This window comes from Onychostruthus taczanowskii, unplaced genomic scaffold (genome assembly GCF_017590055.1).
Source record: "Onychostruthus taczanowskii isolate IOZ18803 unplaced genomic scaffold, ASM1759005v1 scaffold2, whole genome shotgun sequence".
NCBI lineage: Eukaryota > Metazoa > Chordata > Aves > Passeriformes > Passeridae > Onychostruthus > Onychostruthus taczanowskii.
In genome coordinates, this window is record NW_024499239.1 from 28,139,277 (window position 1) to 28,283,147 (window position 143,871).

At 43.8% G+C, this 143,871-nt stretch overlaps 1 protein-coding gene across 1 annotated transcript; it reads right to left on the reverse strand.

Moving 5' to 3' along the window:
- Positions 1 to 52,068: 52,068 nt before the first annotated feature.
- On the reverse strand, positions 52,069 to 118,693 carry DNAAF9 (dynein axonemal assembly factor 9). Its single transcript, XM_041403013.1, has 37 exons — positions 118,562 to 118,693; positions 107,880 to 107,959; positions 101,254 to 101,373; positions 100,317 to 100,441; positions 96,848 to 96,944; positions 95,065 to 95,171; positions 92,425 to 92,502; positions 91,213 to 91,311; positions 90,408 to 90,463; positions 89,276 to 89,411; positions 87,267 to 87,348; positions 86,478 to 86,514; positions 83,804 to 83,891; positions 83,297 to 83,373; positions 82,989 to 83,033; positions 82,479 to 82,524; positions 82,068 to 82,179; positions 81,561 to 81,631; positions 80,756 to 80,806; positions 79,860 to 79,947; positions 77,674 to 77,777; positions 74,956 to 75,102; positions 72,290 to 72,378; positions 71,975 to 72,073; positions 71,601 to 71,718; positions 70,725 to 70,813; positions 68,590 to 68,748; positions 66,626 to 66,751; positions 64,643 to 64,680; positions 59,331 to 59,466; positions 58,899 to 58,985; positions 57,347 to 57,453; positions 56,589 to 56,663; positions 56,235 to 56,437; positions 54,555 to 54,620; positions 54,153 to 54,246; positions 52,069 to 52,732 (listed from the first exon to the last, which is right to left on the reverse strand). The coding sequence occupies exons 1-37, from the start codon at positions 118,642 to 118,644 to the stop codon at positions 52,620 to 52,622; spliced, it is 3,528 nt and encodes a 1,175-aa protein (XP_041258947.1). The 5' UTR covers positions 118,645 to 118,693; the 3' UTR covers positions 52,069 to 52,619.
- Positions 118,694 to 143,871: the final 25,178 nt, after the last annotated feature.

Consider the following 143,871-nt stretch of genomic DNA (forward strand, 5'->3'; position numbering starts at 1 on the left):
ATCCCATCAGTCCCCTGAGCACCTCAGCACCGTGTTCCATCCAAGGATATCTCCACTAAGGATCAGGTCTCTGCTCAGCACCCAGTTCTTGTTTCCAGCTGCCCACCCACCCCTCAGATCAGCAGCCCTGTTTGCCACCTCAAAGCCATGGTGTTAAACAGCCACCTTCCACACCTCACCCAGAATTTATTCCTCCACAGTTCACACCACAAGTGTTGGTGCAGACAGTCTGTTATCTCCCATAACTCTCCTCCTCCCCTGTTATTCACACCAAGCACGCCCTCTCAGTTCAACCAGGCTCTATAAAAACAGCACATTAGACAGGGCCAAGCATTGAGTAGCAAATTAAACAGGGCCAAGGCCTCCCCTCTGGCCCTGGAGACACATGGAGCAGAGAGGCCTGTGATCACAGTCTGCCCCTTACTGCAAAATAGGACTTTTTTCTCCATATTCCCCACAGGTGACAGCTCCTGACTCTTGCTAGCGCCTGAAAAGCTTCCAGACTTTGTTAGGGAGAGCAGGATGTGCCACAGAGCAGGCCAAAATGTATTGAGGAGATGAAATCATTGAGATGATCATCTGACAGTTTCTAATCCATTTTCCATCCTGTTTTTATGGCATTATAAAATGGCCAGCAACACTTGATTTGGTTTGGGTGGGGGGCTTTTTGGTTGGTTGGTTGGTTGGTTTGTTTGTTTGTTGAGTTTTGTTTGTTTGGGTTTTTTTTGGTTTTTTTTGTTTTTTTGTTAGATTTTGAGTGTTTTGTTTGTTTGGTTTGGTTTGTTGTTTTGTTTTGGTTGGTGGGTTGGGTTGGGGTTTTTTTTAGGTGGGGATTGAGGTCTGGTTTTTTTTGTAGAATAGGTGTCCTCTAATACCATCCTATTACTTCCTCTCTGTCCCTCCTCTTCCAATTTCAGTTCATCTCCCTTGACCATGGAGAGGAGGGAGAAAACAGAGGAAGCCAAAGACATCAGGATGAAATTCCTCCAGGACCTTGCCAATCACTTGGCTTGGCCAGGTCAGCCCCTTTATCACTTACTTGGTGGTCATTAAATGTGATTAATTCCTCTCTGCAGATCATTCAGTGAGTCTTAATCTTCTTTTCCTTGTTTGATTCTGAAAGTATTTCATGGAGACAGGGGTTTGAGTCCAGTTTCCTCTGCTGTGGAAGGATCCTGAAAAGCAAAATGGTGAATGTGCTGCATGACAACAGTCAGAGTTTACTAATCCAGTCCAGGCAACCCCAGTCTGTTTCTAGGCTCTACATTCATTTCCAACTCTGCCCTGAAAGGCATGTTTTGTTGTAAAGTTGTTGTTTTGTTTTGTTTTGTTTTGTTTTTTTCTTTTCTTTATATGACATTCAGGGGTTTTAAAAGACTACAATTAAACCCAGCTTTTACCAACAACAAACTATTTCCAACAGCACGTTCAGATACTCCAGCAAACATTCCCCAGCTCCAGTCCTCCTCTCTGGCTGCTTAAATTGACTCTGAAAACAATGCATTTGTCATGGTAAACCATTCACAAGCTCTTCCCTTTCCATGGATTTCAGTACCCAAAGAACACCCCAACAATAACAGCATTAAACCCCCAAACACAAAATGGGCTGAACACAAAATTTTAATCCCATCAGCCCAATGAGCACATTTCCTAGCAAAAAACACTTTTTCTTTTCCACAAACTCCACATCCAAACTCCCCAGGTTGGTGAGGAGGAAACCATGGTAACTGGACAGTTTAATTGGATGTGTGCTGGCTGGAGAGAATGGGAAAGATTGCAAAATTGGTGCTGGGGAGTCTACATAAACATGGCATGGTTTGGAGAGCCCACGGATTCTGCTGAGGGGGAATGTGATGCAGCACATCTGGCACGGGGGTGTCTCCTTTATGTAACACGGAACCAGAGGGGGTCAGGAGCTCTGTGGGGCTCCTGGGGAACACAAGTCACCCACTGCTCCCTGCTCCATCAGCGACCTGGATGTGGGACCAGAGTGGGAAACAAAAATTAGTGATCTCTCCCAGGTATTCTGAGCCCTGCCTGCTTCCCAGCAAGGAGGAGCAGAGCACAGGGCAGCCCCAGCCACCCAAACACAGCCCCATAGGATCCCAGCGTGGCCAACAGCCAGCAGTCCTTCTATGATGTTTTTGTTTGCTCAAATGTGAAAAAATGCAGAATAAATCTGTTTAAAAGTGCTGTCTACTCTGAAAAAGGGAGATCTTTAACCTGTCCTGTGAAGTAGCACTGGCATGCATGAAAGAAGGTCCTGAGATGGTTTAGGACAAAAATGGAAATCCCTTTGGGTAAATCCAGTGACTGAGGTTTCCCCTGAGCATTGAGGGGGTTACTGGAGATAAGGAGGTGATCCTTCCTCTCTAGATTTAAGGACTTAAGGTGGCAGAGTGGCAAACATGACCAGTTCTTTTGAATTTTTTTTTTTGTCCATTTGACCACCAGACAACCAGGGATAGTGGAAGGTGTCCCTGTCCATGGCAGGAGGTTGGAATGAGATGGTGTCTTCCAACAAAACCCATCCTGTGATTCTGTGACCTCAAATTTCCCACCTCTACAGGATGAACTGACAAGCTTTGGTTTGACTTAGTGCTCCATCCTTCCTTCTTCTAAATTTATTCTTTTTCCTCTCTTTCCTTCTGGTCAAAATACTTCTGGCCACTCTTTCTCAAACCTTCTCACTGAGCAATTTCTTATTGCCCACTTGGCTGAAATTCAGCATTTACTCCTCACTCGACTGCTTCTGCTACAATTTTTCAGCTTTTTGGATGCTGTGTCCCTTCTTCCCATGGCTGACAACAAACGCACAAAGAGGGATGAAAGTGCTTGCACAGGACAAGAGGAGATGGCCTCAAGCTGTGCCAGGGGACACTCAGGTTGGACATCAGGGGGAATTTCTTCATGGAAAGGGTGGTCACGCATTGGAAATGCCCAAGGAGATGGCGGTGTCCCCATCCCTGGAGGTGTTTAAAAAAAGACTGGATGTGGCGCTCGGTGCCAGGGTTTAGTTGAGGTGTCAGGGAACGGGTTGGACTCGATGACCTTGAAGGTCTCTTCCAACCTTGTGATTCTGTGATTCTGCATCCAGGGAATGACTGCTCGTGGCACTCAGTGCTCTGGGCTGGTTGATGAGGTTGGCAAGGTCAAGTTGGTCAGTCAAGGGTAGGATCTGATGAGCTTGGAGGTCTTTCCCAACCTCAGTCACTCGATGATTCTGTAGAATCGTTTCGGTTGGAAAAGACCTCCAAGCTCATCAAGCCCAGCTGTCAACCCAGCCCTCAAAAAAAGGGAAGAAAAGGGACCTGTCCACGGCAAGAAGATGAACCACAGCACACCCCTCGACACGAGAATGGAGCCCACCCTTGTTCCAGGATACCCCAGAGGTGCTCAGCCACCCTTTATCCCTGCCGTGCCTCTCCCGCGGAGCGCGGGGAGCTGGCGGGAAGGAGCCGGCGTGCTCGGAGCCAAGCCCTGCGTGTTTGGGGAGTGAGCAAACCCCGCTAAGCGGGATCTGGCTGTGCTGTTTGTGTTGCTAAAGAGCAGCACATGGGGCACGGATCCGCTCAGCTCCGCCGGTGGGTGAGGAAAGGCTGGAACCCAGCTGCGTTTCGAAACACGAGACGTAAACAATGATTCGCCAACGAGAGTAAAAGTAAGAGGCTCTCAGCAGAGGCTGTAAACAGCCTTGCACATTGTATCTGGAACCAGAGGGCCATTAGCCCTGTTATTGATACCCCAATGATCAGAACCAGTGGGGGAATCAGTGCCAAATTGCTCTGCTCCATGGTGCATCCTCGTCTGGTAAAGGCCGCTCTTCTCTTCCGTGCCATCGGCAGAAATTGCCTTTTTCTGCTCTCTCTGGTGCCTGGGTTGGCTTCTCCAGATCAGTTAAAAACTCATTGCAAGCTCTTATTAGATGTAGAGTGAATCTGAACCAAGAAAATGCACCTGATATCCACCAGGGAGGTTCTGTCCCATGTTGGAGCAGGACAAGCCTTTCCACAGTGGATTTGAAGACAAATGCACGCCTTGCAAGCACTTCCAGGGGCCTTCTGACTGAAATCCTAGCACTGCAGCCTTATTTATCCTTGCCCTTGGCTGTACAGGACAGATGGGCTTCCCAAGGCTCCTCAGTCTGTCCAGGAGGGTGACAGGGCAGGAGGAGATTCCACATCCAGGATTCACCTCTACGTGCCACAGGTGAGGACGACCCTGGACTACAGGGAGCTGCTGACCAGCTCTGAATCATGTTAACCCCCCTTTTGTTGGCTTATTCCATCTTTAAACCCCAGATCTTCCCAGCCAAGTGTGGAAACCTCCTCCCTGCCCCTCACCTCTCCCTCCCTGCTGGTCTTTCTGCTTCATTCCCTGATTTCCTCTTGGCCCTGTGCTTCAGGAGGTGCTGACAGCTGTGGAACGGGAGCAGAGAGGTGAGGGATGCTGACAGGGAGATGTTCAGCTGATGGGAGGCCACCAGCATGGTGCACCTCAAGGGATGCTGCTGTCCACGTCCTGCTCCTTCTGCAGGTTCCCCATCAGAGCTGGTGCATTTCTAAACCTGGCAGGGAGCACAGGGGAATTGAGGGATGCAGATGTAGGCAAAGGAGCAAAGACCAAATTTTAATTAAAGCCAAAGAGTGCAGAAAGGCACAGATCAGCGAATCCCAGAGCTCTGAGCAGTGGGGAAAGCTCTCACAGATTTACTTGGGACCATGTGCAGCCCTTTTGCAAAATAGTTTGCTTTTAATCCTTTACAGCGGGGCTTCAATTAAAGAAGAAAGAAAAGTAAACAACAAACCAGGAATGGCTGAGGATTATTATCTAAGAAGAGGGAGACCTGCACAAATGTTTCCCTTCACCACGAGATGAGATGTTTTGTTTTCTCTGGCTTTGAGGGCAAAACAGACTAAAGAGGAGCCACCTATTTCCCGTGAGAATGAGGCCCACACTCACCCCGTGCTGAAATCCCAAGGGTTTGGTTGTCTCAGTCCCCTTGGGGCTCCTTTAAAGTCCTGTTTTAGCAACACAACGTGAATGTTGCATCAACAATGAAACTAGGGACCCTGCATTTCCTTGGCATTTGTACTTCCCAGTTAATACAACACAACTCACAGCTCCAGGGAGATCTGGGCTGGAACTGCACAGGGTGAAAAAAAGGGCTTTGGAGGCCATTTCTGTGATAAATCAGGAAGAACCTTTTTTAAAAAAAAAAAAATGATGATGCATCCAAAAATTTTCTTTTCAGACTCCATTTCTTGAAGCGAGGTTGAGTTACCTGAGGTCACCTTCCTACCTGAGCTGCCCCACAGCACACACAAAGAGCCCTGAGAGCTTTTTTTGGTCACAGCATCCAACTGGGAACCAGGACTCAACAGGCCAGCCCCCAAATCCTTCCATTTCCTGCTTCCCAGGCAACATTCCCCACCATCCAGCATGGCTTACCTGATGTTCTTCTGGGTTGATGGTGTGGAAATAAACACATTTAGGCCACGGGTTTGTGTTTCAGGGGCTTTTCTGAGATCCCTGAAGCCAATCTTCTGCACAGCATCATGAGATTCTCTACAGAACACCAAAATTGAAGACATTTTTCCCATTCTCTTTGTAAAACCTTCTCAGGAACCTTCTCAGGCTGCCACTGGAACTTCTCATGAATAGTTGGAGCACTCTACACATATTATGGAAGTCACAGAATCATTGGGTTGGAATGAGCTTAAAGAGGAGTCCACAGCCACTCTGAGCAGATGAATGTTGCCAAAATCCAAAATATCTCATGATTATTACATGGATTTTTTCTGGTTCTTTCCTTCTAGACTAGAAGCAAAGAAAGGAGAACAAGACAGAGTGGGGGGAAAAAAAGGAATAATTAAAGTTGGTTAAAAACCCACAAATGATTATGTGGTTATTTTCATACCTGAGCTCAGATGATTCTCTGCACATCCAGAGAATGTGCTCACATTTCCTTCCCCCGCCACACGTTTTCTCTTCACTCATTCTTCAGCACATGCACCCCTGCTCAGAAAAGGGTTTTCAGTCCCCAAAACATGCAACAGAAAGGGATTTTCCCCAAAGCCACCTCTGCCCTGCATCTCCTGCTGACAGCAGCTGTGCACTGCCAAACCCTGGGATTTTCTATCATTTGTCCAGAGGAAAAAAAAAAACCTAATAAAAAAGTGTGATTTTCTTACAAGAGTTCAGCCTGAATAATTAAAATTTGGGGGGGGGGGGGGGGGGGGGTGCACAACGTGGAGGCCATGGGAGCACCCTGCCCTGGATTTTCTTATTTTAATTTAGAGAGATCCATTGCTTGGGGGTATCTGGGAGTAGCAGCAGTGCTCAGCTTTGGAGGGGGGCACAGACCCCAGGGGCCCCAGCTCTGCATCAGAGATGTCACAGAACTGTCTGTCCTCCACCCCCAGAGTTCAGCAGGTGCCCAGGAGGGTGAGAACACCCTGCAGAGAGTGGCACCAATTCATCAGTGGCCTGTTAATGAACTGACAGCCAGCCAAATCCATTCCCTTATCTCTCAGCACACAAATGAGGCTGATTTCTCTCTCAGAAATGAGACAATTCTGCCTGAGTGGGCTTCATTAATGCCCAGTTCCGGAAGGAAAGTATCCAAGGAAATAGAAAATATAAATTCATGGTCGTGTCTCCATTGTTTCCACCTGGGGTGACAAAATAAACCTCAGCCTGTGCCTGAAAGATTTTATAGGAGAAAAAAAACCCAGAGATGGAACAAAGTTCTTCTGTCCTGGGGACTGTCAGCAATAGGTCCACGTGAAGAAAATGCCAATTAAAGAAAGTTCAGTGCTCTGAAAAATTCAGCAAGTCTTTCCTGCCTCTCATTTCTCCTACAAGAAGGGGTTTCGTACCCTATAAATGGGTTCATTCCCCACTGAATATTTTACTTGCACCTGACACATGCACATTTTATATTTTCTTCTCTTTCTTGGGTGCCTTATGGGAAAATCTATCATTTTAGAGGGGGTCTTAGTGTAGGTCTGGAGTTGGTTTAGGAAGACAGGAGCAACATTTGGCTTTGAAGTACTAAGGTGTAAATAAGAGAAGAGAGATTTAGATGAGATATTGGGAAGGAATTGCTCCCTGGCAGGGTGGGCAGGACCTGGCACAGGGTGCCCAGAGAAGCTGTGGCTGCCCCTGGATCCCTGGCAGTGCCCAAGGCCAGGTTGGACAGGGCTTGGAGCAGCCTGGGCCAGTGGAAGGTGTCCCTGCCATGGCAGGGGATGGCACTGGATGAGCTTTAGGGTCCCTTCCAACACAAACTAGTCCATGATTTTATCGTGCTATTTAGAAGCAAAGAAAGGAGAACAAGACAGAATTCTATTTAGAATTCCTATTTAGAATTCCTTCCCAATCTCCCATCCATCCCTGCTCTCTGGCAGTGGGAGCCGTTCCCTGTGTCCTGTCCCTCCATCCCTTGTCCCCAGTCCCTCTCCAGCTCTCCTGGAGCCCCTTCAGGCTCTGGAAAGGCTCTGAGCTCTGCCTGGAGTTTTCCCTTCTCCAGGGGAGCATTCCCAGCTGTCCCAGCCTGGCCCCAGAGCAGAGGGGCTCCTGTGGGATTCAGCCCTGTGGGTTCATCCCCACCTCACCCCTGTGCTGCCCATCTCTCACTTCATGTCCTGCCAACACACAGGTTGGGGATGGAGTTTTTTCCCCATTATTAAGCCACGTTTAAAATGTTCCCATGCCAAGGGACCATCCAGAGCTCAGCCTGGAGCAGTTCTTCCAGCAGCTTTTTTTTGTTTACCCTGCAGGGAACAGACAAAGCTGTGGCATCGCATCAATTAAATCAGCGAGGGACAGACCTGGGCCTGCTCCTCCTCCTGAGCACAAAGGATTCAAACATCAAAAATCAGGTGGGAGGAACCCCAGGTGTCCTGGCAGGAAACCAGCTGCAGCTCAGGACAATTGCTCCTGACAGCAGGAGCTGCCCCTGTGCCTTTTCTCCCGTGCCTCCATCCCTGATTTGCTGCCACAAAGCAGAGCTTTCCTAGAAAATTGAATTTTGAAGAGGTCTCCAGTCTGAGAGCCTCGCTGATCTATTTGCTGGCATCGTGCCTGGCACCTTCTTTATCCCAGCAAAAGAGGATTTGTTTGGAATCTGTGAAGATGAGGGAGCACCAGGGGGTGGACAATGCCAGGTTTTGATGGGAGAGGAAGCAATGGATGGGAATTAAGTTCCTGATGGAGTTGAAATGTGAGACTTTGGGCACCTTTCTTAACAATACATATATAGTCACTAATTGTTAGGAGTGAAGGAAGAGCAGGAAGCTGATGATTGCTATGGGTAGAGAGATAAAGACTCTGCAGAGGGAAGAATTGGAAATTATCAGGAAAGACAAAAAGCCTGAGAGCTAAAAAGGGTGGAACTTAACAAGTTATGAGAGCTTGTGCTGAGGGGATCTAGCAAAAACTTGGATTAAAAGGGGGAAAATTACAGTTTGGGAATGGTGGAAGGGGAGAAAATACAGACATGGGGGATATTTATCTTTGAGAAACTGAGGCAAAAATTGTCATCCTGGCATGTGGGATGCTCCAGGGCTGGTCAGGAAGCTTTGATGACCCCGAGACCACAACTGGAGCATCCTGGGTGGTTCAGATGAGATTTATTCTGCTGAGAGGCTGAACCCAAACTGTCATGCTTGGAGGAAAGAGGTGCTGGAGTGGTGCAAGGGTGAGAGGGAATGGAAAAATCAAAGTTTTCAGCCAAACTGGGGGACTTGGGGGAGCTGAAACAAGTCCTGCCTCTCTTCCAGGGTGTTTGACATCCAGCTATGTGCTGCTGGGAGAGAAGTTCTCTGGCTGGGAAGGGCTGTGAGGCACCCAGCATGGAGGGCCAGGGGTCATCCTAAACCTCCAAAGCTTAAAAAGACCTTTTTTCCCCTGCTTTTACCCCAAAAAAGACCATTTTTCCTCCCCAAAACCATATAGAGAAGCAGTTCTGTGCCAGCTGGGGTGAGGGCTTGTTCACCAGGGAGCAGGAGGGAGCACAGGCACAACAGGATGGGAATCTGCTCAAGGGGAGAATATAGACAGGGATGTAATTAGCAGGGATTTAATTAGGAGCTTGCATTGAGAGGAGTGAGGATCCTCAGCTGCCCTCCAAAGCTCAGTGGCCATGGCATGACCTGAAGTGCTTTTAGAGCTGGGGAAGGGGCTGGAGCACCAGGAGCAGCTGAGGGGGCTGGAAAGGGGCTCAGCCTGGAGAAAAGGGGGATCAGGGGAAAACTTCTGCCTCAGAAGGGTCAGCAATGATCAGAGCATCAAGAAGTGAGCTTTGGCAGGAGGGGAGCTGCCAGAGCATCCCACCTCAGACAGAAACTGGAGATCCCTCTGTTTCTATTCCTCCTGCCAGGAAAGACAGATGTGCAAAAGGGGAACTCTGTGGGGAAAAAAAAAAAAAATATAACAAAACCTGAGAAGAACTTCTCCAAGCTTGAATAATCCATTTGGGAAGCAGTTCCCACAGGCAGAAGCAGGACTCCACAGGAAAGGCCACGAGATAGCTCCCTAGGAGTGGCAGGGAAGAGAGATTACAGAGATTTCCTCTGTTTGTTACTCAGACAATGTGAGGAGGCTCGGCTCCACTCGGAGCAGCAGCACCGCTGCCCTCTCTTTATGTGCAGCGTGCTCCCTGCTGTCCCCGTGTCCCCGAGTGTCCCGTGGGACAGCAGGGAGCAGAGCTGAGGATGGAGATGGACTGAGGGGCTTCAGGGTGCCTTGTGACCACTGCTGGCTCAGCCCAGGGGGATCCCACACAAACTCTGCTCTGTGACAGGGACAGCACCCAGAGAAGGGCTGGAGCTGTCCCAGGAGAGGTTTGGGTTGGATATCAGGGAAAGGTTCTTCCCCCAGAGGTGCTGGCACTGCCCAGGCTCCCCAGGGAATGGGCACAGCCCCGAGGCTGCCAGAGCTCCAGGAGAGTTTGGGCAAACCTCCCAGGGATGCTCAGGGTGGGATTGCTGGGGTGTGTGTGCAGGGACAGGAGCTGGATCAATGATTCTGGCGGGTCCCATCTGTTACATTCACATTTTATGGAAAATCCCTTCGCCCAGGATTTTTCTCTTGAGAAGCTGAGAAGCCTCAGAGAAAAGAAAAACAATTCTTATCTCATTTGCTTCTCCTGTGTTGTGCTCATGCAGATTGTGGTTGGAGATTGTTTACCCACAGGTGATTGTTTCATTGGTTTCTGGTTATTAAAAATATTTAAATTATTAAAATTATAATTTATTTTATTTATTTCATTGGCCCCCCAATCAGGGTCAAGCTGTGTCAGACTCTGGAGAGAGTCACGTGTTTTCATTATTATCCTTTTAGCATTCTGTAAATATCCTTTCTGTATTCTTTAGTATAGTTTAGTATAGTATTCTTTAATATAATATAGTATCATAAAATAATAAATTAGCCTTCTGAGAACATGGAGTCAGATTCATCATTCCTTCCTCCATCTGGGAACCCCGCAAATACAATACAGGATAATCTGTGATCCCATTAAACCTGTGGGAAACTCTAAAAACACCACCTGAGGGAAGGAGGGAGGAAAACCCTTCCCCTCCCACAGGGAGAGTTCTCCAGCTGCCTTCCCAGCTTCTCCCACAACCTCCAGCAAAGCCAAACACCTCTGTGCAGATTCCTTCTGCTTTTTTTTCACCCCATCTGTGGTGCCAACCCCTCTCTGACCCTTGCTGCCCTGCACAGGAGCTACAAACAGTCAGAGGCTGGGGTAGAGCAGGAATCCCTCTCAAAATTCTATCAGAAAGCCTCCAGGAAAAAAAAAGAAAATAGTAGAAAGGGGGTCAGGCTGTGGGAGAGCTTCTGACCCCTACCAAATATCCACACTCACTCTCTCAACCCAACCCACGGCCACATCTGGAGCCCTCACTGGACAGCAAGGGTCAAAAGCAGAGCAGAAGTTCAAGTCCAGCTTGGCAAAACATCCCTGGAGGGGTTTAAGAGCTGTGTGGATGTGGCACCTGGGGACATGGGGCCGTGGTGGCCTCGGCAGTGCTGCGGGAATGGTTGGGGTGGATGATCTCAGAGGGTTTGTCCAGCCTAAACAAATCTGCAATTCTGTATTTCCCAGGCATTTCCACAACTGTAAGTGTCACTGTGAGGCTGAGGTCCTGGTTCTCACCTCAGTGCTGCCTGCAAGGCTTGGAGATGCAATCCTGGGCCAAATTCAGGAGTGCCTTGGAGCCTCCACTCATTTTCTCTTCCATGAGGAGTAATGCTGCTTTTCACATTTACAGAACTCTGGAATGGCTTGAGTGGGAAAGGACATTAAAGATCATCTCATTCCACCCCTGCCATGGCAGGGACACCTTCCACTGTCCCAGGTGGCTCCAAGCCCTGTCCAGCCTGGCCTTGGACACTTCCAGGGATGGAGCAGCTGCAGCTCCTCTGGACACCCTGTGCCTCTCCACCCTCACAGTCAGGAATTTATTCCTATTTCTTCCATTTTCCTACATTAGTTATTCTTGTTTTCATCCCTGACTATGATTACATGGACTTAACCTGAGATTTTTTTTCGAAGCAGAGGTTGTCCATTGAGTATTTTCGAAGCTCCTGCTCCATAGGAGGAGCTGCAGCTCCTACGAGCCAGTGATTAAACATGGATGAATCACAGAATCATGGAATGGTTTGGCTTAGAAGGGCCCAAAAAGACCAACGTGCAGCTCCAACCCCCTGAAGAAGGGACTCAGCCACTCCTGGGCTGTTTCTTTGACTGTAAAAAGGACAGAAAATGGATTGTCTGATCTCCTGGGGGTGTGCATGAAATTCCCAGCACAGGTTCTGTGGGTGCTGCAGATTTATCACCACTGCAGTTTCCCAGGAGAAAAAAAAAAAAAAAAAAAAAAAAAAAAAAAAAAAAAAAAAAAAAAGTTTTAGCAAGACTGAAAATTTCTCTAGGCAATCAATCAATTTTCCAGGAAAAAAAAAATAATAAAAAGAGAAAAAAAAAATTGCACCTAACAATCTGCCTGGGACAACAGCTGGGTGCCAACTTCACTTAGAATTTCTCTTGCCTGCCTCCCACTCCAACTCCTCATTTTTCTGCTTTTCTTTTCGCCTGCTATCAATTTTCCACAATATTGCAAGCAGCTCCTGCTCTAATGAAACATCTTATCTGCTTGTTTGAGGTGTGTCTCGCTGCTGGGAGTTGTTTGACATTTTGAATTAGATGGTTAAAGAAGCTGTTTCACTCGATGTTAATTAGAGCAGCAGCTGGTTGTGGTGGGTTTTTTTAACACAACACTAAGAGTAAATTAAAAGAAAAATAGTCTGGTCTCCCTTAGAGCAGCTCAAGGCGCAGGCTTTGAAACAGCTAAGAAAAGGAGTTCTGGTGTTTTGTTCCAGTATTCCTGTTTTCTTAAGATTTGGTAATTCTGAATCACTGTTTTCCAGAGATTTGAACTTTCCAGTAAAAAGGAATGTCTGAGTTTTGCCTGGTGGTAACTGTGATGCACAGGCACTGCTATTAATTTTCTTATCCTCCAGGGATCCTAGAGATTACAATGGGGTTTAATGGGTCTGTGGGGACCCATGAAGAATAAGAGTTATGATTACAGAGCTGCTGGTTGCAGCAGCAAGGATAATCAATCCAATGAAATAGTCCTGGGCTGAGAACATTGCATCCACAGCTGATGCCAGCCAGGACCAGACCTTTCCTTTTGGAGCATCCAGGACTCACCCAGCACTTCTAAAGGGGGCAAAACCCTTGGAAAACAGCATCCATGGGTGCCCACAAATCCTATATGATCCAATATTAGATATCAGGGAGAAATTCTTCTTTGGACAAGGGATGGAGTGACAGGACAAGGGAATGGTTTCCCACTGCCAGAGGCCAGGGATGGATGGGATTTTGTGAAGGAATTCTCACCTGTGAGGGTGGGCAGGCCCTGGAATGGAATTCCCAGAGCAGCTGTGGCTGCCCCTGGATCCCAGAAGTGTCCAAGGCCAGGCTGGATGGTGTTGGAGCACCCTGGGAGAGTGGAAGGTGACCCTGGCCATGGCAGTTTTAAGGTCCCTTCCAACCCAAACCATTCCATGATTCCATGGTGATTCCATGATCACAGTCCAAGCACAGCCCGTGCCTGCTGTGCTGATGGCCAGGCTCCTGTGGAAGAGGATCCTTCCTCTTAACCCTTGCAGACGGCCTGGCTCCTTCTCTCAGAGCTTTCTCCTACCTGGCTTTCTCTTCTCCTGGTTGTGCCAGGGATGAAAACCACCCAGTTTCCTTATAAAGTCACCTCTGAGCCCCATCATGATTTAAAATCCAGTCTTGATGGTTTTCAAGCCCGTTCTTGCCTTAAAATCCTGTTTACTTCTTCCCTCCCTTCCAATCTGCAAGGACAGATCATTTGCTCTCCCCACACGCTCCATCCTCACAAAGCAGGGATGGGTAAAAATAAACAGCAGCACATTTCTGTGCTAGCAGCCTGCCCTGGCTGCTCTGAGTCAGGGAGGGTGAAAAGGAGACAGGAACCAGCACAAAACCAGCAGACACCACCAGTGACACGGCCAGTGCAAGCTGGAGGTACCTTTGTCATCTGTAGGAATGTGCTTCTTGTCAAAGGAGTGACAAAACTGTCTTTTGTCTCCTAAAAAAGGAAAAAAGCCTGAACGTTTCTCTCCTCAGTTGGGTGAAAAGACACCTCATAGGACGTTGGGGACTTCACCTCAAACTTAAAGATAGCCAATAGGACAGAAACAAAAAAGTCCTGCCTAAGCAATTTACTAGAAAAAGAAGAGAACAAAAGGAAATAATCACTTTTGTGAGGTGTTTTACCAAGAGCAAGAACCTCTTGCACCTGGCTTGGTTTTTCTCTGTAAAGAGCTTTGTGATTTTGCCTTTTATTAAAACTTTTCTGTTTCCAACACTGCCACAGAAGCCATCCTGCTGGTTTTATGCCATCTGGGGTGGCTGAGCTATCTTGGGTGTGATATCAATCTCCAAGAGCTTATAAGACCTAACTCAAGGAGACCCTTATATCAGTCATCACACTCCTGGTGGCCTCTTCTGCTGGTGGTGGTCACGTCTCAGTTCCAGGTCTGGGAGCCTGATGTGGGATCCACATGGATCCCCTGGACTCTCTCTGCCTTTGGCAAACAGGCCTCAAGGAACTGATGGTTTGGTCAACAATTTTTTCACCCCAAAAGTTGCGTTTGGAAATTTTCCCAGCGCTAAGAGCCTTACTGGATATCCAGCACATCTCATTTCTTCTGGGATACAGCATATAAAGACATTAATGGCTTTAAATTAAATTAGACATTAGCTGTTTAGATTAGCAATTAGGAAGGAATTCCTCCCTGTGGGGGTGGAGAGGTCCTGGCAGTGGTTTCCCAGAGAAGCTGTGGCTGCCACATTCCTGGAAATGTCCAAAGCCAGCTTGGACAACGCTTGGAGCAACCTAGGACAGTGGAAAGTGTCCCTGCCCTCAAGAGGACCTTTAGAGTCCCTTCTATACCTCATGTCACTGGGTATAAAATCATGGAAAAGCCTCAGGAATCCCATTTTCTCTAATTCTTGGCTGTTCTTCCCACTACTCCAACATCCTCTAAACAAAAAGGTCACTTCCATTGTTCCTTCACTTTGTTCTGACAGCTCCAGCACGGTGACACCGGGCCAGCTCAGTGATGTCAATTAAATACTTGTCCAGGCTTCAAAGCCTCCAGTGTCACACTGGAGCCAGGAGCAGGGGACAGCTCTTTGCAGTGTCATTAGGAGCTCGTCAAACACATCCTCCTCATGGTGTGGTGCCAGCACTGAGTTCAGAAAGCAGAATGCGCCCAGTCTCTGTGGGACGTTTTGTGCTTTTGATCAAAAAAAAAAAAAAAAAAGAAAGAAGAAGTTGATTCATTTCTGGTTCAAGAATTCACCTGAAAGAAATGACAAAACAAAGCAAAGGCAAACAAAGGAAACGATGACTGAAGGGAAGCGTCACAAGCGAAAAATAACTGTTCATTAAGAGAAAGCTCTTGAGAAAGGTCATCAAAGACAGTGATGCATAGGATGAGGCCACTGGTGACAGAGGTGTCTGATGTGTTATTTCCTCTGTTGTTCTTAAAGTTCCTTGGCACCCCAGCAGCTCCTGGTGAAGAGGGTGAGCTGGACCCACCACAGCCTACGTTTGGTTGGAGTGGCCAAACCTCTGTGATTTGTCTCTGGGGAGATCTTGCTGTGGCCTTCCAGGGCCTAAAAGAGCTCCAGGAGAGCTGGAGAGGGACTGGGGACAAGGGATGGAGGGACAGGACACAGGGAATAGCTCCCACTGGCAAAGGGGTGATTTGGGTGGGATCTTGGGAAGGAATTCCTGGCTGGGAAGAGGGTGAGCCCTGGCACAGGGTGCCCAGAGAAGCTGGGGCTGCACTTGGATCCCTGGCAGTGCCCAAGGTCAGGGACAGGGCTTGGAGCAGCCTGGGATGGTGGAAGGTGTCCCTGCCCATGGCAGGGGCTGGAATTAGAAGTCTTTAAGGTCCCTTCCAACCCAACCCATTCCATGAGTCCATGATCCAATATGACCTTATAGCCTCAGGTGGGAAAGCAGAAATCCCACCTTTCAAATATTTTTTTTCATCACCATAAAAACCCCTTCAAAATACAGTGTTACATAGACCTCCAAATTAACACCTTGTGGAGCATCACTTACTCATCTCTTTCTTTCTTTGGTTGGTTTTTGCTTATTCTTTTACATTTCTTGCTTTCAAATACAGCCCCAGGACACAAATCCTTCTCCAGATGGGATTTCTGGAAACACAGAGATGAGCAGCATCCCTCAGACACTGACCCCAGCCCAGCAGGTGTGGTAGAAAGAGCACAACAAGGTGACCCTGACCCACAAAATTGCACATTTCATAGAACATTTTCATAGAACATTTTCACAGAATCAGTCATGCCCCATGCTGGCTTTCCAGCTCTGGATTTCCCTGCTTGGATCTGCCAGGTGAGGAAAGCTGCTGGCTTGAAAAGCCATCCCACAGCTACTTTAGGTGTGAGGGTTTTAAAACACTGGGTTTGATTTTTTCTATGTATTCCTCCCCACTTTCCAGGGAAATACACTGGAAGAGTGGCTTGCTGCCAATATCTGAAGGGTGAGCAATTCTCTCTTGTCTCTTAAATTCTGGGTTCCTGCTGAGCTCTTCATATAAAAAACACCAAAAAACAGCTCCCAGCTTTTAAGCCAAGAGATTCCCTGAGTCTGGAAGGATGCAAAAGTAAAAAAAAAAAAAAATTACAATGAAAATTACTGTGCATGTGGGAGCTGCAGGACCACGATCCACAGCCTGGCTTGGGAGCCCACAGCTGGTCACAAACTGGAATCCCAAGTTTCTCATGGCTCTGCAGAGTTTGGCTTCCTGAAATTCCTCCTTGCTCTGCGGGATGAGCAAAGCCCTGGCTCTGGGATGGGGATGTCCAACCCAACAGGGCATTTTTATCTTGTAACATGTCCTGGAACCAAGGTGGGCTCAGCACAGCTGTTTATCCCAGCCTGATCTTCAAACACCCACCTACAGCTCTACCTGCAGGGAGAAATTCCTGTGGATAGCGAGGATCAAATGCACAGCAGCCTCAGCTGGTGTGGGCAGGTTTTCTTCCACCCCTGGAGCCTCCATCCTTGCCCCTGGAATTTCAAGGCTCTGCCCTCCCAACTGACAAGGTCTCTCAGGTCAGGATGACCCAAAGGTATTAGAAAGTCTCTTTTTTCCAGCCCCGTGACCGAAGAAGTCGAGATGCGTCAGTTCTGCTTTTCAAGGTTGTTTATTTTTCCTTATCTGTTACGTTCTTTTTCTGACCCACTGGGATCTGTCCAGCAGGTCGGTTTGTGGCACACTGACCACCCTTGGGGTGGAGTTAGCATTTTATACTAAGAACTACCTGTACTTTATTTACAATAATTTTCCAATACCTATCACCTGTAGACAGTCTGTCTCTACTCTAAACCAATCCAGAAGTGTCCCCATCACACAGAAGATGGAGGCTAAGAAGGAGAAGAAGGAAGGACAAGGCACACCCAAATCCCTCCATCTTGCCTCCTGAACCCCCATTCTAAAACCCCAAAATTCTACTTTTTTCACCCTGTGACAAATTAACTATCATTCTACTTAAACTCTCATGGCTTGCACATCTTCACACAAAGCTGGTATTTTTTTCCATGGACTAAACTCAAAGGCACAGGTGTCTTTGACTCCATGCCAAGGTCTCTGAGCCCTCTGGCAGGGGCTCGAGCCATCCAGGGCAGTCAGAGGAACGTCCAGGGTTCTGGCAACTCATCAGGGTTCTTGTTCTGCACAGGGTCGCTGGCCCAGCCTCTCCTCTGCGCTCCTCTGATGCAAATTTGCCTTCACTGCACCTGCAAAACACCTCTCTGCAAGGGGGTTTTCAGTGGTCGGGTCAAGGTTGGTGTGTCCTGACCCTCTGCACTGTTTCCCCCTGTGAGAAGAGGGAAGAAGGGACTGCCTCAGTTCTCTAAAGCCTCTGTGCCCCTTGCTGTCTCACCTCAGGTCCCACCTCCATCTCCAGGCTCCTGCTTCATCCTCTGCGAGCTGCTGGATCTCCAAGAAAGGAATTTTGTGGTATTTTCCTGTCTGGCTTCGTGCTGAGGAAAGGTCCCAGATACAACCACAGCAGCACCTTCTCCCTCTGTTTTAAACCCTTGAAAAATCTTTGCCAGTTGTAACCCTTCCACTGGCAAAGATTTTTCAAGGGCAAAGGGCAAAAACCCTTTGCCAGTTGAAACCCTTTCAAGGGCAAATTTTAAACCCTTGAAAATTCACCTTTTCCTGCAAACCCCCTTTGCCTCTCTTGGGTGGTCAGTGGAGCTGCCCAGCCCGTGTTGGCTCATCACATTTTGGTGAAGCCCTTGGTCAGTCTGGTGTGGGTTTTTCCTTCAATTTCCCTTGCAAAAGCTTTCATTCACCCTTCAAACACCATGGAATCATGGAGTGGTTTGGGTTGGAAGGAACCTTAATGATCATCCCATTCCGTCCCCTGCCATGGGCAGGGACAACTTCCACTGTCCCAGGCTGCTCCAAGCCCCATCCAACCTGGCCCTGGGCACTGCCAGGGATCCAGGGGCAGCCACAGCTGCTCTGAGCACCCTGTGCCAGGGTTCAGCACTCTCTCAGGGAGGAATTTCTTCCTAATTTCTAATCTAAATCTCTTTCACTTATCTGGTAAAAGAGTTCGTCCTCACTTGGTTCTTTGGTGAGCATGAATAAGCCAAATCGTGGAATCACAGTGTTGTTTCAGCTGGAAAAACTCTCTAAAATAATTGAGTCCAACCATTCCCCCAGCACTGCCAAGGCCACCACTGATCCATGTCCCCAAGTGCCACATCCACATGGCTTCTAAATTCCTCCACGGATGGGGACCCCACTGATAGCTTGGGTTTAAGTTTTTCTGTTCTGTTTTGGTGTGCAGCTTTAGCTTTATATTAAGTGTCACTAGGATCTTTTCACAGCGTGCTAGAGACAAAACAATCCAGTTCCAGCTGGAGACTCAAGGACAAGCTCTTCAAACTTCAGGCCCGAAGCACAAACAGTGTGAGAAGAGGAGGGCGGGCAAGCAAGGAGGATGAAACTTCATAATTTGAAGCCATTAATTGGGCAGTTAACTCCTATATGCAAATGGACTAAAACCTACAAAATGTGAGATCTCATGACCAAGCTCTCTTTTGCTTCCATCTTAGAGCCATCTGGGCATGACTGTGGCTGTGGTGCTGCCAGGGTGTGGCCTTTGAAGGGAAATAAATAAATATCAATAAATATCCTCTTTATTCCTCTTAACTCCCTCTAACCTCTGTTCCAGCTCCTTAAGGTATCACTACCTCTGCCTTGGGCAGCTGGACACCTCTTTCCAAGAAGAAATTATCCCTAATATCCAACCTAACCCTCCCCTGGTGCAATTTGAAGATATTTCTTCTTTTCTTTTCCTCTCTTCCTTTGCTCCAGAACCACGTGAGCCGTGGGGGTGATGCCTGACAGAACCTCTGCAGTGTTTCCTTGGCTCCCTGAACTGAGCAGAGACCAGCACAGGGTCACTCATTTCAAATCAGACCCATCATTGGCCACACATAACTGGAAACATCTTGGAGCTGTGGAATCTCATTCCCTTTCCCCAAAGGCCCAGGCACTCCCTTTGGCAGCCTCTCACTGCCAAAACCCACTCGCTGTGAAAATTTCATTTGGAAAACATTTCCTGCAAATTAGAAAGGTCTCAGTGCAGGGACCTGAATGACAGAGCCAGCCCTGCACTGGGGGGACCTGAAGGATCAGGAGCCTGTGCATTCCAAACCTCAGGCAAAAGGAGTGAGCCAGGAGGGGAGTTTAAATGAAATGTTTCTCTTTTTTTCCAAAACAACTGCTTCTCCTTTTTTTCAGCCAGAAACTGGGGAAAATTTCCTCGAAAAACACATTTCCCTTCAACTGGCAAAGATTTTTCCTCCCTTATTATTTTCTGTCTGCTTGATAAAGAAAATTCTCAATATTTGGATACAGAGTTAAGATGAGGGAATAGAAACAAGGGATATGATGCCACTTAGTGGAACATGAATAATAATAAAGAAGGATATTCTAACATCCATGGTGCAAATTTTTGGTCACCTCTATGAGACTGTGCTGTTAATCCTGATGAGCAAGGGGGACTTCCCAGAGTACAGAGCTTTCAAAGCAGCCTGAGCTGTCAAAAACCAGAAAAAAGTCTCCCATGCAATCCTGCAGGTGCAGCCTGATGGCTCTGGGAATTTTGCAGAAGAGTGGGAAAATCAGGGATGCAATAAATTCAGGGATTGCAATGATGAGTTGCTCCATGAGCATCCCACCAGACATCCAGATCTTTCCAAGTAGTGCTAACAGAGGAAGAAAGAACAATCACACCAGCTCATGGCTTTCCCCAAATCCCTACCAGGGCAAAGCCAGGATGATGAAACTCAAATCACTCGAAGAACAAAGTGAAAGATGCTCAGAAATTAAACCAAGGCAGGAGGAAACCCTGCAGAAATACCCAAACTGGCTGCTTAGGCAGCTGCCCTCCCCAGGCAGGGGGCATGGACATGAGCCAGCCAGGCTGTCCTGCCAAAAACCTGTCCACTGATAAGGGAAAACCTCTTATCTGCCCCCAAACCCCCTGCAAATACAGCCCTGTTCTCAGCAGAAGTGCCAGGGCTGCAGAGGCTCTGCTTGGCAGCAGTTCTGTTGGCACATTCCTCCATGCTTTACAGCATTTTCAGCCTTCCTGACATAAGCAAGGCACAAAAAAAGGAAGACAGGCTTGGTTTGGCACCTGCATAACAGGGACAGGGGCTGGCAGGAGTCTCCTGCCTTCTGCTCCAGCCAGGGAGCCAGGGCTGTGTCAGGAGCAGGGTGAGGAGGAACATCCTCCTTTTCCAAAGGCTTTGCTGGCTCTGCCACTCTGGGTCTCTCCAGGGTCTCCTGCCACCTCACAGGCCCTCTGGGGATCATCTCCCAGGTGTTTGTCACCCCTCTGCAGTTACTTCCCTGGTTTCATCCACTTCATTCCCTGTGCCACAACAGGAAAAATGTCACATCCCCGTGTGGAGTGGGATCCAGCCTGGCTCTGCTTTGGTGCTCTCTTTGTCACAGAATCACAGAATTCACAGAATTCACAGAATGACCAGGTTGGAAGAGACCTTCAAGACCATCCAGTCCAACCCAGCCCCAACCCCTCAGCTAAACCCTGGCACCCAGTGCCACATCCAGGCTTTGTTAAACACACCCAGGGATGGGGACTGCACCCCCTCCCCGGGCAGCCATTCCAGAACTTTATCACCCTTTCTGTAAAAACTTTTTCCTGATATCCAACCTGTATTTCCCTTGGTGCAGTTTGAGGCTGTGTGCTCTGGTTCTGTCAGTGCTGCCTGGAGAAAGAGACCAACCCACGATGGTTTCTGTTTGAAGGGACCTTAAAGATCATCTCCTCCCCATCACAACTCCTGACCTCCTCCACCTTCCTTGCTCCAAATCCTCTGCACCCCAACAGGTTTTTTTTGCCAGCTCAGCCCTTCCCAAGCCTCCCCCCTTTCTCTCTCCACCTTTTTCCAGGCTGGCTGCCACAGCAGGGATGCTGCAGGGATGTCAGATGGCCTCTTCCTCTCACCTTGTGGGGGTTTTCCACTTGATCCACTTTACCTCTGAGCTGCTGCCATTACAGCCCACAAAAGGCAAAGCAATTCCTTTTCTCCTGACACTGCCAGGATGAGCGCTGCCCAGGGTGTTTTAAAATTGCATTTATCTGCTCTGAGCAGACTGGAATGCCTGTCTGGGATTGTGAGTCAAGAGCCTGCTGATAGCACAAGTGTCCCTGGGATGGCACCTGTCCTCTCCAGACACAGATTAAATTTGTGGGGAGAGCAAGGAAGCAGCAGTCCCCTGTTATCCTCTGCTCTGACTGTTGGCAAGCAGTGATTTAGGGATTTCTCAGCCAGAGGCTGTGTGTGAAGCATGAGGGGAAAATCTTCAGGCTGATGTCGAAGTGGTGCTTGTGCCTAAATTCTTTTTGGAGTCACAGATGCAGAAGGAACATGGAACTGAATTGAAATATTAGTTCAAACCCAAGGAAATGTGCTCAGATTAAAGAAAAAAACTGGGCAAAAGAAAAAAAAAAAAAGGATTTTCACATTTTCAGTCAGCGGAGAGAACTCAGGTTTTCCAGTATTTCTGAGATGGGCTAAGTGCTGTGGGGGCATCTTCCACTCTGGTCCCAAACTACTTATCCCAAATGCCATGAGGGAAGGCAGGACAGAATCTTGTGCTCATAAAGCACAGCTGTGAAAAAAAAAAAAATTGAGCTTGAGACCCCCAAATTCCTCAAATAAAGAGTAAAACTCTGTGATTGTCCTGAAATAAAACCATCCCATGCACTCAGGATGGATCCAGAGCACATCCTGCCATTGGGGCACCCTCTGGGTGCAGAATCATGGAATCACAAAGCTTGGAAAAGACCTCCAAGAGCTTCAAGTCCAACCTTTGACTGGACACCACCATGTCAGGAAGTGACCTGAGCACCCAGCATGGATTAACCCTTTGGAGCTGTTGGAAACCTCTCAACATTCAAATGTTTAAGTGTTAATAACTGATGCCTTGTCAAGGCTGACCTAGAGCAGGGGCTGGACAGAGCTACCCCGCGCACTAAAGCAGCACAGAATCTGAAAAATAGAAAAGCCAAAACCTGAGGCATCATAACAAAAAAAAACTGGGAAAACCTGGAGTGGCCACAACCTCTTGTCCTTCCTGGACAAGGCTGTGGAAGCCTGAATTCCAAGCAGGGAGGGGACAAGCAGGGTGGTGCAGAGAGGGATGAGTGACATCGCGCTTTCCTGGAAGAGCGCGGCCGGCGCCCCAGTGCAGCTGTTGAAAACCCAGCATGGGAGAGGCTGGATGAATGCGGAGAGTGACATTTCTGGGCTCTGCTAAGTGGCTCACAGCAGGCTCTGCTATTTGCATTGCACAAATAGTCATTTTATGATTAAAAACAACAACAGCAAATAGAAGCAAAACCGAGATAAAACTGGCGAGCGCCGTGCAGAGGTTGAGGGGGTGCGAGGGCTGCCTCTACCCACAGCTTTAACCCCTCACTGATCCTGGATTGAACCTTCCCTTCCACTTTTTCACATGTTTTCTCCTGCAAGCTTCTCGCCCAGCACACCCACATTTCAAGGGCGAAGAAATAATGCCAAAATGATGGGGTTTTTCTGCCTGAGTGGCAGAAGTGGATCAGAGCAAAGCAGAAACATACTGGGGGGAGGGAGGTGGGCTTTCTCCTGAGGGAAAGATTTTCACAGAAACCCAGAATCCCTGAGATTGGAAAAGGCCTCCAAGATCACCAAGTCCAACTTTTGACGGATCTCCACCTTGTGACTAGCTGAGAGCACTGAGTGCCACATCCAGGTGTTCCTTGGACACCTCTGGGGATGGGGACTCCAAACCTCCCTGGACAGAAGTTGCCTGTCACTGTGGGAAGTTGCTCTCCAGCCCACCGTGATGAAGAAGGGCAGATTGGAAGAAGAGAAACAGGCTAAAAACTACCAGAGGAAGACCAGGAGGGATTTCTCCTGGGATGAAGTTTTTTAGCCATGTAGACACCTCCTGTCCTGCACATGGGCCGCCAGGGAGGTCCTGGTGTCACTCAGCAGGAACAGAGATGGTGCCATCAGCAGATACAGTCACTGAATCATTAAAGGTGGAAAAATCCCCAAAGATCATCCAACCATTCCCCCAGCACTGCCAAGGCCACCACTGACATGCCCCCAATTGCCACATTCACATGGCTTTTAAATCCTTCCAGGGATGGAGACTTCCAATGCGTGACCACCTTTTCCATGAAGAAATTTTTCCCAGATATCCAATCTAAACCTCCCCTGGCCCAGCCTGAGGCTGTTACCTCTCCTCCTGTCCCTGTTCCCTGGGAGCACAGCCCGACCCCCCAGCTGTCCCCTCCTGGCAGGAGTTGTGCAGAGCCACAAGGTCCCCCCTGAGCCTCCTTTTCTCCAGGCTGAGCCGCCCCAGTTCACATGGAGAGCTGGTTTCTTCATACACAGGAATTTTTCAGGGTCCCAGACAGGATTGCTGGGGCTGGAGGGATCCTGGAAAATCTTCTAGAAAAGATGCAAAAAGGAGATGAAAGGAAGGGATGCAGGATGTCCCAAGACAGCACAGGCTGTGTTTTTCCAGTGTCCTTCCTCCATAAAAACCCCACGGATCCAGCAACGCCCCCTTCATATCTTTTGCAGCCCAAATCCTGTTTTTCCTCGAGGAGGAAGCATTGGTTGTGTCCTTTCAGGTTCTCTGTCCTTACATGATGCTCCCACTTTCTGGATGCTCAGGAGCCCGGAGGGAGGGAGCTGGATCCTGTAATTCCTCCCCATTCCCTGACCCAGGCATTGTCCGTGTAATCTCTGCCCCAGGGTCAGCAAAATCTCCTGAGCAGCAAGTGCTGAACCTTTACAGCTCCCGTGTCAGCTCATTAGCGACAGCCGAGAGGCACAAGGGGTAATTGTGCTCTCCCTTATTGTTAAACCTGTAATTTGTACCTCGCCCGAGGCCAAATATCCCTCGGGGAAGAAGGATGCTTGAGGATTTCAGAGTCTACCTAGTCTATTAAAAAGAGAAGAGAGAGGAGGAGGGGTTGGGAAGATAGGAACAAGAGGGCAATAAACAACCAAAAATACCTCGAAGGCAGTGGGGAGGCATGGGAACAAGTTGTTTCCCTGTTTACTCAAAGCTCCAGCTGCACTAAAACCTGGTGCACTTTGGAGTTCCTGGAGCCAAGAGCAGCAGTGGAGGAGTTTACTGACCACCCACGAGTGGGGTATTGAACCTCTGCTGCCTTGGTCTGGTGCTGTGGGGCACGGGATTGTCCCTTGTCCCCAGCAAGCCCTGCTGCCACTCCCCAGGGTGCTGGAGGGAGAGCCCCGGGCAGTGCAGGTGCAAAGGGGGTTGGTTGGTCTCTTTCTCTCTTTCTGACAGAACCAGAGCACACAGCCTCAAACTGCACCAAGGGAAATACAGGTTGGATATCAGGGAAAAGTTTTTCACAGAAAGAGTGAAAAAATTCTGGCATGGCTGCCCAGGGACTCCACCACCATCCCTGGGTGTGTTTAACAAAGCCTGGATGTGGCACTGGGTGCCAGGGTTTAGTTGAGGTGTTGGGGCTTGGTTGGACTGGATGATCTTGGAGGTCTCTTCCAACCTGGTCATTCTGTGAATTCTGTGAAAGCTGAGCATGTTTCTTGGCCATTTGGGAGTAGTTTCCAGACTGCTTACAGCCATCCATCCATCCTGGCCATGGGGAAGGGTCTCAGCAGGATCATTCCTGCGTGGTTTTGGAGGAAACAGCTCCATCCTTCGAGTCCAAACGCTGGACCAGCAGCTACTGCAACACAGAATGCTCTGCCCCATTTCTTCATGATCTTCCAAGTCCAACTTATAGTGGAAGATGTCCCTGCCCATGGCAAGGAGGTGGATCTGGATGCCCTTTAAGATCCCTTCCAACACAAACCCTTCTATGATTCCATGATAATCGAGGCTGGGATTACTTGGGAACATTGCAGCTCTCACCTTGAACTTCTTACCATCAGCATCTGAAACAAAGAATAGCCCAGACTTGGGATCAATTTGAGATGTTCAGACAGGCAAGGAGGTAGATATTGGATGGCTGAGTAATAGTTTTTTTTCCCTTGGGAACAACTATTATTATTTGTTTGCCTCGCAGCTGCAGGCTGTCCCGCAAGAGCCTCATGACAGAAATGTGGATGAGCAGCAGGAGCATCATCATTTAGACATAGGTGCTCTCCTGGCTGCATTAATTCCTTTCAAAACCCACATCCCAAGGAAAATCTTCAGCCATTACAACACCAACATTTCCCAGAAGCGAAAAAGAAAGGAAGAATTTCCATCTGTGTGAAACTATCTTACAGATGGTTGAGACAGGAAAGTCTTTGAGGAATGAAATAGCAGAGGCAGGACGTTGGAGGAATAAGCTGGACTAAATTTAACCCAGGGAAAGAAAAGCCTGCTGCTAAAAATGCTTGTGCTATCACAAAGGAGGGAAGAGCCCAGAAATGGGAATGTATGAATGGGAGGAAGGGGCAGGAAGGCTTTCTTTGGGGTCAGGTGGGGGATTTAAAAAGTGAAATTTTAGTGGTAGGGCAAAACAATTCCTTTCCACTCACTTTGGTGCATGGGTTTGAATGAGGTTTCACAGCTTAAAAAAAAAACAAAAAACAACTGAGCCACCAGCCTGGTTGTCTTCTGCATAAACACATGAAGATGGTAATTGGGGAAGGGCTGGAAGCCTTCTGGCACTGCTTGAGTGTTGCAAAGTCACTGCACTGGAGAGATCTATCTCTAGGACAAGATATTCTGGGCCAGAGGACACGCTGAAGTGACAGAGAGGGCACCAGAGCAGTGACACTGCCCATCCCAACCAGCTGATCCAAAGGAGTGGGAAATGCCACCTTCATTTCCTCCAGCCTGCAACCCCAGCCCTCAGGCTTTTATAAAACCAGGCCTAGAAAAATGGGGGAAACATCCCATTCTGCCACAAATTGTACTTTTGCATTTTAAATTCAAAGTGTGGAGTTTAAAAAGCAGGTTTGGGTGGTTTGTGGTGTGCATTGTTTTTCCAACAAGCCCAACACATGAAACAGTCACCCAGCCACCCTGTTCCCTTTGACTCACCCATCCTCCCCACTTCAGGTGAAGTCTGGGTGTTCCAGGTTGTCCATCCAGGCCACCATCATCCCACTGATCCCAAATCCCAGAGAGAGATGGTGTGGGCAGTATGGTTCTAAGTCTGGTCCATGGCTTTTTAGGCAGGAAAAGTCCCTTTTGTCATAACCCACCCCTGTCATAACCCACCTAACTAACCTGAAGAGGTTAGACCTCTTCAGCCTCACCCTGAAGAGGGTTCAGGCTCTTCCTGTCCTGCATGGAATCATAAGGTTGGAAGAGACTTTTAGCATCAAATCCAAACAGGGAGAGCAGAACAGACCCTACAGCATTCCTGCTGCAGATGTCAATTGAAATGTCCCCCTCTCTAATTCAGGATTGATTCCCACCATGGAACACGTTTCCAGCCCTCAGGTGAGCCCAGACCCCCAGAGACACCAGTAAAGCCCCCCTGCTGCCCCCTCGGTGCAATGGGGGTTGTTTCCCTGATAATGGGAATGCAGCAGGGCTGGCAGCAGTCATCTGGGGACACGGGAATGCCAGCACAATGCGTGGCTTTGTGTCCTTCACCCTATGACATCCATGTGTGGCAGACAATGCGAGTGTCCTGTGCTCCCCTGAATGGAGCAGGGCTTGTTTACATGGGAACTCAGCAGCCCCAGGGCCTTGGCAGCTCTTTGCTCCTTGAGTTATGATGGATAAAAGAGCTCTCATGGTTTCCAGGGTGGGTAGGCACAGAAATAGGGCTGGGCAGAAGGAATGGGATCGTTTTGGGAATAATAGGCTTTATGTTGGCCTGAAATTGTGTGGTGTTTTCCCTTTCCTAGAATATGATGTGGATGGATCTTGGGTCTCTCTCTCAGAAGATCCGAGCACCACAACAGGTCCTACAAACCTCTGTGTTCTGGGTATGTCCATTTTTGCCAGGAGATGTGCAGGTAAAACTCACCTTGGGCTTTCTCCTCCAGGCCCTTGAAGGTCTGAGAAGGGGACACACATCTGGCATTCTGTGTGGCATTTGCCACACAACCAGAATAATTTCAACTGGCAGAGGGCAGGCTTGGGGTTGGATATTGGGATGAAATTCTTCCCTGTGAGGGTGGGCAGGCTCTGGCACAGGTTGCCCTGAGAAGCTGTGGTTGCCCCTGGATCCCTGGATCCTCCTCCTCATGGAGCACATCTGGCTTTGGCAGATTAACCAGAGCCAGGAATATGAGGGATGAGGTTGGGAGTCACTGTGGGGACAGAAGGATCTGTCCTTGTCACAGATCTTGTCACAGCTGAACTCGTCCAAGAGCACGAGCGGGGCCGTGGCTGTAAGGAGGAGCTGTACTCAGCATGAAGGTCGGGTTGCTCTCCAAGAAAGCAAGAACAGAGCAGGGCTTGGCCTGCATTTATGTCCCCTGCTGGCTCTGGTGGAGCTGCGTGGAGATGCCAGGGTCTGGCTGGAGCCCAGGCTCCCGGGGGGACGGGTGGTGCCAGCAGCAGGACAGCAGGACGTCTGGAACGCCGCGGAGACGGACGGACAGAGGAGCCTCCTGGTGAGACCGCTGCAGGGTCCCCAGCACACATGGACAAGGCTCATCCTGACTTTGGACACATCCCAGAGTGTCCATTCCCACCCTTCCAACACACTCTGGACTCACCTGGAGCCCCTTTTTTCAGGGACACCCCCACAAACTCCGCACAGAAGATCCATGGAGTTACTCTGCTCATCCTCAGCTACGGTGGAGATTCAGGCATCTCATGGAAACAAGGATCATCTCCATGGAAACACCACCATTCCTGGGGCAGGAACTTTCCAGATGATGACCTTCCCCCTGCAGCTTGTTTTTACTCTGTGGTGAGTGTCACTTACAAAGTGACAAATCCTCATTTTCACAGCAACTCTGCTCTGATGTGGCTCCATATGTAATTGCCTGGGATTCCTCAGCCCATGTTCAGCAAATAATGACTCTCATGGAAGTTATTTGTAGAACTTAATAATTTCCATTAATTGCATTATGGGATTGCATTTTAAATTTTTTTTCCCTGTAATAGTACATAATGAAATAATTGTGGAATTTCTAATAGGTAATTATCTTGCTGAGAGCAGTTTAAAACACCAGTGAGTGTGGGTTGTTTTTAGCTGAGCATGGGGAAAAGAGAAGGAGAATGAAACATCACCTAGAGCAAGAGGCAGAGATAACAGCTTTTCATGGATCCAGTGGTGTCCTCAAAACTTCAGGTCAACAGGACTGCACAGGATGAATCCCAGAATCATTGGAGTTGGAGAAGTCCTCCAAGATCACCAAATCCAGCCTGTGCCCAATCCCCACCTTGTCACCAGCCCAGAGCACTGAGTGCCACATCCAGGTGTTCCTTGGACACCTCCAGGGATGAGGACTCCAAACCTCCTTGGACAATCCCTGCCAATGTCTGCCCATGCTTCCCATGAGGAAATTCTTCCTGACATCCAACCTGAACCTCCCGTGGCACAGCCTGAGGCCATTTCCTCTCCTCCTGTCCCCTGGGAGCAGAGCCTGGCTCCGTCCTGTCAGAGAGTTGTGGACAGTCAGAAGGTCTGAAAAGTCAGGAAAATTGGAACCAAGAGGGCTTTTGATTATTAAATCACACATAAATTCTTGGAAGAGCTTTAAACTGGGGTCAGATGGAATATTGGAATATGTCCTCAATAACAGGCCTGGGTGGGGGAATCACTCCATAAAATTATCTCCTCTGCAGGTCATCCCAACAGGCTGCTGGAGAGAGCTGGGAACTGCAGCATCTGGGCTGTCCATAAGAAAAACAGAGAGAAAAATAAGAGCAGGGGACAATGAAAAGCCAAATGTGAGCTCAGTCCTCCTTTGCTGAAGCTGGTGAAGCTCTGATGGTGTGGAGGAGGCTCTTTCCCTTTCCATCCATCCCACCATGACCACTCAGGATGCTGAGGGTTTTCCTGCTCCTTCCATGGTGTCTTCTCCTCTCACCCTGCAAGAATGATGATTTTTTTTCTCCCTTTCTGACCCTGAGCACTCACGGCAGCTCCTCCAGCCCTTCATGTCATGGAAAACTTTGAGCAGAGAGTTTTTAAAACATCAGAGCCCTTCAGCTCTCCCTCCTTTCTCCAAAAGCAGGTAAATGAAACACAAGGGCTAAATTTGACTGATACAAAGTCTCATTTGGAAAACATTTCTCCTTCCAAAATGGCCCATCTGCCTATTTTTATGCACATGTTTAACATCAGAGCAGAGCAGAGGCACATTTTTAAACAATTTCTGAAATCAGGGCCATTGTGTGATACTCTGATTAGTAAACTGGGAATTAGGGTTCATAAATTATAGTTAATTGAACCAAATCACTTAAGCCCTTTTGTGCTTGACTTTTCCCATCTAAATTCACCAACAGTAGCAAAATAGCTCCGACATACCTGGGACACAATCCTCATTGTGTTCCCAAGCTGGGAAGGGAGACTCCCCGATAAAACATGGACTGAAACATTCACATTCCAGTTTTTTTAAAATGAAAGGAGGGGGGTGGAGTTGGTTTTCTGTGGCTGCAGCTTTATAATGATTTTTCAGATGGAATCAGCGCAATATTCGTTTTACCCAGGCACCCTTTGTACATCCACTCCCCTGGATTCTCCTAGGAGTATATGGATTTTTTCCTGCAATTTATTTCAGTGAGAGAGCAAAGTGGGAGATAAAGCAATTTCAGGTTGAGGGGAGTCATCTGCCTTATAGAAAATAAATGGACAGCAGACAAAGCACCCTGGAAAGCTTTTGACTGAGGGAGGTTATTACTTAGCCAGGAATCAAACTGCTCCAGTATTTCCAGGATGTCAAGATGGGCTGTGACAGAGCTTTTGAGCAGAGAGTGGCCTGTGCAAATCAAGTTAAATTTGGAATAGTTGAGAAGTCAATTCTGCCTTTTGTGCAAAGCTCTCATGGTGCTTCTCCACATCAGAGCATCCCGGGGAGGGGATTTTATCTCTCACCCAAGGTCAGCTCTGTGGCAAAAAGCAGGAGACCTGGAGAAACTCCTTCCAGGCCCAGGTCTCCAGGGAAAATTCCAGGCAAAAAAAGAAAAAAAAAATTTAAAAACCAAAAAACATAATGTCTGTGACCTCAGAGGGAAAAGAGGAGAGCAGGAGTGCAGCCAGTGCCTTCATCCGGGTGCCAGAGTGATAAATTGCAAAACACAGACTCTCACCCACTGCCATTAGTGGTGCCTCAAAAGCCCGAAGGGAAGAACGAGGGAAGAGAAGTATTTTGTTATTCTGTCCCCTCCCTCCCGTGGTTTTTGATAGTCAAAGGACACAAAGATGGAGCCCAGAGGCAGCTGAAGGCTTTGGGTTCTTGCTGACTGCAAGAGATGCCAGGGAAGCAAACCTGCCTGGCACGTCCCAGCCTCGTCATTCCTTGGAACTCCTTTGGCTGGAGGAGTTCTTGTCCCTCAGATACAAAATTCACTGGGTGGCAGGAACAGTTTCCTTTTTCCCTCCAAAACTGAGGTGAAAGGAGATTGTTCCATTAGAAGAAAGAAAAAAAGATAAATTTAACTTTTTTCTGTTTTTCTTTGTGAATTTCTTACCTTGTGGAGAGGAAGAACCGTAATTCCTGGACGTAACCTGAGCTGTTTCACCACTGCAAGCAGCCTCAACAGCCAGCCCCCAAAGCAGAAATGTGCTTTAAAGAACAAATTGAAAACTCAGACTGAGGAAAAAAAAAAAAAAAAACAGATGTCTACACCAAACCAGTTGTTGATCCAAACTTATGGTTATATTGATCTAGGCTGATGGAAGCAAGGTATCACCTCACAGGGTACACTTGAAAAATCTCAGTGTAAAAACTCTTGAGATCTTCAGTGCAAAATCAGCCTATTTTTCCCCTTTGACTACTGTGGATCAATTCCTGCTCTATTAAATTTGAGCAGCTCCCTTTTTCTTCAAATGCTTCCAAGCTATCAGCCAAGATTCCTCACACAAATTACCCTGTGATGGGACCTGGAGCTGGGACACCTTGAAAAGGGACCTGATTTTCAGGAAATACCTGGCACCCACCTGCTGGATGCTCAAACTTTTTAATTTTTAACATGGCCTGGGCACTTAGGGTTGGGAACTGCAGCAATGAAGGCATTCAGTCATGAGATTAAGAGATTGTAAGATATTTATTTTGTATAGAAAGGCTGTCATTGGTGGCGTGCTGTCCATACAATAGCTGGGATGGGAAAAGGGAAGAGTTTAAACAAGGCTCTGAGAAATTAGAAACATGCCACTACTTTAATGGTGGTTTTTCTCCCCCCCTAAATAATTAATGCAACATACATTGACCTCCCACAGCCCTGAGCGTGCTGACATGGGAAGACACGCCCAGCTTCACCTGGAAACCAGGAATCTCCAAAGGATGGCTTGAATTAACTCAATAAACCAAACAAATGTTTGTTTTAAACGTAGCAATTAATTATCTCCTTGGGTCTCCTTCCCCAGTGCTGGCTTCCCTATCACCTCATCGCTGGCTGTGCTGCATACAATGTTCTGTTCCTTTCTTTCTTCCTAAAGATCCTAATGGGATGCAGCCAGCCGGGCCAGCAGCTTCGGAAACAAGCACAGAGCGAATTTAATAACAAGCAAACCTGCACTTAATAAAGTCTGTCATCAGTAATGTCTCCACTGAACACTTGCCAGGAGAGAATTGTTTGCACTTACTGTGTGAGCCAAGTCACAGCTTTAACAGGCAAGGCACAAATAAAACCCAGCCTTTCCCATTCTTTTTGCATCTCTGTTTCAACCTACCAACAAAAACTCCAGGGCAAACAATGAAAAAATCCAGATTCAAGCAGGAAAAAAAAAAAAGCCAACATCACCCCCCCCCCCCCCCCCCATTATTCATTACATTATGAAACGCATTTCATAATCTAATAATTAGCAAGGGGACAATTTTGTTCAGCATGAATCTGGAGTCTTTTGTCATTTCGTGTTAGCACCCAGAACAAATGGACATTGTGCAGAGCGCGGGTGCCGGGCCCGGCCGAGGGCTCCCTCCTCCCCTCTCTCCAGCAAAACCGTGGTGAGGATGGGAGGATGCAGAGCAGCCACACGCTGGATGTGAGACAATCCATCCCTGGGCACACAGGGAGCCTGGGGAATGCAGGACAGGCTTCATCCTCACGGCCCTCGAGGGCACCGGGTAGAGCACGCAGCTCAGCTGTGCCACTGCCAGGCTCTGCAAAGATAAAAGGACTCCAAGCCTTGCTCTCTGTGGCTGTTTTCCCCATGGTTTTGGTAATACCTGGAGAAAAAGAGGTGGGAAATATAATTTAACAGGGGTTTTCTAGCCAGGCCGCCCCATACCTGTGGTTTCGTGTGGGATGTGGCGCTCGTGAGGTGCTGAGGTGGGACGGTCTCAACTTCTTCAGGGCTTCTGAAACCTTTCCCTGTCCCCACTGCAGAATCAGCCAGATATCCCTCCTGCCCAGGAGCAGAGGGAAATCCCTTGAGAAGGCTTTTTGCACCCAAAACTGGTCCTTTGTAAGGCAGAGTGGGTTTGTGGGGAGCAGGACACGGCGCACAGAGGGTTGCGGTGAAACCAAGGCCACCACAACATTTCCCCTCCACGGTGACCTCCCCAGAGGTTGTTTCTCCTGGGAAGGTGGGTCCAGGGTGGCTTTAAAGCCTGGAGGAGCAAACTGAGCTGCTGCTGGTGACCACTGAGTGGTGACCCTGAGCTGGAAGTTGATTATGTCCACCCAAGGAGCAAAAATCTTTGGGAAAGAGTCCCAGCATTGCTGTAGCACCAGGACCTCTCCTTTGGAGCTCCTGCTGTCCCCTCCTCCCTGGGCAGCACACACACCCTGAGCCAGAAGCTTGTGGGTTTCTATGATTTGGGGAGGTCAAAATTTGGGAAAAATAATTATTTTAATAACGGTACTAATGACAATAATGGGAAAATTAAATTAATTCCTAAAACACGGCAGTGATTTGGGATCTCCTACAAGCAAGGAACAGGGTTCACCTCCAGCTCTCCAAAATCCAGGACACCACAAATGGAGAGGATGTTCATGGAATGGTGATGGTGCAAGAACAAGCAACCATCGAGGTGACTCCCCCAGCCAAGGGCCTGTTTGACCTCACTGACTCCCAGGACAACAGCTGGGTATGAGTCTACCAGATCCAATGCCTGGGGCCACACAACAGGGAAAAATTGCCCAAAAACCCTTTTAATTTCTGGGGTTTTCACCAAAATTTGAGAGGTTTTGGCATCAAGGAGAGCAGACCAAAGGGGAATTTTGCTCCTGACATCCCGACCTTTTCTGGCCATGTCTGAGCTGGTTAATAAAGATTTAGATGCTGCTCTGAGCAAGAACTACCCGAGGAGCTCTGCCCTCTCTGGGGTCACTCTCAGCTCTCCGTGTTTGTGCAGGATTTAGGAGGCATTACATCCAGGAATGTGGCCAATTTCCTCACTCCTTGTTTGGGACCCATCAACCAGAACGGGCTTTTCCCATGGGGGCTGAGCCTGGACTGCAGGAGTGGGATCAGCTCCAGGAGCCACAGCCTTTCCAACCCCAGCCACTCTTCCCCCACTGTCACCTTCCCCATGTCCCCAAGGCCAAGGTGGCCACCAGCTGGAACAAGGACAACACCACCAGTGCCAGCTTCACCTGGAGAGGCCCATCCTGGTCACCACCTGAGGAGGAAAGTCAGTGTGAGCGTTGTGCTCCCACATTTGGGCATCTAAAAACTGGGAGAAGCCAGGAAAATCAGGAGTTTGTCGATATCTGTGGCTGTTATCTGCTGCTTCTCCCATCCCAGGTGGGATCCCTTCCCCAGGGAATACAGCTGATGGAGGAGACAGGGTGTTGCTGGAGCAAAAAGGGGAAGGGGATGTGTTCACCGGGGCTGCAGGGTCACACATCCAACTGGTCAAACTGGTCAAACGAGGAGCCAGTGCTGCTCCTCCCTGGAGGCCATCCTGGAGCTGGAGGTGAGGGATGGCTCACCTGCCTCCCTGAGGCGTTCAGGGCAAGCCTGGATGTGCTGGGAAGGATTAAAAATCCCAGGGAAGGAAGCAAATGCTCTCAAAACAGGAGGATGTTGAGGAGACAGGGACAAAACTCCCAGAATTTTTTTTCAGGGGCTGTCAGGGTGTTACCCACAGAGCTTTTCTTCGCACAGGATATCCAGATACTCACTGGGGCCTCGGATCCCTCTCGGAGATGCTGCCGCCGTTTAAATCAGCACCAACATATGGAAGGCTCCTAATATTGTGCTTCTGTCAGAGGAAACCATTGTTCAGCTTCTCTACAGGAAGGATGTCTCACTGCTTATTACCAGCTTGAATAATTGTTTGGAATGTTTTATTTGACATTTATTCAAGGAACTTGGAAACCCGCGCGGTTTCTTTCTCTCGAGAGGATAACAACAACAAAAAAAATGAATTAAAAAAAAAAAAAGGTTAAAAAAAAAAACCACCCAAGAAAGCCCAAACTGGAGTCAGCAGCTTCAGATAGCAGCAAGATTTTTTTTTTAAATGTAAATATATAGTAAAACAAGTAAAGCCTTCTTGTTTGGGCAGAGGAAAGTGAAAAGAAATTGGAAATGCAGTATTTTATCATCTTTATCTTTAAAATACCTTCCAGGCCTTCGTTATCAAGGATGGTGTGTAAATCTTTAGGATTCATATAAAAAGGATTGAAACAAAGAGAGGGAACAGGCAAGGAAGCAAAACATCTCACCACTGGACATAAAGCATAGGCAACTCTGCCCTTAAACTCTGACAACTCCCAAATTCCTGAAAGACAACCCCATGTTTGTACTTTGGTGGGTTGAAATATGCACAGAGGGAACACTGCTCCATACCTGGCCTGGACTGATGCTTCAAGGGGATTCTGGTTGCAATAATGAAGGAAAAAACATTGGGCTATTTTTTGGATGTTGCACCAAAGGCAGTGGGGGGACATGGTTTGCTTTCTCCAGATCTGGCCATTTGAATTTGAGTTGCACCAAAAGCTCGAGTAGGTTTGAACCTTTTCTGAGCCAAGAAATAATTATTACAGGTAAAATACCAGGATCCACATTGGACATGGAACCTGCTGGGGCCACGCTGCTGTGTTGGAAGATTCCCCTGAAGAACAAAGCACAAGGACCAGTTTCACCCAGGGAAAGAGCTTGTACCAGTCAGGATGAGCTGAGCTCCTGCCTGTGGTGCTGGAGAACAATTGAAGCAGAAAAGTTGCCCAGATCTCTCTCTTCTCAATCATGTTCTCAATATCCCATATCAGAATATAGGATAAGAGAAAGAGAAGCACAGTGGGACTTCAGACCCCGTGTGTGTGTCTTTCAGAATCAGACTCACAGAATCATTTATTCCATCATTCCACTCAGATCCCTGAGTCCAACCATTCCCCCAGCACTGCCAAGGCCACCACTGACCATGTCCCCAAGTGCCACATCCACATGTCTTTTAAATCCCTCCAGGGATGGAGACTCCCCCACTGCCCTGGGCAGCTGTGCCAGGGATGGGAATAACCCTAGACAAAAAAAAAACCCTCTGCTCCCGACGAGGCTGAGCAGACAATGCAGAGCCCAGCCCTAAAAGTCAAAGCTTGGAAAACTGCTGGAAGTGGCTGTTGTCCCCCAAACTCCCCCCATCAGCTGAGTACCTGTGCCTGAGCCTTCCTTTTCCTTTCCAAGGAGAAATGGAATGCTGCTCCTCCACTGTCCAGAGCTCCTGGTGCTTCCCAGCTGTTCATTGTCCAGGGGCAGCTCTGGAAGGGAAATTGCACCTGCAGACCCAGCAGACTCCCAAAAAATGTAATTTCTCTTGTGTTTTGTGGAAGAATTTTGTCTGGAAGAAAAATAATTACTGGCACAGGGTGCCCAGAGAAGCTGTGGCTGCTCCTGGATCCCTGGAAGTGCCCAAGGCCAGGTTGGATGGGGCTTGGAGCAGCCTGGGACAGTAGAAGTTGTCCCTGCATGGCAGGGGGTGGCACTGAGTGGTGTTTGAGGGCTCTTCCAACCCAATTCCATGACTCTCAGCTCTCACTTTCATCTCTCTCTCCATGTCCTTTCCCTTCCCAATCCTTCCTTTCCCGTTCACTTTTGTCAGCTGTGCTGCCCAACCCTCCTGAGCCTCTCCCTGTGTCTGTGTTTACACACACGATTTTAGCTCAAACTGTCCCATCTTTGCCCAGATTTCAGCAGGCAGATCATGACCACACGCCTCCAGGGAGCAATCCTGCTTCCAGCTCAGTGATTAATTCCTCTTTATCCATCATAATCAGGTCCAGATTAGAGTTACCTTGAATTGTGGTCCAAACAACTTATGTCAGAATATAATTACCTGGAGGTGCTGAGAACTTTAATGACACTCCCACAGGGGATTTTTTACTTGAAGTATCTGAAGTCAGTCTACTCGTATTTCCTCTCTGCACACTCAGGGAGAGCATGCAACCTATTTTAAATGTCATCCTTATTTAGATTTACACACCTCAAAGCCCCAGAGCTCGAGGAGCCTCCGCAATAAACACGAGCACCAAACTCTCCAAAAATAACAGCCCTGGGCTGAGCGTCGCTGGTGGAACAACAATGAGAACAAACCCACACATCTCTGCTCCTCTCGCTCCCTCTGCCCAGCAGGATTAAATCAGGGAGAAGGAGATTACAGCGCATACCTGCAGCTATAAAACACACCTTTTCCTGAGCAAACTTGGTTCAAAAAGTCAGGAGGAGGCCTCCAGGCAGGCACCAAGGTGTGCACGGCCAAAAACCGAACAGGAATCACTCACCAGTTACTGCCATGGGTGAAACAGACTCAGATGGGAGAATTAATTCAATTTATTCCAGCAGCTTCCCAGAAGCCAGCCCTGTGGCCCCCGGCTAGAAAAACCTGGCCACACAAACCCAATACAAGGAGGTTTCACCCCAGTCTCTGGTCCATCTTGGATGAGAGACTCCCCCTGTGCTGCTCCCACAGCTTGGGGGTGATGGAATGACAGAATCCTTAAGGTTAGAAAAGACCTCCAAGGTCATCCAGTCCATCATCAAGTGTGGGATACAACAGCAACAATATCTGCGCTGGGGTAGGACACAGAGCTTTAAAATACCAGACTAAATAAAAGCCTGCACGTCATCAAAAAAAGTTCAAAAATTATTTTGAGAACAGCACAAAAACTTTGGTCAATCAGGTCAGAGAACGCGCCGGGAAAAACAGGCCTAACATCACCCAAAGGACTTCAAAATACAGAAAGATGAAAAAGAAATTTAAAAAAAAAATCATCCACTTCAAGTTAAAATTCAAATAGGTTTCAAACTTCCCCTTGTTGGCCTGACAACTGGGATTTTGTGTGAAAATGCAAGGAAAAAAACTAGGTACAGACAAGAAAAATTCATGTAAGAAGTTTATTTCTGAAAGCAGAGCTGAGCTCTTCTGCGCAGCCACCAGAGACCGTGTGAGTGAGAACGATCTTTTTCAGAGAGTTCCCAGAGGATCTGGCTTGGGAAGACGAGTGGGAGGCAGGAAGGGTTAAAAATATTTTTTCAGAGAAAGTTTGGCTGTGGGATGTGTCTCCAGAGGGCCTGGAGCACAGGAGGGGCTGGAGATAAACAGACATCTGGAGGTGCCATCCTCCTCACCAGACTGGAGACACAACACTGGGAACATGGGGAAAGAGGAGTCTGGAAATTCCCTGAGGAGGAGAAGGAGGAAACAGCACAAGTCACAGCTCTGGCTATGGAAGTCCCACTTCCAGCAGGAAAAGGGAGGAAATTATGAGCAGGAATTTCTGCCCTTCCAGAACTAAAGGAAAGACACAAAGGGGCATTTTTGTAACAGGTATTGTCCTGGGTAGGCTGAAGATTGGGCAAAAATACCTCCCAAATCCATCATGATTAAGGATTTAAACCACAACCCCTTTTTACAAAGCCATCTGAGCATGGACACCTCGTTAGCATTTTCACTCAGAGGTTGTTTCATCTCCAGGAGCTACAAAAACAAATCTCCACGGGACGTAAGTTGGGCAAGAACAAAGGGGAGAAGGAACAACTTCTCCTTGTATCAAAGAGTGGAATTGCTCAGGAGGGCCTTGCCAAGAGCACTGGAGTGATGAGAACCCCGTGACACCACACTGACAACGCTTTTCTTGCCTCACCAAAGGCCTCCTTGCCTCCTTGCTGTGCTGCTTCCCCTCCGTGGGTACGCGGAGTGCTCGGTGCATCCGTGAGGAAAGGGCTTCTCCTCTCAGCCTTTCTGCTCAGCACAAATGAAACGTGGTAACCAGGGCGACCGGGGTTCTGCTCCTGTGAGTTTTGTTCCCAGAAAAAGCAAAATTCCCTCCTCCCTCTTTTTGGTGGTGAACTGATGGGATGGAACAGGGCTCTGCTGTACCAAACCCTGAGCACGGGAAAACAAATCCCCAAACAGAGCAGTCAATAAATCACAGAACCATGGAATGGGTTGGGTTGGAAGGGGTTTAAAGACCTTCCAACCTCCTGCCATGGCAGGGACACCTTCCACCATCCCAGGTTGCTCCAAGCCCCATCCAGCCTGGCCTTGGACACTTCCAGGGATCCAGGGGCAGCCACAGCTTCTCTGGGCACCCTGTGCCAGGGCTCAGCACCCTCACAGCCAGGAATTTCTTCCCAAAATCCCACCTAACCCTGCCCTCCCTCAGCTTAAGGCCATTGCCCCTTGTCCTGTAATTCCATCCTTTGCCCAAAGTCCCTCTCCAATCTTCTTGAAAGCCCCTTAGAAGATCTCCCCAGATCCTGCTCTCCACCACCAGAGCTTCACCTCTCCTCACCCTTCCACTTTCCAGCCTCCTGCATCCTCACCCTGGCACACACCAAATTTATCTTTCTATTTTCCTTACTGCCTCCCGAAGGAGAAGTTCTTCTCCAATTCTTTTGCACCACAGCAATAATTCCTGGGCTGGACTGCAGGTTGTTCCCAAGAGAGCTCCAAGGAATCCCAAGGGTATCCCAATCCAGCCCTGCTGGAAATACTGGGATATTTAATGTAGGTTTTTTATCTCAGGGTAGTTCCTGCTGTGAGGAATGGCTGGGAACTCACCCAGTCCTCACATGCAGTGATGGGTTGGTGGCATTCCTGATTATCCAGCTGGAGGAGAGGATGGTGTACTCCTGGTTCTGGGAATGACCACAGCCAGGTGAGGATCAAACACTCCTGAACCTCCTGGGAAGAGGCTGCAGATCTCAAGCAGCAACAAGGGAACCAGTTTTCAACAAACTTTCTCATTTTACACCTTCTAGCCTCAGGCTCCAAGGATGTGTCCAGTTTCCCCTTTCCAAGAGCTGAGAGAGGATCCAGCTGCTGTACCCAGAATTTTGTTCTCCTGTGCTTTAGAAACACAACAGAATGAATTTTTAATTTTTTTAAGCTATTTTAGGGGGTTTTGTCTCCAGAAATTCTCCTTTCCTTGGACAACTTGGTCACCTGTGGTCAAGGTGGCATCACAAGATGGGACAGCCAGGCTGGGGGTCTGTTTCCAGGTCATGTTATTAACATTTAAATTCAGGTTTTACTTCAGTAACTTCACTAGAAATGTGCTGAATCCATTCTTTTTTTCTTTCTTTAAGCCTTCCCCTGAGACATTCTGAACTGAACATTTCAGGTATCTCAAAAAGGGAACAAAACACAGCTCAGATCCCAAAATAACCCTCAGCAGGGGCAACACAGGAGCGGGGAAACAGCTATGCTCTTAGTTTTCTTTCTCCTACCCTCTTTTTATCTTCACTTGGGAGAAAAAAACAGATGAATTTCTGCTCCTTGCTCTGCTGATTTGGGGCAGGGGCTCCATGCAGGGGTCTGCAGCCCCACAGGAACTTCACCCTGGGGTTTTTAAGCACTTTGACCTGGATTTAACCTGCTGAATCAAGGCTGTCCCCTTCCTTTACATTATCTGTAGGGTCAGCTAAAAAGCAGGAGCAGATGGGAGGATTTTGGTGTTCAGAGACTTCTTTAGCTGAGCTTTTCCTCCTCAGCCTGAGAGGGGATTCACTCTGTGTCTTTTTCACATAATTTTGCTTTTTCCCCCCACTTTTCTCCCACAAGAGGCAGCTCCACAACAGCACTGAGGCCGAGAATGGATTTTTAACACAACAGAAAAGTTCAAAGCCCCCTCTGTGGATCAAGTGACCCCTTCTAGGAAAGAAGGATGAGACTTCATGGAAGGAGGAATCCAGAGGGCTCTCTCCATGCAAACCAGGAGTGATACAGCAGCAAAAAGCTGCTGGTGAAGCAAAGGCACAAACAACTCAGCACCTAGGGCTGGGCTTTGAACCAGAAACCACCATTTCCCCCAAAGCCCAGCAGCTTTCTTTCTGGACAGGGTTCACCAGCTCCCTTTTCTTCCACTGGAAATGAGAGGAAATCTGGCTTCACATGATACGTAAATAACTGAAAGCCTCTGACTTAGAGACAAAAGAAAGGGAAAAAAATGGGGGGGAAAGAAAAAAGGCAATTCAATTAAGTCACAATAATTTATCTGGTGTGATGCCCTGGTTCAGACAGGTTTTCCCTAAACTTTAGCCTTGTGCAGGTGTCAGTGAACTCATCAAGGACTGACTGACAGCCTTGAGGATGTTTCCAACCCATTAAGCAATGTGTTTTCCTTAGGAAAAGCTGAGAGCATCCTTCACCTTTGCTTTAGAATTCCAGAATGGGTTGGGCTGGGAGGGACCTTAAGCATCATCTCATCCCACCCCATCCATGGGCTGAGTCACCTCCCACTGTCCCAGGGTGCTCCAAGCCCTGTCCAGCCTGGCCTTGGGCACTTCCAGGGATCCAGGGGCAGCCACAGCTTCCCTGTGCCCACACCTTGGGGGGAGCAGGAAGGAAAACAGGTCTGGATGAGGTTAGACAGACAACTGCACACCCAGAGCAGAAAAAACAAGGTTTTAAATGATCACAAAACCTCTCCGATGTCCAGGTCACAAAGAAAATGTTGATTTGCTCCTCGTTGTCCTGTTAGTAAGGTGGAATGTGGATTACAGGCCTGGGCAGCAATGGAAACCTCCTGAGAGAAAACCATGAGTTCCAAACCAATATCTTCACGTCTCAGCCTTTGAAGGCTCTCTGCAACAGTGCAGGAATTGTGCTGGAAACGTTGGATGGACTCCCAAAGGCACAAAAGGGATGAGAACACCTCTGTGGAGAGCAAGAGACGCTCGGCCACGGCAGGCTGGCTGCAGACAGTCAGAAATGTTCACTTCTAACAAAAAGCCAGGACAGGGGGAAAACTCCTCCCTGGCCCACTCCAGCAGCCGTCTTCCCCCTCCAGGGGCTGTGCCAGAGCAATCCTCGGGGCTCTTTGTGCACACATTGGGCTTGGATTGGAAAGGATTGTTGTTCCTCCCCTCCCCTGCTGCCAAGACAGAGCAGATGGGTGAGCTCAGCTCTGTCTGGGAGCCAGAGGCAGCAGGAGCTTCCCAGGAACTGAATCCCGCATCCCAGAGGGAGCAGCGAGTGCAGGATGGAGTTTAGCAGATCCTGGATGATGCTGGGCTGTCCCTCCTCATGTCCCTGAGCCAGGGGCTGGTTCCTAGAAGTGGTGTTAGGAAGAAACTCTTTGCTACAAGATCCTGGCACAGGGTGGCTGCCCTGGGTCCCTGGAAGTGTCCAAGGCCAGGCTGGACAAGGCTTGGAGCCACCTGCTCTGACCTGACCATGGGATTTTTCTCTTCCTGTTTCAACCAGGCTCAAACTGCAAGTTTCCTTCCTTAAATTGTAGTGATGGAATCACGGAATGGTTTGGGTGGGAAGGGACCTTACAGATCATCCAGTTCCGCCACTACCATGGCAGGGGCACCTCCCACTGTCCCAGGCTGCTCCAAGCCCTGTCCAACCCGGCCTTGGACACTTCCAGGGGCATCCATAACCACCCTGCATCCTTTCTTCTCTTACCCCACGCTGATTTAACCCCTCCAATGACTTACCTTGGCAGGAGAGCTGAAAGGATCCAAGGCCCAAAGCAATGACCCTCTCTCCCTGTGAGGTGGATGAGACATTCCCAGGAAGGAGCACATCCCACCTCCTTCTGTGCCCACTCCATCCTCCCACATCCCCCCAGGATCCCATCCCACGCCTGCTGCTGGTTTCTCCTTTTTCCCTGACCTCTCCCATCGTGTTCCCAGGAAAGTTTATTGTTAGAACTTGCACCCACCTCACCTAAGCAAACAAACAGCGGCCAGCGGAAGGGACACCCTTCCCAAAGCCAGCCAAACCCAAAACATTTGTGTTTCATTTGCCTTGCAGCAGTGATTTTAATCTGCAGCACACACCAAGCCTTGCCTTTGAGAAGAGAAATCCCTTATCAGCCCTGCTCTGTCATGACCACATCCCACTGCCAGGCACAGGGCAGGGGACAGCAGGGCCTGTTAGATTTTAGGGGAAAATTGCATAATTCAAGGAGATTTTTTTACTCCATCTTCAGAAGAAAGAAAGTTGCAGGGAATGCAGGGAATCATGGAATGGGTTGTGTTGGAAGGGACGTTAAAGATTGTCTTATCCTACCCCCGGCCATGGGCTGGGACACCCTTCACTGTCCCAGGTTGCTCCAACCTGGCCTTGGACACTTCCAGGGATCCAGGGGCAGCCACAGCTTCTCTGGGCACCCTGTGCCAGGGTTCACCACCCTCACAGGGAACAATTCCTTCCCAATCTCCCATCCATCCCTTCCCTCTGGCAGTGGGAAGCCATTCCCCATGTCCTATAATCCCACGGTCCATTCAGGATGGAACACAGTGAATGGGGCAGCTCTGACAGCTCAAGGCATTTAGGAGGCACCACAATTTGCAGTTCTGTCTTTGTGCTCTCCTGTGTGCCAGCAAAGGGAGGAGGGATGTGTCTGCTGGAACAGGAGGAACTTCACCACTTACCTCAAGAGGTTCCACAGGGAAATAGAACAAAATTCCCTATTGTTGCACAGGAAACACATCTTTCAGGAGTCTTCAGCATTCAGCCTGCCTCTGGGACCTTCCCTGAGGGCTGGTGACATCCATCCTGGCCTGGAGCAGGGAACTTCCTCCTCATTCCCCTGGGATGGGCAAGGGACTTCAAAGAACCCCACAGAGTGGGGGGGGCAGAGATCCCAATCCAGCCCCACAGCTGGGAGGGGGGGGAATGATCCAGATCCTGGAGAAGAGGAGGGTCTGAGGACACCTTCAAACACCTTCCAGGGCCTAAAGGGGCTCCAGGACAGCTGCAGAGGGACTGGGGAGAAAGGATGGAGGGCCAGGACACAAGGAATGGCTCCCACTGCCAGAGGGCAGGGATGGATGGGATATTGGCAGGAATTGTTCCCTGTGAGAGTGCTGAGCCCTGGCACAGGGTGCCCAGAGCAGCTGTGGCTGCCCCTGGATCCCTGGCAGTGCCCAAGGCCAGGCTGGATCCACCTGGGATGATGGAAGGTGTCCCTGCCCAGGACAGGAGGTTGGAACTGGATGATCTTTACGATCCCAGTTTCTGGCTCGATGAACTTAAGCACCTTGGATATTCCAGATCTCTGTCCCAAAAACCCTGTGCCCATCTCTAGAGCCCCTGTAGCCTCTTCCTTCTCTCCAGCTCCTTTGTTATCCTTTCTCCAGAGCTTCCCAAAGCAAGGAGAGGCCCAAGGAAAGGCTGTGGCCGAGGCTGACAAGATAAAGAGTTAAAGCAGGCAAAGCCAAACCTTTGGAAGAAAAAGGGCTCTGCAATAAATCAGATATTAGAAGGCAGGAAGGTGCTGTATAGAGGAATCAAAGTCCGGAACAGGATGTATATAAAGCAAATATTGAGCTAACTTTGATAAGACAGAAAAATGGCAGATTTTTGGTGGGGTTGAGCGAGGGCTCAATTTGAACCATTAGAAATTTCCTGTCTCACTCGTGTGGGGCGGTTTTGCAGTGATCTATACAATGCATTGTGTGCCTGCTGAATTCCTAGCCATGAATGGGTCACCCACATTTTACTTTCCATGCTTTTTTTTGTTGTTTTCTGTCTGTCCTGGAGCAGTAAAGCTATTGAAATCCTCCAGGCCTTGCCCATTGGGTGTTTTCTTTCCTACCAAGACATCAAACTGCCCTGAAGGTTTATTTTAAGCCAATTCAATAGGAGGGATCACACAAGCACCTTGTGGAACGTGTACAATGGGAGCCAACCCAGGGCTATTCAATTAACAAGTGCTCCCATTTCCATGCAATTCCTGTTGGGAATTCATTACTTTAATTAGGCTGGTAATTTATGAAGCTAAAAAGGCACCATTTGTTGGTGGACACGTAGGCAAAGAAATTCCAGATGAGTTCACGTGGAAGGAAGAGGAGCTCATGAAAAGCCAAGGAGAGCTGGATACCTCTCCAGATACAACCAGACTGACCAAAATGAGATAATTAAGAGTAAGAAACGGGACTAAAAACCCTGATTTGGGGTATGCCCAGGAAAATCTACCTCATCTCTCTTAGGAAATGAAACTCAGAGAGTTCCCCACCATCTAAAGCCTCACAAAGCATTTTTAACTTCCCTTTTTTTTCATGGAAAGGGGTGTCCAGCCCTGGCACAGCTGCCCAGGGCAGCGGTGGAGTCCCCATTTCTGGAGGGATTGAAAAGCCACGTGGTTGTGAAACTTGGGGACATGGTCAGTGGTGGCCTTGGCAGTGCTGGGGGAAGAGTTGGACTTGGTAATCTTGGAGAACTTCTGAGCAATGAGCAATAACTCTTTCCATGAAGAATTTTTCCCAATCTAAACCTCCCCTGTCCCAGCCTGAGGCTGTTCCCTCTCCTCCTGTCCCTGTTCCCTGGGAGCAGATCCCAAACCTCCCGGCTGTCCCCTCCTGGCAGGAGTTGTGCAGAGCCACAAGGTCCCTCCTGAGCCTCCTTTTCTCCAGGCTGAGCCCCTTCCCAGCTCCCTCAGCCCCTCCTGGGGCTCCAGACCCCTCTGGAGACCCCAAAACCACCCCCAGCACTGGAGGTGCCCCAGCAGTGCCAGCACAGGGCATGGGCACTGCCCTGGTCCTGCTGCCACCCAAATTCCTGATTTACAGCTGGGAGCTGCTTTCCAAACCCAGCTGCACAGCAAGGGAAAACTCCTGGATCCCAGTCCAAAATCCAAGCCCCAGAAGCTGCTGCTTTATGTGAGCACCTGGAACATGCAAAGCAGGCTGGATTTACATAAACTGTTCCTAAAAACCAAATCGAGCACACAACCTCCCCCCCAAAATGCAAAAGTGATGTAAAAAGAGACGGAAAATCAGCTGCAGGCTCAGCTTAACCAGCAAAAAATCTGATTCATGCTCGGCCCCTCAGGGAAAGAAGGGTAAGGTGGGATTGCCCTCTCCATGGCAGCCAGATTTGAGATGCATGGATCTTGAAGCTGCATCCTGGCTTCTGTGAGCACAAGGAGGAAGGTTTAGCACCTCCCTGTATTTGTAAATATGCAAATATCAATTTATGCTCACACACAGCTGCTGAGAAGCAGAGACAGCAGCACAAAGCAGATGAATCTTCTTCGAATTTTAATTTTACCCAATTAAAAGCTGAAGGAAGGTCTAAACTTAAAATAGCAGCTAAAAAACACCCCATGAAACATTAACTTTTTATATTTTAATTTGGATACAAACAACTCACCTTTATAGTTTAAAAATTTAAAATGGAAACCACTCCAAGTTTAAAAATTCCAGTTGAGGAACCTGTGGGTTCATTAAAGGAGTCAAAGGCAGGCAGTGGATGGATACTGTTTATTGGTTCTTTCCATCACATCTGAGTTACAGGTGTAAAAGTCACACAAACTGCAGGTATAAACATGTAAAACAATACAAAAATAAATGGAAAGGTAATTTTATATTTACTGAATCAAGTTGTGTAATAAATACGAGAGGCAAAAAGCTTCAATCACACCATTCAGCTGAACTGAAGTTACAGTAGTGTTTGTAAATAACACGTTTTTAACTTAGACTTGCAAATATTAAAGCATTGAGAACTAGTATAAAAGTGAATTTTGGCACATTGTAAAGTGAGAAGTGTTACATCAGGATCTGGCTGTTGGGTAAAAATGAAGCAATTTCTCATGAGCTTTCTGAGGTACATTTTTAACAACCTAAGATTAGATCAACCTTGTGGTTCTACCAACTCACAGTTCACAATTCACTATACTAGTCACAATTTTTTTTCCCTTTTCAAGAATACCAAAGTATTCCAGAGCTTAAATCTGTGCAAATTCAGACAAGTTTCAATTAAAAAATAACAATAACTTTTTTTTTAAATTCCAACTTATTAGGGAACCCTCACATGCAACTTAACTCCTCCCTGCAATCCAGTGTGTTAATTGCAAAGTGTAAAACTGGATTAATCCCAAATTGCACAGCTTAAAATTCAAATACTCCCAGATTGCAGAGCAGCTCAAGCTGCAAAGGTTCCCCTGCTAAGTTTGTCACATTTGAATCCTATAACTTCAGTAACTTCTGATCACACTCATTCTCGGTGAGGAGAAAGAAAAAAACACCACCACAAGCTGCTAACAAAGGTCAGCAAAGCGTGGAAACCCCTTGAGGACTCTTCAGCACTTCCCAAGCTCAGGAATGCCTGGACACAAATTTTTCCAAGTACAGTAAAAGAGAAAAGGAAAGGTGTAATGGCACTTTTGCTGTATCCAAACATCTGTGGGTTAGAAATGGTGCTTTTTTTTTGTTGTTGTTGTTGTTGATTTTTTTTTTTTAATTATACAGTAGAAAAAAAAGTTCAAACCTCAATCCTTCGGAGTAGCTCCATCCTCACCTCGAGTTCCAAGGAGTGAGGACACCAAATCCCCTGGGCTGGGGATTCCATACAGTACAAACAGCTCTGACCAGAGTACAAAAGTTACACTCTTCTTTAAAAAAAAAAAAAAAAAAAAAATCAAAAAAGCGTTCTGAACAAAAGTTACACTCTTCTTTTAAAAAAAAAAATAAATAAAATTCAAAAAGCGCTGCTGATTGTTAGAATCGACTCCCAAAAAATCAGCAACTGCTCTTCAACAGCAGCAGCATCAGGCATTTCAGTCCTCAAAGAGTTTTCTTTTAAACAGTTTAACCATTTGTGCTAATATTTGTCACTAGGTTAAATTTTTAAGTCCTTTCACCAAAACCGTTATTTTCCTTTAAAAAAAAAAAAAGTGGGGGGTGCAACCCCTGACATCCATTTATTTGGGGAATAAATGGTGTCATCTGCAAGGCACTACTACATTTAAAGGACACCATTGTCACAGTTTCACTATTTCGGTATTTTTCTCTTTTTTTGTTCTGGTTGAAAGTCACAGTTCAAAAATAAACGCTAAAAATTGAGGTAATCAATTTCTTTCAATACCAAAATACATGAATTGAGCCAGTAGCAGTCTGGTGAAAGGTCTTTGTAATACACAGCTATGACCATAGAGCACATGCAGCACAGGACAGGAGGGTTCTAGGCCTTTGTTCCGAGCTCTTCTGCTCCAGTTTTTAAGGAACACCTCAATTTGCACACTCACAACCCAATTATTTCCTTTTTTTTATTTTGTTCACAGGGCTTGGCATTCCAGCTGGATCAAGCCCCATCCATATTGATTTGAGAGCTGCACAAATTGGAGTTCTTAAAAAGAGTTCAGCAGAGCAAAAATCAGCTACAGCATCTTCATCTATTTTCAATCAATTGCACTTAAATCTACTCTGTATCCATCACGAGTTGAGACAAAGCCTCCACCACGTGCCTGCTGTCCCAACCACTGGAATTTCTTCCCACATCACATCCCACTACTCTAAAAATATGGCTTTGCAGGTGAGAGAACTGGGACTGGAACAGCTGGGTTTACACTGAGTTAATTGGCAAAGCAATTCCAATTGGAGTTCAATTTCCTAATGCCCCTTTTTATTGCAGCGCCGCCACCAGAATTTTTGGGATCCCTAAAAATTCTGGGCTGTGAAAGAATTTCATGCAACCAACTGGATTTAGTTGTAAACCCCTGGCAGCCCCCCCAAACCCACTGCTAGCTACCTTTGCTCTACAGGCACTACAGGATATTAAGACTAAAATTTAGCCATGCATAGATAAAACTCACGAGCTTTACCAGGATGCTCCACACTTGTGATCCAGGGAATACCCCAGGAAAGCCTAAAAACACAAACTAATTGCTGGCTTTTACTGGCCTCTAACAGGATACAAGTTGTTTTTATATAAAGTCTCGTGGTGTGCAAAAAAAAAAAAGGAAATAAAATACTAAAGTCTTCAATTCAGACAGCTTTTTTAAATCTAGGAGGAAAGCGAGGAATGAAATCTTATCAATATTTCTATCCCAGCCTGCAGCACCTGGAATTCCACCTCTGCACAGGCACCCAGCAGTGAAAACCAAAACCACCTAAAATGTGCTTCAGGTCACTGAAATTTCACTTATTTCATGTTCCAAAGGTAAAAAATACATCTCTTTAGCAAAGCATAAACTCTTAATTTAGCCTCAGGTTTGATGGCAGGGGTTAAATCTCATTTTCCTGCCTCGGGATGAGGCTGTGCAGATACATTTGAAGTATTTTAAGTGTCCTGCAAGAGATTTTTCATTCCATTTCTTGCTGTATCACAAACATCTGGTCAGAAAGAAAAGCTGCAGTTGCAGTAAAAGATTGAGCTGTCCCTAAGGCAAAGGAATATGAAAATAAAAAATTCCTGCTGGGCTGCTCTCACCTAAATTCTGAACACATGCATGCTACAATAAACTGCTTATTCAAATAAACTCCAATAATTACCTGTAAGTAGCTGCTAAGGTACTTTATAATCCTTCAGGCAGGGATTTATAAAGCCTCCTTTAAAATGATTCTGAATTAAGTCACGACAGGCTGCCAGCATTCCTGTTCTATCATTTAGGAACTATAAAAATTCTGTTGCAATACTTAAAAAGCTGATTTCTCACCAGCACAGTGAAATGTGACGGCGTGCAAACTCTTCTGGAAGCTCCACAAACAAGTTCCTGCCTCTTTCAAGTAATATCCTTTGCTATTTTTTACCTTTGGAAATCATTTATCTTCATGAAAAGGAATTCTTCAGCTGAAGAATCTCCCCCTTGCCTTGCCTAGTTTTTAGGACTGCAATAGGAATCCTCCAGGGATAATCTAAGCAAGGTGCACATTGCAGCCAGCCAGGAAATATTTTCCAGAATCCCAATGAGAGCACTGGGAAGAAATTAAGATTTCTCCACTGATTTCACCCTGAAATGTATAAATAGCTTTTTTTTAAAGTCAGAATTTTAAGTGCAGACTCAAACTGTGCTGAGGTTTGAGATGGGCTGAGCCCTGGCAAAGGTGGGAGTGGGAGTGTTCCCTCATCCCTCTCTTTGGGAACACCCTGACACCTCTGAGATTTTTTGAATTGTTCCCACTGTTTCCACAATTTTCCCTTTGGGATTGCCCTGACAGCTCTGGGATGAAGGACTCTGGAGAATGTTCCCCCATTTCTCGCTTTGGGAACACAACAGCAGCTGTGGGATCAGGGACTCAGTTCTGAGTTCTCCCCACTGTTCCCCCAGTTCTTGCTTTGGGAACATCTTAACAGCTCTGGGATTAGGGACTCGGAGAAAATGTCCCCCCATTTCTCACTTTGGGAACTCTCTGAAAGCTGTGGGATCAGGAACTCCATTCTGAGCTTTTCCCATTGTTCCCCCATTTCTGGCTTTGGGAACACAACATCAGCTGTGGGATCAGGGACTCAGTTCTGAGCTTTCCCCACTGTTCCCCCATTTCTGGCTTTGGGAACACAACATCAGCTGTGGGATCAGGGACTCAGTTCTGAGCTTTCCCCACTGTTCCCCCATTTCTGGCTTTGGGAACACAACATCAGCTGTGGGATCAGGGACTCAGTTCTGAGCTTTCCCCACTGTTCCCCCATTTCTGGCTTTGGGAACACAACATCAGCTGTGGGATCAGGGACTCAGTTCTGAGCTTTCCCCACTGTTCCCCCATTTCTCGCTTTGGGAACATCCCAACAGCTGTTAATTAGGGACTCTTCTGGATTTGTCCCGTTGTTCCCCCATCTGTAACTTTGGGAACATCCTAACTGTGGGATTAGGTGCTCATCCAAGCTTTTCCCACACCCCCATTTTTTGCTTTGGGAATGCTCTGACAGCTCTGGGATTAGGGACTCAATTCTGAGTTCTTCCCATTGTTCCCCCATTTCTCGCTTTGGGAACATCCCAACAGCTGCAGATTCAGGAATTCTAAACTTTTGAATCATTCTTCCATTTCTTGCTTTGGAAACACACCAACAGCTCTGGAATTAGGGACTCAGTTCTGATTATTTCCCATTGTTCCCCCATTTCTCGCTTTGGGAACACCCTGACAGCTCTGGGATTAGGGACTCTTCTGAGTTGCTCCCACTGTTCCCCCATTTCTCGCTTTGGGAACATCCCAACAGCTGCAGATTCAGGAATTCTAAATTTTTTTAATCATTCTCCCATTTCTTGCTTTGGGAACACACCAACAGCTCTGGGATTAGGGACTCAGTTCTGAATATTTCCCATTGTTCCCCCATTTCTCGCTTTGGGAACATCCCAGCAGCTGTGGGATGAGGTGCTCATCTGAGTTTTTCCCTCTGTTCCCCCATTTCTTGTTTTGGCAACACATCAACAATTGTGGGATTAGGGACTCTGAGAAAGTGTTCCTCCATTTCTCACTTTGGGAACACACCAAGAGCTGTGGGATTAGGTTCCCATCTGAGCTTTTCCCATTGTTCCCCCATTTCTCGCTGTGGGAACATCCCAACAGCTGCAGATTCAGGGATTCTAAGTTTTTGAAACATTCTCCCATTTCTTGCTTTGGGAACCCACCAACAACTCTGGGATCAGGGGCTCTTCAGAGTTTCCCCCACTGTTCCCCCATTTCTCACTTTGGGAACATCCCAGCAGCTGTGGGATTAGGGACTCACTTCTGAGTTTTCCCCACTGTTCCCCCATTTCTCGCTGTGGGAACATCCCAACAGCTGCAGATTCAGGGATTCTAAGTTTTTGAATCATTCTCCCATTTCTTGCTTTGGGAACACACCAACAACTCTGGGATCAGGGGCTCTTCAGAGTTACCCCCACTGTTCCCCCATTTCTCACTTTGGGAACACACCAAGAGCTGTGGGATCAGGGACTCTGAGAAAGTGTTCCCCCACTTCTCGCTCTGGGAACACCCCAACAACTGTTAATGAGGGACTCAGTTCTGAGTTTTCCCACTGTTCCCCCACTTCTTGCTTTGGGAACAGCCCAGAATCTGTGGGACTAGGGACTCTGAGAAGTGTTCCCTCATTTCTTGCTTTGGGAACACACCAAGAGCTGTGGGATTAGGGACCCAATTCTGAGTTGTCCCCGCTGTTCCCCATTTCTCACTTTGGGAACACCCCAACAACTGCTGATTAGGGACTCAGTTCTGAGTTTTTCCAATTGTTCCCCCATTTCTCGCTTTGGGAACACCCTAACAACAGTGGCATTAGGGACTCTCAGAAAGTGTTCCCCCATTTCTCACTTTGGGAACATCCCAACAGCTGCTGATTAGGGACGCAGTTCTGAGTTTTCCCCACTGTTCCCCCATTTCTTGCTTTGGGAACACACCAAGAGCTGTGGGATTAGGGATTTTTCTGAGTTGTTCCCCCATTTCTCGCTTTGGGAACATCCCAGCAGCTGTGGGATTAGGGATTCTCTTACTTTTTTTAATAATTCCCCCATTTTTTGCTTTGGGAACACCCCAACAACTGCTGATCAGGGCCTCAGTTCTAAGTTTTTCTCACTGTTCCCCCATTTCTCCCTTTGGGAACATCCCAGCAGCTGTGGGATTACGGATTCTCTTACTTTTTTTAAGTATTCCCCCATTTTTTGCTTTGGGAACACACCAAGAGCTGTGGGATTAGGGACTCTTACTTTTTTTAATTATTCCCCCATTTTTTGCTTCGGGAACACCTAAACAGTTCTGGGATCGGGGACTCCTCTGAGTCTGTTCCCCCATTTCTGGCTTTGGGAACACCCCAATCCCACACCCTGAACTCCCCCACTGACCATCGATGCTCCAGTGCAACGACTTCCAAGGGACATACAGGAATTGTTTGATATCTGCACCATGGCCCAATTCCACAATTACATTCTGACCTTTTTTAGGAAATAAATCCAGTTTTGCTTCTTTTCTTCTCCTTCTTCTTCTTCTTCTTTTTCCCATGTCTCCACCACAAGCCAGAGATTCCAGGTGATGCTTTGTACAGTCTGGAATTAAGGTGAAGTGGAAGCAATCCTGACAGTACAAACAGCTAAGCAGTTACCGTGTTAAATGCCAACCTTAGGGGAACAATCCCTTAGTTTGGGAAGGAGTGCTGAAAACAGACATTTCACTCGGTTTCTTGTGAGCCAGAAGGACAAAATAGCATTTTTGGTTCCTGACACAAGGACAGGAACGCTCGGGATCCACGTGCTTAAATCTTCTGCTCAAAGAGGTCGTGGTACTCCTGCTCCTCCAGCTCCCTGTTGTACTTCTCAATTTCTCTGTTGGCTTCTTCCAAGTAATCATTCATGAACTGGTCCATTACTGGTTGGGAAAGGTGAAGGAAGAATATTTGTGCAAAGGGAGTTTAGTAGAAAAAAAACATCCAGGTTTGAAGGAAGTGCTAGGAATGGGACACTCACTGAAAGCAGAAATTCAATATATAACTTTCTGGAAGTTCTACAGTCAGAGCTACCACAACTCAGGGAATAAAGCAACTGCACAAGGGACACTTCCCAGCCAGGAGGAAGATCTAAGAACAGCAAAACCATAGCAGGGTTAAATGGGATGTTAGGAAAAAATTCTTCCCTGGGAGGGTGGTGAGGCCCTGGCATGAGTTGCCCAAAGAGGTTTTGGACTCCCCATCCCTGGAAGGTGCTGGAACAAGATCAGCTTCAAGATCCCTTCCAACCCAAACCATTCTGGGACTCTGTGAACACATTTCCAGCTGTTCTGCTGAAGCACAAATCTAAAACTCTGCCCAAAATTCAAATCCCCCAGAAAGGCTCAACCAGGCCTGCAGCTCTCCCTGCCACACACCAAGGGGGAGGTGGAGTGAAGAATCCTGGAATGGTTTGGGGTGGAAGCAGCTTTAAGTCCATCTCATCCCATGCCCTGCCATGGCCAGGGACACCTCCCACTATCCCAGGGTGCTCCAAGCCCCACCAACCTGGCCTTGGACACTGCCAGGGATGGGGCATCAAGAATTTTTCAGTGAAGTCCAAGTTTGCTGTTGGGTTTTGTGTCCTGCAGACAGAAATCTGCTTGTTTAAAATTTTAAAGTTGTCCCACAGGGCACAGAAAATAACTCTGTTCTTATTCCACAGCAGCATCACCTGGATTTTTACCAAGCTTGGAGAAGTTACTGTGAAAAGTAAACTGGGAATATAAAACCAAGTTGGAAGCTGGTGAGCAAAGACAAAAGCAACAGGAAGTTATGAAAATGAGAGAATCACAGAATCATGAAGGCTGGAAAAGCCCTCTGAGATCACCAAGTGCAGCTGTAAACCCAGCACTGCCATGGCCACCACTGCCCCAGCTCCCCAGGTGGTGACCAAGGACAAGAGGAACCTTGGCAAGGAATCCCAGGGTAAAACTAAGGACAAAAATATGATTGTTTTCACTTGAGTGTGTGCACACATGAAATTACATTCATTTGGAAGTTTTATCAGTCGTGCCCAGGCATTCAGGGCTATTACAGCACTATTTGGTTTGAAAAATATTTCTTTGACAAGCTGTGGTCCATAAATTATCCCCTGCATGAGCTCATGGGCAGTTTGGGGTTTGTTTTGTTGGTTCTATTCTGTTTCTGAGATCTTATCTCTCAAGAAAGGCTTTAAAACTAAGCTTTAGCTGGCAAGGAACTGGTTCTTTACCATATCTGCTTTGGCACTTAACATTTCAGAGCTGCACAGTTCACTGCCTACCTAAAACCTTCCCCAAAACCTCCCATTTTAAAGGATACATGGATGATAATCCATTTTGTCACCAAAAAAATTCACAAATTGAGTCCCATTGTAAAAATAACCAGCTGGGAGTGGATCCAAGTGGCGTTTCACCTGCAGCAGGAAAGAATTTAAATTAAACACCTGTAGGGACAGTCCTTACAAGCTGAAATAGATAAAAGAAAATGGAAGGGCCATTACAGCAACCAAAGATGGCCAATTTTACACCTTCTCCTGCTTTCCAGAGGGAATTTGGAGCTCTGAGATCAGATTTATACCTCAAATCCCTCCTGGACAGCTCCAAATGTGCTGTAATAATTTAGTGCTCAGCACACTTGTTGTGGCAGGTGCTCTGTCATCCAGATGGATATTTAAGGGAAATCAGCCAAAAGAAGGGTTTGTGAATTATTGCTTTTACTCACGTGGATGTTTTTGATTTCCTGAAGAGTTAACATTCCTCTGGTTTTCAGGGCTTTCCTCTGAGGTTTCTGTATGAAGGAGGAGATTCCAGTTATGTGACTACAGTGATAATGTGATACCACAGCTTAGATGGTTAAAAAATAAATTAAAAACAAAAAAAAAAAAAGAAAAAAAAAAACCAACAACAAAAAAAACCACCACATAGAAGCTTGTATTTCAAAAAATTCATTTCTAAAATTATCCAGTTCTATGAAGGCACTCACAACTATGTTCTGAAAACAAAACAAAAATTCACTGATCTTACAGAAAACACTCAGAAATTAAAAATTCTGTAAGTATTTTAAACAAGACAATTTAAATACAGCTTTACTGTAAGAAAGCTGGCACAGGAACAGAAAAACAACTTAGTTTTGAGCCTGAGAAATTCTGTAATCCCTTTCTTTGCTGCAGCATGTGGTAACTCTTAGAGCTATCTGAAACCCTCAATTAGCCATGACTCTACAGAAAGTGTTTATAGTCCTGAATTGCTCAAAGAGGAAACACTTCACACTTGAGATAAGCATTTAAGTTCCAAGTTTTCAGAAAATTTAAGTAGTATTCCACAAAGAGCTTTCTTACATGGCAAAGCATTTTTCTCCATATATTATCCCTGAGGTAAGTACAGAGCATGAGATAATCAGCATAGAAAATGGATTAATTCCCTGAATTAACACAGGGGAACACAAGATGAGAACCTGAGCATCTCAGAAATTCAAAAACCTCAGAAATCTTGGAACCTTAGCAACTGCTCCAGCCACAGTCAGCAGGAAACACTTTTCCCTTCCTACAGATTTTTGGAGGGAGATACTGTGCAAATCCTAATCCATATAGAAGTAACATGGAGTATTTTTTAATTTACAAATGTTCCAAAAAGTTGCCCAGAGAAGCTGTGGCTGCCCCTGGATCCCCTGGAAGTGTCCAAGGCCAGGTTGGACAGGATTTAGAACAATCTGGGATGGTGGAAGGTGTCCCAGCTCATGGCAGTGGGGTGGAATTGGATGGGATTTAAGGTCCCTTCCAAGCTAAACCATTGCAGGATTTTATGGATCTGTGATTCTGTCAATCAGCTGTGGCAGTCCCTCTGTGTAAATTCTGCCCTCTGAGCTTCCTACAACAGCCTCATTCCCTGCTCCCTACTCCTCACTGCACGGATATATCAGCCATGCAGAAATACACTAATTAAAGATGACAAAATGAACAGGACTCTACCCTCCTTTTCAGTGGATTACTTCCAAGGAGGTTTAATTTAGTGAATCAAAACAAATTTTCAGCTTTGCCAGCGTTCAGGTACTGGAAGAAGATTTATTTCACAGCACACTTCAGCCCTTGGCAATCACAGCTCAGCTAAATCATCCTGTGTTTATCCTGGACATAATCCATTTGCTCAAGCATTCAAGAGCAAATCAATCCATGAATAAGCTGTAGCAAGCACTAAAACAATACAGAGATTACAACACACATTTGTAAACTCTTAGTCCCCTTCCTGAAATCCATTTGCACCCTAGAATGTCAATACCTTGGTAGAAGAAAAAAAAAAAAAAAAGAAAGAGATTAATTAAGAAACCCAAAAGTTTCACTGAAACACTCGGATTTGGTTGTTAAGAAATGCCAAGCACTGAACAAAAGGAAACATGCCCACAAACCTGTTTTGCAGTTTCTCTGAGCCAATCTTTGATATCCTCTTCCTTCAGGGAGCAGCCAATGAACACAAGGAAATATTCCTGTTGACTGCTGCAGTCTCTGGGATCATTTCTGGCATCGGGAGGAGTCGGCCCCTCCGGAACAGGCACCAGGCTTAGGGAATTTGCTGCCGTGTTGTGACAGACTTCAATGACTTTATCAGCATCTAACAAGGAGAAGACAGAAGGAAGAGCCTGATAATTGCTAATCTAATCTAACATCAGCACTGGTGCAGACAGAATCCAGGACAGAAATACCTTTTTGAACACCCATAAGGTGCAGCGTGATCACAACACCTCAGAGTAATTTGCCCTTACCTGAAAACTTCACTTTGCCCATGATGTGATAAATGTTTCCAGAAAAAGGACTTGGCTTGAGCAACGACTTAATTGCTGTTTGAAACAGAAGATAAACAGATTATTTCAACTTATTTTTCTTCTCCTTGGTAGAGCTTCTGGTAAAACCTGTGCAACTGATCTCTAATCTACATGCCAGTGCTTCCAAAGGAAAAGCTGCCATGCCCCTTGGAGTCCCACTATGTAACATTTATTTTCTCATTCTTTGCCATGGAGTTTGGGAAATAAGGTGTGTTTGGCATAAAAAACTCTACAGTGAGTATGGGAGGTAAAATCCTCCTCTTTAACACCACTTGGCTGAGCAGAGAAGGAGAGGTTTGACAATGTGTCTACTCTAGAGCAGAGTCTGTTTTCTAGGAGCTACAAAGAATTATTTGGCATAAAAAGTAGAAGCTGATGATCACTTATAAAACTGCATTTCAACACTACCAAATACAATGAGACATAAAACAAAAAAGCAAACACAGGAAGTTGTTTCAGTCCTAGAAACCAAAAATTCAATTAGACTTTCATCTGAACAAAAATCATGGGACAATTTTCCAGAGCAGACACTAAGGAACAAAATTTACTGTACTTTTAGGAAGGAAAGCTGAGTTTTCAATTAAAAGTTAACTTCAGCAGTGATTAAATAACCGTGTTACGTCAGTGCCTTCCTTCCCCTCTATCCCTCAGCATCCCAAACTTGGATTTCAATCAAGTCAGGCAAAGTTCACTGGTACCTTTGCATTTGGTGACAAATCGTGTTTTCTCCAGAGGGCGGCTGAACCACACACAGATCTGCACCATGGGAGGGAACACGGGCCCAGCCCCATATCTGCCCTCGAACCTGGGGACAAAAACAAACCCCTTCAGCACACAGAAATCACAGCAGCTTCTGCTGCTCATCCAGCAAAGAACATCTGTTCTTTCAGCACAGATGAGCCTCGCTCACAGGAGGGGAAATACAGAGATTTCTTCTCTGTGAGGATGTGCTGCCAACAGCATTAGGTTGGTCAAAGCACTCAGGACTCCTTTTCATGGAGTCATGAAATGGTTTCAGTCAGAATTTAAAAATCATCTCATTCCCACCCTTGCTATGGGCAGGGACACCTTCCCCTAGCCCAGGTTGCTCCAAGCCCTGCTGCTCCAACCTGGCCTGGGACACTTCCAGGGATCCAGGGGCAGCCACAGCTTCTCTGGGCACCCTGTGCCAGGGCTCAGCACCCTCACAGGGAAGAATTTTCCCTAACATCTAATCTAAATCTCTCTTCTTTTAGCTTAAAACCCTTCTCCATTGTCCTGTCACCATCCACCCATGTAAAAAGTCATTCTACCCCTTTTTTATAAGCCCTCTTTAGGTAATGCTGCAATAAAATCTCCCGGGATGCTTCTGATGCTCTTCCTGCTGCTTTCCTTCTCTTCCACATTACCCAGATCCAATTCTTGCATACTGTCATCAAATAAACAGCTGCCCAAAAGTTTGAAATATTTTCTTTTCCTGCTCTCTCTCTTTGGCTCCATGCAATCCACAAGCAGCTCTGATGATATTAATTCAATATCCTCACCCCAAGCCTTGTGCTTCACTCCAGTAGCTTTACTTGGCTACTTGCATCCAATTCAGAACCAAATTTATTAAGAAAGAGATACAGAGGACTGCAAGGTATGATAAATAAATGATGTTTCCAGCACAGAGCCTGGTCAGCCAGCAATTATGCTGGCTGACAGCTGCAGATTTCTGCCAAAAAGGTGCAGCAGAAAGAATTGCAACAAGATGTGTGAAGAGCCCTGAGCCAGGAGAAATCTCCCTCGGTGTTCAGTGGAAAGTTTGGTGCCACGTGGGTTTGTGCCTGAGCTGTGCCAGGGCTGTCACTGAGGTTCCTGGCTTTTGTGAATAATTGCTCTGCTGATGGCCAGACTGACAGAGCAAGTTCATTCCAGTAATGCTGAATAGCTGTCAGGATGAAATTACTCCAATCATTATTGACCTCACCCATCCCAATCCTTCCCAGTTTATTCCCACAGGGTTCTTGCCTATTCTTCTGGAAAGCAACAGTAATCTTGCCATTGATTTAAATGGTGACCAGAAAGGAGCTTTTTCCCCCATAAAAGGGCAGCAATCTTGTATCCACTAAGAATAATCATCAGCTCTCTTAAAAATGATTTACAAAGCTGCTGCCTGTTCCAAATGAGTAGTCTCAGGGAAAAAAAAAATATAAATGAAGTTAGTGAAACATTTTAATTGTCAAGTTAATTAGAAAAATAGTTTTAATACTTCTCAGTCTAGATACTTGCCAGCCAGGGTACATTAAATATCGAGCTCTCATCATCTGAGGACTTGAAAAACTGCTTTCTGAGAGAATTAGTTCAATATCCTCGTTCCTGTAAAGAGATAAAAATGAAGATTTTTAATTGTCTAAGTTAAATAAAATGGCCACTATCTACTTACATAAAACATAATGTGCTAGTGACAGTAAAATTAAGAGCACTTTTCCTTTAGTATGGCAGTAACAGTAACATAAATCACACTCTGCAAACAAAACACATTTCCTAATCCCTGTATTTATGTGCTCATAAAGGTAAAGGGAAAATCCCTTTTGCACGAGAAGCAATTAAGAAAAATCTGCATTTCCTTCCTATAAATCAGCAGAGTAAAAAGAAGAGAACAGAAGTTTCTGAGTGCTGGTGGCCCATGTGCCAAAAGCAATAAATCCTGATGGAAGTTACCTTGTTACAATCCCATTTTCTGCCAGGATGAAGGAAACTCCAGGATTTGCTGCTCGGATCAGGCTCTGCAGCTGCATCAGGAGTGGGTGTCTCTGCTCTGTGGCATGACTTGTGAAAACCACGTTACTCACCAGTCCTGTGGAAGGAAATCAGGGGATAATTTACAGCTCAGGCATGTAAACAGTGACTAATAAACCATTCAGTGATATTCCAACCATTCTTCTCTTATTTTCCTTCCCTCTCACTGCATTCTTTCATGAAAGACAAAAAGAAAATCCACTACAGCAGAAAAACCAAGCAGAAATCTTCCATCTAACAGAATCAATTTAGACTCAATCCATAGAATCTATTCATTAAAATAACAAATCCATGCAAGAATCAATCTGAGCAGGACTAGTTTAAGAAAAAGAGAACAATAAGGTGTAAAATCTCTTGGTGAATTCAACGTGCAGTAAGACACTGAACAGCTAAAAATCAGTATTTTGGACACTCAGTTGCCACTTCCAAAAACGAGAGAAGGGTTTAGGGTTATTTTTTGTCTTTAAAGACTCCAAAAGTGTACTCAGACAGCAACACTGAACCCATGAGGCATCAAAAAGATACCAGAAAACCATCCAGTTAATTCCAGTTGTAGGATCCCTGCTTTCCAATGATACATGATTTGACTTTCAGCCCAGTTCCTCACAGAAACTGCAGTGTCAACACTTGGTGCCTCCCCAGGATGGCTGTATTGTCCTGGACATGAGGGATGGAGAGGAAATGGAAAGGAAACGGCCTCAAGTTGTGCCAGGGGAGGTTTAGATGAGATATTAGGAAATATTTCTTCATGGAAAGGGTTCTGCCAGGGCAGTGGGAGTCCCCATCCCTGGAAGGGTTCAAAGAACACGTGGATGTGGCTCTTGGCAGGGGTAATGGGGAACTGGGCAGTGGTGCTGGGTTGATGACTGGATGTGATGGTCTTAGAGGTCTTTTCCAACCTAAACAATTCTGCAATTTTACAATAAATGTTATTTCTTTGCTCAAGATGTGCAGCCCTGCTCTGACATTTTGCTGTGACTACAAGTGGGGTGGAAGGAAGAACAGAAAATCTCCAATATCCACAAACAACAGAGCCAGGATGCATTTCCTCTGCCTCAAACTATTCAAAGCAAAGATGTAACAACTGATCACACCTGATCTGCTGCCTGCAGTAATTCCTGGTCTTTACACAAGTCTTAAATCACATTAATCCATGCTGCTTTACACACAAATTCCTGCACCAAATATTTCTGGGGCACTCCCATTGCACCACAGACTCCCAGTCACTGCTCTTTGCACCACTGACCCTTCCAAGCCAGAACTTCATTAACAGCACAAGTCTCCATCACTGTATTTCTCTTCTAACCTTGCACAGAAGTTTCTACTCCAATTTCAGGAACATCCATGTCTTCTCCAATACACATTTGCTCTTGGAGGAGGGGGAAAAGGAAAGGAGAACAGCAAGCACCCTTTGAAATTTAAGCCACATGCAGGCTTGAAATTATATCAAGTTTGGGGATATTAATCATGAAATTAGGATAAAAATATGAATAGTATAATTATACCATGAATAAGATAATAATTCCACCCCTGGAATATTCCAGGCCAGGCTGGATGGGGCTTGGAGCAGCCTGGGATGGTGGAAGGGGGTTGGAATGAGATGAGCTTTGAGGTCTCTTCCAACCCAAACCATTCTGGGATTCCTGAATCACCCACCACCACCCTGTGGCTGTGCCACAGAGCTGCCACTGAGTCCATGTGACAATTGGCAGCACCGTGCCTTGGAGACAATCCACAACTGTCAAGGAGAAGCTGGAAAAGCTCTAAGTTAAAAAAAAAAATATTCAGGGGAAATCAAACCTAGCACAGCTCTGCAGCTCATCTCCTCCTCAGCAGCCTGCTCCTTCTCCATCAATCTCTGCTCTGGGTGTGCCTGCCCAGGGCACTCCCTGACACTCCTCACTGGAAGCAGGAGAAGCCTGCTCAGAGCTCTGGCTCTGCTCACACCCAGCCATAAATCCTGGAGGTGTTGGGATCACAGGCACCAGTTCATGATCCTGGACTGAGCACAGGGAGTGTAATCCAAAGAAAAACAACCTCCTGAGAAGTGGAAGGTGCCTCCACAGCTTCAGTAATGAACAAATTTAACCTTTTCTATTTAAACTGCCACTGCCATCTCCGTTTCTAAGAGATGCATTTTGAAGACCACCCAGTTTTGTTTAAATCTTTATTTATACACTCCTCTAAAGAAAAGAACCCTTGCAGCCTGGGGAATAGCATGTTCAATGGAAGCAGGAAAGGAACAGGAGGGATGGATTAAAAATACATATGCTGTATGAAAATAATGGCTCCTCTTTGCTCCCAAACTTACAATGGGAATATTTAACAATGGTGATGTCTTAATTTGTGTTCTATAGGAAATTGTTTCACAAGGGATGCCAGGGTGCCCTTGGACTAGGAAGGTATCATCTTACAGCTTCTGTGCAAGAAAGAAAGAAAGGACAGAAAAAGGAAGAGAAAAGAGACAAAAGGGAATTACAGCACACAGCTGGTGGCAGGAATTTTTGGAGAAGTTTAAGGAAGTATGCACAGGGTACTCCTGTTGGTCATTCTGCTCGAGGCTTTGTCAGTTCTCCCCAATCCTCATCTGCCTCTGTCAGTCTTGGGGCTCTCCAAACCGAAATTTTGGAAAATGTCACACTGATGACATGCCCAGGAACCCCTGTGATACAGAGAAAGGCAGCAGAAGGCAAACCCAACTCACTCCCCACATTTGGAAGACAGAAGGAGAAAGCACAGCTCCAAATTAATTAATTCCCACTTGCCTATGGCTGCACTTGGCTTTTCTCACACCCACAAAGTTCTGGTTTCAGATCTGTACAAAGCCCAGTAAAACACTGCTAGAGTTCTAGATACTGAGAATTTCAGACTTTCTGTACTAACAGACCCACTTTTCCCAAGAAAACACTATATTAGACCTTAAGCCATAAAGAAAGCTTCCAAAATTAATTAATAACACTAAAATTACAAGTGCACCATTTAGTTAAAAGCATATAATATCACAAAGTAAAAAACCTAAAGAGTTTAGGGTTTTAAAATATAGTAATATATATGTAAAACAAAATAAAAGTTTTAGAACAAAAGCTAGTCCTTTTTCTTCACCTTCTTCATAAGTTTGAGTAGTATTTTTTCATTAGACAGAAAAGTCTGCATTGCAGACTTCAAGTTATTTAAGTTAATTATTAACTTAAAAGTAAAAACAATTTAAGTATCATTTCTTAATAAGATAGTTTAACCTTAAAAAACCTTATAAAAAAATTTTGTACCTTATTAGTAAGATACTAAATACATAACCCACTACGTATAAAACTGTAATAGAAATTTTAAAAAGAAACACTTAAATCTAAACACAAAGTATCATCTCAAGTACCTTCAATCCCAACTTCAACAAAAACAAAAAAAAAAAAAATCCAAAAACCAACACAACACAGTCCTGGCCCATTGGTGACACAGCAAAACAAACAATACTGGGGTGCACAACATTCCAAAAATATGAATTAATATCTCTGTGTGAATGTCTCATTAAATCTCGCTGTTGTTGCACCAAAAATGAATTCCCAGGTATGTGTGAAACCATCATGAATTCTCTCTCAATTGTTCAGAGCAGCTGTGGCTGCCCCTGGATCCCTGGCAGTGCCCAAAGCCAGGCTGGACAGGGCTTGGAGCAGCCTGGGACAGTGGGAGGTGTCCCTGCCATGGCAGGGGGTGGCACTAAAGGCTCTTTAAGGTCCCTTCAACACAAACCAGTCTGAGATTCCATGAATTATACAGATGTAAATTCTCTATTACACACATGACACAGTTCTGCATCTGTCTGGAAAGTTTAAGTGTGCCACATCTCACTTCAAAGCATACTCCTGAGCACAAAAAAATTACCCCTTTTTTTGTGCAACTATTTCTTTCCACAAAGTGACCCCTGGGCCATCTGATGTCACATTCTGTATCACAGAACTGGATGACAACACTTTGCAATGTGCAGAAATTATTCCCTGCCACAAGAACATTCCTCTAACCTCCAGTATTTGTAATTCTTGCAGCATTTTGACTGCAAGAAAATCAGCTACTCTTGTCCTGAGTATTTTGCAGTTTCTCCTTCAACAATGACCAATTCCCACCCAATCCAGTCTGTACAAATTCAGTCTAAGAAAAACAAAGCTTTGAGTATTTGTTTTATTTATTCTTTCATAAAACAATTTGCACCTTTAATTTCTCTGTAGTCATTAATAATTTTTCATATTCTTAACATTCTCCTGCTCTCTTCAATTTTACCAGTGGCTGTACACATGATAATTTTCCAATTTGGAGCATCAACATTTTTCTCCAAATAAAAATACTGATTTATATAACAGCACCCACTTTCTGTCCAGCTTGTTCACAACTTCATCCTTTAAGGTTCTCTTCACACATGAAAAAGAGGTGGCAGCACTCTGGCAGCCAAGCAGAGCAATCAGAGTTTGAAGCAGCCACAAGAAGAGCACAGCATCCTACTCTGATTTTCCAACAGCTGCATTTAAATATGAAGACAAAATAAACCCAACCTGGCCTTGAACACCTGGGGCAGGGATTTGAGGGCAGGTGAGGAAGGATCATATCCCATTTATGCCAGCTCCTGCTCCAATTCCCAAGCCTGCCAGTGACTGATTTCAGGAATAAAACTGAACCCACAGGTGAGGACCAGCCCTGCAGCTGAGCTGCTTTGCTGCAGTGGGAGATGAGCCCTGCAAGGCCACACCAAAAGGAGGATTTGGGGAACAAGGTCACCCCTCATTTTTCCCTTTTTAATAGAGCAGAAGTGAAAGGAAAGCTCCATTTCCTCACACATCCCCAAAGGAGGGTGGAACTCCAATCCAATCCACTTCACTCCCAGTTACAACAGTTCAGTGTAAGCAGTTTAATTAATTAATGTCTAATTAATGGTCTTAGGAAACCCATCCTGCAGATGAGGACTTCAAAACGGATCATGCTCCACATTTTTTTCATTTTCTGCCTATGATGTTTAACAGAGATTGTCTGTTCTTACCTCCAAGAGTTTATCATGATCCTTTGGCTGTGTGTATTAATAGCACAAAATAATAAATACAGGTATTTATTTGGCCACATGACTCAGTTATTTCTAATTCTTGCAGCATTTTAACTGCAAGAAAATCAACTACTCTTGTCCTGGGAATTTTGCAGTTTCTCCTTCAACAATGACCAATTCCGTAGAACTCAAAGTCAGGAAAATTGACACATACCTTGTGAACACTGGTCCAAGAACTTGGGAAAAAGAAGCCTAAAAAACCAAAAAGTTCACATATCAAGAATGGATATTATTATTTAAGTCAAACATTTACATTCACTTGGACACTGACAGAGTCTCACAAACCAAACCATTTTCATGCTTCTTTTCCTCAATCCATATAACTACAACATCCTCACAGGTTATGTTTTTCAGGACTTTTCCCCCAAAAATCAAGTTTGTAGATGGTTTTAATTCTCCAACAGATTTTTTTTTTCTCCCACCATGCAATTTCTTCTGTACTCTAAGGAGTCAGAAATACTTCAATGTTATTTTAATTCTTATTTAAACAATAGGAATTTAAAGTTTGCCCTAAAGAATTGTGCCTTTCAAAGAGTGGGAACTTTCCATAGAAAGACTGGATGTACAGAATGCCAATTTCTGCTGCTGTGTCAGACAAGTGACAATTCTTTTCAGGAGCTTTATCATGGACACAAAACCTCAAGAAGAGTATTTTACCTGTTCCCTTCAACTCCCTCTCCCCTGCCCTGGTCTGCTAATTCAGAATGGGGAAAAGCTTCATGCCAGGCTCATGGAAGAGCTGGATCTCTACAGGGATGAACTCTGAGGCAGGAAATGGGTTTGATTTTCTTGAGTGCAAGTTTCAAGCCAGACATGAAATCCACTCTGTTCCATTCTCACGGTGAAATCACCAAAGCTTCCCAACTGCAAGGTTTGCCATTGGCACTGTGTGGCTGCTTGGGAAATTCTTATCAGAACAAACTCCAAAGCAAAATATAAATAATCTACAGCACAGGCTGAGCCTCTGCCTTCAATTGCTTCTGCACTTGAGGAGACAAACAGTGTGAAAGGACTGCAGGCTGCTGCTGCTAAACACTACACAGTACCATGACTAGGAACACGTTAGTAAGTTAAAAATAAAACAGAAATGGAACTTGTCTTTCCTAGAATTATGGAAAGAACAAGTTTAAACAGCACTCCAGCATCAATTCACCAATTTTTGATGTAGTCTTTAATATTTATTTGGTATCTTTGTCACAGAGACAAGAAGAAGCAGCAAGGTAAGGTCTATTTATTGACTACTGCAAAGCACAAGCAGCACGTTGGTTAGTGTTTAAGAACAGCCAGGAAATGTCAGGAATGCACTTTTAGAAACTGCTTGGGCAGTTCTCCTCTAAGCTGTGATGCACAGTTTGATCACAAACAGAAGCAGTGCTACCAACTCCGAAAACTCTAACTGCTGGAACTTACTTTCATCAAATCAGCTGCAAGGCATAATTAAAAAATTGGAGTGTTACAATTTTACAGGTAGGTCTGAGAAATGATTTCCATGTTTGTTGAAGTCTGGAGCACACACATTTACTATGAAACCAAACTATTTGCAAAGGTCAGTGACTTGGCTCTGTGACCATTTCCTCCCCACCCTGGCTCTGCAGTAACCCAGGATATCAGATTTTAACACTTGCAATGCTTTGGCTTCCGTGCTTTGTCATTCTCTTTCCCATTTCAGGGATTGTTTCCCTTCAATTCCATATTTTAAACCTGTAAAGTCTTTTTAAACATCCAAAAGTAGTGGCAGAATGGATAACCCAAACTGAGATGCACATCTCCATTTTTAGTCTGACTTACTACAAGATTGCAAAAAAAAGAATTATTCAAGGATAACTGACTGTCCAAATGTTACAAAGCCCTTAACCAGAGGATTTGTACTTAAACAATCTTTGTTTATTCTTCTAGGAGCTGAACTACTATTGGAGCTGAACTTCTATTGATATTCTATATAATTAAATATCCAGTGGAAACCAAGTGCCACCCTGATATACCAAACAGCACTTCCAGGTTCCTCCAAGCTGAATTATTAAGCAATTTTATGGGATTTAAGTGGTTTTTGACCATCACAAATCACTAATTATTACAAAAGTGATACCAAAAATTGCTGTATTTGCTCTTAAACTTGTAAAAATATTTCAAAGCACACCTGTGTTCCATGTAGCAGCTCAGAGGCTCCACACAGGTGTTGACTGCTCCAATGATGAAAGAAGATTTCACATCTGGGTCAGGGTGAGTCTGCAGAGCTTGCACAACATCAATAACATCAGTGTACCTGCAAGAAACCAAAATGGAAAATGGGTTCAGAGAAACAGAACAAGTCCCTACTCAGGAAGAAATCGATGGCTTGGAGGAAAATTGGACTTCCAAAAGAGCTACTAAAAGAAATGGAAAGCAGCTCAGAGCTTGGCAAATCCAAACAAATTAAGCAAATCCAGACAAATTAAGCAAATCCAGCAAACAAACTAACTGAAAGTTACATTAAAAATAAATTATTAACAATCCAGAGAAAAACAGTGTAAACTTTGCACTGAACAGCTGGAAAGTCCAGCCTGCAGAAAGCACAAAAAGCACAATATAACACAAACATTTTATGCCTAATGCCAAGCAAATTAAGCACCATTTGAGTTAAAAAAGGAATAAAAGAACAGCCTCTCTCACTTATCAGCATCCCAATTTAGATATGTTTCTACCATTAATGTATCCTTTTTTTTATCAGGACTTCAACCACTGTTGCATTTTATCTCTGTATGACATCAAGGCTTTGGTGAACCTGAGTATTAATTTCAGGTATTTATTTCTCAGCCAGTTACAAACTTTTCTCTAGTGTCAGTTATCAGCTGAATGGGATATTTAGAGAACTTCAGCTACTCTAAAGCTGTCTACACCAACACCCAACTAGCCATAAAGAATGGAAAACTTTCAATTATCTGTTCCTGAAGCCAGTGCTGCTACCAGAGTATCAGTTATTTTGCCCATCAATGGATTTAACACCATCCTACTAATTACACAAAAAAATAAATCAATCTGGCTCCAACATGGAAAAAATGATGGTTTTTAACACTATCAGAATGGACCACAACTAAGAAAATGCTGAGCTCTATTTGTTCATCCTCAGTGAGGAGGATGAGCTGGAAATCCCTGCAGCCAGGTCAGGGTAGTGCCTCCCTCACACTGGTTTGTGTCACCTTCTAATGATTCAGAAGATGATCCTGGCTCTCAAATGCTGCATTTGAGACGGAAATGTCAAACACAGGTGGCTCAGTCTTCACCTTTATCCCACAAGGAAAATGGCATTTATCCAAGCATGTTACTAAGTAAGTCCTCCTCTGTTATCACCTGCTCTATCAGGCAACAGGAGATTTCTGACAGTTTGATTTCTGCTGGCAGTTCTGGAGTCAGAATCACAGAACAGTTTGGGTTGGAAGGGACCTTTAAAGGTCATCTTAGTTCAACCTCCTGCAACAACCAGGGACATCCTCACTACCCCAGGCTGCTCTAACCTGGCCTTGGACACCTCAGGGATACAGGAGCAGCCACAGCTGCTCTGGGCACGCTGTGCCAGGGCCTGCCCACCCTCACAGCCAGGGATTCCTTCCCAGTATCCCAACCAAATCTCCCTCTTTTCAATCTGAAGCCATTCCCTGTGTCCTGTCCCTCTGTGCCTTTTCCCCAGTCCCTCTCCAGCTCTCCTGGAGCCCCTTTAGGTCCTGCAAGGGGCTCTGAGCTCTCCCTGGAGCCTTGTGAGCATTCCCAGCTCTCCAAGCCTGGTTCCAGAGCAGAGGGGCTCCAGCCCCTCAAAGCAGCTTTTTTGGTCTCCTCTGGACTGACTCCAACAGCTCCAAATCCTTGTCCTGCTGGGACCTAAGAGCTGGGGCAGCTCTGCAGGTGAGATCTCACCTGAGCAGGGCACAGGGGCAGAATCCCCCTCCCCTGCTGCCCACACAGGGAGGTTCAGGGCTGTGAGTGCACCCAGCACATGGAAAGAAGGCTAAGGACACCTTTTTTACAGGAACAACAAAACCAACAGCGACAGAAAAGCTGAGTTTGGCCCGCACATAAACCAAAATTGCCTTATTCTACACAACAGCTCCAAGAGTTTGGATTCTTTACCCTTGCAGCACCACCAGGAGCCTGTTGCTCTTCCCAGGGTGGTTGGGCTGATGGACTCCAAGGTTCTGCTGGGCCTCCAGGAGCCCGGCCAGGAAGCGCTGGAAGTGGGAGGCGCTGAAACACTGCGGGCTGTCCATGGTCTGCCGATACACAATCCACCTGAGGCACACACAGAGAGCAAAGGCCACCGTCAGCTTGGAGTGACACATACACACGTGAGCAGCGTTTAACAAGAAAAAGGTTTTTTATTTTGTGTGGTTTTTAGTTTATATATTCTTATATATTCTTATTAGCAAAGTTAAGTCATTAACTACGTCACCGTAACTCGTTCTATTCATTGGTGCAAAGGAATTAGCATCAATATAATTGGCAAAAGTTTAACAAAAATTTAATAAAGCACGTATACACATCTACTTATGCATGTAGCTTAGCTTACAAAAATGCTCATGTATCTTTTCTAATTTGTTTCCATACTAACAACCTTGTTTTCTTCCTTGCTGTAAATGCACTCAAAAATCATCAATTGTTATTTCTTCTATTAACCCAAGTTTACTTACAAGCCAATGATCAAACCCCTTCATAGAACACTTCTGTTTGCTTCCTATTGTCCTAGATTGCCAAGCAATGTGTGTTCTATCTGCCATCTGTCAGAGCTGGGGCAGTTCTCTTCTGTTCATTGGGCAGTTTTCTTTATTTTTTCCATAACCAATCTTCCCTACAGGAGATCTCTGCTGTTCATGGGCCATTAATTATTAATTATCTTCTGTTCATGGCCAGTGAGTGTCCCTGCATGGCTGATCAAATTCCATCATCCCACTGGGAGATGCTCCGCCCAGGGGAGGAGCCAAGCATTCCTACCTGGATACAATCTGAGATTTTTGGGACAGCAGAACAAACTTTCCACTGCGTTCCCAGAGGAACAACTGTCTTTTCCACTGGATCTTCAGAGGAAGACTCCACCTTTCTACAGGATCCCTGCTCCAACAGAACCACACCTGACACTCCAGGACTGTGCCACCATTCCAGCTGAACTGCTACCAACACCCTGACCCACAGGTTGTATTCTGACTCTCTCAGTGGTTTTTCTTCTGTATTATTGCATGTATTTGGGTTTTTTTCCCCTTTTCCTAATAAATTATATTTCTGACTTGGAGTCTCTCACTGATTTTGCTTTCAAACCAGAACACCTATTTTCAAGCAACAGACCAAAATTAAGTTTGACAAGCCCAAAGTTTTCACACCTCTCGTCATGATCTCATTCCACATGGTGACGTAGGGAAGGGGAATTTATTTGGCTTTCTATCATTTCCAGCATATGCACATTCTTTACATGGCTGCCAAAGGGGGTTGTGGGTGTTTTTTTGTTGCTTTTCAATAAAACTGTGTTCACCAGCTTTTTTCAAAGCTGTACATCATATGAGTAATTCTGATCACTGGCAGTGATGCAGTAAACAAAAATTAGACAAATCTAATTCAAGACTCTGGGCATGAAAATATTTCACTGCAAAAAAGGAAAGTAACAATGACATTTGCAAGAAAACATGAGGAGCTGTGTTATTACACAACCTTCAAAAGTCACCTTACATGTCTGCCCTATAACAGAACAACAAAACTGCTCTGAATCAACTTGATAAAATCAAGACATTGAGTTGAAAGTAAAAGAACAGTGCAGAACATGGCTAAGATTAAATGCTAAGGTGTTTGGCTGAAAGAATTAAAAGGATAAAATTTTTTTTTTTATTTTTCAGAAGCTCTATCAAGACAGAGTGGCAAAATCCTGTACCAGATTTATCTCACTGCCATACAACAGATGTCCTGAATGTACCTCAAATCAAGCTAAATTAAAAACAATGCTGTGGCAAGGACTGCTAGTACAGTCTTTTCTCAAAAGCAAAAAAAAAAAAAAAAACATTTCAGAATCACTACAAATAAATAAATGGAAGCTGTTCACCACATGGAATAGGCAACAAAATCTCCTGTGCTGTTTTTCTGTCTAAATGTATAAATTTAAGGGCAAATCTACCTGGCAGTCTGAAATTAGGTTTAAAAAAACACCAAATGAAACAGTGGTAATTTTTTTTTGCCTTCATGCCAAGCTGTTTTTTGGTGCTCAGTGTAAGCAGAGCTGCACCAACCTGCCATGCTCCTTGGTAAAAGTGACAAGGAAAGAGCAGAGGTCGCTGGAACGGCACCCTGGGAGCCCAGTGATGATGGTGATGATCACCTGCAACACAGGAACAGGGCACAGGGTAGTCTAAACACAAAATAACCACAGAGATACTGGTGCAGACACCAAAAAGGATGTTTCCTATGATTCATACAGATTTTTCTTTCTTTTTTAAGAATCCACAGTTAAACCAACCTTAAAATCAGATTTTAAAATGCTCCTAAGGGTTTATTAATTGTCAGAATGGTCTCTGAACCAGACCCCAGCAATATTGCAAGGAAAGATCACGTTCCTGCTGCTTTGGCTTTGTTTTCAGCAGATTTCAAAAGCTGGGAAGCTCCAAGGAAATATTTTCTTTGAAAATGCTATTTAAAGCCCACCTTAAACTGGACAATTGTTATTTCCCCTATAGAGAAAGGAGTGTTGTACAGATAATATCAGCAAATGTTAAATATCATGTGCTACCTCTATGCTATTTAAAGGACTTTTATGTTCCAGAGAACAATTCAGTTAAATTATTCAGCAATTCATAAAACACAAGCTGCTGCTTTAGGGCAAAGTCTCTCAGGACATTAGAGAAAACACTTCACTTAAAGATCTACATCTCATTTTCTGCCTCTACTTCATCAGGCTGAAAGGCCATTTGCACTTCCAAAAGATTGTTTAAATGGAAAAGAATTAAGTATATAACCAGGAAAACAAGACAAAACTGGTGGTAGTGGAGGAGGAGGCAGAGCATGGCTGAACATGATTAGTATTTTATCACACTACAACAGAACTACTGACAGAATATCCCAAATATTCTATATGAGGGCTAGGAATTATTGTAGAGCTGTTTCCTTACCTTACCACCTTCTGCTTTGCTGTCAGAAATGGTTTCTGACTCTTGGAGAAGGACAGGAAGATGTGCCCTCATCACTGGCTTGGTGCTGACGCTGCTGACTGTGAAGTGCTGCACAAACCTTCCAAAAATAAAAGGTTTACTTCCTTACAATTGACCAAAAAAAAATTCATCCACATAAATAGCTGGGAAATTACTAAAACAAGAGTATGAAAAGGTCAAGCTAGAGAGGAAATAATTCATCTCAGAATAAAAACATCCTAGTGTAAAGAGAGAATTATTTAAGAAACATTTTTAGATGGCTATCACATCTACCAAAACATTTTTGTCTCATTTCTGACAGAATTAATCCCTTGAACACAAAAGTAATTTCTCACCTCTCCAATCCTGGAATGGCAGCAGACAGTTTCAGCTCCCTGCATCTTTCCCCAGAAGCAAAAGACAAGGCATTGAAAAGCTTCTGGACACTGGAATGCCTAAAAGAAGGAAATTAATTAATTAGTTAAAGAAGAAACCTAAAAATTTCTCTTCTTTAAACCACATGGGTATATATTTAATGGTACAAAAAAAAAATTGAGTGTTGCACTAAGAATGCACCATTTTTTAAAAATAATTATTATCAAAACCAATAAATAACAGCATTTTTCTGATTGCAGCTTCTGTGTAACTGCACTGCAGTGGCAGGAACTTACAGCCTCTTTTGTTCCTCAGACAGGAATTCTTCTGGGACAACCCTTAAAGATAATCCTGAGTTTGTCTGGTTTTGCCATGCAGAGAAAACCTGGAATAAACCAGATCTATGCATGAGTGTCATTATTTTCCCAAATTTGCTGTGAATTTGTTTAGGAATTGGTTTTGCTCACCCAAAAAAAACAGACACATTTTCACAAGCCATTAAATATTGCACAATAAAGGTTTTGCTGCAAGAGAAGCTGTGGCTGCCCCATCCCTGGAAGTGTCCAAGTGTTGGATGGGGCTTGGAGAAACCTGGAAGAGTGAAGGTTCCCTCCCCGCAGCAGAGGGTTGAAATGAGATGTGCCTTGAGAATTCAAATCCACTGATCAGATTTTGCAACCTTTTCTTTGGCCAGCCTGGAAGTGCTTTAGGAATTTATTGAAACGGCCTCGTTTTCCCTGATAGAAATGTTGGTGTTTATAGCCCAAGTGCTCTACAGCAGGAACTGAATTAATTCAAGTCTCTTTGAAGCACTGCTGTAATTTTCATGAGGTGAGATTGCAGCAATCATTACTCGAAATTGAAGAAAAACTCTGCTCCCTCCCAAAAGAAAAGGAAACCCTTCGTTTCTCCAGGGAATGTTTTGGCTCCCATCCAATTGCTCCAGCCAAGACACATTAATCTGAATGGCACTGGGAACCTAGAAATCAGATTCAGATGAATCACAAAGTCCTGTCAGTGTTTGGAATTTCCCTTCTTTTAATAAGTAAAGGCAACAGCCATTGTCATTTTTCACAATAACTGTCTGCAAGACAAAACAACTGGGGGGGACACGACTGCTTTCCATTAAAAACTCAGCATTCCAAACACAAGGGTAGGAGATAAAAACCATCAAAATAAAATATACTTTTGATATTAACAAAGGCAATATTGCTCATGCAGAAGGATCCACACAACTCAAGAAACAACCACTTCAAAACACACAGAAGGGACTCAAAGAAATGCCTGGGAGGGATGGAAAAAAGGAATGGTCAAGGGAAATTTGTGTTCTGTAAGAGTCAAAGGGTTGGGGATAAAGCAAAAATAGGTCAGGCTAACAAGTGTTAGAAATATAGAAATATATCAGGTCCAGAAGAAATATATCAGGCTCTTTTGTATAATTCAAGGAAAGTTTAAAAAGGAGCTGCTATGGCATCAAAGAAAAAAATGAGAGAAATCAACACATCCCAAAGCCTAAAGAAATTTTCCTCTGGCACCCTTTAGAGTGAGGATGGCAAAGGCATCACCTCATCCTGCACAGCAGATTTCACCTCTGTGGACTCAACATCTCAGTTTTTAACAAACCCAGATTTGGGTAACAGGGCAGTTGCAATTCCCTAATTCCAGGAGGCTTGGAATAATCAAAGTACAGCTCCAGTGAGTGAGGTATCAAGCCAGATAATTGAGAAGAGTAGAAGCAGCACCTGAATTTTAGTGAATCTTTGTAACCTGTGAGGCACACAGACTTTTAGAAAGAATTTTGGAGGAAATCAATAAACACCTGAAGGTAAATACTGACAAAACACAATAATATATGTCCATGGTTTACACAATCAGGTGGAGTCAATTTGATGAAAAGTTTTGTTCATGAGAGAACATCCTGAAGACAAAAGATTTGTTTTATCTGCTTGAGCAAAGCAACTGGTGTGGTGCCAAATGAGAAACTGCCCAAAATGAACATCAGTGTGGAGCTGTTCACCAAAAAAATTAACTCAAAGGAGGACAGGAATAAATAGCCCTGAGAAAAATCAACAGAAGAAACAAACACCCTACTCTCAGATACCACAAACAGTTTGGATATCTACAGCCAAAAACCAGATCAAAAGAAAAGCATTACAACTATCAGAAGAAAAAAGAACATTTTATAGGCATAGATTGAAAAGAATCTGGTTTTGTTTTATTAGGCCAAATAAAGCAGAAAGAATAGGTCTGAGATTTGTGAGTATCTCGAGGATGTGTTCTGGTAAAGAAAAATAAAACAGATATAGAAGTAGAATTAATAAAATAGGCTGAAAATTCAAATACAAACAAACAACAGATTGCCAACCATTCACAGAGTGGAACAGTGGGAGGAATTTAAACACTTAAGATAAAAGGAGGAGACATTTTATGGGACCATTAATAAGACCAGTGGGGACTACTCACTGAGCTAGGTGGTCTTTTCCAACCCAGTGTGATGAGCACATCCTAAAACCCTTGTGAAGCCCTAAAATCTCCAGGCTCATTTCCTCAAAAGCACTATTGTTATAAAGCTGGGTTTATTAAAAGCCTCTGCAGCACAATGCATGAAGCCAATCTACTTAGGGAATAATACAATGCCATATGGGAGACTGAAAAACTTCAACTGCACTTCCCCAAGGATCACGATCCAAATGTGTCTGACCACAAAAACACACAATGGAACCTCTGCCACTCCATACAATCCCTGCAGCAAATTAGACACCAGAAATGCAGCTCAGAAAAGGAGATTTTAGAGCCCTGGCTGCCTTCAGAAGGCAAAGTGAAAGCACATGGGAGCATTAAACACAACGAGCAGCACCATCACTGGAAATTCATACAGAAATTGGAGTTTCTCACACATCTTAAACACACAGAGCAATTATGTGGTTTCTCTCCCAGCCCAAGCAAACTTTTTTCACTTTACCTGTGAATAAAAAGCTTTATAAATCTTTCTTTTGGGGAAAAGTGTAATCATCAGAAAGTTGTTCTGGGTGTGGAATTCAATGGGGAGATGAGGAAGCAGGGAACTTTTGAAATCTATAAAGAGAGCAGCAACAACGCTGTTGGAATCCTGGAAAAGAAAGAAACAGGACAAGTTAAAATTAGTATTTTCTACTTTGCATGGCACAGGGATGGAGCAGCAGGGGTGGAGCACCCCTAAGTTTCCACTCTGCAGCTACTGGAGGTATCACAAGCTCAAAACAAAGGATCTGAGTGAAGCACTAAACTTTTGTTTTGGAAACAAAGCTTAAATTTTAATATCTTCTCTTGTCTACACCAAAATCTAGACCCTTCCTCTGCTACTGCTTCAAACAACAAACTTTTTATCTACACCCATATCTCCAACACAGACAGCAGATGAAAAATGAATTCAATGCCACCTAAAAAGGTGACAAGGGAGGCTGAAGCCCTCAGGTTGTGTTTCCCTCAGAAGCACAGAACTCAGGTTCCATTTCTGTTCTGAGAAAACACTGACTTGTTTTTCTTGGGTTATTTTTTAGTTTGTTTTGGGGCTTTTTTTTTTTTTTTCAGAGTGGTGGGAGATGTCCCATCCCTGGAAGTGCTCAAGGCCAGGCTGGATGGGGCTTGGAGCAACCTGGAAAAGTGGAAGGAGCTCCAAGGCAGGGGGTGGAACAAGATGGTTTTTAGGGTCCCTTCCAACCCAAACCATTCCATGACTGTGGAATCCAGGACAGGATTTTATGTACAAATCTGCATGATGCTGAAGTGTTTTACATTCAAGTCCTTTTCACATCAAAGTTTTAGAAAATCGGAACACTTTAGAAGCATGAAGCATTTCTGGGAAATGGGAATTCAATTATGGAGGGATCAAATCAGAATTTTAGTGGCATCCCCTTCACTTTCAATAGAAATGGGCAAAGAACTCACTGTACTCATTGTTGAGAAGAAAAAGCTCAAGTTGGGGAACTGTTACATAAGAATTGGTATCAGCTCAGAGACATTTGCAAACAGAATTTCTCTGCTTTGCTGACTGAGGGATTAATCATAAAAATAATCTTCTCGAAGTCACTGAGGTCACTGAAGAACATACAAAAAATATTCTCCTCAAAGAGAACAATTTCTTTTAAGAGAAAATGGCTTTTGAAACAGAATCCACAGATCCTGGATTCTGCAGGATGGTTTAGAGATTTCCTGAGAAGTGATTCCAAGGCCAACTCATCCACGCTGCTGTCAGCACGAGAAATGTCCAACAAAATCTGCTCCTGGAAAACATTTTGGGCTCCACAAATTGAAAAAAGCTGAAAAGCAGCAGCAGCAATAATCCCCACGGACACGAGGTTGAAAGGAGCCAGCTCCAAGTTTTACAAGATGTTAATGTCGTTGTGAAATCTAAATATTGCTGGGTAATATTTGTTCCCTTAATGGATGGCCAGAATCTCCCCTGCCCTTCATGCATGAGTCCCAGGGATTTCAGGAGCTCAGGGGCAGCTCAGTGCCCAGTTCCTCACAGCACAGGAGTCTGCTGTGAGACAGAATTACAGATATTTTCAAGTCAAAAAGAAGAATACCTCACAGGCATCATGCTAAAGCTGCTAAAAAACCTGCATTTTGCATCACTTCAAAGTTTGGTATCTTTTATTTTAATCAGAACATTAAATTCTCCTTTTTCTTTTCCATCAATATTGCTGCAAGAACTTTTGGAAAGAGCAACCAACGATTCTGCTGCTTCTCCTGTCACTTCTTAACAGTTTCAAAACCCTCCACCCTCATATTCTGCCAAGTCAGTAGAACAATAATACACTCCCTGTCAAGGCTTAGCTTCACACAAAAACCTGGCATCATTTCAAGAACGATGGCCAGGTCCCAGAAATAGCAACTTTTATGAAAGTGAGTGTCTTGACTCAAACAATCACAGGAAGGTCAGTGTTAAAATAGCTTCTTAAACGAGGGGCAATCAATATGATGTCTAAGAAAAGGCAGCTAAGGTAAGACTCTCTGAGCTGCTGTGTTTTCATCTCAATTGAATCACATTTTTATTGTATTTTACTGGTTTCCTGTATTGTGGGATGAAATCACCCAGCACAATGCTGCTGAATAAATGGGGAATACTGTACCTGAACAAAAGGGAAACTAAAGGAAACTTGATTTTTTTTCTTCCCCAGTGTTTAGGAAACAGTAACCAACACAAATAATCTCTTTTCCACCCTGAAGAAGTGATGGTTAACCCAGTGTTTCTGCCTCAAGGTGGGCAGAGCTGTGTTGCCATCATTAACCTCTCAATTGCCACTGAGCCTGAACGCTGCCCTGATGGCCAAGTGACAGATTCAAATATATTTTAATAAAAGGCAACGTTTCCCCCTCCAAAACACCCTCTGAACTCTTCTCTGTCCATCCCTTCACACTGTGAGATGCTTGATGAATGTTGTGTTCTGTAATTTTTCTTTTTAACAAAAAGCAGTTTTCACACTGTTAACAGCACATGGCTAACTCCAATAGAAAATTCTCTCCTCCTTATTCACTAATTTCAGTTAATCAGCACCAAAACTGCAGTAATTTGCATCAGTTATTACAGCTCAACAGACACTTAAAGCTTAAATCTAAACTTTGTACCAGGACCCAACAGAATCATTGCTAAAAATTGATGGAAACTTTATGACAGGAGAAATTACAAAATACTCACCCCATCATAGAGAGAAATGGAACTCATGTGGTTCTTGGAAATGGAAATGCTGCCGTGGTGGGGATCACAGAACAGAATTCCATCAGAAAAGAAATACAGTTTGCCTAGAATTTGAAGGAAAAAGAACTGTATGAGGTATAAAGCAACATTTCAGCTTCTCATGGTGACTGTCTTGTCTTCCTGAGGAAGAAATCTATGTTCCTGCAGGATTCTGTTGTATTTAACAAGCAGTAAATTTGATATTTATTTTGCTTTTATTAAATAAAAATATTTATTTTATTTGGGATAATATTTACAACCATTCAGTCTTTACTGGATCTCATTACCAAGGGCAGGAATCATGACTGTGATTGCATCTGAGTTCATCTGACCCCACAGAACCACTTATCATAAATATTCTGAGGTATTTTTTTTAAATTAAAAGCAAACAAATTCCATCCTGCCAAATTTCAAACTTCCAGAACTACAAAATTGACAATACAAGAACTTAAGTAAAGACTGCATCCAAAACAATTGAAAATTTAAACATTGTAACAAACTGAAGTGCAAAAATGTTTAAGTGGAAAATTTAAACACTAAGTTTGAATTAAACTTAAAAAAATTAAAGTTGCCTTTTAAATTAAAATTTAATTTAATAATTAAAATTTTTGGAGCAACCTGGGCTAGTGGAAAGTGTCCCTGCCCATGGCAAGAGGTTGGGTCTAAATGTTCCTTAAGGTCCTTTCCAGCTCAAACTATTCCATGAATTTTATGCACCTTTTGCACTTCATAGTGCCAGACTACAGGGCTGCAACCTCAGCAGAGCCCAAATTTGAGCACAACAAACTGAGGAACAAAATCAGCTTCACTGTCACATGGCACCTAAAAAAATTTCATGTGCCTTGCAGTGTTTCATAATGTTCTTTATAGCACCTAACTCTCCAGCTCAAGAGTTGGTAAAACACTGAACTGCACAAATTTAAAAAAAAAAAATTAAAAATTAAAAAATAAAAAAAAAAAAATTAAGAAAATTAAAAAAGTTAATTGCTCCTTGGGGGCACACAGAGCCAGTTTTAACAAAGCCAAAAAAAAAAAAATCCAGTGTTCTCTAGTTATTTACTGAGTGAACAAGTGCCCACAGCACTGCATTGCAAAACAGCTGAACATCACACTCTGCATTAACCTCTTCTCTTTGAAATCTGATCAATTAGAGCAAAAGCAGCTGCCCTTATGTGAGGGTTGCTGTTTAATTGCCTTGCACATCATTATTTATCCTCCACACTCCAGGGCAAAGACAATAAAGCTGAAGGTTCTCCTCTAAAGACTGTCAGCACCAAGCACTTAATGTCAGATATTGAGCACCTCCTGCTGCACATCAGAACTGTGACAGTAACACCTTCTCTGGATAAAAAAAAAAATATATATATATATAGACTAGAAAAGTATTGTGCCTTAAAAAGAATCTATTAATTCAAGGCACAAGGAGGGAGGGAAATCTAACAGTCCTATCAAATTGTTTTCAATCTTATTCCTGGGATATTCATGTTGTTTAAGTTCTTGAAGGAAAAGGCACCAAAAAAAGAGGAATAATCCAAGAGTGCTGCCAGGGATCTTGTGTCAGAAAGCTGTAACTGGAATGGATCTGAGAAGGACCAAAATCAGGCATTTTTCTGTGCCACAGTGAGCAGCTGAGCTGACAAACTCTGAATTCCTTAAAGAAAATGACAGTGGCAGAAACCTGGAAGATGTCAGCTCCAGGAGGAGGCTTTGAGAGGAATATTTGCCTTCTCTTGCTGAGCTGGGAGCCCACAGCACTTCTGCAATGGCCAATCCTTCCAACCTCATGTTTGTAAGACACAGAAAAGGCAGAAAACATCTGGCAGCTCATCTGTCAAGGACAGGCTGTGCATGTTGGGAAGGTGAGCTGTGGGGAAAAGCCTCCTCCCACCTGCCAGGTCTCCAAAGCTCTGCAGGAATTCTCCTTCCAGGACACTCAGGCAGAGCTTGGGGACAAAAAAACAGACATGGAATTAAACACTAGAGAGTTGTGTTTAAGTTGAAGTTGGAAGTTTAAGATGATGGCACAGTTTGGCTCACCAGAGTGTGAATCCCAGAACCTCTCTCTCATGTTTAAAAACAAAACAAAAACCACAAAAACAAGAAAAAAACAAGCCAAAAACCAAAAAAAAAACCCAACCACATCTCACCTTCTGCAGGCATGGCCTGTGGGTTGCTGGAACAGATATAAACTCCATCACCCCCAGTGAGTAAAGTGCCCAGGAAAGATTTGTCCTCCTACACAGAAAAAAAGAAACAGCAACATCACAGACTGCATCAAGGACCAATCCCAGCAGGAACATTTTCTCCTGATTTTGCTCCAAGAGAAAATATTTTATTTTCAAACAGCATCAGTCAAGAACTTTGAAAAGAGTTTTATCCTGCATGGATAGAGAAGGAGCAGGGAAAGAGAGCAAGGCAAGAGGATAATTTTTAAAAGCCTTCCCCCCATTTTGGTTTTGCCAGCAGCTATGAAGTTACAAGTTATTGTCACAACCACAAGGCTGAGCTTTTTGTTTTTAGTTTGTCCATCTACTGAGCTAAAAGTATATTACATGAAAATAAATCTATTTATAATGAACATTCCTGGGAACCACAAATTGCACCACAAATGTGAAACTCATGTGATTTAAGAAGTTTCTAGATTCCAAACTCTTTTTTTTTTCCTAGTGCTTAGAGTGTTTTCCTTTAGACATTAGCATGCTAATTAAGTTAAAAGAAAGTTGCATCAAGTTTTAGGGGCTTTTGGAGACACATGAGCTCCATGAGTAATGTTTAGTGAGACTTCCATGAAATCATAGTTTTATTAGGACTCTTTTTGCTCTTGGGTTTTATGATTCTTTGAAATAAAGAAACCCTCAAACTTTTACACACAATATATTATTTTGTATGTCAAAGTTTGAAAAAGACAGGGCAGAACAGGCAAGTCTTGTAGAAGAGAAGTAACACACATAATAAAAAGAGAGTGTGGTAGTAGCTCAGGTTTTTCAAACACTGGTTCATCAAAGTGTAACTTCTTTAGTTTAACAAAAATATTTAATTTTACCTTCAATACTTGCTGTGCCTTTTCAGATAGTTTCACATCACTGTCTTCAACCTGCAGCCAGAAACAGCTTCCATTTGAATTGTGATTTATATAAATAAAGCAAGTCTAACATTAAATAAAAAGCATTAAATAAGTTTTGAGGCCAACAAGAACCTCAGGTACCACAGACAGAGAAAGCCCTGAGCCCAGAGAGTTTTAAAAACAATTTTGTGCTCTTAATACTGTGTTACCATGAGACCACAATAATTTCTTGCACCACATTCTCCCCATTCAATTGTTTTATAAAGTAAAATATTATATAGGTAGAAAACATGCAGTTTTATTTTTTTATTACTGTTCAAGCATGCATTGCCAAAGGGCACTGCCCAGCTTTGTCACATTCTTTGGAATTCTATCTCTCACACAGTGTAGTGCATCAGAAGTCTTGAATCAGACTTTGCTTTCTTTTGGGCTGATCTAAAATGCCCCACAATAAGCAGAGTTTTCAAAAGCCACACTGTGCACTTCAAAAACAACCAGATCTTTAAAAAGAGAAAAACCTGATGAGATGAAAATGAAAACGAAAACAAAAATGATAATGATAATAATAATAATATTAATTTAAAACTCCTGCTATGCATGGAACCATCAGCTTGTTTCCACTTAATTTTTCACTTATTGTCCAAATCTAAAAAACCAGGCCATGTTAATATTACAATATTGTGTTTCAATGCTCAGGTTCCAGATTTTCCCTCAGCCCAGCCCACTCCCAGATGGAGTTTTGCCCTGTGGATGAGCTGAACTGAGGCTCTGTGCTCTCACTCACCAGCCAGGAAGCAAATCTTGGGATAGCTGCAGTCAGGATAACGTGCCTGGAGTCTGGATGGATGCTGCCATCTGCAGGGAAGCCACGGGAAGCAAAGCAGTGCAATCAGGGAATTATTAAGGTTGGAAATCACCAAATCCAACCTCTGACCTAATATCACCATGGCCACTAAACTTATACCACCCTCACTCTTCAGAATGCCCTGTGTGTTACTGTTAAGACTTGAAATTGCTTTAGTAAATATGAACATCTTATTATTTTAAGGATTTCTGAGGGTTTAAATGAAGCTTTCACAGCAGAGTAACTCCCAGTCCTCTTGTGCTACAGAGCTCCAAAGAAATCCCGATTTATTCTGATCTTTCCATGGCTTCTTCCTTTGCTCTTAGTGTTCCAAACCCATGAGGGTAAGAGCAAAAACATCCACTGGAACTCCTTTGGCTCTCCCATGACAGCAAAGCCAACAGAAGGACAGGAATGGTGTTGAATTTCAGAATTTAATGCGCTCACCTTTTTCTTTGACCTGTATCTGTGATGTCAGGAAGGACTCTGAAAACACAACAGATCCCAAGCATCCTCTGCCTGTGAGCAGGTCTGGAATGTCAAACACCATCATGGATGCCTGCAGCCATCCAGCAGTTGGAGGGAAGAGAAAGCAGAACTTGAAATATTTCAATTGAAAAAGCAAAATTTGTATTCTTCAAACATCCTAAATCACTATTTCTATATTGTGGTTAAAGCCTGAGATCATAAATGTGTGTTAATGTTTTATTCTGAATTTTGACTTCTTGTTAAATCTGTTGCAGCATCTGAAATCTCTCTCATGTCTCCTCTTACACTTGTATTCACATAAAAATCTCAGAAAAATGAACACTTGAGCTCTATTTTCTAATTAAATAAATAAATATTATTATTTCTTACCGTTTTGATCAAACTCAGGCTGTCCTCGTTATCTAATGGAGTAATTCTAGAACAAAAATTATAATTAAATTTTTTAAATTACATCATCTTTCTGTGACTCCACAGCAGCCAAAAAAAAGCTGTCTTATTTTAATATAAACACTTATTTGTGCAGGTCATTTCAGTCAATTAGTGTGGGGATTAAATAAGCACAAGCTTGTGATGTCAACTAATTTAAAAGCATTTTTAAAAGGAAACTCTTAATGAGCTCATGCTGCTTCTACTCATTAACAGTTAATAAAAATTAGTCTGCCCAACTGCTTTTTATTCCTTTTAATGTTTTTAAGATTCCACAGAATTACAGATATGAAATCACTGAACTACTTCATACACAAAAGCATTTGAGCACAATTTGTGTGAAATAATCAAACACAAGGGTTTTTGCAGGAGTTCCAAGAGGAGAAAAATTTATTTCTTGGTGTATGTAAAGCACTAATTAATAACAAAAAGTTGTAAGATAGTGATACAAACCTGCCATGGTTGTTCACAGCCTGGATTTGAAAAGCGATTTTGGAGCTGTGGGATAGAAATTGTACAGGTGAAATGTGTGGTTTAGATTTTTATATGGAGAAAAATAAGCAGGAGTAGACTTAAAGCTAAAGAAGTGATTAAGAAAACTGGAAAAAGGAATCATTATAATGATTTTTAAAGGCTGAATGCATTATGAAGTCTTGAAATCTGGCAGTTAGGCAAGCTCAGTTTAAAATTAATATTTTGCAGTTTATAACTGATATTTTTTCCCCCAAAGAAGCCAAATGAGCAACACTGGAAATACACACCGTAAAGCAGATTTCAGCTGTGCTAAGCCAAGGGTGTCCAACACAGACAGCAGCACCTGCTCTGCCACCTCCTTTGCCTGAAAAAAGGAAATAAAAATTAAAACATCCTTTCCCATCCTTCCAAATCCCAGCAGCTCCAGGAGCACCCTAAGACCAACAAGAGACACTGAACAGTAACACACTGATGCACCAGGCTAAAATTTGTTCTTTCACAGATCTCATTTGCCTTACTATGAGGTCAGGAAAATTCATGAGAAGATGGAAAACCAACTGGAGATCGGTAAAATTAGACACACTCTGAAATCTCTTTTATTTTATTTTATTTTTAAACAGAATTCAGAGCCTGCTTGGAGGCCAGGGTATGAACCTTGTGTCATTCCATTGAGCCAAACACGGGAATTCTTTTGGTTTTCTTTTTGGTTTGCACGTAAATCTCACACTGCAAGCAATCCAAATCAACAATTACAGAGAGAGAACAATTAAATTTCATTTAGCAACTTCATTTACCTTGGATTCAGTGGAAGTTTTAGCATAGCACTCAATGCCAGCAAGCACAGCCTCTACAACAGCAGAATATATTTGCGACAACAGCGTACTGAAGAGAAATACAAACACAACATTTACTGGACAGGCAGAGTTTTCTTCCTCCTCTCTTTAAAGGAGCAGTTTTTCCTCTCATTGCACAACTCCCTTAATAATAAGGAAGGGGTTCTTTTTGGAATAAGTGAAGTAGTTTTATAGTTAAGCTTCCTGTTTAAGAAAATTAAATTAGAGCGAGGAAATTGCTCAAATTACAGGATATTTTGGGGAAATAACTCTTGATATATTTATATCTGGTGCTTTTGCTGATCAGGAATAAAAAATCTGTTTTACTGCTGCCTTTTGCTGCAGGTGGGTTTAGGAATCACATCCTAAATGCAGGGCCTGGAGTGACAGAGGGAATGGCTTCACATTGACAGCGGGGAGGGACAGATGGGATCCTGGCAGGGAATTGTTCCCTGAGAGGCTGGGGAGGCCATGGGATGGAATTCCCAGAGAAGCTCTGGCTGCCCCTGGACCCCTGGAAGTGTCCAAGGCCACTTGGAAGTGTCCAAGGGCTTGCAGCCACACAGGACAGTGGAAGGTGTCCCTGCTGTACCTCCCTCTCCTGGCAGAATATTAGAACGAGATGATCTTTAAAGATCTCTTCCAACCCAAACCATTCCACAATTCCATGAAATCTCCATCCCAGCTTAGTCCAATTCCCTTCTTAAAAGGAGACTGAAAAAATGGTACAGAAATAAACCAAAGTCAGGTGAAGCCAGGAGTGACTTTCAGCTATTGACACATTTACAGCTCCAGAACCACTGAGGGAAAAACCCACGTGTGCCCAACCAAGGAACACCAGCCTCTGTTTTCCTGCTAAATCACAACCAAAAGATGAGCAGACCAATAAAATTACTCCCTAATTTTTACATTTTCTCATCACTCCACTGCCAATATTGAGGGAGGGAAGAGGGGGGAGGAAAGAGAAGGATACAGCATTTGAGGCAAATGCAAAGCATTCCTGAAGGATGGAAAAAAAGCATCCAAAGATCCCAAACATGGAGGAACCCCAAAATGCAGCAAAGCTTGTCTTGGATCATCCTCAACAGCAGCAAGTGATTTTAAAATTCAGCTTTCTCAGTATTTTTTCAGGTTTCTGGATTGTAATTTCCTGTGCTTTCATATGCACTTAGCATGATTTCACTGCACCCAGTAAAGCAATGTAATTCCTTTATATTGTAATTCTTCCAGGCTTTGTAACCATTCCTGTTTTCCCTCAAATTTACAGATATATTTGCAAGAAAACACCTCAGCGAGGTGTCCTTTGTCTTATTCTTCTTCCCATTTTAACATTTTAAAGCTAACAGTGAAAAAAAAAAAAAAGCAGCACAGGATTTGTGTTGCTTTTGAAATATTTTCTTAAAATAAAAATAAACCAAAAAACTTTATTCCAGTTTGTCATTCAATTTACAGAGTTAGTTTATGCACTCCAGGAATGAATAGTGTTCAGAAAATACTTTTTATTTCACTTTTTATAAAATATTGACAACTGTAAGAAGCAGGACAAAACTGCAAACTGAGCTGAAAATCATGAGTTTGTCAAAAAAAGCCAATTATACTACTGTTATTGAAATTAGGTTATTTGAACCAATACAGGGATGCTTCCAACAAAAAGATATTATTTTTACATTACTGCTTTTATCAACCCTGCTTTGTTCAGAGCTTCTCTACTCATCTTGATTAAAATGCATTCAGTACAAAGGATTTTTGAAGGAGAACAAAAAATATTTTAGCAGTACATAAATGCAACCTGTTGGAGTTCAGTTTTCTTTAAAAAAAGGAAAATCTGCTGCTCAGTGCAGTAAATCCATTGTTATGTCTCACAATTATCAAGAGTCAGCAGTATTTAGTGTGACAGTACTGACACATCTTTAATATTGTCAGTATCTTGCTACCAGGTCATGAAGCTTTGCAGAAGCAAAAACAGGCTCCTAAAATGATCCCAACTAATAAGGAGGACAAAAATCTCTAAGGAAAAGTCTGGTTTATGGAGAGAGAGAGCAAAGATTTTCTACTGTGTTCTCCAAGCTGGACAGGGTTCTACAACATGCACAGGAAGTGGAATCAACATGGATAAACAAATGGGATTTTGAGAAGGTTAAAATGTGCAGAAGCTTTGCAGCTTCCCAAATTTTAGGAAAGATTAAGTTGGATTTAACTTGAACACAGTGAGTTTCTTCACAAGTTTGAGTGTTCCCTGTTGGCATTTTCACTGAGCATCAGAAATCTTCCACATTGTTAATGAAACTGGTCCAAAAATTACTTTTTCTTCTATCTGTGGAAGATGCTACAATGTGAGAGACTTTTTCCCCTTGGTTCACATGAAGTATCTTCCAAAATTATTCAAATAAGTGTTAATATTATTTTTTTACTACAATTTGAGCAAAATTTATTAATATTTCCATTCCTAACAACTCATATACCCACTGAAACTCCCCACAAGCATTTTGCCTTTGCAAACCTGTCCCATGCACATTATTCTGAATAAAAATGTCCCTGCAAATGCCAACAGCCACTAAAAGCAGGTTTCACCTACTGCCACGAGGTAGAAAAAGAGAAGAGTTAAGGAATAATATAAAAAAAATTGGCAGCTTACACTTGCTCAGCTTGCTTGTGCATCTCATTGTCATTTCCTGTATTAGAACAAAAATAATAAAATAAAAATAATAATAATAATAATAAAAGGTTTGGTTTATGCACTCTGAGAACATTTCTGCTGCACATTTTACATGGAATTTATCCAGTATTTTATGCTACTAGGGCAAACACAGGCTGTAATTCCAATTCTCCAGCCATCCTCTCTTCAGCTTTTCTGAGCCCAGCATATATATATCTATATAAAATTCATATAATATCTATTTTATATAATATATTAAATCTTTATTATTATATATTATTCATATATATATATTTCAAGATAACCCTAAGGACTGACTTCATCCATGGACTCTTCCAGCCATTTAAACTATACAAGAAAATGGTTTTTAAAAATTTTACATGGCTTGTTTTTATCAATACAGCTACTGTAACTCATTATACTGAGGATAAAAGATAGAAGTGAAGTAATTTTTTTTCATCCTTATAAAAATCCTCAGTTACTTGACAAGTCTCAGTTTGAATTACTATATTTTGGAGACTTTTCTATAAATCCATATAGAACATGGACTCCAATATTCGTTTCATACTTTAAAAGGGTCTGCACACTGAGATCTGACAGATTTCATATTCAAAACTCAGATCTGACAGATTTTACCCACAAAATCTGCAATGATTTCATGCACTGGCTACAGAATCTACCACTTAAAAAGGAAGGAAAGCCTTTAATTGCTACAAATTTTCATGGAATCAGAGGCAATAACTGCCTTGGTGTATTTAATGCACTTACCCAGGAAAGGAATGTGAGTGGCTCCAAAAAAATAGGTCCTTGAACAAGCCAGAGGTCCCTTTGGAGACACACACTGCACTACCTAGCAGTCAGTATTAATGAGATACAAAAGACATCAGTAAAGCAAATTGGTGCAATAATTAACAATTAACTACGTTTCCCTTAAGTCTTCTAAGCACTGACAGACTACAGAAGTTTACAACACAGAACTGGATTGTGAAAAAGCAACTTACGTTTTCAAAGGTCTATTTCACTTTTGACTTGACCTGAATGGTTGAAAGACTTTGGAAAGGAGATGAGCTCTGACTTGTGTTTTCAATTTCCTATGTCAACTGCTCTTTTCATGAAGAGGAAAGTGTGTCAGGTTCCCATAACTAGGCTGGCACTTGGTCTTATTTACTATTTTCATGACACCCTATTAAAACAGTATCACCTGTACCTGTAAATAAACCACCTTTTTTAAGAACAGCATCAGAATCTGAGGACAACAGATGGAGCAAGTACATCACAATAACACGGTACTTGCATTTTCAAAGGTATCAAATGGCATCTTATTGTTAACAAGGGAAGGAAAGACAGAATTGAAAGTGTTTTCACAGAAATAGAGTTAAAAGCGGCAAATGGAGGATGAGATTTCACCAAGATGCAAAACCACTCTTTTCTCAGGCTCTGCACACGTGATTTGTGCCCAGAGGCCCCACATCCATCCATCCCTGAGGCAGCTGCACATGAAATGCTGACGATCTCATCAACTCATGGCCTCACGCATGCTCTCACTCCAGCATGGCCACATCCACCTGCTCAGGGCTCACACCACTCCCAGAGCCCCTGGAGGCAGCAGGGAGCTCTCTCCACACTCTACCTCTCTCCTCCTTCGCTGCCAAGTTGCCTTCTGGAGCCACCCAGGCCCTCCAGCCAGAGGATCCCAAATCCCTGGGGTGGCCTGCCCAGGCACGGCCCCTGCGCCGCAGACGGACCTCAGCACATGTTTAACATCCCAGCTTTTACTGGGAAATGGAAACAGGTGAATCATGCTTAACATCCCACCTTTACTGGGAAATGGAAACAAGTTCATCATGTTTAACATCCCAACTTTCACTTGGAAAAGGAAACAAATTCATCATGCTTAACATCCCAGCTTTTACTGGGAAAAGGAAACAAGTCAATCACGATTAACATCCCACCTTTACTGGGAAATGGAAACAAGTTCATCATGTTTAACATCCCAACTTTCACTTGGAAAAGGAAACAAATTCATCATGCTTAACATCCCAGCTTTTACTGGGAAAAGGAAACAAGTTAATCATGTTTAACTACCCAGCTTTTACTTGGACATGGAAACAAGTCAATCACATTTAACTACCCAGCTTTTACTGGGAAATAGAAACAAGTTAATCACGTTTAACTACCCAGCTTTTACTGGGAAATGGAAACAAGTTAATCATGTTTAACTACCCAGCTTTTACTGGGAAATGGAAACAAGTTAAGCTTTGCAACTTCATCAAAACAGTCCTGGAATTTTATGAAAGGTTTTTCAGAGTTTTGTCAATAGTTGTTGAAGTACACACTGGAATTTGGATATAGGTTTATTCACAAAGGTGTTATAAAAAAAAAAAAAGTGGCTTTTTGTTTCTTTTTTAAGAAATGGCTAAACAAATGTGATTAAAATAGAATATGTGTGTAACAGTTAAGTGTATCACAGAAGGTTTTCACTTTGTGGTCAGGACACAAACAGCATTTCCCACTCCACCACTCACTTACAGCAGAAGTTCTCTTTTTCCAGAGAATAAATTATTTTAACTCATTCAGCAGTCCCTGATTAAGAATCCAGTATGGCTCCACTTGGCAAGAGCAAGAAAAATCACATTTGTTCCTTAACCTGATGGATTGCTAAGGTGCTTTATGTTAAGAAGAATTAGGCATTTAACTCATGAAAGACAAGCACAGAAAATATACAAAGAAAAAGAGAATATACCCCAAAATCTCAGATAACTTCTCCAAAGCCTTACCATATGCTTGGCAGTGCTTCCACCAAGGCCAGTGTTTCGGACCAGATGTCCTTCAGATGGAAAATTAAAGTTCCCAGTGTTCAAGTTTTCCTTTGTGGAGTGGCTGCCAAACAGGACAAAGGGCTGGCGGCTCGGGCTGAGGAGGAGACAGGGAATCACCACCAAAATACTTGCAGGAAGTTTACAACCAACAAATGAAATCAAAAGCTTTCAGCTGCTGAATTTCTCATTGTAATAATAAAAAATTACTAAAGCTGCACAAAGCTTCACAGTGAAATGAGCAAGTTCAAAAGAAAAAATCTACTTGCTTTAAAAAAGATGATGATTTCTTTCAAATACAATGGACTTATCTCAAGGTTGTTCCCAATGCTCTTAGAAGATTCTTTTATCTTAAACTGCCTTGAAAATCTGCTTAGTTTAAAATTCACCATCTTGAAAAGCCCTGAAATGACTGTGTTGAAAACAAACAAAACTATTTTGGGTTTAGTTCTGGCTTTGGGCCCAAGACTCAGCTGGAGAGGTCAAGGATTTTCTTTTCCTTAATGCAATGCAAACACCAGAGGATGGTGCCAGCAATAAAGGGCATTGAACTCCACCTGTTTACTCCAAACAGAGGAGAATGTGCAGAATGATTGAATTATCTAAACAAACCTTGATTAGCTCACAGCAGCAGAAGGTGGATTTTGCAACAGAACCCTCAGCTAAACAACAGCTTTTGGTTAAAACTTTCTCACAGAATCACAGGATGGTTTGGGTTGGAAGGAACCTTACATCATCTCAGTCCAACCCCTGCCATGGGCAGGGACACCTTCCACTAGCCCAGTTTGTTCCAAGCCCCATCCAACCTTTTCCAGGGATGGAACAAGGAAGGAACTGATCATAATGCACAAAATTTCATGGTACAGGTAAGAACCACAGCATTAAACCCTGGCAAAATTCAGCTTATCCTCCCAGGACATGAAAGAACTTTGTGCAGGCTTTTTTAAATATGAGATTTGATCTACTGAGGTGATACCAAAAAGAGGTTTTAATGTTATGGCATGAGGGATATGGAAATAAAATATTGAGGTAGTAGTTGCACCAGATGGAGTAATGAGTAATAATAATAATAGTAATAATGATTAATAATTACCTGTTATCTGTTATATGGCTTGAGATCATACCATGGCTGAAATAACTTCTGAAGGGCTGTGAAGAGTTGAAAACAAAAATTATTAAGAAGTACATGGATAGAAGTGTGAAATATCCTCTCATTAATTAAACCTCAATTATCCTTCTCAGAGAAAACTCCTCAACCCTCAGAAAATACTTCCAACCTCCACAAACAAACCCAAACATCACTAAGTCTCTCATATCATTAAATCATTGAATGATTTAGGTTGGGAGGGACCTTAAAGCCCATTTAGTTTCAAACCCCTTCCACCATCCCAGAGAAAGCAACAAAATGCTTTTAAAAAGCAACAGAATGCATCAAAAAAGCAACAAAATTAATCAAAAAAGCAACAAAATGCATCAAAAAAGCAACAAAATGAATCAAAAAAGCAACAGCCACCCCCAGAAATGCTGGGCTGTTTTCTCCCATGCTCTGTGTTACCCCTCAGTTTTGTTTGAGGTTTGAGATGTGCAAATTCAACTTGTTAAGCCCTGCACATAGCAGATTCCATCCAAATGCAAGTTAATCTACCTACAAATATCTCCTGTGCAGATATAAATTGAATTATCAGTGAGCAAACACTTGACTGAATTACCCCTGCAGTCCTAAGCCATCATACCACGGATTTTTAAGGTGGGTGGTGACTTTAAAAAAAATCCAAACTATGTGTTTTTACCCCTCAAACATGAAAAGTGAGATGGGATAGGGGAAAAAAAAAACCAAATTAATGCTGAATAATTATTTCTTCTGCATTGATACTTGAGGATTGCTGAAGCAGGCCTACCTCCCCAGCCTGAGATTCTGAGAGTTCCAGAATGAAGGGAATTTCAGTGTCAAAATTAGCAAAAAAGTTGGTCCATTGGTGTTCAAAAATCATTAAATCCTAGAAGGAAAATATTTGACATTACTTCCCAAGACAAGAGAAATGAAGGCAAAGTGACATTTCACTGGAATACAGACTGCCCAATGAAACAATAAGCATAGGAAAATAAATATATTTTAGAAGATAAGGACATTCTGCTGGATTTCAGGGTGTCTTTTTGTGGGTGTGTGGTTTAAGTTTATTGTTTTCAGAAAATTTAATTCAACTTAACAACAACTTTCAGGTTTAAAACTTCAAATTATAATAAATAGGTTTGCTCAGAGTGTAGGGCAAATCCCAAACATTAATCTCACTTCCACACAGAAAGGAGAAGTGAAATATCAGAGAGTGATTACTTAGACTGAGAGCCTTGTAAAAACTCTATGATATTTTCATTTTCCTTACAGCAGTTGACTGAATAACCAAATGGTATGAACTACCAATATTTTATTAATAAAGGATAATTACTGCTGAATTTTGCTGAATTTTATACATATTAAATTGCTATCAAGCTAGAAACAGATTATAAATTAATATATACCAAGAATTATAAAACACATTTACTATTAAAGTATAAATACTAATAAATTGTAAATTATAATTACAAATGCTAATATTTATACAATGCTTTCTCCTCTAGCACTGAGATCAGGGCATGGCATTAATGTGAGAATCCCTTCCCTCTTTTGTATTTCCCAAAGCACCAAGGCAGCCACTGAGTGTCACTGTTCCCCACTTAAAGGAGCTACAAAAATCTGAAAAATGTTTTTTTTTTACTCCTGGAAGAATGGTTGTGTGTTAAAGGGGATTTTTTTAACCCTCTTTTCTGCAAAAGGAGGATTAACACACAAAACCACAGCAACTTCATGTATTTTGTACATGGTTTAATGACATGAAGGAAAGTTTTTAGGAGATTTACAGACAAAGCAATAAATTCAAGGAAAGCAAGACAAGTTATTTTACTGTTTTGCAGAGTTTGTAGTAGATTTAAGGAATGGGAGGAGACCCTGCAAGCAACAGCAGGCAGAGCCTGTAAATTAAGACCATAAACTCAATTAAAACCAAACCAAACCAAACTTTTTTTCTGTGGTTACACCAAGCAGGAGCTGAGGCAGAACATTTCACCTGCATTACCTCAAAAAGCAAATCCTCCAAGGACACAGGATCCATTTTGCTGTAGGTCTTCCATAAATCAGCACTGACATCCATTAACTGAAAGAGATTTTCAACACATTTCTGTGAAAAACACCACAAGGAAGGCCACAGATCCAGGTTTAAGATGAGACAGAATTGGGGAACATTACCCTGTCTAACAGTGCTCCTTAACTCTGATTTCACAAATATTTCCACTCTCATTTGACAAATATTTTCACTCTGTTACAAAAGACCTGACCAGTGAGGGTCTGAACTCTGGGCAAAGCTTTCTCTGCATCCTCCAAACAAATCATTTCACAATATTTTTCAATTTAATAGCAAAGAACTGCATGAGCTGGTGCAGGCAAAAGGGCAAGATGAGTTTTCTAAGACAGCCAAGAGCCAATTCCAGGGTTACTCCTCCTGAGCATCAGCCAATACTTGCTCCAAGCTGATGTAAATTTTGGCTAAGACAGTTTAACTTTGCAATACTTTCTTCCAAGTGGGAGGATGATGCATATGGAGAACAATACTTAAAAATATATTCTTAAGGGACACTGGTATCTGAATGATTCTGCATTTACAGGGCTCCCCATCACCCACACTCAGTTAAAAATGCAACACTGGCTGGAATTTTCTTAACCCACTGCTTTACAGTTATTCCAGGTACTCATGCAAGAATGATTTCCCAGGCCTCACTTCCATTCCTATGATCACAGGAAATTTTCTAAATTACAGCATCATGAACAATTCTGATTTCTCCAGTAAAAGAGCAACTGCCTTTAAAAGACTGGGAAAAATCCTGAATTATCATCCTTCAATTATATTCCAAGAGAACACACAGCACAGGGAAAATCTCAGAGGGAAAGTCTGAGCTAAAAATGCACCAAAAACCTCCCCTTTTAACAATGGCAGAAGAACTAATTTATAGAAGATTTACAGTGATCCCAAATGCACTTCCAGCCTGGTTTCCTCCCCCCTCAGTGACACAGAACCACACAAACACGTACAAAGTTAAGAATGCCACTTCTAATTTGAAATCCCCTCATGATTTCAAGAAGGAAGCAAACAAGAACTCCAGCTGGAGCTGGCTGGACTGCCAGAGCCAACATGATTGCTCTCAAAAAAGGAGTCCAAGAATTTTCCCTGCTCCTTTTGAAGCATTCCAGGAGTGCTTGGGGACAGTATCAGCTCCCTGGATCACACAGGAGAGGTTCTCTCTGTGCCACCCTGTCTGAACATTTTTTTCAGAGCCTCTACAGATTTGTGAAATGAACTGGGGTAATGAAAGGGCAGCTAAAGACTCAAACAATTCCTGAATTGCCAGTGAAATTTTCATTGATTCATTTCAGGCATCAGGAAGGGTGATTGACTGCCCTCCCCAAAGATCTGTTTGCACTCTGTGTTTAATGCTTTGGGCAGTGATGGAATGAAAAAAACCCTGAAGAAAGCTTAAAATTTTCCACCCAGTGGAAAGAGAACAGTGCTCAGAAAGGCACAGGAACTCACAGAGAATATTTCTGAGCAAGCATGTACAATTATAGATATGATGAGACTTTTAAAATGGCACTATTAATTCTCTGGAGGTTTTCCAGCTATCAGGAGTCAGACAAAAGCCCATTGTGGCTGTAAAAATGGAGGAGTGATAAGAAAAATGGAACATCTGCATTCTGTGGCAGAGATTCAAAAAATGAAAGCAAAGAAGCTTTAAATAAGCACAGAAATGCAAAGCTGTCATCTGAAAATGCTGCTCAGAGCATAATTAATAAATGGGCAAATCAGTGACACAAGCTGCTCAGAGTGGAACAGCAAATCATTATTAAATACAGCAGCAATTAAATCCTGACTGTTGCCCTAGTGAGCAGGGTATGATGACCCATGAATATACAATGTCAGGGAGAGAAGGGGATGCAACTCTTCAGTGAAAACCAGTGACCCAAGAATAGTCTTTTCTTATTTTCTGAGCTCATCTCAAGGTGTTTGTCACTAACCAGCTCCTCCTGCTCTGCTCTTGAAGATCTAGAACCTGTCTAAAAAATTAGGGGTAAAAAAATCCACCTGGGGCTATAAAAATTGGTTATTGGTAGAGGCAGCTCTAGAGGGAAGGGGAAGGGAAAGGGGAAAGGAAAGGGGAAAGGGGAAAGGGGAAAGGGGAAAGGGTGAAAAAGTGAAAAAGAAAGGGAAAAGGAAAGGGAAAAGGAAAGGGAAAAAGTGAAAAAAGAAAGGGAAAAAGGAAAAAAGGGGAAAAAGAAAAAAGGAAAGGGAAAAAGGAAAAGGGAAAAAGGAAAAGGGAAAAAGGAAAAGGGAAAAAGGAAAAGGGAAAAAGGAAAAGGGAAAAAGGAAAAGGGAAAGAAGGGAAAGAGGAAAGGGAAGTTCTAAATCACAGCAGAGGCCTGGGGAGATTGTTCAAATAATGGTTTATGCAGGAAAAAGTGCTGTGTAGCCAGAACAGAACCTCAGCCATGCCACAGGCTCTCCATCCTGCCACAGTTTTACAAGATCCCAAAAACCTCCAGCCAACTGAGCAGCTCGCTTGAGCAGTGAGTCAGGACTACATCATCTCCAAAAGTGCTTTCCAAACAAATTAATTTCCTGAGTAAGTTCTGCTTCAGGAAGGGAATGACCAAGGGAAGCACTCACTTCGTATTTCATGGTGAAGAAGCCGTCGCCCCCGATCCCCTCGAGCGCGAAGGCCTGGACGATCGGCCACTTCTCCACGATGAACATGTCAAATATCTGCAGGTGGCCTGAAATGCAAGCACAGCAACATTCCCTCACAAATCCTGCCATTTCAGCTCTCTCTGAGTCCTTGGGATTCACAGATTCAGTTGTACAAAAATTCCATTTTTGTACAACCGAAAATCTTGAAGCGAAAAATATTTTTCATGCAGACGGCAATTTTAGAAGCTCCTCTATGCCCTAAATTTTTGTCCCTTTTTCTCAGGATATTCCACATCTCCTTGCAAACTTCATTACATGCTGATTAACAATTAAAATTCAAGATAATAAACAAGGAGCATTGCTTACTCCAGTTCATCAAATACTTGGCCTTAAGTAAATACTGAAACACAACATCACAGAATCCCAGAAAGGTTTGGAGGGAAAGGACCTTAAAGTTCATCCCATCCCCCCCCTGCCATGGGCAGGGACAACTTCCACTGTCCCAGGCTGCTCCAAGCCCTGTCCAACCTGGCCTTGGGCACTGCCAGGGATCCAGGGACAGCCACAGCTTCTCTGGGCACCCTGTGCCAGGGCTCAGCACCCTCACAGGGAGGAATTTCTTCCATCATCCCCATTTAATCAGAATTTTAAGTTGAGGGAGATTCAAATTTCCTCCTGGCACTTCCATTAATGACTTTTGAGCATATCAGCCTTCCCTAAGCGAAGCAATAAAGAATTAGGAATAAAAAAAGAATGCAAGATTACACTGCTGAGGCTCAAGGCTGGCTCCAGATCCCAACAGGAAGCCATGCAGGGCAGCTTTTTTTTCAGTTCTAAAAAAAGGAAACTTGCATAAAGAAATGTTTATTCTCCCCTTCCATAAAGAAGGATTCATCTGGAGCTCCCATGGGAACAGAGAAGTTCTGTAGCAGCTCAAGACACTGCTCTGAATGCAAATCATTTCTCTGCCTCACGCTGGGGGCATTCGCTCCCCAAATGAACTCTGAGGGCTTCCAGTTCTCAGAAAGAAATTCAACTCTTAAGAAAAAGATGCTAAAAGGAAACTAATGACTCAGTAATCCTTATTTCTCTCCTAAGGCGAGGAAATCTTCATTCCCTGAAGAAGCAGGGTACAAAAACACTTCCAACTCAGTGTTGGAACTCTAGATGCTGAGAATTTTAAACTTTCTGTTTTGAAAAGCACAGACCCACAAGAGAATATTATATTTAACCTAAAGCTGTAGAGAAGGCTTCCAAAATTGATTGATAGCACTAAGATTACAAGTGTGTAATTTGAATAAGAGTGTGTGATATCATGAAGTAGAAAATTTAAAGTTTTAAAATATAGTAATATATATAAAGCTATATAAGAAGTTTTAATTGTTCTTCCTCACCTTCTTCTTCATGAGTTTAAGTAACACTTTGTAATTAGACAAAAAAGTCCACGTTGCAGGACACAAAAGATCAGTTATTGAGTTAAAAATTAAAATAATTTAAATGTCATTTCTTAATTAGATAGTTTAACCTTAAAAGACCTTGTAAAGAAAGACAGTTAGCCATTTTATACCTTGTTAGTAAAATACTACAGAACTCACTATTCATGAAACTGTAAAATAAATTTTTAAAGAATCTAACTTTGAATGTGAAATACCATCTCAAGTACCTTCAATCTCAACCTTCACAAAAAACAAACCCCAAAAAACCAAAAAAAAAAGACAAAAAAAGCCCAAAAACCAACAATTCTGAGCGTCACCCACCCTACCTTGGCAGCTGTAGGGGATCCCGATGCGGCTGCAATCCCTGACCATGTCCACAAAGCTGGAAATCTTGAATTCCTCTGCAGCTTCTTCATCCTCATACTGAAAGAAGCCAGTTAAAATCAAATTGGATTAGGCATGCCCTAATTTGATTGGTAGGAAAGAGAAGATGCAGCATGTAAAGCACTAAAATATCACCTACAGGCTGCTCCTGAAGCTCAAGCACCCATTTTTGGGAGGTGCTTTGGGATTTTGGAAATCCCATCATGGGAGGGATGTACTCAAGCCAATGGAAAATTGAAAAAAAAATCAGACTTCAAAGCAAGGTTTTTAATCATGACATATGAAGGCATTATTATAGACTTTATTTTCAGCTTTCAGTCAGTTAAAGTTTCAGTTAAACTCTTTCAACATCCAGATGTGAAAGATAAAAGTAATTGTGAGGATACCAACTGATGTACCACGAAAAACGTGCCACTGAGGGAAAAAAAAATAAAATAAGATAATGTATCACCAGCTAAACAACACTGAGCAAGGGAAATCAATGTCAGAATAAGCCCCACGTCACAGATTAGGCAAGGAGAACCAGCTTTGGTCTGAGGGAGAGGTGAACTGCAGGAAAAGGAGGAGGCAAGAAGAGGAGAAACCTTCATGCAACGCTGTCTGCAGACTTCAGCAGACTGAAGAGCAAACATCCTAACTCAGAAAAGCATAAAAACCAAACTGAAGAGACAAATCACACTAAAGTCATTTTTATAACAGAACACAGCAGACACACTGACTTTGACCTGAAAAGCAGTTTAGCAGCAAGCCTGGAACCAACAGGCTTCTTCAAGAGCCACTTGTTTTCTGGAGCAACATCAGAAGGCAGAGGTGTTTTGCCTATGTTATTTTATTTTATTTCTATGTGCAGTGCTCTGAGCTTCTTATCAAGGCAAATGACATGATTATGAACTTTTTGTGAGCTTCAGGGTACACCCATCACATTTATTTTGAGAAGAAGTTCTTTTAAGCCAAGCCTGAATTGAAGCTGCAGCCCCAGCTCCTCTGTGGTGTGTTCCTCCTTCAATCCCAGGAAGCCAGATCAAAGCTGCAGCTCAAAGCCAAGCCCCAAACAACTGCCAGTTTCTCAAGACTTAAAAATGTCATTGGAATAAGAACTTGGGTTTTGGCAGGGTGCTAAAGGCTTGCTCACAATCTGCTGTTGCAGCCAGTTCGACTGTGGCACCCCAAAATTTGCTACAGCAAATTTCTCTATTTTATCCTATTTGGCCACTTTGAACATGGGCATTTTTTTAGTGATATGTGATTTTTTTTCCCCCAAAAACTAGGATATTCTCTTAAATTCCTGTGGTCTAGTTAAAGCAAGTAGGAAGGAAAAAAGGAAGCAGAAGCTCTGTGTTTTGCCAGAGCCAGTACAGCATTGCTTTATTTATTTCTAAAATTCTTGTGCTTTTTTTGTTTCATTTTTATGAAGTTATTTCTATCACTAAAATAAGTCCTTAAAAGCCACTGCAGGCAATTCTCCTGTAAACAGGATGCACTTAAAGCCTGACACAGCAAGGTTTTGTTTGTCTTTCAGCAGTAATCTAGGAAACTGGCAATTCTTATACATGGGGAATGTGACTGGAAGTGCTCAGCTCACTCACTTACAATGAAGTAAAACTGTATTTTCAGCTTCCAAAACCAAACCTTTCCCCCCATTTCCACAAAGAACAAGGCACATGGTTCACCTTGCCAGTTACATCATTTTTTTCAAGGCAACACTGTGTGATTAAGGTTCTTTACCACGATAAATCATATCAAAGCCCATAAGCAGATGAAGCTTAAAATTCAATAGCTGAGATTGCAGCTGCACTGGCATCTGTGTGGTAAGAACTTCTCTGCTCCTGATTCCAAAGTGCACGTGTTCTCCCAGCATCAGATTTGCCCTTTCAGCAAGGATTTTGGCAACAAAGAAGCCTTGTGAAGCCAGGCTTTAGGTTTTGCTGGGGCATGTTTTAACCTGGTGCTCAGCTGTTCTATCCTAACAAGAATTATCCCTCTCTGCTGCACTCCTGGAATTGTATCCACAACAAATTTTGGGATCCATGGACAAGGTATTTATAAACTGGAGCAAGATCAGTGGAGGGCCACCACAATCAGTGGGATCCAGCAAGGAGAGATCCAGGCTTGCTCAATATCTGCACCTCAAACCCACCAAAATATTACTCAGGTGGTGAAGTCAGGCTCTCCACAGTGGTCACGACAAAAGTCTTGATTTAAAACAATCAGGTTTGGGTTTGACAAAAGGAAACACTTTTTCACTAGGAGGACAGTGGGAAAATGCAGCAGGCAGCCAGCAGTGGTTCTGTCATCCTTGGATGATTTCAACACCCAGCTGCAGAAAACCCTTGAGTAACCTGATCTGATCTCACCACTGAAGCAGGAGGCTGGACAAGATGATCTCCAGAGGTCCCCTGTAATCTCAGTTATTTCCTAATTCTGTGATCTAAGCTATCAACCAGACACATAAAAACACAATCAGTCTATTATAAGCCCCATCACTCCCAAGCTGGAAACTCAAGGGAACAAAAGATTTCTCTCCCTGACTTTCCCACTCATTTTTCCACTGGCTTCACTCACCATCACAGGCTCCAAACCCACTCCCAGCAGAATTCAGTGCAATTCTAACTTAGAAAAGGAACTACACAGAACTCAATGTAGGAAGAAGCATTTCCAGTCTGCACTGGAATGAAAAGGTCCTTATTCTATACCCAGACAAAGAGTATTTTCATTGTTTACTCCTCTAAAAATACCTCACAACATAAATGGACTTTATAATACTTGCAAGTTCAAGATGAAACTCACATCAGTCAGGAGATGTAGTGGAAGTGAGGTTAATGTTCACAACAATAAATGGACTTTCTCTATAATACTTTAACTTGCAAGTTCAAGATGAAACTCACATCAGTCAGGAGATGTAGTGGAAGTGAGGTTAATAGTTCTTAACAGACAGATTTGATAGTTAAAATGAAAATACATAATGAAGTTTCTTGATTTTAAAGGACTTACTAAACCCATCTTTCCTAATATTCTAAAACTATTGGCAGCCAATGCAAACATGGACAGCAAACAAGGCTGATGTGGGAAATCTCAGCATTGCCTGTGATACTTGATTCACATTTGGCATTTTTCACAACCCACATTTTTTTCCTCATTAAAAGATCACTGACTCAGGTCAAAACAACAGCAATTAGTGGGAGAGAGGAGCAATTTGTCCTCACACTCCAACAAATAAAAGTATTGACAAAATATTCTCCTTGCACATTTTAGCAAATTATTAATACCCAAATGTACACACATATCATTCCCCTGCTGAGGGGAAAAGAGGAAAAAGGCTTCTGGAAAGAATGTTTTTTAAAGCTTTACTTTAAGGATCAGTTCATTAACAAGTTCATTAGCAAATCTTGCCTGCATTCCTTTTTCACTTACCTCATTTTCAGTCAGACAGTGGAAATGCAAGTTCCTCCAGTGTGCCACATAGGGTAAAAGATGACTGTAATTCACAGGGTTGCAGTACAGATGAACACTGTCAGGTTTTATTAATATGATTATATCTGCAACAATCACAACAAATATTCCAGCATCAGGACTCCACACACAAGAGAAACTGAACAGAAAACATTTTTTTCTATTCTGCACCTCATTAAAAAAGAAAATTGTTCAGCTATCTGAACGCAGTGCAATTCCTGGTTTCTTTTAAACAAGCAGCAGGAGCAGTTGGCAGCCACAGACAGTTCCAAGCACAAGAGCACTTGATACTGTTCCAGACAACTGGGGGGTAATTCCCAAGTCTTGCACAGAACTTGCATCAGCCTGTCCTTTGTGCAGCCAAGAGGGTCAGGATGAGCCTTCCCAGAGCACTTCCAGAACTCTAAACTCCAGCTGCTCTTGCCTGATGTTACATCAGAGTTGCTTCAAGTAAAAACTATCAACACCACAGGCTGCAGGGGAGATAGCCAAAAGTTTCGTGCAAATAAGGGAATAATAAGCTGTGATCACAGGGATTGGCCACATTCCAAGTATGACAAAGGTGAGTTAATGAGGTGAGGTAAAAAGGAGCTCAAGTGTTTTAGAAGTGCAGAGGTGTGATCACACAATATTAATAACATGTATATACACCTTGACTGAACTAATGGGCTGTAATTGTGTAACTTTACAACATTTGAGATAAATTGTGGAGCATAAAACACATTTAATATATCATTTTATGTTTAAAAATGAGTCCTTCAGCAGTGTTTCTAAGAAGATATTTTCAGGCATATACAGACAACCTGAGACTTAATGACCTTTATTTTTTTTTTGTATGTCCCTTTTTCTGCTCATCTTCTATCCAGAACAGGTAAAAAATGTTGAGAACATTACTCACCATCCAGAACTTCCTCAGGAAAACCTGTCCTTTCAAAGTCATTGTTGTTCTGGTTGTACAAACCAAAGAGCAGATAATTTGCCAGCTCTCTGCACCCTTCATTGTATCGACTGTCTATCCCTGCAAAGCAAAACCACAGGAGAATTGGTGTGTGTCCTAACCCTGCATACCTGAAAAGTTTATTTTCTCCCTCAATTTATTAAACTTTAAAGCAGGAGCATGAACTCAACTCCTCAACTGAACACACTGAGAGAACAGGGTAGGGAAAAAGGAGATTTTGCAAGATCACTGCCACATGCTGACATCCCCCTTTCAACCTAAATCCACGAGTATTCCTTAAAAATTGTAAAAGTATTGTTTTCTGCTGTGCTGTGCATCCAAAATTCCGTTTTTTCTCGTCATTCAAACATCTGTCTGGATGCAGGATGCATTCTAATTAATATGTGTTTGATTGAAGCTTCCTAACAAACTAATCCCGTGACCCAAATCTCCTGCTTTGGAATACATGATTAAACATTATCTTATCCGTGCTACAGAGCAATCCCTGAGTCACCAGAGAGCCACTGCAGACTTCTGACAAATTGTGAAAAGATGTTCTGGCAAAAAATATGGGCCACAAAGATCTTCCAAGGAAACCTTTCCTGGTCCTTGGGAAAATTAAACGAAAACAACTGAAGATCTGGAACATGAAGAGACAGAAGATAAATTCAAGAAGAAAGCAATGAGGTCATAGATTTAGAAACTATTTTCATCAATCTTCATCTCTGGATGACAGTCACAGCCATAATTCTACTGTAATAAACCCAGTTTTTTCAAACAAGTACAACTGCACATAAAGCAGCATCCTTGCCATCCACATTTCACAGAGGTCACCAGCATTGGCTGTGAAAAAATTCCTCTAATGGCAAGTTTTCCTACCAAGCTTTATTAGGATTCAGTGGAATGCTTGCCAACAAATTTGGATTTGTTACATTAGGATACAGTGGAACGGCTGCCAACAAAATAGGATTTGTTACCACTGCTAAAAGAGAGATCAGGACATTGATAATGTAATAACCTGGCCTGAACATCTGAGTCTCAGCACTTGAACTGGAAACCAATCAATCAAGAGTCACCTGGACTTGGCAAAAATTGGAACAAACCTCAGGTTCTCCTGTTTATGCTCCTTTTTCATTTTTCTTGTTATGCTTCAGCTTTAGAGTGCTAACCAGATGATGTGTCTGCATCCAACTACTGCATCCCACATCTTAATAAAGTCTTTGTTTGCTCAGTGACTTTGGTAGCTCACATTTATTCCAAGGTATCTGATATTTGGTGGAAAGCTGCCTCACATCTGTCCCAGCTTTCTCAGCCCTCAAAGTTTTTTTACCAGCCATAATCTTGGAATCCTCACTCTCCTGCTGTTTCTGACCTCTCATTCATAAGTGTCCCTCTGTTTTATTTACATTTTCAGGCACAGCAATGTAATCTGGAATTCAGTGGGACTCAGCACACAAATATAGCTGCCAAAGCCCTTGTGTCTAGGTGGGATTTTAGTTACAAACAAGTGGAGACTCCCTTCTTTCAGGAAGAAACTGTCCCATTGTTTTAGGGAACTCCCTTTCAATGTAATCAGTCTCCTTGGAATCAGCTGCAGCCCTGGGAAGTGAGCACACACAATCTCCCGAGGATAATCTGTTCCACTGATTACCTGCCTAGCTGAGGCACCTTCTGAAGACTCAGAGGAGCAATAATCTGGCACAGACAGGCTGAAAGAGCTGGGAATGTCCAGCCTGGAAAAGAGAAGGCTCCAGAAAGACCTCAGAGCCCCTTCCAGTGCTAAAGGGGCTCCAGGAGAGTTGGACAGGGACTGGGGACAAGGGCATGGAGTGACAGGACAAGGGGAATGGCTTCCCAGTACCAGAGGGCAGGGATGGATGGGATATTGGGAAGGAATTGTTCCCTGTGAGGGTGGGGAGGCCCTGGCACAGAGAAGCTGTGGCTGGCCCTGGATCCCTGAAAGTGTCCAAGGCCAGGTCAGTCAGGGCTTGGAGCAACCTGGGATAGTGGAAGGTGTCCCTGCCCATGGCACTGAGTTGGAACTGTGCAATCTTTAAAATCCCTCCAATCTAAGCCATTCTATGATCCTGTGATTCTAATTTCTGGAAGATCAGAAGAAAAATGAGAAACTGCCTTCACTTAAAAAAAAAAAAAAAAAAGTTGATGTCACCATCACTTGAAGAGTTTGAGATTTTATCTGGGTACAGCAGCTTACAGCAGGGAAGAGCTTCCAAGCCAAACTCCAAACCCCTGCTTTTTCAGTTACTGACAGAAGGAGGGGAAGAGAAAACAAAAGATCTGAAAGGGGGACAGCTGACAAATTTAACTCTCACAATAGATGACATGGGTGAATTTACTGCTTGCAGAGCACTGACAGCCACGCAGGGAAGGCAATTGTTTAACATAAAACCATGAATTCTGCAGAATATTTGGAATTTGTGCTTTACTTGGGTCTTTCAAGTATCCTATGCAGACAGGAGCTGTCACACTGAGCCTTTAGTGCTATCCTACAGCAACATATGGAGTTAAAGGAACAGATAGAGCTAGCAGAAAACAAACAGGAAATGAAACAATGACCAAGATAAGATACCCACGAGAGCATATCAGGAGTCCTCCCCAGAACAATGGGCAAGGCCATTAATTAGGAAACCCCGACGCCTGTCTCCAGCTGAGCTGGGAGTTTGGAACTCCCCCTCCTGTTGCCAGCCCTTGGCAGGGGTGTGGGCACACCCTGAGTCAGGCTGAGCCTCGAGTTCTTGCTCTGCTCCCCAGGCAGGGCTCAGCTGCCCCTCAGCAGTTTGTTCATTGGCACAAAGTGTGAAAAACGCCAATCACTCGTTTTAAAATTGTTAAAGTTTAATAGTAATAAAATAGTTATGAAAATAGTAATAAAAAAATTAAAGCAATAAGAATTTGGACAATCAGGACAATAAAAGCAAAGAATTATGGAGCTCTGGATGCCTCCTGGGCACTAAGCCCCAAAAAGCAGAGCTCTCTAACAAAGGATTAACCCTTAAAAAAAACCAGCCTGTTGCATATTCATGTATCTCATACATGATGCAAACATTCCTTTCAAACTAAGGATTATTCTGTTTATCTTGATTTACAAGATGGAGGGAAGCAACTTCCCCCCTCCACCTTGTAAATCAATCGCCTTGGTTCCTCCAGTCTGGGCCTTCCCAATAAGGAGGCAATAATTCTTTTCTTGGAATCCTGTTGTATCTCCATCCAGAGAGGATAATGAGAAGAATTCCTTGGTTATTTTTTCCATTTCTTGAGTCAATTACAAAAAAAAGTATCTTGCATCACATTTTAATATTATGCTACAGCCTAAAAACTGTATTTTTCACACTGCTTAAAAGATATTAATACAACATAACTTTCCAACATAACCCATTTTAATATTTGCAAAGAGCCAATCCTCTAATATGCATTTTTCACAAAAGCATTCTGGCCAAATGCAGGGGGGAAATCTGTCTGCTGGCTAAGACCAAGTGGGTGGGAGACACCCAAGGGCACTGGCAGGGATGCAAAATGCAGCTGGGGACAGCAGGAGGGTGAGGATGGAGGGAATGGACACATCACCTTCAGATATTGGCCCAAAAGCAACAGAATTCTGGAAATGCTGCAGAATAATTCTAAAAATAGTCTCTGTTTGGAAAGGGAATGGGATGAACAAGCAGAGCAATAGGATTCTCAGAATGTGGGAGATACCCCAGCAGGGAGAGCTCTGTGTGGGGTGGATACAATGGAGAAAAAATAATCTAAAAAAGGTGATGTGAACATTAACTTTCTGTTCACATACTGATTTTGTAGGTTATAAATAATCTAGATGATTTATTTAGATTATATATTTTATATAGTATATATAGATTATGTATATTATATATATTATATTATCATTTTATATTATGTATTATATATTATATATAAGTATACAATATTATATATATTATATACCATAATTATATGTATTATATACTGTATATTTAGATTATATATCTAATTATATAATAAAATCATTTATATCATACATAATTTTATATGTTATATCTTTATATTTAGATTATATGTCATTATAATATAATAATATTATCTATTATATATAATATTATAATTACATGTTATATATTTAGATTATATAAATAATTATATAATAATATTTTATATTATATATTATGTATAATTTTTATGTTATATGTTATATATTTTAATTTTAGATATAATATATATTTATATAATATATAACTAGATTGTCTAAATATATAAACTAAATAAATAATCTAGATTATTTATAATCTAAAAAAGCAGTATGTGAGCAGAACCAAAGTAAAATAAATATTTACTGCAACAGCCTTAAAAGTATCCCCATAGTCTTTGAGGAGAATAGAAAATAAATATCAATATTTGCAAAAATTCAGCTCAGCCGTGCTGAATGGTGAAACAGCTTAATCCACAATCAGAGCAGCTACAATTATATATATAAATACAATTATATATAAACACAAGCTACAATTGCAGTAGTCACAGACACCCCCTGCTCACAGCTAATGCACGTCCTCAGAAATCACAGCTGCTGAACCAGGAGCTGAAAATCTCTGCTGAAAGTTAAGATGCCAAGAAACACCATTATCATAGAAAATAACTTCAAATATAGTTTAAGCAGGTCAGTTTGAACAGCAACACATCACAGCTTCTTAAAGCCATTTGACATGCCCACCTCCAAATTCCTTTTTCCTGTCAGCTGTGAGGCCTTTTCTTCCCAGCAAAGAATGCAGGAATGTTAGCCTGCAACCCCTTCAAAATCAGATTAGAGGATTCTTTTTTAAAAATCAGCTGTAACTCCATTGAAGTATTTGCATCAACAGTGGCTCAGTTCTCACCTCTCTCTGGGATCTCCCAGAGCTGGGTCTGATTTCAGTACAAATATTAATGAACTTGAAGTAAAGCTGGGGAAGTTTATTCTGGTTTTATCTCCCAGCCCAGTATGAAACTGAAGTGGAGGTGAGGGAGCTGCTTTAACTGCAGGCCATTAAAAGCAGCCAAGTGAAACAGAACATGCACTGCCTGTGAAAAACCACAGTTGTGAGTATCCACTTTCCACACAAGCCAAGAGGACTCAGCATGTAAAACTACATGGGTTTTGTCATCAGAAGCTGGTGTTTGATGACAGATTTAATGCATTTCTAACAGTGACATGCCTGTTTCATGGAAGTCATGCCAGAAATTCTGCAGGCTACAGGAGCCAAGCCAGACAAGAGTCCCATTGTGGGTGCTGAGAGATCAGGGCGAAGCACAGATCTCCCAAAAAAACACACCTCCCATGTTTCCATACTAGTGCTCATTTATAAAGAGGTATGTTCTTCTGAAGAGAATTAAATCCTGCACACAACACTGAGGATTACACAGAACAATTCCTTTGCTTTCATTAAAGCTGGGCCATGTTTTCAGTCACTGCTCCTTACCTGGGACTTTCTGCAGTCTCAGAGTCAATAATAATTAAGAAATACTGCAGTGTCATCAGTTAATGTTTTATGGAATTAAATTATGGGGAGTTTTTTTTATTTATGTATATTAACTCCACGTTTTATGGAATTAAATTAGCAGCAAAGGCAACACCCAAGGAGTTTATCCTGTATGATTAAGTTTCACTGGAAGGCTGACACAGTGACCTCACAGAGCTTCTGGCTGCACAGTTACTACTTAGAGACTTAACCTCTTACCCTAGAAAATGCAGGGTAGGAAGGGTCATGTTGTACAGTTAACACTGACTAGAAGAGAATGTTATCTATTATAAATGATTATCTGTTTATAAATTTTATAAATTATTATCTACTATAAATTATCTATTATATATTATAATATATATTAGATATGTATATATTATAGATATTATATATCTATTTATAAATTCATATATATTTTGTATAATACTATATATATACTTTTATTTTTATATTCATTTATTTATTTATAAATTTTATTCTGTGGTCCAGTAAATGAGCTTTAAGTTCTCTTGCTACATCATTAAAGACAGAATAAAACCCAAAAAAATCAGACTGTGGTGTCACTTCCTACACAGAGCTTCTTTAGGGCTACATCAGATTTCTGCTATTTAACTGCAATACATTATTTAAACAATTACTCCTCAGTAATTCAAGTTTCCAATCATAATGTCTGCATTTTTCCTTTAAGATCTTGACACTGATTATATAATGTGAAACAAGAGTCAGTGAAATGGTATTAAAGCAATACAAAACTCCTGTTATTTTCCCACACTTGCACGTGCACCTTTATTTCCTGCTGCCCTTTTCTCCCAATCCCAGCAGAAATAAAATAAAGCACTGAAACCACATGAATTTTATGTGCAAACATTTAACTCTTAACTGCTTCCTGGGTTTCTGGGGCCACTCTTTAAAATTCTTAGCCCAAAATTAGTAAATAGGATGAGGAATTGTTTAGGGAGAAGAGAATGTAACATCAGCTGAGAAACCAGGCTGGGGCTTGGAGCAGCAAGATGAATTTCTTCTTTCAGAAACTCATGGTATCTTTATCAGCATAATGAGAACAAAAAATGTAACACTAACCTAAAATGCAGAGGATTCCATCAGGCTGAGATTTGCTGCTCTGTGTCAGGATAGTCTGAATATTTCGGAGGCGGCTGCAGCTGCAAAAAAAAAAAAAAAGAGAATTTGTCCTCAAGGTCACTGCTGTGAAATGTCAAACTGGGAGGCTGAAGAGCTGACCCAGCTTTGTTTTCTTTATTACAGAAAGTAAATGGACACACTTCAATTTGGGGTTTTTTTTCTTGAGATATGGACCTTAAATCAAGTCATTCCTGATGATTTTTGCCCACTAAAAGATGAAGTCCACAGCACTGAGAGAAGACAGTAACTCAGAACTATTCCTTCAACCCATGAGCTCTGTTAATCTCTAACCTGGCAAAAATTGCTGCTCAGGTTTGCTCTCACCTGGCCAGCAGAAATTCCCTTTTCTACCAGAGAAGAAAAAGCAGAGTAACATCAGAAGGGACCATGGGTGCACCAATATCCCAGCAGGAGTTTGGGAAAGTTTTGGCACCTCCAGCACCCATCAGGAGAATCATTAAGGTTGGAAAAGACCTCCAGGATCATCAATTCAAACTTCAAAGAGAAATTAAACAATGCCAAGTATTGCTGAGGATTTTTACCATAAAAATTAATCATTTATTATATAAATTTTAATTCAGCTGTCCAATATTTATCCTTAAACCAGGCAAAAATTCCATCTGCAACAGCCAGACAGATTTTTTTTTATAATCAAAGTGAATAGTTCATTACATAAATTTTAATTCAGTTGCCCAATATGCATCTTTCAGCTACAACAGCCACACAGAGAGCAACACAATTTGTGCTTCCAGGCAACATTCTGTGAGTTTGTTTAAATACAGATAAAAGACAAGAAATTTCACTGTTGATATTACTGAATGGGATTTCTTGTTTATAGGCTTGTTTATAGAACTATGAGCTGTTCAGCTCCAGGAAACAAATGTCTCTCACAGAAACAGTCAAACAGAGCTAAATTTATGAGCAGTTCAAACAAACAATAAAGTAAGGTCAAATATTTCTATTTTCAGCATTACTTTAGCCAAGTAAAAAAGCAAATAGGTTTTTTCAGCAATACTACAATTATTATGCTCTACTTTCTCTGAAAGAAAGAATGAACATGAAAGGTTTCCATTATGGCAAATCTAAGTGAAATTCAAACATCAGAGATGAAGGACAGACAACACTTCATTTGGAGATACTTCCATGCGAAGCATAAAGTCACTGCAGCCCCCAGCAATAATTTTATCCCTTTTTAGGTCAAATGTTTCAGTTCTGAATCCCTCAATTGTTCTTTTTACCTGGAATATTTCAATTTATATTGGATGGATGGATGATGGATGGATGGATGGATGGATGGACAGATAATGGATGGATGGATGGATGGATGATGGATGGATGATGGATGGATGATGGATGGATGGATGGATGATGGATGGATGGATGATGGATGGATGGATGGATGGATGGATGGATGGATATTTTGACCCACTCTTAGATATGGAAACAGAAATTAAAGCCACTGATGACAGCAAAGACTTCATCAGGTACAATCAGATGTTTGCCCACATTGGTGATGCCAGGAAATCCATGCTGAACTTTATGCTGCACATTTAAGCAACTACTAATTATTCATTCTTTCAAACCTCACCTAAATCTGACTCTCACAGTTCTATAAAATTAAGGTTTTGTATCTTATTCTGGAAAATTTCCATCCCATCATTAAACAGGAGCCCAGAGCAGCTGGCTGACAGATGATTCACTACAAGCTATTCTGAGCTCTTCTTTTTACACTTCCCATATCATGAGATAGAAAGCACAAAAAAATCCCCAGACTCTTCACTGTGGGCACAAATTGGACTTATTTCATTTGTTGGTATGGAAACAGCAACACAAGTTGCACAAGCTCACAGTTATTTGAGGAGCAGCTGCAGGATTGCTGGAGCCTCTCTGAAAAAACCAAAAACATGAAAGCAGCTTTTTGTACAAAGCTGTCCGTAAGTGAAATCCTTCTCAAAATGCTTCAAAGCAAAGGAATTGCTTCCATGATTTCTGAGAGGATCTGAAGGACAAATTGGAAGGACTGAGAGAAAAATTATGTCCAAGGATTTCTGCACTGACACAGCAAGCAGCTCCCAGAGTGACTTTTAATCAAACATTTTCCATATCAGAGGATGCACGTTCCTGTTCCTGCTCAAAGTGAGGAAAGAAACAGTCAACAGGAAAAATGCTGAGGGCACAAGAAGGAGATTTTCCTTCAGCTCCTCAAAAACAAGATGCAATAATTCCTCTGCTACTCAGGGTCAACTGTGAAGGCAAATTTAATTCTCCAGCCAAAAACAGGTTTTTAAGGAACTGTAACATTTTTAGAACTTCTTATGCATTAAAAACAGAGCAGCAATACCACACATCTTGATTTTCTCACCATTTTTCCCCTATCTGTACTGATCACTTACAGAAAAATGGTTAGAACTCACAAAGAACAATTATGGAAACTCACAGGGAAAGACTTTTTCCATTTCATTAAAAAACATTACCTATGAAACAAGGTTACCTATTCCTAAGATATTTAAATTTTAATTTCAAAGGCTTCCACAAAAGAGTGACCCAATAAAACACATTTATTATTTCAAAGAAGTAGTGTTACGAGCCTGTGCAAGAAAACCACAGCAGAGAAAAGCAAAATAAATGGGGGTTTTGTCTTCTTGAGCTCTGGGGAAGTATTTTCTGATCAGTTCAAGTGCTGGGTAGAAAAAAGGAAGAAGAATTGGGGGAGGAGAATCCTCGCAGGTTGGGTGTTTCCTTCCTTTTTTAAGGTTTTAGGTTAGCAATTTTACTCTCCTCGAATTACTTTCATTATTTTTCAAATCAATTGTAACTTTGGTGTAGCCCTTAAAAATATCTAAAGATCTCAGATTAAGCTGCTGAAACATTTCTGCCAGGTAAATCTGGATGTCAGTGCTGACATAAAACATGAAAGCACAGAGCAAATTATACATTCATTCTTTCACATTAAGGTGTTATGTCCAATAAAGATATTTATTTCATTCTTAATATTAAACAGACATTTAGCAGAATATTTTTCTTAGCCTTATTTAAGAAGTGACAGAATGAGAGAATTCTGTGAAAAAGCTCCTTCACAGAAAAATTTTTAATGTCATTTCAAGTGTGGATAAATCATTACATTCAAAGGCTGACACTAAACACAGAAGACTTGTGTGCCTGAAGAAAGATGCCATTCAGAAATAGGGAAGAGAATAATTAGAATTCTTACAACATGCTTTTAAACAATACAGGCTAAACTGTGTATAAAGTCAGAGAGGGGAAAATAAAGGCATTTTCTTGGATTTCACATTAAACAGTCATCTCCCAAAAACAAAAAGACTGTCTGGGAACAAAAATCCATGACTTTTCCCATCTCCAAAACAAGCACTCCTTTTCATTTTGCTCCAGCAGCACAAATTCAAACGGAAACAAGAACCTCCACACAAACCTGTGGGATGCTTCCCTGGAAGTTGTGGCTCTGGATCCACCATCTACATAACCACAGTTAAACCTACAGCTGAAAATAACAAAAAGTACAGGTGTGTTTGGAAACACGGTCCTAAGGAAGCTCCAAAATCCTGGATTCCAACAAGATTTGGGCAAGACAAGAGCTGGAAGCTATTTATGCACCTATAAATCAAATTCTGGAGCAGGTAAAAAGTTGAAATAGGTGAAGTGGGAATTTTTGCACCACTTTTGAGCAGAAGCTGGGATTTCTCTGTGGGTTTAAGGCAGGATAAAATCTCCTGGTGCTGCAAGGGACAGCCTCACCCTTCTCGCCCCCTTTCTGCCTGCACTAACGATCTGGAAGCCATGTGTCAGGTCGGATCAGCTTATGGATCCAAACAACCTCGAGCCCAGGAAGAATTAAAAAGAAAACAACGCTTTCAAACAGCAGCAAGCTGACCTGACTGCTGATGAAGGCAGGTCAAAAGGCAAAGCCACATTTTGGGGTGACAGCTGGCAATAACTGCGCTTGGGCCAATTAAGGAACCGTACCTTGAGGTACTTGATATTCAGCTAATCTTGGACTAGATCCAGGAAAAAAAAAAAAAAAGGGGGGGGGAGATAATTGACAATCATTAACTTCTAAGAATTAGTGCTCATCTGTTCACGTCTTCACACTAATTATGCAAAGTACCTCGCTTTACAACAGCCAGCCTGTCACAGCTTGGTAGCAGACACGGCGCTGCAAGGCACGTCTGTCGGCAAATAAAGAGAATATTAACAACTGTGCCTTTCTCCATCACAAAGAACAAATCCATTTCCTCAAGAAAGCCACGTGGTGCTTGAATTTCCATTCCGTCTCGTTTCTTCCCCCACGATGCTTTTTTTCCCCTGGCTGCTGGTTGGATTTAACCTGAGTGCAAGCTGCCTTTTTTCTTGACGTGGTAATCCAGAACTGAGGCGGCGCCGACATCAGCATTGATCCCTGTTGGAATTCTGGATGCTGAGAATTTTAAAGTTCTGTGCTGAAGGGCACAGACCTACAAGAAAATACTAAATTTGACCTGAAGCCTTTTGGAGAAGGCTCCCAAAATTGATTGACAGCACTGGGATTATGGGTGTGGAGTTTGATTAGAAGTGTGTGATGTCACGGAGTGGAAAATTTAGAGTTTAAGGTTTTAGAATAAACCAATATATGGGGCAAGATGGAGGTTTTAGGGCCGTGGCTGGTTGTTCTTCCTCACCTTTTTCATGGCTTTGGGTGGTATTTTGTAATTGCACAGAAAAGTCCACGTTGTGGGACATGAGTGATTAGTTATTGGGTTAAAAGTGAAAATAATTTAGGTGTCATGTTTTAATTGGACAGTTTAGCCTTAAAAGACCTTGTACCAAAAGACAATTAGCCATTTTATGCCTTGTTAGTAGAATGCTCTAGAACTCACATTTGTAATATAAATAAGAAATAAGAAATCTAAGCCTGAACACAAAATACCATCTCAAGTGCCTTCAATCCTGACCTTGACAGGGGCAGGAAAAAGAAGCTGAGAATTCCCAAATTGGGATTTCCAGTGGATTCCCAATTCCCAGAGGATTCCCACAGCCTGGCAGGGGTGGATTCCCAATTCCCAGAGGATTCCCACAGCCTGGCAAGGGTGGATTCCCAATTCCCAGAGGATTCCCACAGCATGGCAGGGGTGGATTCCTAATTCCTAGTGGATTCCCACAGCCAGGCAGGGGTGGATTCCCAATTCCCAGAGGATTCCCACAGCCTGGATTCCCAATTCCCAGAGGATTCCCCCAGCCTGGATTCCCAATTCCCAGTGGATTCCCCATTCCCAGAGGATTCCCACAGCCTGGCAGGGGTGGATTCCCAATTCCTACCGGATTCCCACAGCCTGGCTGGGGTGGATTCCCAATTCCCAGAGGATTCCCCCAGCCTGGATTCCCAATTCCTACCGGATTCCCACAGCCTGGCTGGGGTGGATTCCCAATTCCCAGAGGATTCCCCCAGCCTGGATTCCCAATTCCCAGAGGATTCCCCCAGCCTGGATTCCCAATTCCCAGTGGATTCCCCATTCCCAGAGGATTCCCACAGCCTGGCAGGGCTGCAGCTGTGTGCCCAATTCAGCTGACAAAGGCTGGCATTTCTCTCCTTCCCGTGTGTTTCTCCTCATCTTGGCAGATGTTTCACTTCTCCCCCACAAAGGCTTGGCAGCCCTAAAAACCTGCACGTGGCCAAGGCTGCATGGATGGCAGGGAAAAATCAGAAATATCCCCACATTAGAAAAAATCCTCACCTTGAATAGATCCGTGCTGCCTACCAAAGTCAATGGTTTTACATTAACAGCCTGATTTACCATAAATAAATAAATAAATGAAATAGAATCATATATCACAGGGTTTGTTTGGGTTTTTTTCTTTTTTTCCCCAAGTCTCACTTCTTGTTAACTCGCTGTTGTGAGCATCTGTTTCCATTTTAGTCCCTGAAAAATCGAGTTTATATTTCTTGGGTTTTTTGTTGACCTCGTGATTTCTATCAGAAATGTTTGCTTGTATCAAGAATCCAGGATTTTCCTGCATTTCCCACAGTCTGACATTATCCCACCTTACTGTAGCTGTGAAAACAGACACCAGAAGTCAAACTGAGCTAAAGACTCTCAGAATTTCATTGATTTCAGAATAACTCTTTCACTGCTTGGCACTCATGAAAGACAACATTCAGCCACCTTAAAACAGATGTTGATTTTCCACCTATTTTGCAAATTTCTCTACAGTGAGCACAGGGATCTTGACTATAAATAGGAGATCAAGTAATTTTTTAGGAACAGTGAGGAAAAAAATGGACATAGATAAATAAATTTTAACTCTGTGTGCATTTTCAGGACAAAATCTTGACCTTAAGTGGACAGGAATATTCAATTCTGTAATCCAGAGACCTCAAAGCTCATAGGAACAAGCCTGAATCTCTCCTCACTAAACATCTGGAACTGCCTGATGTCATTCTGCACAAACACAAACTTTCTGAGGATATTTATAAATGATGGGTTGCCCATCAGTCAGACCCTCAGCCTTGATGTTCTCTCTCTTGATTTACAAAAACCATGTCTGCATTTTCATTTTCTTATGTTGCAGCACATTATGGAGGGCATCAATTATTCCCTTCCAAAAATATTATCAGCTGAGAAAATGCCAAAAACTGAAAAAGGGACAAAGAGCAGCAGCTCGAGGGTGATTATTCTGCCATCACTCACTCTGATTCAAAGGACAGGGCAGAAATCAAAGTTGATTTTCGGTACCTCAAGACTAAATTCACCTTCAGGGCTCATTCCTGGGCCAGAAACTCTGCAGCCAGGTGGCCACAAAGCTCCAAATCAGATGCTGAGATGATCACAAAGGGAGAATTCCAGCTGAAAGGTCCACACCATAGCTCTGCTCCTCCCCGTGGCAAATTTCCCTTCTACCTCTCTACTCCCATCAATCAAATGGTTCCACACCCCTCAATTCTCACCTTAGCAAACTCTAAGCATTCTTATTTCCCCAAGGTGGCAGAAAACCATCCATATTCAAGGAATGGGGGTTGTTTCTCTTTTTTTCCCCCTGTACTTCAAATCAGCTCTCTTTTTGCATTGCTAAAATACAGCACATTCCTCAAGAAAATTAAATAATTCCAGTGCAACTGTGCTCTTACAAAATCCTGAACCTCAGCAGAATTACATAAGGAACACAAAGGCAAAGAAAAAATTGTTAATCTTTCATCACAGACAAGTCCCCTGCAAAAACTGGTTGGGAAACCACAACAGCTCTTTGGTCCCGTGCTCCCAAACACCCTATTCATGGAAAAAAAAAAAAAAAAAAGCCACATATTTAACCACGATGTGATTAACAACAGAACAGTTAGAGCAGGAAAATGTAAAGCACAGAGGAAGAGACAAGAGAAAAATTAACCTAATGAGTCATTTTGCATTTCCCCACATGGACACATGGTGAGAACTGATCTGTATTATGTTACCACCATGGATAATGAATAATGAGGATTTGCTTACTCTGTTTTACATAAAGGTAGTTCAGATTGGGTGGGGGCAGAGGCTCTGAAATAGAACAAATCTGCATTGATTTTCAGATGCAGATATTTAAAACAACGACTTTTTGCTCAGAAATGCCTGTATTCACAAAGAAAACACTCATTCCCCACCAAACACAGGCACATGAAAGATGACATCACCTCCCAAAAAGACTTCCCCTTTTTTGGGCAGCACTCCTCTCTTACTTAAGGGATTTTTTTCTTTCTGTTTCCAAACCCATTCTTTACTTGTTACAATGCTGAGGGTCGCCAGCTCCCAAGGTGCCACATGGCAGAGCAAAACTCTCAAGCATGTGGAAGAACTCCAAGAATTATCTCTGGCCCTTTCTCTAGTCTTTATATAGTCTGAAGAATTTTTCCATTCCTGTTTGGGAACTTGGGGGTGGAGGGGGGGGGAGGGTAACAGATTGTTTTGTTTTAAGTTATTTTTATCTGATGCAGATATTTAAAACAAGCACTTCATAGGATTTTTGCTCAGAAATGCCTGTATTCACAAAGAAAACACTCATTCCCCACCAAACACAGGCACATGAAAGATGACATCACCTCCCAAAAAGACTTCCCCTTTTTTGGGCAGCACTCCTCTCTTACTTAAGGGATTTTTTTCTTTCTGTTTCCAAACCCATTCTTTACTTGTTACAATGCTGAGGGTCGCCAGCTCCCAAGGTGCCACATGGCAGAGCAAAACTCTCAAGCATGTGGAAGAACTCCAAGAATTATCTCTGGCCCTTTCTCTAGTCTTTATATAGTCTGAAGAATTTTTCCATTCCTGTTTGGGAACTTGGGGGTGGAGGGGGGGGGAGGGTAACAGATTGTTTTGTTTTAAGTTATTTTTATTAACTGCCTGCTATCTGCTGACTGCCTAAGAAATTTATTGCAAACGCTGGCCTCCATCTGGCCTGACAATAAAAAAAAAAATTTAAAAAAGAATGAATGTTAAGGAGGAAAAAAAAATTAACAGATGACATGGCTCCTACAAATGCACCAAATTACAGTTGCTGGCTGCATCTCCCAGTGGAGCTCAAAAGCTTGCAGATGTTCAGAGAGGCTGAATGTTCTCATGACAACTCTAAAACAGGGTCTCAGATTACAAAAATCACTCAGGAAGAGGAAGGCTTGAGTGGAAACCATTTTCTCTTTCAGCATTTTTTTTAAACCATCTTGGCATTTCGTTACCCGTCATGAATTTTTAGATACTTTACAGCTCTAAAGAAATACCAAGCTCTTTCTAAATAATTAAGATTAATTTATTCCGTTTTAAAAAAATTATTTGAAAAGGTCACTTCTTTCTGTCTTCTTTTCAATTCAGAAAGGGAGAGAGGGAACAGAACCAGCCCTGCTCACGTGTTCCAAACAAGCAGCACAACCTCCATTTCTCTCACACCAGAATTCCTCATTTCACTGGCAAATCATCCAAAAAGTGAAAATGCTTTTGTTCCCTTCTTGTACTTAAGATAAAAAGCCGTTTGGTTTTGGTGTTTGTTTGTTTTTTAATTGAAAATCTCCAGCAAGCACAAGAGCCAGGCAGCTTGGCCAAGTGTTTGTGTGTGATTCACGTGCAAGGTCTCCCTTCCCTGATTATCTGGCTTCCCACTGCTGAATACTTCCACGTATTGTGCTGCACCTATTGAAAGCATCAAGCACTTCAGTTCCTGGGTTGTCCTTTGTGGTACCATAAAACAGAATCATTTTGGTTGGAAAAGCTCTCCAAGACCATTGAGTCCAACTGTTACCCCAGCAGTGCCAAAGCCACCATTGAAGCTCATCTAAGCACCACAAAAATGTTTTTTAATTGCCTTTTCTATACCTGGAGACTCCAGCACTGCCCTGGGCAGCCTGTTCCAGTGCTGGACAATCCTCCCAGCAGAGAAATGTTTCTTAACATCCAACCTAAACCTCTCCTGGCACACCTTGAGGCCGGTTGCTCTATTCAAACCCTTTAGAAAATGGGCTGCAGCATCACACACATGGGTGCACCTTAAGTCTCCAAAAGGAAACAGAGCTCTGGCAACCCAAGGATACCTGAGCTGACACCTGAGCTCCCACAGAGCCAATGCCACCATCTCACCTGTCCCCACACCCCAGCTCCTGTCAAGCCCTACCCAACATATTTTCAAAGCTCAGGAAATTTTATTACCTTTGTACCCACTAACCCTCCCAGCAGAAGCCCACAAAAATACAGCTTCTTCTTTCTCCCAAACCTCAGTTATCCCTACCCTAATTCACTTTCCCTGCCTTTCACAAGCCTTTTTTTTTTTCCCCCTTATTACCAAGACAGCCCACGCCGACCCCTCCCAAATCTGTCACAGGTTTATCCCCTACAGAAACACAAACCCTGTGTGCACACAAACCCCCCCGTGCTGTCCTGCTGCTCCCGAGCCATGGCAGCCTCCCACTCACCCTCCTCCAGCAGGATTCCTGCTCTGACAATCCCTCCATCCACAAGGTCACAGCAGGCTCCTGTCTGCCGCCCTGGCAGGGCCACCAGCACCCCCTTCCAGGCAGCCACCACAAATCTACCTGTCCCCAGCATGGACAGTCCTTTCCTTCTCGTTGCCAGCACCTCAGGTGCTGTTCCAGAACCCCAAAACCTCCTTAATGATCCCAAATCTGACCGCACCCCCCTCCACAGCTCAGTGCCACGCAGGAAAATCTCTCCTTGATGCCTCATCCCTTCTGTCCCACCCCCATCCTTCGCACCCCAACGCCTTCAATCAGCTGTAAAACCCTGCTGTACCCCAAATGAGCCCCGTCAGCCCTGTGAACACCCCACTTTCTCCCACACCAAACCCCTCAAATCCCCATCCTACCGCTTCAAACCTCTCTCGCCATCCCCTCCCATTCCAGCGCACCTCATCCCTCGCACCCCAACGCCCCCCAAACAGGCGTTTAACGCTATTTCCTCCACGAGCAGCGCCACAGCTGTGAAAGCCTCAGCTTCTCGCACGCCACATTCCTTCTCAATGCATCAGAACCCTCCACATCCTTCCTTCAGCGCCCCTCCAACAGACCCCCACCCCGCACACCCCTTCCCCACCCCACAGCCCCTTCAGCGCAGCCCTGCCGCTGGCTGTCACCCCTCTCCTCGCTTTCCCCACTGCCCCTCCGGTACCTGACGAAGGGCCCCGGGGCTCGGGGTCGGGGCCGGTGCCGCGGGGGCGGCGGGAGGAGCGCGGAGCGGCCGCACAGCGCCATGGCGACCGAGATGCGCCGGAGCGACGGGGCGGCTCCGCCACTGCGGGTCTGCGCCCCGCCCCGCGCCGCGCGCACCACTCGGCCCGAGGAGGGGGAAGGATATGGCACACAGGTACAGATCCCTCCGCTCCCAGCTTTTCTGTCCGCGCAGGATTTGTCCCGAGTTTTTCCTCCTCTCGCAGGAAGTGCGGTTGGGAATTCTTGGCTAGCGGCCCTAGCTGGGAGTAAACATAGCGGGGATGAGATTGCTCACCCCTTCGGCAGGAATGGGCTCGCCCAAGTCCAGCCCCCTGCTCACACACCCCTCACGCCCCCCCCCGCTCCCTCTTGGGCGCGTCCAGCCCCCACCGCTGCTGATGTCCCCCCCTACGATGGGGCGTGGGCTCGTCCGATGGCAGGGAGTCCCCGGGGAGGGGGGACAAGGGACCCTGAGACCCCGGGAGGAGGGACAAGGGACCCTGAGACCCCCTGAGACCCTTGGGGAGGGGGGACAAGGGACCCTGAGACCCCGGGGAGGGGTGTCACGGAGCCCCCCGAGAACGGGTGACACAAAAGCCTCCGGGGCGGAGTGACACAGAGCCCCGAGGAGCAGGGGGACACGGAGACCCCCGACATCCCACAGAACCCCGAGGGATGTGTCCTGGATCTCCACAGAGTGATGTACCCTGGTGTCCCCAAAGTATTGTCCCCAAAACACCCTACAGCACACTGACATGCCCCGTGATCCCCCATGGGTGTCACCAGCACCCCACATGGTCCTTTTCTTGTTATCCCCAAAAATAAACCCCCCTTTCCAACCAGCGCCCCTCTGTGTGCTAACACAAGCACAACCACCCTTACAGACACCCTTCATTCTCTTCAAAGCAGAAATTCAAGGAGTTTTGCCTCCTCTGCCTTATCCTGCTCTGCCCAGAGATCCCAGCCTGGCCTGGCCTCTGGCACCCTGTCCCCAGTCTGTCTTTTCCTATTTTACCGATGTGTCACCAATCCAAACAACTGAGTCAGCACCCTCAGCTCCCAGGGAGCAGGAGCTGGGATTTTGGGCAGTAAACCTGATTTATAAAGGGCTGAGGACGCCACAAGGCAGGGAAGGATCTGGAGCCAGGCTTTGAGGGGCAAGGATTTATAAAGGACTGAGGACGCCACAAGGCAGGGAAGGATCTGGAGCCAGGCTTTGAGGGGGACATGGGTGCAAAGCCATTAATCACTCATCCCTCAGCTGAGGGGAGCACATCCCGCTCCTCCTGTGGCTCCTGCCTCACCGCCCACCCCCGGGGGAAGCACTAGATGTTGAGTAAGCATTAAGGCAAACTGAATTTGCTGTGGAGGCTCTCATTCCCCCTCAGAACGTTAATCCCCATCCCCCAGCGCTAATCTGTGACCAGCTCCCTGCACTGTGTCCAGCCCTGTTAATCCCCCCAGCTCCTCATCCCTGGTGGAGAGTGGGATAAGACCCCTTGTCTGCATCTTATTTTAATTACATCAGTATTTGCCAGCAGCAGTGTAAAGCCCCAAATCTGCAGCTTTGGGGTGTGATGGAGCCATGGGGCTGCCTGGAGCAAGCTCCTTTTCCCTTCCCAAAGGACCCCAGTCCAGAGGGGAACACTCAGCATCTCTCTCTCCCACCTGGCTTTTAACCTGGTGAGAACGCATTCCAAAGTGTTCTTTCCTTTTTTCCCCAAAAACCAAATCGGACTTTGCTCAGTGCCACGGAGCAAAGACAAGGTAAATAAATATTCTGGGCCGTGGCCCAGCTGCCCTGCAGCCACTGGGAAGCGTTTTAGCTGGCCATGATAAAATTCTGATGGTTCCATGTACAGACAAGTCCCCATGGCACAGGTTGTGCTGACAAGGAGCTGGCACTGTCCCAATCCCAAATTCTTCCTGGTTTTTGAGCCTCTGGACAGGCTTTGAGCTTGCTAAGGCAGCATCAGCAATGGGACCTGAAGGCCTGGGAGCAAAAGTGGATAGGATTGCTAAAAACCCTTAGCTTCCCTCTAGAAGGATCCTGGAATGCATTCCTCCTGCTTCTCTTGTCGTTTGCTGAGTGGGCAGCCTCCTGCAGAGCTCCTGCTGGTTGTCCCATGGCAGTCCATGAACCACCAGCTTCCAGAAGGCTTTCCCAAGCCCCCTCTACATCCAGCACCCACAAAAGGAAGGAGACATGTCCTGACAGCTCATCCTTTCCCTGCAACATCTGGATTCTGTGTTGGCTCCTTCCATCTCCTCTCTTCCATCTGCTCTTCATCTCCATGAGCCTGCCCAGGCACTCCAAAGCTTCAGGAACACAGCAAGGCTATGGTGGCAGAGGAGAGGGAAAAGGGATGTTCCCAGGATGGGATTTAGGGACATTTTTCCCCCAAAACTCTTTCGGCCAACAAGAGGTGATATTTCACACCGCTGCTGTGGCCTGCAGCCTCATATTTCCCTTGGGATGACAAATCAGGCCAACAACCTGGAAAACACCCAACAGGGAGGTCAGGCTTCCTGGAGAAGGAGTGAGGTGAGGTGGAAGGGGAAAGAACGTGACATCAGCTATTGTTTCTGCCCTCAGCTTCCTGAGCTGCACTATCCCACTATTGTTGCATGTTTTGAGGGCTGCAGAAGCTGAATGAAATCCACAACAATTCCCAAAGAGAGGAAGAGGGGAGGCAGAGTGGTTTGGAAAGAGGGGGAAAGCTGCTGCTGGTGTTCCTTGGTGGGTCCTCCTGACCTAGGTCTTGTCCAAAAGCAAACAGCAGATCTGGGTTGAGCCTGCTGGTGTGACCTGGTAGGGCTGATCCTCGCTGTGCTTTCAGCTTGGGTACCTCAGCATTGGCATCTCCCCATAGAAACAGCTGCCTGCACACCCTCTTCCCTGGATAGCTGTTTATTTTTAGCAAATCCCTGCTGGAGAAAACAATGCTGTATACACAGAGAGGCCAAAATTAGCTGTTCACCCTGAGATGTACACCTGGAGAGGTTCTTTGTTCCCCCATCCATGAGGAATGCCTAAACTTCCCACCCTGGGCTGATGGTTGCCCAGTGAGGCTGGAGGCTGAATTTTATTTAAAAATGGATTTATACATCCCATGATCTCGGGATCTGCACAACCCTTCCCCATGGAAAACGTTGGCTGCTGGGAGTGTGGGCTGTGGGATGGATTAGATGTCCTGGTGCACATTAAGGAACCATCCATGAGCCATCCTGCAGGACTTCCCAGGATGGTGGAACCTCAGGAAGACTTGTCCCCATCCCTGATGGGCAAAGGCAACCCCAGAAATAAACCCAGAGTCAGCAGCTCCAAATAAATACAAACAGAAAAGCTTTATGACTCACAATTCCCATTTTCAGCATCCTAAGAGCCAAGGATCCATGCTTTAGGGCTTTCAATTTGCTTTTTCCTTATCCCTCTGTAGCATCAAGGAGCTATTTTCTTACTCTAACAGCACTTTTAAGGAAATAATTCCAATTTCTTGGAGAGAAAACATGAATTGTGCTCTGCTTACATGGTAAACAAACAAGGTAGTCCCTTGCTGTGCTTCATAAGAACTGTTTTTCTTCCTTTTCGCTCAGATTTATGGGATCCTGTTGTATTTATGGGATCCCATGAATGTTTCAGAGGAGTCCATCCTCCAGGCAATGGATGTTCATTCAGAGAATGGACTTGCTGCCTACTGAAAAGAGCTCTTACTGAAAAATTTATGAATAGCTTGAGAAAGGGATAAAATGAGACTGTTTGAAAAGTTTCCCACTTTTACCTGGGGAGGGAAAATTAAGTAATAAATGATGATGGCTATAAAAAGCCTGCTACTCCATCTATCCAAGTTCTTCAGGCTAGAAGATCTTCATTCTTCTCTAGTGCTATTTTAGGAGGAGAGATATTAAAATTTCCTCTGCCCTGAAATGATTGTTTTATTCTTATCACAAAAAAAGCAGCCCCCAGGTCAAAGAAAACAAAAGGGTGAGAGTTACTTCAACAAGCTGAGATCTGCTTGTTTATACCACCCTGAATCTGGCACCACACACCCATCAAACACAGGGTGGGGATGCAGGAGGTGATGGAGACACAACACACCAAGATCCTGCAAGAACAGGAAACATCTCAAAAAATAGCAGTGCTGACCCCGAGTTACCCAGACTTGTTTTGTTGTAGCCACTGCTCTTTGTAAATGAAGAGTTTGGCTAAGAAATAGAGGGGGCTGAGGGTGACCAGGAAATGGAAATGATTTTTTGGGTGTTCTGTTTGCAAACTGGCTTCATGCAAGGAGGGAATTTGGTGCTGGTGGAGGTCACTGCTGAAGTTATTTTTGGCTTTTCCAACAGTGGATGAAGCAAAGAGATGTTTGCTGCCTGATGGGGGAACAAACCACTGCCCCTGAGAATAATTTGGTATCATGGCTTTTTCATTTCAACATGTTTTGGGACATCTCCAGGTGCTGTAGGATCATGGAGTAACTTGGGTTGGAAGGGACTTGAAGACCACCTTCTTTGACCATATCAGATTTACCAGCGTGACATTTGGTCTGCAAACAATCAGGAAATTGCTGTCTGGAGGGGTGTGCTGGTGTCTCTGGAAAAGTTCTTCAAAAGAAGGAACAGTCTGGTATGGTTTAGGATCAGAGGGAAATTCAGGTTGGAAGGGACCTGGGGACATCTTCACTCCAACCTCCTGCTCCAAGCAGGGTCACCATGAGGTCACACCAGGTTGCTCTGGGCTGTTTTCAGTTTGCTCCTGAAACCATCCAAGGATGGAGACACTGAAACCTCCCTGGGACCCTCCTGGTACCCCAAACCTCAAAGATTTCCATGGGATCTGCTCCTCTCCCACTGCTTGCCCAAAACCTCCACCTAGTCACCCTCAACATTGCAGGTGTGTGGCCATCACCTCCTGGAGCCAACCAGCCCTACACTCATCTTTTTTTTACCAGTTTTTGAACCTCAGATGAGCAGAGGAAACCAGGCCCCAGAGCATTTGCTGTGTGGCCTCCCCTGCATGTCCTTATCTCCAGGAACAACTTCCCACCTCTCCCATCCCACTTCCTCCAGAGCTCAAATCCCTCCCTTCATTGTGCTTCCCTTCCAGGAGCCTCCTCTCAACACTGCCTGAGGATACAGTGCTTAAAACCTGACTTAAGCCAGCACCACCAGATTTTGCAGCTCCCCAAGATTTTGCTCTCAAGTCTCTGCCTGTTGGCCTGGGGAGAGGCTGTGACTTCAGGCAGTGCAGCATCTTCAAAGGCTGGATGTGCTAGGAAAGAGCATCTCCAAGCTTCTCCATGCTGGGCAGAGCTCCTCAGCTGGTGGTCCTGGAGAGCTCTGGGCTCCTCCTAAGGCATCTACAGGAGATGATTAAGAGAGTAAATTGGCCAGGATGCTTCTGTTCACTGTAGCTCCGTTGCATCGTACTGTGAAATTGTTGGGGTTTCTATGAAGATATGGATCATAGAATTCCAGAGTGGTTTGGGTTGGAAGATGCCTTAAAGATGATCTTGTTCCACCTCCCTGCTATGAGCAGAGCCAGGCAACCCTGTGCCAGGGCCTCACCACCCTCACAGCAAAGAATTTCTTCCCAAATATTCCATCTAAGTGTCCCCTCTACCTTTCCCCTTGTCTGGGCACTCCAGACCCTTGTCATGAAGGAGCCATGAAAATTTCTCCATGAAAATTTCTCCATGAAAATTCCTTTCCTCTTCCAAACAGACCCACAGAATCTCTTTCCCTCTAAGAGGATTTCCCTTCACCTTTTACCCACCATTTTTCCCAGAAATCAGCCAGAATTTCTCCTTAGCAGGAATTTTACATTCCTGGACTCCCTGTTTGCAACTTGCAATGGTTTCTGTCTCAGAAATGAGAGCAGAGAATGCCAGGCATGTCAGGAAGGGAAAATCCATCTAAGCTTTTCATCTCCTTTTGTCAGCATTTCATTTAAGTAGGATTTTCATGCTGCTGATTCATCTCCAAGAGCTTCCCACCCACCTCCATGTTCATTCCAGTGCTTCCCACATCCTTTGCAAGGGGAGGGAACCACAGAGCTGTAGCGGGATCAGAGACCTAAATCCTCTGAATCCCTCCTTTTTCTCCAAAGAACATTTATGTCCTCGGGCTCCATCACTGATTTCCACCCTGCAGAGTCACCACTGCCTCTCAATCCCCTTTTGAGCCTCGTTGATGGCAAAATGCAGCTCCTGAGCAGGTTCCCTGCAGCGTTTCCCGGATATCCGATGGAGCGGTACCTTGCTGACCACTTCACTGTGCACTCTGTTTGTTGGCTCCAGGGGAAGGAAACAACAATGAGATCACTTGGAAAGATTTTTTTTTCCTTCAGATTTTGGCTTGCCCAGTGGAAATCCAGGAGCGTGGTCAACAAACGGCGAGCAGAGATTCCCTTCACCCTCTGCGGAAACTGAAATTAAACTCATTTTCACTCATCCGTGAAAACAAAGGTGATGATAATTACAACCAGCAGCACTCCATCCTCCTCCTCCATCCTGCCTCTGAGGGAGGAAGGCTGAGCTCACAGCTTGATGGAGGGGCTGTGGGAACCAGCAGGGACAAAACTGGGACAAAGCCAGCAGCCAGAGCACCGTGCCGGGCTCAGCTCCCAGGTTTTGTTCAGTGATGGATGGGGACGAACGCATTGTGTCCCCCAGAGCCATTTAATCATGGATTTGATGCTCAGCATGGATCCTGGAGCTCTACCAGAGGCAGACTGGGATGTTCTCAGCAAGGCCTCTCTGCGTGGCAGCATTCCGCGCTCGCGAGCCGCCGCGTCCCTCCGCTACCCAGACAAATTAGAGGAACACGGCTCATTTTATGGCTTGCTCCGAGCAGGTCAGCCTGGAGGCCACCACAAAAGGACCCTCTGCAGGTCAAAAATGCAGTTACAGAGATTTGGGAGGGAATGCACACGGAAAAATGTTGGATTTGGTCAATCAGTGCGTGGCGCTTTCGCAGCTGCAGGCAAGGAAAACAGAGCAGCTCATTTAATGAAGCCTTGGGAAGGAAAGCTGTGGAGAGCTTCCCCCTTCCCAATTATTCTTGTGAAACACACAGCTTGGGAAAGCACACAGGCACAAGGAGCCATAAATCTGGGGTTTGTAATAAAATCTTCTCTCCCCGTCTAGGACAGCTGGAAAGGGAAATGTTCCAACCTGCTGCTTAACGTGCTGGGGAAATCACCACTGAAAAAGAGAGGATCCAAGAGAACTCCACTCCAGCACTGGCCAGCAGCCTTTGCTGTGTTTCATGAGCTAAAAAGTCTTCAGAGAACTTAAGGCAAGTGTAGAAGTAAGACCCCACTGTGAAGAGCTTCCTGGGAAGGCACAGCAGGGGCATGGACATGTTCTGAGGCTCCTGTGAGCTCTGTTTTGGCTCCACATCTTAGGAAATGAGAGCCCAAAATCTGCTTTTTGTCTGATCTCTGCTATAAGACTGAGTGCTGAGTGTTGGAGGGGTTGGGCTTTGCTGGAGCTCCTTCTCCATGACTCAAGAAACTTCAAATCTTGCATCATCCCAGCTCCTTTTGGTGGCTCCCATCAGGTTTTTTTCCCCAAATTAGTGCAGGGAGAGGCACGGTCTGTGCTGTGGGACAAGCAGGAAGCACTTGGGCAGGAGATGATTTCAAGAGAATCAAATCATAGAATTACTGAGGTTGGAAAAGGTCTCTAAAATCACCAAGAATTAACTCAGCACCATGTTCACCACTAAGCCATGTCCTCAAATGCCACATCCCCATGGCTTTTGAATCCCCCCAAGAATGGTGATTGCACCCCTGGGCAGCCTGTGCCTGGGCTGGACAACCCTTTCCATGAAGAAATTTTCCCTGATATCCAATCTAACCCACCCTGGAGCAACCTGAGGCTGTTTCCTTTTATCTTATCCCTTGTCACCTGGAATATTTCAGATTATTTCACCTTTGCCAACCTCACCCATGTTGTGGCACAAGCTATGGGCCAAATTCAAAGATCTTGGGCTCTTCACAAGAAAAAATCCTGATTTGATAAGGACAGCATCCCTGATTTCTCATCCCTCGGGCACAGACAGGAATTGTGGCACTCTAACCCGCAGCACAAAAGCCTTTGTGGGCTTTTTATCCTTGCACTAAACCAGCACCAGCCTCTACAAGAGGTTGATTTACAACTCTCTGTCTCCCCCAGGGCTATCCCAGGCAGCTCCACAGTGATTCCAGCAGGAATGGCTCTCCCAGCGGGTGTTTGCAAAGGGCTGAGGCTCAGCAGAGCAATATCTCAGCGGGGAATCCCATTGCTCTTAATTTATCGATTACCATTAGCAGTGAGAATACTAATAACAGCAGCAGAGATTAAAATATTCCCTGCACAGGCACGGAGAGCTTCCCAGAGCTCTGCCAGCTGGGAAAAGGCTGAGGGGACTTGCTGGGAAGTTGTTGGAACCCTGGATGCTGAGAATTTTAGACTTTCTGTGCTGGCAGGCACTGACCCCCAGGAGAACACTGCACTGACCTGAGGCCATGGAGAAGGCTTCCAAAATGGAATGATAGAGCTGGGATTGTGGGTGTGAAGTTTGATTAGAAGTGTGTGATATCACAGCATGGGAAACTCAGAATTTAAGGGTTTAGAATACGTAATATAGATAAAGCAAGATGGAGGTTTGGGGGCAGAGGTTGGTCCTTCATCTTCACCTTCCTCTCCATGGGTTTGGAGGGTTTTGTGTCACTGGATAAAAAGTCCCCATTGCAGGCACGGGTGGTTGGTTATTGGGTTAAAAGTAAAATAATTTAATTGGACAGTTTATCCTTAAAAGGCCTTGTAGAGAGAGAGATGGGCTCCATTTTTAGTTTTTTAGAGTGAAGTGCTGCAGAACTCAGGGTTTGTGAGACTGTGACATAGATAAGAACTGACAAACATCTGAGTCCCAACAAGGAATATCATCCCACACATTTAATCCCAACCCTGGCAAAAAGAAGTTGACTCGACAGGAAGTGATGACTTTTTGTATTTCACCTCAAATACAGCATCCACCTCCTGAAATCCCACAGAGGCACAGCCTTGTGGCTGTCACCTGATGCCACTGGTTATGACTGTGACAGGCAGGGTGGGATGGAGGCAGCCAATTTTCCTGTTCCCTGAGAACCTCAGCGCTGAGCCAGCTGGGCAACCTCTTCCCAAGGGCTTTTCCCACCGCTGAGGTTCACGCTTGCCAGCTTTCCTCGGGGAGGGGACACTGTCAGCCCTTTCCTGGAGCTCTGTGTGACACCCGCTGGCAGCAGCTGGGTTATTTACACGGAGCACAAAGCACAAAGTGGTGCCTGGTAGCTGCTCGCAGAGGGGTGCAGGGCACACCGGCCAAACTGCAATCAAGGCTTTCATTTCAGTCAAAGCTCTGCGTGCCTCTGAGTACCAGGAGAGGGAGGAAAAAAAGCCCCCTTTAAATAAATCACATGCTTTTCTTCCCAGCGTCTTCTGAACCTCCTTCAATGGGAGTCTATCATAATTTTTAATTATATTATAATTTTATTTATATAGAATATTTATTTTTATAAAATTTAATATATCAATTATAATTCAAATTATCATTTTATTTTTAATTATTATATGTATTAGATATTTTATATTATATATAATATAATATATATTATACATTATATTTACATTATCTGTATTATATACTTTATATTTTTAAATTTTTATTATAATTTCATTTTATTTATAATATATACTATAGGTCTTTAATATGTTATATATAAAATATATTATATATATTATATATATTGTATATATAGAATATAATTATAGGCTATCTTTTCTAGAAAATTTTATTATAATTTTATTTTTATAAATTATAATTTTCATTAAATTATTTTTATAAATTTTTTTTATAAATTGTAATTTTATAATGGGAGGCTATAATAAGTGTTTTTTTTTTTTTAAATGTCCTTTCTGTGGATGTTTAAAATAAAAACACAAAATTAATGTGCCACTCTTTTTTTGTCCACCATCCAATGCAGCCGTATCTGATTGCCAGCATGTGTGCACCAGCTGAAGTCCCCCAAAACAGGGAATGCAGCATTTATGAAGTTCTTCATTTCAACATGTTTTGGGACATCTCCAGGTGCTGTAGGATCATGGAATAACTTGGGTTGGAAGGGACTTGAAGACCACCTTCTTTGACCATATCAGATTTACCAGCGTGACATTTGGTCTGCAGAATATCAGGAAATTGCTGTCTGGAGGGGTGTGCTGGTGTCTCTGGAAAGGTTCTTCAAAAGAAGGAACAGTCTGGATATGGTTTAGGATCAGAGGGAAATTCAGGTTGGAAGGGACCTGGGGACATCTTCACTCCAACCTCCTGCTCCAAGCAGGGTCACCATGAGGTCACACCAGGTTCCTCTGGGCTGTCTTCAGGTTGCTCCTGAAACCATTCAAGGATGGAGACACTGAAACCTCCCTGGGACCCTCCTGGTACCCCAAACCTCAAAGATCTCCCTGGGATGTCTGCAGGTCCTTCTGATGCTGGACCCGGGGCTGGGGCAGCTCTGCAGGTGGGGTCTCACCTGAGCAGGGCAGAGGGGCAGAATCCCCCCTTCCCCTGCTGCCCACGCTGGGGGATCAGCTCAGCACAGGGACATTCTGGGGCTCAGCATGGCTGGGGCATGTCCAGACAAAAAGTCTCATATTTGGATTTCCCAAGAACCAAATCACTCACCTAGAAGCCCCAAGAGAGACGTGGGTTCCCCAGAGATGGATAAATAAATCACTGTAGGTGTGAGGATGCTGCTCCCTGCACCCCCACGACAAGGCTCAGCCACACTGGGAGCTTTTAAAGGCAGGAACTGGGGAACAGGGAGGTGATCTGGGACAAAACTTTGCCAAATCCCTGAAAAAAAAGGAATGAAATTGCACAAACTGATGTGCAGCTCGCTGTGTCTTGTGAACCCCTGGCAAGACATGAGCATGTGGCACCAGCATGGATGGAAAGGGAACCTCCAGTATCCTTAACTGGGAAATAAATCCCGGGTGGGTGACAGGGATGAAAAGGGAACCTCCAGTGTCCTTAACGGGGAAATAAATCCTTGGTGGGGGACAGGGATGGAAAGGGCACCTCCAGCGTCCTTAACTGGGAAATAAATCCCTGGTGGGTGACAGGGATGGAAGGGGAACCTCCAGTGTCCTTAACTGGGAAATAAATCCCTGGTGGGTGATGGGGATGGAAAGGGAACCTCCAGTGTCCTTAACTGGGAAATAAATCCCTGATAGGTGACATGGATGGAAAGGGAACCTCTAGTGTCCTTAACTGGGAAATAAATCCCTGATAGGTGACAGAGTTGGAAAGGGAACCTCTAGTGTCCTTAACTGGGAAATAAAGCCCGGGTGGGTGACAGGGATGGAAAGAGAACCTCCAGTGTCCTTAACGGGGAAATAAATCCTTGGTGGGGGACAGGGATGGAAAGGGAGCCTCCAGTGTCCTTAACGGGGAAATAAATCCTTGGTGGGGGACAGGGATGGAAAGGGAGCCTCCAGTGTCCTTAACTGGGAAATAAATCCCCTGTGGGTGTCTCGCCTCTGCTGCCTGTTTTTATATCTGGAACTAATTTTGTCGTCATTCTGATGAGTGAGGAGATAATTGCTGCAGCTGGGCTATTCAGCCTGCTCCAAAGAACCCTTTTTTTTCCTTTAATTCAGGCAGTGATTACAGACTCCCAGCCAAATTTATTTCTGCGGCGTGTAACCCCATTAAAGGCAGCGCCTTCACCCTGGGGATGGGCTCAGCCCGGCCCAGCCCTCGCTCTTTAAATCGTGTGTTCACGTTTCTTTGTTCTGGGGGAGACAAAGGAAAAGCTATTTTCCAAGATTTAAAAATAAATAAATAGGGAAATCTGCCATATCTCCGCGCAAAAATAGACAATTCACAATCCCAGATAATTAGAAATTATCCATTTGCGCCAGAGCAAAGAAAATGCCAAATTGCTGCCTGCAAAATATCTGTGAAATATTCTGTGCTGCCTGAAGAGCTCTGGGCTCGCCTGGCACGGACAGAGCTGGGGACAATGGTGACAAACTCTTCTTTCCCGACCAGCTGGGAGAGGTTTGGACTCGAGGAGGGCTTTGTGCAGAGGAGGGCACGGCGAAAAAGCGAGACAAGAGCTGAAAAAGGAGGAGGGGTGAAGCTGCCCGGGATAATCGCTGCCAGAGCATCCGCAGGAACTCCACAAAGCCGCTCGCGTTGATGCTCTCTTCATTTTTTCCCCGCTCCTCGGTGTTGTGCTGGCAACACAATAAAACGAGGGAAGGGCTGGGGATGCAAAATGAAGGGCCGAGGATGCAAAATGAGGTTTGGTTGCTGCTGGTTTTGCTAGCTGTAAAATACCAACGTGAGCAAGAAGGGCTGAACATCGGACAGGAATTATCTGCAGGCGGGGGTTGCGAGGATGAGATTCCTATTCTTGCCAGCGCTGTAATACTCCCTGTTTACCAGCTGCAAGGAAGCTAAAATTAGGATATTAAAGTGTCTTCCACCGAGGGAACAGAAATAAATTGCATTATTGTCAGGAGAAGGGCGTGGGGGGAATCTCCAGTCTCTGCCCTTGGCTTTGACCCCGTCTGCCTTTCCCCCTCGTGTCACCCCAGCTTTTCATCTCCTCCTTCACCTTGCTCCATCTTTACATGGCCAACAATGGGAGCGGAGCTGTCGAGTGAAATGGCAATTTACGGCTGGAACAAAGGGGCCGGGGTTTTCCAGCAGCCCATGAAATGAAAACAAACCACTGATCTCATTAGCGAGCGGCTCCTCCCGGCGCTCTGCTCCTCGCGAGGAGGAGGATGCGAATCCTTGGAAAGGAAATACGGCAAATATCCCCTTGTTTTCTTTTGTCAGAAGGGGTGTTTTGGCAATCAGAACCGTGGAATTGTGAAAAATGCGTGTTTTATGATTGGCTTTTCGCAAATGTTGAAATGAATATGTGGAATTGTGAAAAAATGTGTGTTTTATCATTGGCTTTTCACAAATATTGAAATGAATACTATATGTGTTATGTTAGAAAGTTATGTGTGGTATTTTTGGGGTCCCCGCATGAAGGGAGGAAATTATGAATCTGACTCCCTGTTCTTAGAAGGCTAATTACATTATTATATTATATTATATTATATTATATTATATTATATTATATTATATTATAATATTGAAAGAATACAGACAGAAGGCTACAAAGAATGATAATGAAAACTCCTGATTCCTTCCAGAGTCCCAACGCAGCCCGACCGTGATTGGTCATTAAGTTAAAACAATTCACATGAAACCAATGAAACAATCACCTGTTGGATAAACAATCTCCAACCACATTCCAAAGCAGCAAAACACAGGAGAAGCAAATGAGATAGTTATTGTTTTCATTTTTCTCTGAGGCTTCTCAGCTTCCCCAGGAGAAGAAATCCTGGCGAAGGAATTTTTCAGATGGTGACAGTTATGCTGTATTAATTTTCTTAAGTAATGTGCTAAATATAGTTTTAGGCTGTAACATAATGCTAAAACAGAAACTATGCTATGTAAGATACTTGTTTTTAAAGAGAGGACTTGCACTGAGACAGCAGCCACAGGACACCTGAATCTTTCACAAAAAAATAATTTATTGCTCCATTATCAAAGAAACTAACTTCTTCCTGGCTCGCTCATTAAGAGGAAGAAGTTGGCACTGACCAGACAGAATCCTTTGTTTGAATATAATTTATGCATCATGTATGAGGTATATGAATATGCAATAGGCTATTAATTTTAAGGGTTAATCCTCTGTTAATGGGTGTCCTTTTTCAGGCTTATTTTGCCCAGAAAAGGCACCCAGACTGTCTGCAACTCTTTGTTTTTATTGACTCGTCCTAAATCCTGATTGTCCAAATTTTTATTACTCTCATTCTATTACTATTTTTATAACCATTTTATTACTATTAAACTTTTAAAATTCTGAAAACAAGTGATTGGCATTTTTCACACTGCGTTTGACCTGAGGTCATGGAGAAGGCTTCCAAAATTGATTGATAGCACTGGGATTACAGGTCTGGAGTTGGTTAGAAGTGTGTAATATCACAGGGTGGAAAACTTAGAGTTTTGGGTTTTAGAATATAGAAATAAATATGATCAAGATGGAGGTTTTAGGGCGGAGGCAGGTTGTACTTCACCTTCTTCTTCATGGGTTGGGGTGATGTTCTGTAATTGGGCAGAAAAATCCACATTGCAGGCTTTGAGGGATCAGTTATTGGGTTAAAAGGGAAAATAATCTAGGTGTCAGCTCTTAATTGGATAGTTTAGTCTCAAAAGACCTTGTAACAAGAGATTGTTGGCCATTTTGTGCCTTCTAATGAAAGGCTGCAGAACTCATGGTTGTGAGGCTGTTTCACTGATAAGAAATAATAAACACCTGAGTCCAAATATGAATTATTGTCTCAAGTGCCTTGAATCCCAGCCTCGAGAAACTAATATTTTTCTTTTGTCAGAAAGGGTGTTTTCACAATCAGAATCATGGAATGGTGGAACGATTTGAAGAGAACTTTAAAAAAAAAAAATCCTCTTGCCATGGGTAGGGACAATTTCCACCCGCCCAGGTTGGTCCAAGCCCCATCCAGCCTGGCCTTGGGCACTTCCAGGGATGTGGCAGCCACAGTTTCTCCATGAATATCTGTCCCAGGGCCTCATCATTCTCATGATAAAATATTTCTTCTATATATCTTTTCTTTCCAGTTTCCTGTTGGAAGATCTCGCAGGTAGGGAGCTCAGGCAGAGGCGTGGGATAGAGGGGTTTGGGTTTCACTCCTGACATCTCATTTCACTTACCCCATCACAAAATGCAAGAAAAGACCCATCAGCCCTGTTTAGGATGTTGATGCAGATGAGTTAAACTGTCCAAGGGCAGGTTGGTAGAGCTGCAATTGCAATGTAAACCTTGCTGCAATCGAAAGCATCATCCTCTTCCTCCTGGAATTCAAAAACAGCTGGAAAACTCTCATTCGATTAAAAACAAACAAACAAACAAAACCCCACACAAAAAAAACCCCAATCAACAAAAAAAAAAAAAACCCAAGAAAAATTACGTCCAAGAATGGCCAAAAATATCGAGCAAAACCCCCACTCCACTGGGGGATGCACCTTTGGAACCAGGAGGATTAGAGCTGCTGATCAGTAATTTCGTGACCGTGTTTAGGATCTGAAGAGGATTCAGCCAAAGCACAGGAAAGGGCAGATGAGAAGCCAGCAGGGAGAGAGTCAAGTGTCCATTGCCTATGCAAAACCTTCACTTGAGCTGGGTCTGTTTCCTCCTTAAATCCTCGTGGTGGGTCCCTTCCAGCTCAGGATGTTCCATGATTAAATATATCACCTCATTATTAACTGAAATGACACTCAGAAATACTTCCACACCTGAGAAAACTCTGCTCTACAGGAAACTCTCTGCCCCAGGAAGGTTTTTACCTCCCACTCTCTGAATTTATTAAAAAGTCCTTTTATTGCAGGTGCACCTGTCTGTGCAGAGCTAGGCAAGTTTCTAAAAGCATCAGTGTCATAAATTTGCTGTCGAATAACATGAAATATTTGAGGCTGGATGCATGTTGTGTCATGAGCTGAGGTTTCCATCTCTCATGCCTTTGTTGTCAGAACTGTGCTGCTCCAGCTCCTTGCTCCACTGGCACCAGGAGAAGTCATGTTCTTAATTTTTCTTAAATATCATGGGTTTTTTTTAATTACCAAACAGGTTACCAAGCACTTTCGTAGTCTCATAATGTTATTTTGCTATTTCCAATAACTTGCTTCTATTAGTAATCAGCTAAAGCAAATTTTTAAATAAACAATAATCAACATATGTGAATTCTTATCCCTGGATGATCCATAGCCAACAAAAGCAAAACTTGAGATAGATATACATCAAATATTCCTGTATTTAAAGCTCCACTGGCACCAGGAGGCAGCAAAACCACAAAAAAGGTGCAAAGCCAAAGAAAAAAATATTAAAAAATATATCCTGGCTGTTGCTTTGCCTCCTGTTGCTGTTGCTGAGCTGGGGAAGTAACAAATATTATCACCCTGGTCTTGGTTTTAATTGCAGCAGGTTCTTCCTCTGGGTCTGCTGATCTTTGCTGTTCCTTTCCTCTACATCCAGGCAAAACCTAGAATTTGCTTTCAGCTGCAGCAGGAGATGCAGGCAGAGACAGAAAGGAGCCCTGAGACCAGAGCAAAAGAGGGTTTTTGTCCTCCTTTGGAGGTTCTCTGTCCTGGAAGAGTCACACAGGGATGTTCCATGCCTGCAACAGGAATTCCCACATTCCAGGTCCATGTATTGTCCCAGGATCTCTGGGAGTGACCATGACATTTGTGACAGGAGTCATCCCCAGCTGCTTGAAAACTGCAGGAGAAATGGCATTTCTGACCAAAATGGGGAGCCACAAACCTGGAGGAGAAGCTTTAAGTGCAGTGTGTGGCAACAAGGAGCCATTGCCAGCTGCCAGGACCAAGAGGAAGGGATAAAAACCAACGCTGGTGATCAAAAAAAATCCACCTGAGGGGTTATTTCACCTACTGGAGGCCCTTGCTCAGGTCCCTTCTCTGAAATGTGCACAGAAATTAAAGGGATGCCCCTGGGAGCACTCAAGGCTGGGTTGGATGGGGCTTGGAACCATCTGGGAAGGGAGGTTTGGACTCACAGAGAAAGGATTCACAGAGCTACTTCCTCCTCCAGGCTCAATCAGCTTTTCTGCTTGGTTTTTGTCATCTGTCCATGCATTTCCCTGCCCCTCTGCTGCCAGGATCTGCACAGCAATTACAGCCAGACTGCTGCAGGCCGTGCTCACCACTGCCAACACCAGTGCAGGAAAACAGAAGTCATTAAAATTCATAACAACCTGCCAGGCACTCAAGACACAGTGAATCAGCAGCGAAACTCAGACCTAAAGGCTGGCCTCGTGGGGCTTGGAAGCTGAAGAAAGGAGTTTCACATAATTGCATGTTCATGCTTGGATTTTAATTACATCCACGTGGAGACAGCATTTGTTATTTTATGAGCGTTGCTCTTAAAGCCATGAGTGTGGGATAACCATAAAAAAAGGGAGGCAGTGGGTGAATCCATCCATTTATCCATTTATCCATCCATCCATCCATCCATCCATCCATCCATCCATCCATCCATCCATCACGTTTGACTGTGATTTCAAGACCCTGTGCCAGTTTATTCGAGCCAGCTCACCCCAGGCTGGTGAATTCCGTGTGAAGGCAGCCCTGAGCAGCAGGATCTGCAAGGAGCTCCCAGACAGATGCTCAGTAAATCAGGGGACTCACATGATCCCATAAATCAGGGTCCTGATTAGGGTCAGAGGCTGCACGTGCTGCACAAAGCAGTGCCCAGGTCCTGCCCTGCTCCTCCCGTGGGAGAAGAGCCAGAATTTCTCTCCGTGGCAAATTGAAAATTACTGGAATGCGCAAAGTCCTTGTCTCAGAGGGTGGACAAAATTCGTGCTGGTCTTTTAGGGATTCTGCTCTCAGCTGGAAGGCTGTCTCTAGGGGAGGCAGGAAAGAAGTCACTGTTTCTCCAATCACATCCGTGAATGTCAGCCCTGTGAAGGCACAGCTTGGGCACCCAGGACAACCCTGGATGTTGATATCCCAGTGGGAAAGGGAATATGTGATTTATGTGATAAGGAAATACGTGATTTGCACAAACCATGATCTGGCACAGGGGAATTGCTGATTATGTCGATGCACAGGGTGGCCCTTAAGCCAGGCTCCGTGGGCTACATCAGAATCAGGAATGTCCTGCTTAATATCTTAATTTTCCTGTTTGTTTTCTTGCACATTTCCTGGTTCCTCCAACAGGAAGAGCTGCAGTTCCCAGTGTTTAATGCTGGGCAGGTTAAATCCCTTGGAGTAATTTCATTATCTTCCCCAGGTACGTGGAGCACGAAGTTAATGGGATCAGAGCTGTTCTGGCTTAGCCAGGCACAAAAATGAGGGGAAAACCAACTCACAAAGGTGGATTGGCTGTGGCTGAGCACAAAGTGACACAAACAGCCTCTTAATTAGCTACAGGGATAATGAAATCACTTGGGCAGGGAAGCATGAGCACGTGCACACAGCAGAGAGCCTGGGAATGGTTTGGGATGGAGGAGACCTCAAATCCCACCCAGTTCCACCCCATCCATGGGCAGGGACAATTTCACCATCCCAGGTTGCTCCAAACCCATCCAGGTTGGCCTTGGCATTGCCAGGGATTCAGGGGCAGCCACAGCTGTGCCAGCCCTGCCCACCCTGCCAGGGAGGAATTCCTTCTCCTTTAAACCCAGCTTTAAACTGACAGCTTCAAGCTCAGCCCTCCCCTTCAGGCAGAAGCAGTGCAGCCCCATTTCAAAATTTCATTTCACTGCATACGATTTCATTTCACTTCACTGAGTTCCAAAATATTTAATTTCATTCCATGAAATTCCGTTTCACTTCCCTTCATTCCACGCGGTTTCATTCCATTTCATGACATAGAATGGCACTTAAAATTTTATTTTCTTTCACTCCAAATGAAATTTCATTTCCTTTCATGAAATTGCTTTTCATTTCACTTAATTCCACGAAATGAAATGAAATTTCCTGTCATGGAATGAAATTTTGAAATTCCATTCCATTTCATTCCACAAAATTTCCTTGCATTTCGTTTCATTCCATGAAGTGAAATGAAATTTCCTTTCATGAAATGAAATTTCACTTTTTTTCGTTGCACTGCACAAAAATTTCATTTCATATCCTTCCATGAAATTTCATTTTAACTTGTTTCATTCCATTCCATGAAATTTCCTGTGACCTCCAGCACTTGAACAACACCCACACGAGTTCCAAGGAAAGGTGGAGGAATTCTCCAAAAGCTCTCATCACCCAAAGCCAAACCAGAGGTGACCAAACCCAGGAGTGAACAAGCAGAAATTCAAAGATTTCTCTTAAAAAAATAAGGGTGATTTGTGTGGGGTTTTTTCAATATTTAGTTTTTAATCCAAATTGTTTGTGAACATTTTGTGCTTCCTTGTCCTGGATTGTCCAGCCTTGTCCCCAGCCCTTCATGGGGTCAGGTTTCAATTTCAGGCCTCATCCAGAGCATTAAAGTTTAAAATCTTTATTTTAAAATCATCTTCAAAACATCTGCAAGTGCCCAGGGACCATAAATAATTCTGAATAAGACAGGTATTACCTGGAAAATGAGGAATTTTGGGCAAAACCCGTTGCTAACAGCATTTCAAACCTTGAGCAGAGTCAAAGCTGTGGAATGGTGAATTTCAGGTGCATTTTTAGTAATTTTTTTTTCCCACTGCATTTAAAAGAATCATCTGTCAATGCTGGCATTTCCTTTTCCATAATTCATAAAGTGGCTAATTTAAAAAGAAAAACTATTATGAGTAATTTCAGCCCACGTGCTCACAGGGATGTGCTTGTGATGCAGAGTGAATTTAATTAATTCCTTTTTTTGGTGGCATTTTTCCTCGGTGCCAACCCTGTGTAGGATCTGAAAATCAGATTTGGCTCTGCTCAGTTTCAGCTGTTCTGCCTGGATGGATGGGATTAGGAGCAGAAATTTGGTTTTCCAGAGGTAACAGAGCTCAGAGTTCGGCTGCAGATCCAAGACAGGGAACATCTTCCAGACCATTTTTTCATAGAACGCTTCGGGACAATTACAAATAAACAATATTTAAATTTAATTTAGCGAGTTTGCTGCATGAACCTGTTACAGATGGAGCCCAAAGTTTCTTTTTCTGAAGGATAAAATGAAGTTTTGCCTTTTTTGGAGTGCCTCAAGGAGCCACATGTGGGATCTGACATGACAAAGGCACGGCACAAGAGCAGAGCAAGGAACTCAGGATATCACAGAGGCACCTCAGGGCATCAGGGAAAGGAAACAAAGGGGAGGAATTACCCAAAAAATGGTTTGGATTATAAAAGGTTATAAGGTTATTGAATTGGTTATAAAAACTAAGCTATTTTTTAAATAACTTTTAAAAAATAATGTATAATGTAATATATTAAGACATAATATTAATATAATATATTATATTATATATTATATATTATATAGTATATATTATATAGTATATATTATATATTATATGTTATATATTATATATTATATATTATATATTATATATTATATTTTATATTTTATATTTTATATCTAATATATTACATATTAGATAATATATAATGTTTAATATGTATTGTATATTATATATAATATAATATAATATAATATAATATAATATAATATAATATAATATAATATAATATAATATAATATAATATAATATAATATTGTATTGTATTGTATTATATTATATTATATTATATTATATTATATTATATATTATAAACTATTATATATTATATATTCTGCATTATGTATTATATATTTTATATTATGTATTATATATTATAGATTATTATATTTAATATATTTTATAATATACACTAGATATATTATATTATATTATGTTATGTTATATTATATTATATTATATTATATTATATTATATTATTCGAAAATATTTATATGAAAATATATAAATAAAAGTAAACGAAATACCTGTAGAAATAAATAAATAAATTTAAAAGAAAAATAAATTGAAAAAATAAATAAAATAAATATGAATAAGTAAATTTAAATAAATAAATAAATATAAATATCTAAAGAAGCCCTTCGTTATAAGAACCAGAAACACCTCCCTGATCCCCTCACGGCTGGGAGAGCTCTGCCTGACCCAGGAGTGACGCCGCCTGGAAAACCTGGAAAGTGCACAAATTTCGGGCTCCAATTCGCAGTGATTATTTCTGGTTTTTTCTAACATTACAGTAAATATTTGCAATATCCAAGGAGTATTTCCATTTCCAAGGCTAAACCATCACTGGGCTGTTCCATCCCGTCTCATTCCTGCCATCCATTGAACCTTTCCTGTTGTGTTTCTCCCCAAAAATCCCAAAAGCAGCTCAGGATTTTTTTGTCAGGCAGCAGAAACCACGAGCTCAAATGTGTTCTGGAATCACACTCAGGCAGCATTCCCTGTGAAAAATTCCATCCGTAAAATAATAAATACTGACCCTGGAATTATGGAAAGGAGGGAGAATGATGCTTTTATTTCAATTAGGAGAGCTGAAGGATATAAAAAATTAATCTGTGTACACCTGAGTAATTTCCTAATTACAGAACCAAGAAATGAAGTCACAATTTATCCTGACTTCCAGGTTTCACAGCCTTCTGTGGAGGGGTTTATATATTTTTTAAAAAAATTAATATCAGCATATTTCTAGATTTCAATCCGAAATATCACCCCTGCCTCCCTGACCAATTCACTGGTGCCTGTCCCCTATACATTACCTCACATTTTAAACTCAAAATGTTCCCTCTGTCCCCTACAGTTTGCCTCACATCCCCTAAAAAAATGTTCGTTCCATCCCTTACAGGTTTTATCCCTCAAATTTTCCCTACTTACCCCCGAATGACAACCTCAATTTTACCCTCCAAAATATCACCTATTAATCCCCTCAATTTCACATCAAAGTTTTCATTTCCTCCAGCTCAGATAACTCAGATTTTATCCCCAAAATGTTCATTTTATCCCCGAAATGTTCATTTTATCCCCCAAATGTTCATTTTATCCCCCAAATGTTCATTTCATCCCCTAAAATCCGCAATAAACGGGACACACCGCCCGCTTGCAGTACCGGACTTTCGCCACAGGGCGGAAGCACCGAGCAGGAAAAGGTCACTGCGCATGCGCCGCTCCCTTTGCTTCATCCCACTTTTAATTACGGCTGGAACGGAGATTCGGCTTTTTGGGGGGGATTTTGGTGAATTTATCGTTTGGTTTGCTTCGTTTTTGGTTCGGTTCGGAAGGGTTTTTGTGTGGTTGTGGGGTTTTTTTGGTTGTGGTACCACTGAGTCATGTGGGGGTGCAGTTCTTCATTTTCACCACGTGGTGGCAGCAGCGACTGAAGTCAAGCCGCCATCGCGGACTTGATTTTTCCTTCCCTTTTATTCTTTTAATTTATAAATACAGAAGTTATATTTGCCCTTTCGAACCCTACGGTTCTGTAGCCAGAGCTTTCTTGTTTCTTAAAATCCTGTATATAACACAGCAGGCTCGGCGTTTTGTTTTGAAATCAATTTTTATCTATATTAGTTTTGTCAATATGTAAATGTATATATTTGTCTATATATATAACATATAATATCTATAATTACATATTATATATAATTATATATTCTAATTATATATAATATAATTATATATAATATAATGTAATATATAATATAATATAATATGTATAATTATATATTCTTTTGTCAATATATAAAATATATATAACTGTATAAAGATGAGGGACTTTAAAGGTCTTAGTATTTACACACACACACACACACACACACACACACCCTGTGAGTTTTCAGGCATTTTTGGGGCTGTAAACTCCTTTTTTGTGAGGGTCCACCCTTGATTCCCTACTCATCCTTTCCCTCATGCCACAGTGGAGCTGGAAGAATGAAAATGTAAAGAGTAAACAAGAAAAACAACCCCAAATCTCAATAATTCACTTTACAGTAAATACATGTGCCTTTGTTTTAATACTCCAGTAAAAACTTTCCCTCCAGAGAAATCCTGATTTCCTTTTGCAGTCACTGAACCGGCACAGCTGCGAACTGATGCCATTAAATTTTTATCTCCAAAATACCCTTCAAGGAGGGATTTTTAAGAAATTAAGAAATGACACACAAATTATTTTTATTTTTAACTCAATAACTAACTACTCGTGGCTCACAATGCGGACTTTTTTATCTAATTACACAATACCACTTAAATCTATGAAGAAGGACTATCTTCTGCCTTAAATTTTTCATTTTGTTATACATATATTACTATATTCTAACATTTTAAACTTTAGGTTTTCTACTATGTGCTATTACACACTTTTATTTAAACTACACATTCATAATCTCAGTTCTGTCGTTTAATTTTGGAAGTTTCTCCATGGCTTTAGGTTAAATGCAGTGTTCTCTGGGGGTCAGTGCCTGCCAGCACAGAAAGTTTGAAATTCTCAGTAACCAGGCTTCCAACATTTAATCATCTTTTTCTCAAAAGGGAATTTTCCAGCTTTCCATCCCTTAATCCCTTCTGCATGTCCTGACCCCTCCAGACTCCTTGAAGAGCCACAAATTCCCAATCCCAGATGTCCAATATTCCAACTCCGGCTTTAATTGAGCCTCGCCGGGGTTCATTTCGGCAAAATTAACGTTTGGCTGATGGGATGGTGAAAGGAAAAACAATTCAGCCAGCGCTGGATGCGCTGGGAGGGTCTCAAAATGCAATTTTTTGGGAAGGAGAGCGATCCCGGTTTTCCCGAGCACCCCAAATCCGGGATTGAGGGAAGCGCTCGCCGCGCATGCGCACAGGCCCCGCCCGCCCGGGATCCACCCGGGATTTATCCGGGATTTAAACGGGATTTGGGCCAGGACCGGGAAAACGGCCCCGCCCAGGTGGGTCCGAGCCCGGAGGGCGGCATTCCCTCGGGAACAGCCCCGGGATGAGCCGGGACCGGGAAGCGGCGGCGGCTGCGGGAAAGGAGCGGCGGCGGGCAGGGCCCGGCCCGGCCGCGGGAAAGGAGCTCCGGTCCCGAATCCCTCAGGGAAATTCCATCCCAAATCCCTCAGGAAAATTTGGTCCCAAATCCCTCAGGGAAATTCTGTCCCAAATCCTTCAGGGAAATTCCATCCCAAATCCCACAGGGAAATTCGCTCCCGAATTCCTCAGGGGAATTCCATCCCAAATCCCTCAGGGAAAGCCTTGTTGAGGGTATTTGGGAGCTGGGAGGTGGGAAACCTCAGCAGCCTCCTGTGGGAGTTGCTCCTGTGGGAAGTTAATAATTAGTCCTCATTTCCTCTGCAAATGCAATTAAGGCATCCAAGGGCAGCAGCCTCGGGCGCTGTTGGTGTGGAGCAAACTTGAAGGGAAATATGTGGGAAAACCCAGTTCAGGGATGAAAGGTGCACCTCTAGGAAACAGAGATCAGGCAGAGGAGTTTATTCCTGGTTTTGTTTTAATTGCAGCACTAAAATGTCCCATCAAGGCTCCAGGCTGGGGGAGAAGCTGGACCCGGTGCTTCCCTCCCCATCCATCCTTCCCACAGCGTCCAGCGCAGGGAAAATGGATGGCAGCAAGGAGAAATGTCTGGGAAACACGGGATGGGCTGTGAGGGAGCCCAGCAGAGCTGCTGGTTGACACCTTCTGGGGGCTTGGCCACCCTTCAGGCACACACGGCTGTCCTAATCCCAGTACAGCCCAGTACAGGTGTCCCAATCCCAGTACAGGTGTCCCAATCCCAGTACAGGTGTCCCAATCTCTGTCCAGCTGTCCCAGACCCAGTACAGCTTTCCCAGTCCCTGTCAAGCTTTCCCAACCCCAGTACAGCCCAGTACAGGTGTCCTGATCCCCGTCCAGCTGTCCCTATCCCTGTCCAGCCCAGTACAGGTGTCTCTGTCCCAGTACAGCCCAGTACAGCTGTCCTGACCACTGGAACATTCCAGTACAGGTGTCCCAATCCCATACAGCCCAGTACAGCTGTCCCAACCCCAGTACAGGTGTCCCTGTCCAGGCCAGTAAAATGTTCCTGTCCCTGTCCAGCTGTCCCTGTCCCAATACAGCCCAGTGCAGCTTTCCCAGTCCCTGTCAAGTTTTCCCAATCCCAGTACAGGTGTCCCAGTCCCCGTACAGCCCAGTGCAGCTGTCCCTGTCCCTGTCCAGCTGTCCCAGTCCCAATACAGCCCAGTACAGCTGTCCCTGTCCAGCTGTCCCAGTCCCAGTACAGCCCAGTGCAGCTGTCCCTGTCCCTGAGCTGTCCCAATCCCAGTACAGCCCAGTACAGCTGTCCCTGTCCAGCTGTCCCAATCCCAGTACAGCCCAGTACAGCTGTCCCTGTCCAGCTGTCCCAGTCCCAGTACAGCCCAGTACAGCTGTCCCTGTCCCTGTCCAGCTGTCCCAGTCCCCGTACAGCCCAGTGCAGCTGTCCCTGTCCCTGTCCAGCTGTCCCAATCCCAGTACAGCCCAGTACAGCTGTCCCTGTCCAGCTGTCCCAGTCCCTGTCCATCCCAGCAGAGCTCTCCCAGTCCCTGCAGACACCTCAAAAGCAGAGCCACGTGGGCACATCCTGCTGTTCCAGGTGGGATATGCCACAGGATTTCCTGGGGACAAGTGCTGCCTTCCCTTCCTCCCAGGATCC

Bases quoted from the DNA above. Each gene is read 5' to 3' on its own strand.
- DNAAF9 (XM_041403013.1), bottom strand. From the start codon at position 118,644: ATGGCGCTGTGCGGCCGCTCCGCGCTCCTCCCGCCGCCCCCGCGGCAC. The intron at 68,749-70,724 runs GTTGGTGCAGCT...TGTGTGCCTCAG, and splicing joins TTTACCAAGGAGCATGGCAG to GTGGATTGTGTATCGGCAGA. The intron at 52,733-54,152 runs GTATCCTTTAAA...TTTCCCAACCAG, and splicing joins CAAAATGGATTATCATCCAT to TAATGGACCAGTTCATGAAT.